The following is a 144,179-nucleotide window of genomic DNA, read 5'->3' as shown; positions in this document are numbered from 1 at the left end:
CACCAGATCCAGGAGGTCGGTCTTCATGTTGGTGTCACACAAAATGTCAACCTCAGCTGTTGGAAGTAATGTGCTTTGAGAGGCAATGATGTTGAGCCTATACCTAGGCACCTTACTATACTGGTAGTCCCTCCTGTTGGCTCCACTTCACTGCTACTCCCCTTTCTGTAGCTTCTGCTCTTCAGATCTCTGCAAAGAATCTGTGGCTGTTGCTATTGTCATCTTGCTCCTCATTCAAAATGCAGCCTAATGTGCCAAGGTGCAGTCTGCGGGCTATAATGAATGAAGATATCTTCAGGTCTGAAATTTGGCCCCAAGTGCCTTGACTTTCCAACTTAACTCAGACTCATTTGGCAACCTCTTCCAAATGTTATGCATGAGACCCACCAGGAACTGCTGTGGTGTTTTCATTTTGAAACACTCTTTGAATGTTTGGATCTGCAAATAAGCTTTTAATACAGCATCTCTCCTGATCTGACTTACAAAATTGTATGTGCAAACAATAACCTCACATGACAAGAATGGAAAATTTTACCAGGACTTTGGAGGTGGACTTGTTGGATGGCTGGGTGGAGATATGGGAATACATTCGGAAAAATTGACATTGGATAGAATGCTACTGTGCCTTCACACCTCCTGGTTTTCATGCCGGCCAACTGTATGGCAAACCATTGAAGTTGTTGATAAAGCAATTAACAGATTTTCTTCAAAGTCAATGGAATTTTATTGATGGTACATGACAACACGCATTAGTGATGAAGAAGTGATTGCCATTTTCTCTAGCCATATGGCATTTGTCCTGCCTGCTTTCATTCTACTCATTTCAGCATTACACTCAGCGCAGACACAGGGAAGGCTGGTCGGTCATCTTTGCAACTATGTGCTCTGGATTGACTTGCCACTTCCTTAACCTGTCTGTCGTTCCTAACTGGATCATCTCAAAGGTCCTAATTAGCGACATCCCAGAAGATTGTTCTGGCAGTCCTGCTGCTGTGAAGATTGGAATTCAGGCTGAAAATGGTCCCATTTTTTAGAAAGGTAAAAGAAAAAAAGGGAAAAGGTAAAAGAAAAAGTGATCAAAGTGGCTATACAAAATCAAAACTTCATTGACCTAAACCATTAACTCTGCTAGTGCCTTGGATCATGCCTTCTTTAGGGAAGGACTATATCATCAGTAACTGGTTTGATTAATTTTTGACACTTATGATGTTCAGGTAACATGCTAGCTAGAAGAGAGAAATGTTAAAATATGATTTCTTGGCAGAATAATATATTTCTCTTTTTATCATGAACCTTGTTCCTGGCAGTAATTTCAACAACGGTCCAGCATGGGGGAAAGTGAATATAAGAAGCAGGCAATTAAGCATCCTGCTGAAAACATCTTAGTGATGCATAAAATACATATGGATGAAAAAGAACCATTATCATTAAAATCCCTTCCTTCCATTGTACAGTCTTGGTGATAACATGAATGCCAGTGACTGATTATTGACCTAGCAAATTCAGATGAGTAAAAGCATCTAAAAAGAAAGAGAAATTCAGATTTTAAACAGACCATTCACATTTATTGAAAACTACGCGTAATAGATATTCGTTTCCATTTCAACAATCACTAGACTCTATTTTAAATCATATATAAGCTTTTCTTCAACTGTGACAGTGAAATTCATTCTGACAGTTAAAGAAACAGAAAGAATGGTAACAGCTTCTGGCTGTGTATGAAATTGGTCCCAATTTTCACATTCCATTCGAAGACACAACTTAAGTCTTTCTTGCTTAGGGTCTCCAGAATACGAAATGCAGCATTCAAGTAAAATCCCAGTGCGGCATTGTATGTGAAGGAGCCATTTTATTCATTGCATCAAGCAGAAATAGCTGCAGAGAAACCATAATATGGTAAATGGACAGCTCTTCTACATTTTATGAACTGTTTATACACCTAATGCATTTTGAGCTGCTGTGATACTGTCTCATTGGGATCAGGAGACTGCAAATCTTTTCTTTTGTACAGAATTGATTTGTATGCAGATAAGAACATTAACTAAAAATGTACTGACTTTTTGTTTATTTTTATTTTAAACCACTCAGGAGAACATTGATGGCATATTATGACTACTTTTTTTCCAGGATATTCTCTTCTTCATTTATCCTTCTGTTCTCCTGACAATTACTAAACATTCAAAACATTCTTGCTCATAGTGTTCCATAAATTTCAATGGCTTGGAAAAGCACTGAAGCACTACTGATGTGTGACTCATTTGTTTTAAGTTGATTGGCCCTGCATCTTCCATTAAAGATGTGAGACTGGAAGTCTTTTTGCTTCTTTAATTGTTCTGTTTTCACCCCAACTTTTTCCCCCACCTTGACCTTTTTTGCTTTTGCACTGTCATCACTCTTTCCATTTACATATTTATACCTACCTCCACATCACTAAGATTTTCCTTTTTTTTGCCTCCCCTCACCCATCACCAATCCTTTCCCAGGTTCTGTACTTGATTAAAACTGTTAATCTCCAACATTTTCTTGTTACAGGCCATCACCCTGAAACACTACCTCTTTTTCTCTCTCCCCTGATGCTGCCTGAATTGCAAAGTACTTCCATCATTTTTTTTTGTTTTTAATTATGATTTTAAGAATCTAATTGGTTTGCCTCTGGCAATGATTACAACTGACTGGCCTTCAAAAGCAGACATTTAATTGAATAGTGCAGTGGGTTTGAGGGACATTACGGATGAGGCCTGACTAACATACTTAAATACCATTCTGGAAGAAACAGATTAATTTTCTGCTTTGGGACAATAAATCTTTAGAAATTTCACAGGTATCTCAGTCCTATTTAACTTTTTTTTTGCGCCAGATTGTAAAATGGGGAGAAATTCTGCTGGAACCTCTCTGCACGGAGATGCAGCATGGAATCTTTTTCCCACTGGAGTGGTGAAACCATTTTTAGGCTTGGAATCCAATTCTCTGAACAGTGGATCCAGCTGTTGCTCTTTACTAGACAAACCAATCACCATTGTTACCAGTGATGTTCTGTCATAGCTGCCACACACAGTCATTTATAGCACAGCTGGAGGTCACATGATTCTAGCAAGCCAGCCAATGTATTAGGAATATGATTGCACTTCTCCATTTTCAAAAAAAAATTGCCTGCACTATCATTTACAATTTATGAAACTGACCCAACATCCACTGTCATAATTAAAATTATTATTTATTATCAAAACTGTGTGTTAACTCTGAACAGTTCCACCTTCATCAGTCTTTGCAGATGTGACACAGACGTAGGATGGAATTTTCCACTACCTTGAGCCACGCAGGCAATGGCAAAAAAAATTGGAAAATATGGTGAGAATGAAAAAAAGTCAACTCAGATATGTTAGCTAAGTTACAAAGTTAAAAATGCTGGAGAAACTCAGCATGGCTGCAAGCATCTTTGGAGAGAGGAAGAATGAATATTTTGAATATAATGTAACTCTTCTTCAGTACTGATATCTGAGCATTATGGAGTGAAGTTTCTCAATCACAGAAAATGGCATAATGACTGCTGCAAAAGGTCACGTGGCCTCCACAATGCTCAACTTCGCCGCTAGATTCATATATTCCTGGCCAGGTTCATAATGGGGCCCCCATCTAGCAATCTCCAGCAAAGCTCGAAGGTAAATGGTAAGCATTAACCAGAGTTGGAAATTGGTTTTCTTGCACTGATCAAAATATCTGGGCCTATCTATTTATGAAATCCCAATAAAAACTCAGGTTTCTGCTTGGTTCAGTTTATAGCCATTGCTTTGTTAGATTATTAAACACAACTTAGTTCTTCACAATTATGCAACCAGCTCTGTCCCTTTCAATATCCAGACAGCAACATCCAAAAGACATGAACCACAAGCAAACATCTTATATACAAATGAGAATACATGAATTAACAGCAACATATTCCATTGCCTGGTTTCACTTCCAAGTTTACAAAATAGCAAAAACATTTTAGCATCAACCAATCCATTTGCAATACTGCATCTCGATATTTCCACTTCTTCATTGAAAAGATAAAAATGGTTATATGAGTTAGCTTTATTGTTTGGGCACAGTTTAAGTTTTTTATATTATTTAGTCTATCTTTACAATTATAAATTTATTGCTTTTACTTGTTTTTGGCTCAGAAGGTTTGATATGTTTTCTTTATACCTTTATTATTTTTCAAATTCAAGTTTAATGTTGTGACAATTTAACTTTTAATGGTCATCTGAAATGACCTCGCCAGGGACACCCACATCCCAAGAAAATATGCAAGAAAAATGAGCACACAATGGTGATCAGACTCTCAGCTCTCAATTTAACACCTTTTCCTCCACCTAGATGGAAAAACTGTGAAAGTGAATTCCAGTTCAGGGTGAAAACTAGCAGTAATATATTTGCCACACATGTGTCATTCAATGATTATATGCAACACGAAACAATCTAACCGCCACCACTTGATGTTAAAGGCATTAACTTCACTGAATTCTACACTGTTGACATCTTGGGTGGGTGGGTGGGGTTAAATTGACTAAAACCTGAAAATTGGGCAAAGTCAGCATAGTTTCATTAAGGGGAGGTCATGCCTGACAAATCTGCTGGAATTATTTGAGGAAGTGATGAGCAAGTTAGGCCAAGGAGAGCCAATGGATGTAATCTATTTAGACTTCAAAAAGGCCTTTGAGAAGGTGCTGCACAGGAATATACTGAGTAAGATAAGAGCCCATGGTGTCAGAGGCAAGGTGCTAGCATAGATCGAAGCTTGCTGTCTGGTAGAAAGCAGAGAGTGGGGATAAAAGTGTCCTTCTCAGGATGGCAGCCGGTGACAAGTGGTGTTCTGCAAGGTTCAGTTTGGGACTACAACTTTTCACTTTATACATTAACGATCTAGATGAAGGAACTGAGGGCATTCTAGTTATTTTTGCAGTTGATACAAAGTTAGGTAGAGTTTCGGATGGCATTCAGGAGGCAAGGAGACTTTAGTAAAGAGAATAGAGGCAAGGACTATTTTCTAAATGGGGACGAAATTCAGAAGTCAGAAGTGCAAAGAAACTTGGGAGTTCTAGTCCAGGATTCCGAAGGTAAACTTGCAGGTTGAGTCAGTAGTTAGGAACGCAAATGCATTGATAGCATTTATTTTGAGAGGATTTAAATATAAAAGCAGGGATGTACTTCTGAGGCTCTACAAGGTTCTGGTCAGACAGCATGTTGAGTATCGTGCATAGCTTTTGCCACATCTCAGGAAGGATGTACTGGCTCTGGAGCGTGTTCAGAGGAGGTTCATGAGAATGGTCCATTAATGAAAAGTTTAACATATGAGTAACATTTGAGTTTGGGGTTATACTCAATGGAGTTTAGAAGGATGAGGGGGGATCTAATGGGGCTAAGAAACACATCAGCCATGATTGAATGGTGGAGCAGAATCAATGGGCTGAATGGCCTAATTTCTGCCGTTATGGTCTTATGATCTGCCAAATCAACTTGGTGTCTGATGGAATGTTCTCCATATGCCTGAATGGATGCAGTTCCAAACAACCCATCCCTCTACTCTGAGTGTCCACCCATACTGATCGGCAGGTTGGCTTCTTCACTTCCAGTTTCGCCAGGCCACTGCACATGGACCTTGGAGGTTCAAAAAGCTGCTGTAGGCATTAGAGGGAACATAGACTTCAGCATCGCTCTCAAGAAGCTCAACATCTTCCAGGGTAAAGCAGCATGCTTGTCTGGCCCTTTCAACACCTTTCAATACTCACTCTCTTCCTGATCAATGCATAGTGGCATCAGTGCACACTATTTTTAAGATGCAGTGCATCAGCTCACCAAGACTCCTTTGATAACAGCCCCCAAATGGGCAACATCTACCATTTAGAAGGACAAGAGCAGCAGCTGCATAGAAGCACTGGTACCTGCAAGCTCTACTTCATGTCACACACCATCCTGACTTGGAGCTATATCATTGTTGCGGGATCAAAATCTTGGAACTCCCTTCCAAACAGCACTGCCAGTTTACTTATAGCAGACGTACTGCAGTGGTTCAAGACCTAGCTCACCTTCATATTCTCCAGCACAACTTGGGATGAGCAATAAATGCAGGCCTAGCTAGTGATACCCACTTCTGTGAATGAAAAATAAATATCCAGTGTTTGGTATTTCTTCTTCTTCCAGCTTGATTTCAGTGCTCATCCCATTCACCCCATGAAGGGGCCTGTAGCTGAGGAGAAAGCAGTTCCTGTTGCTGCTGGACCAGTTGGGATGTGACCTCCAATCTGAAGCTATATGAACTGGTGGTGGCTTGCAGCAGCAAAGAGCAGATAAAGGTGGGTGATGAGTTAGATGAGTGAATCACCTTCCGAGAAATCTCTGATTACCTTTCAAACAGGGAAAGCATTCTGTGAGAGAAGAAGTGCTTTGAGCAGTAGGTTGTCAATGGTCATTTCTGGAGCTCTTCAGTGTAATTGATCAATAGTTTCCCAGTTTATCAGCTCCACTAAAGCACCTCATCCCAGTGTCTACCCCCTCACTGATCCCGGCGAGTTACTCACAGCGAAGGCAACATATTTCATGGCTGGAAATCTAGAATTCAGGGCTAGAGCAGCTCATAGTTTCTGAACAAACTCAGGATCTGATCACTGATGTGACTGATTGATGCGAGTTACCCCATCCATTGTCTATGTTGTTTCAAGGAAAGCTGGGAGATTCAGGATCAGGAGGGAATCAGGATCCAATATGAATGTGGACATCAACTTGGACAGGAAATTGGCACTTGCCCAATACTAAAGCTGCCTCCACTGGGCTAGGAAGGTTTACTGCTTCGACAAATGTGACCTTTGGAAAGCCACAACACTTACACTGATTAGGCATTTACAACCAATAAACTCCATATAAAAGCTTAAGGGAGCAGAAGCCATTGTCTGAATGAATGACAAAGTATATTAACACGAAAATTTAAAGTTCCTGGGTGGAGTCCACTTTAACAGAAAGAAAGTTTTGTGCAAATAGTAAAACAGATATTTCTGTTTGGCTGAGTTACCTTTTCCTATCCTTTTTCAGTAATGCTCAGTGTAATAGGATAATTGGGAGGCCAGTACTTTCTGTGCACAAGTGATCCTGCTGATGAAGCATATATAACTGAACTGTGATCACAAATGTACTTTGTCTCAAGTATCCTGACTTCAAAGGTTACAGATATGATTATGAATCATTGAAAAAATTTAGATAATAGAACAGATAAATTACGTTTTCGATGGTAAGCATATTCCTCAGTATTAATTATTATTGTTGGCACTGTATAAGCATTTGGCTTTGAAGCAAATCATTCACTTTATCTTCAAAATACTTTTCAGCTTTGACATGATCCATAAAATATTACAGGCAACTCAGAGTATTTAATTTCACCTTTGGGATTCATGTTTACGTCTCAGCCAGAAAAGATAAAAATCTCTTTCCCAATAGTTGTGTTAACTACTGAAAGATTGTATTAATCTAGGCTTTGCTGAGTTGAATTCAACCATCGCTAAATGTGCTATATTAATGGGAATAGAGGACCCTGGATGCATCACCCTTTAAGTGCAGTACATTTCTAGTTACTGTGTAAGGACAAAGACATAGAAAGTGCAAACCAAATTCACAAATCTGGGACCAGAATTCACAGATTATGGCCCGGGGACAAAGATTTGCTTTTGAAGCTAACTCAGAAAAGATCTTATAAAGTTATGATTGAGTCATACAAGGTCAATGTAGAAAGAATGGCTTCAGTTTTACCAGCTCCAGGGCATGAAGATAGCTAGGCTGGAAAACTAGCCCCGAAGTTCCCCTACGTAGTCACACCACTGGACACACTGTCCTTCAGTGAGCTAATAACCAAGTGACAGCCGGCTGACCTGACAGGGACAATCAATTGGGATAACTCAAAGGCAGTGCTGGGCCACTTTCCCAGGCTGGCAGCATTTTTACAGCAGCAGAGGAGTCCTGTCCTGGATGTGGAAGTTGCCAGTGGGTCTTTGTGAACATAGACAAATACTGCCAGTCAAGAGCTGCCTGACATTTGCCTCAGACCTGGCAAACTAGGAAATTTTGCAGGTAGGGACCTGGAGGTCCTGCTGGAATGGGTGGTGCAGATGTGAGAGGTCCTCTTCCTCCAGGACCAGCCAAAGAGGCCACAAGACTCTCAGTGCCTGAAGAATGCCCAGCACTGCAAGAGGAAGGTCAATGACCTTCTCCACTCTGCCAGCATATGTGGCACCATCTTCCATCTGACACTTCACACTCACTCTATTTCTGTAACTGTACTCACGTCCCACCCAAGGCTCATGCTCACTGTTGCTTGGAATGTTTCCCTCACTTGCTCTTGTTCACTCTAGCCCCTGACTGAACAAACCCAGCATGCACTCTGCATTGCCTACTCATTGACCTGAAACACCTCCCAGCTCACCAAAAATAATAACTGGCCACCCACACCTTTCTGCTTTCAAACCTGACATCCTCTCATTCCAGGATGTAAACAGCTCACCTTAAACCAGAAAGAGTCAATACAGGTGGTAGCTGCACAATATTTGGCTTCTCAGTGTGAGAGGATCCAGACTCTGACAGCCCCAGGTGGCTTACTGCCCTACATCCAAATCCCTGAACTGTTGCTGGAGACTGCCCTTCACTTACTACAGCAGAATCCCCGACTGACGGCTATCTCCTTTGACTTGACTGAGGACTACTGACAACCGTGTCAAGCTTCCTGGCTCTCTGTCTGCACTAAATGGAACGTCAATACAGCAGTGAAAAGAAATCTGTAAGACTGAGGATGCAGGAAATCTGAAACAGAAACTGAAATTGCTGGAGAGCAAACAGAGTTAAAGCTTCGGGTCAAATGATCCTTCTTCAGTTCTGAAGTTCTCTCCACAGATTCTGCCAGACCTGCTGAGTTTCTCCAGCAGTTTCTGTTTCTGTGGCAATACAACAGTGTTGTGAGCCTGGTATTTCTGGTTGAAGAGCAATGTGATAAAGGGCAATAAAATGATGTGAGAAGCAGATAGGTTCAAAGTGAATGAGCACTAAGAGAGCAACAGCGCAGGCTGATCCGTTTGTGAGCTTGGTGCATGTCCCTGAGGGTGCAGCTGCATGACAGTCATAGCCTGAGGAGTCACACTGAAAAGCAGAAGAATCTTTAAGTTGATCGGAGATATGAAGAGCAAAATTAGGCCATTCAGCTCATTGAGTCTTCTCTGCCATTCGATGGTAGTTGAAATGTTTCTCAACCCCATTGTCTAGCCTTCACCCCATAATTCTTGATCCTTTACCAATCAAGAACCTATCCATCTCTGTCTTAAATTCACAGAAGGCCTCCACAGCCTTCTGCACTAATGAGTTCCACAGAGTCACCACTCTTTGGGCTAAAAATATTCCTTCTCATCCCAGCTCTAAAGCGTGTTCTCCTTAGTCTGATGCTGTGCACCCGGATCCTCGTCTCTCCTATGGTGGAGACCTCTTCTTCATGTCTGCTCTATCCAGACTTCCCAATATTCTCTAAGGTTCAATGAGACTTCCTCTCATCCTTCAAACGTCTATCAAGTACAGATCTAGAGTCATCAACGGGTACTGGCAGGTGGGACTAGATTGGGTTGGGATATCTGGTCGGCATGGACGGGTTGGACCGAAGGGTCTGTTTCCATGCTGTACATCTCTATGACTCTACAACCGCCCTTCATGTGATAAGTCCTTAATCCCTCGGATCATTCTTGTCGACCACTTCTGGACCCACACCAACAACAGCAATCCTTCCTTAGATACAGGGACCAAAGATACCGGCAGATGTTGGATGCCACTGTCTGTGGAGGTTGGATGCATGTTTTCAGTGCCCTTGAGAATGCCCTGAGATGTTGAAAATTAACAAGTGGTGAGCTGAAGTCTTTAGGTAACTGCTGTGATTTCCAAGTTGAGAATTCTTGATGTCTAGCTTGCTCGCTATGGATGATAGACAATAGGAAGCCACATCTTAATAAAGTGAGATATGTAGTTAATATGATCATTAACAGGCAATAGTTCTCCTAGATAGGCAGCTCGCTGCTGCCTGGTGAGAATCTCGCTTAGTTTGTCAAAAGGGCTTCTTTAAATGCTGTATATTCTCTTTGGTTATACATAACATTCATAAATTCATTAATTAAACATGGTGGTTCTCCTTACAAGCCGAATAATCAAATCTTCCATATTATTCCCAAAAACACTCCTTTGTATGAATTCTATGCAAATACGTCACACTGCTGAGAAACTTTCATAATGGATGAGTGGTGAACATTATATCCAGTATTAATTTCATTCTGTCTTCCACTTGACTTTTGCTCCTTATTCTGTTCCCCTGAAGGTACTGCCTCATGCTGGAATATTGAGAGTTCTCTTCCTAACTTTATGAACTGTGCAAACGATCAGAGTTGAATCTTACAATGCTCATATTCAATAAGTACGCAGCTGCACACATCCATTCTGCCATTTAAAAGAAAATGTAAATTACTGTCTCACAAGACACCTCAGCTAATTAAGTGGAAAGAAACAACTGGACCAGCGTTCCATCCACTGAGGTTCCCCTGGGATGAGCTGTTGGCAGCTGGGGCAATTAAAGTGTGAGGAAGGGCTTTGAAAAAGAAACAGGCTCCCCTGAAAGCTGACAAAAACGTCCAAAATGCAATTTCGAGACTAATACAAATCCTGTTGAATAGACACTGGCATCTCTCATGAGCACATGAAGCATATTAGGCTATAAAACTTGACAGGAAGAAAGTAATTTGATTGTTAAGTAGGTGGAAACGATTCCGCTTAAGATTACACTGTAGATTGTCCATTTTATTTCTACATTCACAGGATATGGGCGGCATTGGTCAGATGATTTATTGCCATTCCTAAGTGCCTTTGAGATGATGGGTGATGAGCAAACTTACTAACATGCTGTAGATACAGCAAAGTGGTACAAATGAATGGCTTGCTTAGGATATTTCAGACTGCAGTTAAGAGACAACCATATACTGCCAGTCTGGAGTTATATACAGGCCAACTCAAGTCATGATAGAAGATTTCCATCCCTCTAGGACACCAGAGAAGTAGATTCTAGAGTCTTCAAAACATCAACAGTTTCATTGTCCTTGTTGCTGACACCTGCTTTTATTTTGTGTTTAGTTAGTTAACTCAATCCATTGGTGTGGTGGTGGAATTTGTACTACTGTCTCAGATCATCAGGTAGTCTAAATTGTGTAATATTAAATGGGACAAAACTAATTGGTCTTGCTTTGAGAATGCAAGGCTAGTTTATTTATTGCAGATTGATTGATGGACATACCTCATGTCCTAATAAATACAATTGACATCTTGATAGCATTTGGCATCCTTGGAGAGGTAAGGGAGCTGGCATGTCTAATTGACCGTGGCAGTGACATCTCCAGAATATTTGAATTATTAACCATAAAGTCATTGGGCTGGATTTAATGGAGGTCCTGAGACATCCCTTTGCAGGAAGGCCTGTTAGACTTTGGATTGTTCAGAGCCCAGAAGGTGTGCTGAACAATAGTGTCACTGCTAGGCAGTGGCTGCTGAGGGTACTACACACATCAAAGGCCCAGAATCATTGCTGGATCCAAAGACATAGACAAGTGATGGTGAGGAAGGGAGTCACAGGGCATGGGTAGAGTTTCAGGGGTAGTGGGTAGAGGTATCATAGCAGAGATGAGAGGGGGTGTGTGTAGCTCTCAGTGGTCTCCTTCTTTCCTAATCTTGCTCCTTTGATCAGGCGCAGGGGAGGACACTAAATTTCACCCATCCAAAAGCGACAGCTCAAAGTGAGACGTATTCATGTTGGCAACATTGATATTAGCTTGGTTTCAAAGACAAATGAAAAGTAAATTCTATTCTATAAACTGCAGGATGCATCTTTCCAAGATGAAGGATTAACCCTTTGATCTTGGGAACAGAAAACTAAATGCAATACTTACTTCAAGTTTTCTGTTCACTGAAAGAAATACCGTTCAAAATTTAAGAGTGGATTAAAAAGATAAGAAAAAGCACTCTAATGAGTAACACTGATTCACAGAATGCACCAGAAATTTGTACCATTACATATTCCAAATGGTATAAATGTAATTTATGGCTGAAGATTTAAATTTTGCTGAGTTAGCTGATGACAGTTTGAGCATGACCCGGAGGAATGTAAATTAAAACCAGTCGCCTTACAATACTTCTGGATCACTAATCAGTAACTTTTGCTGGAAAATGCTTTCCTGTTGACATATGATAGAGACAAGGCCAGCTAGGCATGATGTAACAGAATAGCATGTGGTTTCACACAATCTAATCTAGAATGGCCAATTGGCTGAAGTATAGGAAGGCTGTGGAAATATAGCCTAATGAGAGTGCCAATTCATGGGGGAAAAAAGAGAAAAGATGTCTCTATTGGAGAGAACATTTGACTCTTGTTGTTCAGAGTTGTTACAATTGTAGCTTCTGTTTTTGTTCTAATTTCAAAGCAGAAAAAAGTCCCAAGGTGCGACACCGGTTGAGATGCCAAAACAACAAAGGGAGCTCCATGAAATGTGACTAAAATTTTGATCAAAGTGTTCGGTTAATTTTGAATTAAAATTGCACAAAAAAAGCTTCTATCTTGCCTTATTTACATCAATTAAACTAAACTGCAGGATCATTCAAATTTTTAAAATTAAAAATACTTTCAAATTAACAGGTGTAAATGCTTTTAAAATCCACTAGCTGCGTATATTTCAAATTAAATAAATCAGCAATCATAATAGAGCTGTAAAAATAAAAATCAGAGAAGAATAAGGAGCAAAATATCCAGCCAATAAATTTTCATTTTCTAATCTGAAGTTGCTTTCTGTGTTTTATTTTCACTTTGTGTGAGTGCTTTTGTTGCTCCAAAGTAAAAGGTGTACCTGATTTAAATATTCTGCTAGCCTTCTGTTGGGAGATGGATCCCTCTGCTGGTATACAGCAGTAGTATACTATGTAAATAAACACCATTCTGTGTATAAATTTCCACTGATCTCAGCACCTTGTGAATTTGCAGAAATGATGACAAACAATTTAGCTGTGGATGAGATGTCATAACCTGTTCTACAGCAACAATTTCCTTTTACAGAAGTACACAAGCATTTATTAAAGTCAAAGCTTATTGTAAAATGCTTTGCTTTCAAAACAAGGATAGGTCTGATTATTGCATAGTTCTTCAACCTCAGCAGAAGTGTCAGGTATCACGGTGTAAACCTGCACGTCTGATCTCAGCAAAATAAGTGGGATCCTGATTTCAATATCACTGGTGGGTGCTCTTGCTACCACACTTTACAGGAAGATACATTTCTGGAGAATGTGGGTCTTACAGCTTTTTGAAGCCTCTGTGAGGAAGTGCCAGTGTCACTGGCAGAGAAGGATAACATCTCTGCCTCCTTTATGAGGGGGCCTGAAATATTTCAGTTGGCAAATCATCAGGTGTTGATGCCAAGTCAGCTTTGTGACCTTCTGGCCAACAGGTGAAAATCCACTGGATGGGCTATCTGATGGCAACTAGGCTGGGGTAATTGAATCTCTCACAAAAATAGATACGCTGCATCTTAATGGTATAATACAATGTGGTTATAGCCAGATAACCTGTTTTCAGGTGTTGGTGTAAATATTGATAGCACACAGAGGAAAATTCCTGGCTTCTCCTCAAAGAAGGACATATCTATTTAAAAAGACAGGCAGGGCAACAGTTAAATATATGATTCATAGCATCTGTAGCAGAGCAGTCTCCCTCAGACTGGACTGATGTGACAGCCTGCACTATGAACAAAGAAACCTTGGAGTGCATTTTCATAGTTCCTTGAAAGCAGAGGCACAGGTAGACAGGGTAGTGAAAAACATGTTTGTTTTGCTTTACCTTTTTGGTCAGAGCATTGAGTATAGATGTTGGGAGTTCACGTTGCAGCTGTACAGGACATTGGTGAGGTCACTGTTGGACTACTGTGTTCAATTCTGGTCTCCCTTCTAAAGGAAAGAGGTTGTGAATCCAGAAAGGGTTCAGAAAAGAGTTACAAGAATGTTGCTGGGGTTGGAAGGTTTGAGATATAGGGAGATGCTGAGGCTATTTTCCTTGGAGTGTCGGAGGATGAGGGTTTATAAAATCATGAGGAGCATGGTTACGGTGAATAGTCAAGGTGTTTCTCCAGGTTAGGGGAGTCCAGAACTGTAGGACATATGTTAAAGGTGAGAGGGGAGAGACCAAAGGGGCAACATTATCATGCAGAGAGTGATGCATCTATGGAATGAACTACTAGAGGAAATAATGGAGCCTGGTACAATTACAACATTTAAGAGGCATCTGGATGAGTATATGATTAAGAAGGGTTTAGAGGGATATGGGTCAAATGGGATTAGATTAATTTAGAAAATCTGATCAGCATGGACGAATTGGATCGAAGTGTCTGTTCTGTGCTGTACTATCTATGTGGAAGTGGGAATGTGGGGTTGAGACTACAGTCAGATCAGCAATGATTGTGTGGAATGGTGAAACAGGCTCAAGGGGCAGAATGGCCTACTAATTCATATTTTCAATGTAACCACAAATGTGAGGCCAATTGAGGCGATACTGTCACAACTAATATTATGGATGATGAGAGAAAGGTCTTTTGTATGTGTGGTCATTTGGAGCTGGCTGAGGCCGTGAGGAAATGTCCAGAAATATGCCAAACCAGACTTGGCAACAGTAGAACCATGATGAGAGAAAGGTCTTTTATATGTGTGGTCATTTGGAGCTGGCTGAGGCCATGAGGAAATGTCCAGAAATATGCCAAACCAGACTTGGCAACAGTACAACCATATCTGAGTTACAGCAGTAGCCTGTTGTAAAGCCTGCAAAGCTTTAGGCTCAGTGTGCCTTTGGTGGTTTCCATAGCCAGCACTCTCAGCTTCAAAAAACATTTTGACTGCAATCTGGAAGCTGGAATTTGATGTAAATGTGCTAATTAAATAGAGATTAGATGTCCCAAGAGAAATTTCTTCAAATGTTGGTATGCCAATCGATGAATATTTCTAGCACTTGTGCAGGAAACACAAATGAGAATGAAAAATCATATTGCCAATAAAATTATATCTCAAAACATTATGGACTATTATGAGGTAGTAGTCTGGATAATAATGACCAAATTGCAACAGGAAGGGACAGACCATAGAAATGCAACAAATGCTGGGTTAAAAATATACTATAAGACCAAATTAGAGGCTTTTTGTCAAAATGCACATGTAATTTGTAACAAAGTGGATGAATTAATAGAGCAACTAGAAAGAAATGAGTATGACACAGCAGCCAAACAGAGGCAAGTTTAAAGGTGACCAGTGCTGGAATCTGAATATTCAAGGATATTTGATCTTTTGGAAGGACAGAAAAATGTAAACAGGATGTGAGGCAGCTTTGTTCATGAAGGATGGGATCAGTACAGTCATGTGAAGTGATCTTGGTTCAGAAGGTAAAGATGCAGAATAAATTATGGTGGACACAATGAATAACAAAGGAAATAAGTCATTGCTCTGTGTAATTGTGAAATAGACCATTGAGAAAAAATGGGAGCTAGTAGGAAAAGTATTGCAATAACCATGGGCGATCTTAATTTTCACATCAATTAAAATCAAAGTGGCAAAGATGATCTGGAAAGTTCAAGAAAAGTAGTCTGGACAATTTCTTCAAAAAGTACCCTCTGGAACGAATCAAAAATTAGATTACTTTAGATATGGCAAAGTTAAATTGATGCTTGCTTGATTAATGAGCATAGCATGATAAATTTTACACTATTTTTGAAGGTGAGAAATGTGTGTTTCAAAACTGTTATCTTAAATAAAGGCAATTACAGTCGATTCTGATACAATGCCATTCTTGTGCAATCTCATGTTATAAGAAAATCGAGCAATAGCCGTGTCATTTAAACAAATGGGGCTGGAATCACATTACAGTCAATACAGGTAAGGAAAGCTCATGTTCTGCAAACAACATTCTAAATTCTTCAATCGCTTTGAAGCTTATTTGCATTGAAGAATCAATTGTACAGGAACATGAGGAAAGAATCTATGGCAAGGACATACTTCCATCCATGGTTAATGAAGTTAAAGATTGTACCAAATTGAAAGTAAACATATACATTTCTAGAGTACAGTAATTAGCGGTAGGCCAGAGAACTGGGAAAAGGTCACAAACCAGCAAAGGATGATTACAAAAAAGGGAGTCATTAGAGTATGAGAGAACATTTTCAGGAAACATGAAAGCAGATATTAAAAGCTTCTGGAAATATATAAAAAGGAAAAAAGAATGAAGGGAAGTGATAGTACCCTTGAGGGAAATAAGGAAACAGTAGATGATTTGAAAAAGTATCTTGAATCTGTCTTTACAGTTGAAGAGACATTAAAAAGGCCGCTCAAGAATAGTAGAAAATCAAAAGGCAAAATGAAAGGGAAAGTTAAAAGGAATACAATTGCTGTAGAAAAGTACTGGAAAAATTATGGAACTAAAGGCAAATAACTCCTCTGGACCTGACAGCATGCATCCTACGACCTTAAAATAAGTGGCTGCAGAGATAGTGATGCATTGTTTATGATTTTGTAAAATTCCCTCTATTCTGGAAAGAGCCTAATAGAATGAAAAACTACAAATTTAACACCCTGTTCAAAGATGGAGGAAGATAGAAAGCTGGAAGCTAACAGCGAGTTAGCCTAGCACCTGCCATTGGGAAAATGCCAAAATCCATTCTAAAGGATGTAGCAACAAAGCAATTAAAAAATCATATGATCAGACAGAGTCAACATGATTTGTAAAAGGAAATATGTGTTTGACACACTATTAGAGTTGAGGATGAATAAGCAGGTGGATAAAGGGAAATCAGTAGTTGTGGCGTAGTTGTCATTTGACATGGTAACAACCAAAAGCTTCCTGTACAAGATAAGAACACCTGGTATTAGGATGATGCACTAGCATGGATAAAGAAATCGTTAGCTAATACAGACATCTAGAAGCAGTGGCTCAGTTTAACATAGAGAGTATACAATTTAAGGCAAAGATGTGCAGAATGCTTTTTCAGAGGTTAGTACTGTGGAAAGCAGTAGAGGTTGTGTCATTGAATATATTCAAGTCTGAGTTAGATTTTTGGTCTGCATGAGAGCCCAGGGTTATGGGGGACAATTGGAAAAGTGAAGTTTAAGTGGATTTTATTCAATATTGGACCAGGCAATAAATGTTAAATGACCTACTACTCCTCCTATTTCTTGTGTTTTTTTCTGGATGAGAATTAAATACATATTCTACTGCTAGTGTCACTTTGTTATTCAGTAGTTATTTATTCAATGTAAAGATAAAGCCGACTTGTGATTGCAATATATGACTTTTGTTTAACTTACTTCTTTAAGCCCAGTTTGTCTGAAATCTTGAAATGCAATCTATTAACTGATGAACTTATAATAGTTTCTCCTCATACTGCAGCATCCAATTTCGTCAGTTTAATCTGGGGAAAAAAAATGGCTCCTATAAGGGGATGGCTGAATAAGGAAAACCAGCCTAATTTATGTTTTCCAAATGGGCTTTTGACAGCTAAGAACCCTGCAGTACTTTCATCTAAGTGTATAAACATGGTTTTAGTTAATGTTACCTTCCAGACAGATGGGACAGATATGGGTTTTGTTTTCTTCTCATACTTGAATTGTGTATCAGATTGCCAAGAACAACACTTCCAGACAACAAGGCTTGTCCAACCTTTTCATGCATCTAACTTTTCAATCAGCAGACAATTTTGTTGCAATTAAGAATAATTTCCATCTTTGAAGCTGACTAGGCAAGATAATTACCACAGAAAGGTTTCTATTTTCTGACAGCTTTTGCTTGTTCTTTAAACCATACTGTAAAACAAATAATGTCTTTTTTTACAAAAATAAAACAAGCAGCTAAGTTCTTTTACTGCAAAGTTTTGTGTAAATCATTGTCAGGTAAACTCTTACAGTTTGAAACAGGATGAGCCTGATTCAGTCTGACTCCCTTCACATGCACCCATCTTTCCTTTGCTTCCCACTGTCCCTACCTTTGCTTTTCCTATTTTTTCCACATTTCTTTGCATGAAATCATGTTTATTTTTTCATTTAATTTTCATGTCTATCTTTGTTTCTTCTTCTCATTTTGCATTTTCTATGATTCTCCCAGCTGCTGCCTCTCTTTGCGTGCTTCTTGTGTTTTTGTTTATTTTAGCCTTCCTCACTATTTTTTTGTTTCTAAGATCTTCTCACTTCTTAGGTAATTTCTCTCTTCTTTCTCTGTTCCTACATGTTCTCTCTCTTTTCCCTGAATGTTCCTTTATCTCACTTTCTTTTATTTGTAGCGCTTCATAGTCCCTTTTCTCACTTTTAATAATTGTTCCTTTCTTCCTTCTGCCACTTGCTCCATCACTTTTCTCCTCTCTTCTATATGCATTTCTCCTGTTTGATCCCATCCCTTTCATTATATTTTTACTATATTCAGGTGTGATTGAAAATCCACATATAATTGTGCATGCGGACGTAAGTAATCCACTTTTGTTGTGGTTGCAGGTGTCAATGAGTAAAATCCAGGCATCTTACATGGATATAATGCTCAATTACATAGAAAAAAAATCAATCCCAATTTGGGAGAGAGAAACTGAGTGAATTGTCTGAAATTGATGCAGTGCATCAAATATTCACCAAAACCCTTCGACAGCACCTACCAAACCCATGACCTCTTCACTCTAGGACAAGGGCAATGGGTACATGGGAACATCACCACCTGCAAGTTCCCCTCCAAGATACTCACTATCCTGATTTGGAAATATATTGTCATTCCTTCATTGTCACTGATTCAAAATCCTGGAATGCTCTCCCTAAAGGCATTGTAGGTCAATCTACAGCATAGGAACTGCAGCGGTTCGAGAAGGCAGCTCATCGCCACTCTCTCAAGGATAACTAGGGACAGGCAATGCACGTTGGTTGGCCTGGGACACCACATTTCATGAGTGAAAAAAATATAGAATAATGTGGCTGCTGCAGCAGTGAAAAAAACAGCTTCAGTTTAAGATGAATTGTGAGGTTGATGCTGTTAGAGTTAGAAATGTAGGTTTCTTCAAAGCTCAAATTGATGATCACAAGTTAATTTAGAACCAGTGATGCCCATTGGGATGGCTTCCTCAGCCTGAAGAGCATGAGAATCTTAATCTCAGGGGTATTGGTTTGAGCCCTTGCTGGTTGGGCAACTTATGAACTTGTGGCAGTAATAGTGTCTCTTTCTTTGAGCAGAGGTCCAGGTTCGAGTCCCATCAATCCCTGAGGTGTGTCATAACCTGTATGAACAGATAAATATAAAGAAACATAGATGAAATATAAAGACCTGGATTCTGTGGAGGGAGTGTGGGTGTGGGCAAGTCAGAGGACCTCCTCCTCGGCCATCAGTACATCACATTCAGCTGTCCATGACATGGGAGGTAAAGTTGACTGCCTCCCCTTCTGCCATAGCCACGTTTGTACCTGGGTGTCCATGGAGTGAGCACATAGGATCTACCAACACGCTTAGTGCCTTTAGAAAGGGAATAAGACAGAATACCTTATTCCCTCTCCAACTGCATTTTCATTTAATCTCCACCTTTCCCTATCCTTCCATGTCACTTTGCTAATTGTTTAATGTGTGACATGAACTGTCAACATTTAATTCTAGTAGTTAAAAAGCTAGCCCTTTCTCACACATCCCAACAACACCCCCAACAAACACACAGACACACACACATGCACGGATACGCGCACGCACACACACACACACACACACATATTTATATATACAAGCAGACACAAAATTGTGTAATGGGTAGAGGAAAACAAAGTTGTGGAGATATATTTTCAAGTCAGGATGGTGAGTGACTTGGAGGGGAACTTGAGGGTGAAGGTGTTCCTATGTACCTGCTGCCCTTGCCCTTTAGGTGGAAGTAGTCATGGGAAGGTGCTGTCTGAGGGTCTTTGGTGAATTTTTGCAGTGTATCTTGCAGATAGTACATACCGCTGTTGCTGAGTGTCAATGGTGGAGGGAGTGGGTGTTTGTGGATGTGATGCCAATAAAGCAAGTGGCTTTGTCCTGGATGGTGTCAAGCATCTTCAGAGTTGTTGGAGCTGCACTCATCCAGGGGAGTGGGAAGTATACCATCTGACTTGTGCCATGTAGATATTAGTCAGGCTTTGGGGAGTCAGGAGGTGAGCTGTTTCTGTGTCGCTGGCTCAAAATCCTGGAATTGCCTCCTTATGGGTATTGTGGTCAACTCACAGCAGGTGGACTGTAGCAATTCAAGAAGGCAGCTCACCACCACCTTCTCATGGGCAAATAGGGATAGGCAATAAATGCTGGCCCAGCCAGCAATGCTCACATCCTGTGAATGAATTAAAAGAAAAATCCAAACAGGTTTCAGTCAGGAATAGAAGTTTTCAGGGCTAATATTGAAAGACACAAAGAGCTGTTCACAGAAGTGGTAATAAGTTCAAACAGTGAAAGAAGATTCCCAGAAGCTTATAAAAGTATAAAATATTTTTTATTTTACTATTCCATTTTAGAGTTCAATGCCCATGTGAAGGAACATTGCCTGAGCCACCTTTGTAAATAGCGAGGTTTGGCTTTTTGTCTGCAATTTAACAACAGGCTTGGCAGCTGCTATTGCTCAAATTGTTCATTCTGTGAGAATGATGTACTGATGGAGGCCAGCCTCAGAAGCTACAGCATTCCCTTTGTGTTATAAATAACCACATTTCAAGGCCTGTCAGCATTAAAGGAATCAGCAAAAGCTTTGTCCGACAGTTTGAACCCAACATGGCTCTCCTTATCTTCATATTTGTTAAACAGGAATAAGGTCTTTGAATTAGTCTTAGATTTAAAAAAGCCTTGCTTCGTTATTGATATTAATAGCAGAAGGGTATATATATTTCATGAAGATATCATGCCTTACACCCGATCTGCATATAAATGGTTTGGGCTATTTACGTGAATCATGGTAATAGTTCATGCTATGGATGTAACATGGTCTGTTTAACTATGTTAAGTGCAAATTGCAACTGCAAGGATTCCCAATATAGAATGCAATTTCTTGTGGCTTATGACAAATGAGATTTATACCAGCCTACAAACTCCGGGTATAGAGATGAGTAGCACTCTGTGATCCTCACTCTTAGCCAACTGTCATGAAACTGGAATGTATGGGCTATTATCTTTGATTCCATTGATTGATTTACTATTTGGGATTTTTGTTTGAAAGAAACCACGTTTAAAATAACTAGGACCCTAAGTTTTAAAGAGTTGCAGAAGCCACTTGACCTGCATGTTGATAAAGTGCTTTAGGAACTTATGAAAATGGATGATGAAACAATGCTAGTAAGGAATTGTTTCACATTAACTTGGTCAAATTGATTACAAGCAACAAACATCTCATCTGAAGGAATGGGCAAAACCAAGCAAATCTACTAAAAACCATTGCACAAAAAAAGTGCCCAAGACTCTGCCACCATTCCTGTCACATTCTGACAGCTGTGACAATGGGAGATTGAAAGTCCCTCAATGACCGTGAATTGTCTCCATTATGTGCAATAGTCAGCTAGCGCATGACCAAAACTTTCCCTTGTGAAGTGGAATGAATATCAACTTATCTATTAGTTACAGGGGGGACAACACCAAGAAGATCTGCAAGATGGAATAATAATCTGCCAATTGTTTTTCTCAAGCCTGGACCCAATCTCTGTGATGTATTCCAACTTATAACAGAGACAGGGAATTTAAAACGAAAAAGAACTTCAAGTACCATATCACCCACTCTGGGAAAAACTTTCATTGCAATTTGAAAGAAACAGTCTCCAGAAAAGCAACCAGCTTACATTAGTCAAAGTGCCACTGGATTTCCAGATCACAAAAGGAACATTAGAATGTGCAATTTCTTCTATAATTATGGCTTTTGCATTTTTCCAATCCACATCATCCACCCTGTAATTTGTTCTATTTACTTCAATGCTAGTGTGTGCATATGTTGCAGCTTTTAATAATGTTCAATCTATAACTTTAAATCTAAGTGTTTATTTTTAACTAACAAAACAAACTCATTATTTCCTAACTCAAGAAATCTGGCTGGCTTGTTTCTTCATTGTGTTATACGTGGATATATTGATTTGAAAAAGCACACTGTTTGAAAAAGCCAAACTCTACTATAATCAACCTCAGCAGTGAAAAGAAAGAGATTAATTCACCAACTGGACTTGGTTGCAATGCAATTAAAAGGATTAATTAAGATTATTTCCTAAAAGGAAATCAGAGGTTGTCAAGAACAAGGATAAAAATTGGAACTCACCATCTCCATTGACACAGTTTCAGCATTGTGTCTATGGTATAAGTACCTTTGAGACATGGTTCAAAGTCACTTCAGAAGAAAGATTTTGCCTGTGCTGCTCGCACTTGAGGGAGCCTGGGCTCTCGAGGGATACAAGCTTCCATACTCTTTATTTCTTAACTGTTTCTGACATCTTACCTAACACATCCAAAATAATGAACTGTTCATTTAGAATCATAAAGTCATAGAGATGTACAACACGAAAACAGACCCTTCGGTCCAACTCGTCTATACCAACCAGATATCTTAAATTAATCTAGTCCCATTTGGCAGCACTTGCCCCATATCCCTCTAAACCCTTGCTATTCATACACCCCTCCAGCTGCCTTTTAAATGTTATAATTGTACTAGCCTCCACCACTTCCTCTGGCAGCCCATTCCACACGCTCACCAGTCTCTGCATGAAAAAGTTGCGTCTTGGGTCCCTCTTATATCTTTTCCCTCTCACCCTAAACCTATGCCGTCTAGTTCTGGACTTCCCACTCCAAGGAAACGACTTTGTCCATTTACCCTATCCATGCCCTTCATGATTTTATGAACTTCTATAAGGTTACCCCTCAGCTTCTGATGGTCCAGGGAAAACAGCCCCAGCCTATTCAGCCTCTCCCTACTTTGTTAGTTCAGATATAATTGAGGAACACAATGTTAAAAATTCAGATCCTAGATATACTATGTTAGACAATCTTAGACCCCAAAGACAGTCCAAGATAAAAAGAAAATGGAATTTTGAAAAAAGTTCACTGATCTGAAATGACTGAAGGATGTGCAGGACATTGTATTGTATATTGAAAATGTGTATAAAGCAGAGAAACTGCATGCTGTACAATTAGAAAATGAGGCATCCAAGAAGGAACTCCTGAATCTCAGGTCAGAACTTCAACAATACGTGCTCCAAACAGAATAACATTAGAAAAGAGAAGAGTGGCTCAGACAGCAAATTAGCAAACCGAATGTGCAGCATAATTTTGAACCACAGTCGGAGAATGATTTATTAGAGATGAACAGCAAACTGTGAGAAATGCTAGTGTGTTTAAAAGAGGAAAAATGAAATACAAGAAGCCACAGATGATGGGCATGGTAGGAAAGTAAAAACCTGGTGGAGAAAATGTGCACAAATAGTTGGGTGGGAAACCTCTCAGCTGCAGAAGCATATCGTAGACCTTGGGGAGTAGTTATACCATGACAATGGACTTCAGTAAAGCCTTTGATAAGGTTCCACATGAAAGGCTGTTGGAGAAAATGCAGAGGCATGGAATTGAGGATGATTTAGCAGTTTGGATTAGAAACTGGCTTTCTGCAAGAAAGCAGCGAGTGGTGGTTGATGGAAAATATTCAGCCTGGAGTCCGGTTACTAGTAGTGTGCCACAAGAGTCTGTTTTGGGACCACTGCTGTTTGTCATATGACACTAAAGTTGGTGGAGTAGTGGACAGTGTGGAAAAATGTTACAGGTTGCAGGGGAACTTGGATAAACTGCTGAGTTGGGCTGAGAGGTGTCAAATGGAGTTCAATGCAGCTAAATGTGAGGTGATGCACTTTGGGAAGAATAACAGGAAGGCAGAGTACTGGGTCGATGGAAAGATTCTTGGTAGTGTGGATGTACAAAGGATCTTGGAGTCCATGTACATAGATCCCTGAAAGTTGCCATCCAGGTGGATAGTTCGGTTAAGAAGGCATACAGTGTGTTCGGTTTCATTCATAGAAGGATTGAGTTCTGAAGCTGCAATATCATGCTGCAACTATACAAAACACTGGTGCATCCACATTTGGAACATTGTGTACAGTTCTGGTCCCCATATTTCGGGAAGGATGTGGAAGCATTGGAAAAGGTGCAGAGGAGATTTACCAGGATGTTGCCTGGTCTGGAGGGAAGGTCTTATGAGGAAAGGCTAAGAGACTTGAACCTGTTCTCATTGGCACGAAGAAGGCTAAGAGGGGATTTGATAGAGACATAAAAGATGATCAGAGCATTAGATAGGGTAGACAGTGAAAGTCTTTTTCCTAGGATGATGACATCCGCGTGTACGAGTGGGCATAACTACAAATTGAGGGGTGATAGATTTAAGACAGATGTCAGAGGCAGGTTCTTTATGCAGAGAGTGGTAAGGACGTGGAATGCCCTACCTGCTAATGTAGTCAACTCAGCCACATTAGGGAGATTTAAACAATCCTTAGATAAGCACATGGATGATTTTGGGATAGTGTACGGGGACGAGCTGAGAATAGTTCACAGGTCAGCGTAACATCGAGGGCTGTAGGGCCTGTTCTACATGGTATTGTTCTATGTTAACCACGCTGTATGGCTTTAACTGAGAAAAAGAGGCACAACATTTTACCACCAAAGGGTTTTGATGTTAGTTTAGCCTCCAGAATGTTTATTTATTTGATGCAGCAATGCCTACATTATCCCTTGCAATGAAAAACTAGGGTGGATAATGTGATATTGAAGAATCCAACAGATTTTTATTACAATGAGCTACTCTGCATAAACATTACATTTCTGTGGTAACATTAAGCTATTTGATTACAACTGAGCAATATGCTTTCAAAAGCGTGTCATAATTTAAGTGACCTGAGATAAAATGGAGTTTATGATCTTAGTTACATGCTATGGTATTATGTTGTTGCCATCAGCATGTGCCCGAAAGGAATACTGACATACTGTGTCTCTTAAAGGCATACTGAGAACGAGACATAACAAAAGATTTCCCTTTTTGAAAGGATAAAAAAAACCCAGACATATATAGATGTACAAAGGCAATGTGTTGTCAATTTGTAAATTCAACAGATACGTAAAACAGAATTTATACAATTAATATTTCAAATTGCAATGTCATGCTTTGGAAGTCTGGTAACATGTCCTGAGCTGGTAATCGTGTACCTGTCCTGATAAGTACATGTTGTTTTCTGTTGCACTTGTTTGACAATTTGTTTGTTTTGCTGCTGATTGTTGTCACTGAACATCACCAGACAACCAGCATCATCAGAGTGTGCTTCTTCCATCTCTTCCAGCATGAGTAGGGTATTGCATGCTGGTCTGAGTTGTTTGCTGTTCCTTCATAATTTATCACCATGATCAGGAATTATCATGTATTATCTTGGCTGATGGCATATTCTAGAAACCTTTGCTGATATCCATGTATTTATATTTGTATTTCTGAATCATGCTCTTTGCTCAGCACTCCGTTTTGGCAATTCTACGCCTGATTTCCTTTTATTCTAGTCTGTCTTTGAATAAAAATGTCCTGTGTCTCAGAATGTTTAAATATTTGGGCACAAGGCAATGCTGTTCTAATGTGTCTTCAAGCAGAAGTTCTTCTCGGTGAGGTAAACCCTTCTCCATTGATATTTCAGGAAACTGGAGCAACACAGTTCACAGATCTTGCTCTGTTGTGACACTAATTGATAATGGATTTGTTTGTGTTCTGCTGGACTGTTAAAGTATTGATAATGGACTGACAGTGTGATTTGGGTCACGCCCCACTTAATGTACATTCCTTGATTTGCCAGGGAACTACAGTCCATTAAAAAAAGGAAAGAATTCCAGACACTGGAAGTGTGAAATGAAAACAGAAATTGCTGGAAAATCTCAGCAGGTCTGGTGGCATCTGCGGAGAGAAATCAGAGTTAACATTTTGAAGTTCTGAAGAAGGATCACGGGACCCATAACGTTAACTCTGATTTCTCTCCACAGATGTTGCCAACCCTGCTGAGATTTTCCAGCAAATTCTGGTTTTGTAACTACAGTCCATTGTCACATTCCTGATGAAGGGCTTATGCCGAAGCGTTGACCCTCCTGCTCTTCGGATGTTGCCTGACCTGCTATGCTTTTCTAGCATCACCATTTTCGACTCTGACTTTCCAGCATCTGCAGTCCTCACTTTCTCTTAGTCCACTGTCAGACACTATCCATTTCAAGATACAGAATAAACTTAAAATATTGTTAAAAAAAACAAAGGACGTCAGATGCCAGAAATCAGAAAGTATAGGTATACAATCCTTTATCCAAAATCCTAAGGGCCAGTTGCTTTTCGGATTTTGGAATTTCTTGGATTTCAGAATAAATGACATTTTCACAGTGAAATTAAAAAAAACTTACCAAGCAGCAGATCCACACATTACTAGTACGAGCACTGAGACACAGCTGGTGCCTGCCAGTGCTGGGCCACGCTGCCATGTCACATCTGAGTGACGTGGGTCAAGTGAGTGTGGAGTTGGGTCATCTGTTGCATGCCAAACAACCTTGTTATGCAGAAAAATACTAAAAGAAACTTCGGATTTCTGAGCTTTTTGGATTTTAGAATTTCAGATAAAGGATTGTATACCTGTATTGCTCAAACAATCAACAGCTGTCACATTAGTTGTGTTCCTAAGATTTTAAAACAATAGGAAATTTGGAAAGGTAGTTAGTTCAAAGAAAGTAATATTCCCCATGCACTATGAACAAGTCTGGTGATACTTTTATTCAAGGAATGGCTGGAAAACTATGTGGATTTAAACATTCCTGTGCTGCTGAGGTTGATACATTGGGCATGCCTCACATGCATTCAGGTGTCATTGACTATTTTGATTCATCACTGGCCAGTGTAAATTCATATGTTAATTTGGTCTTGTACGTTCAATACTTATCTGTCTCTGGTTTAACGTGGAACTGATATCTTTATGTAATGCTTTTGATACTAGGACCAGCTTGCCTTTGAAAATGACTTGTGCTAAACCAAGTTCATCTCTGTATGGCCAATGTGAACAAATCTTATTGGATATAACTTTAATACAGTTAGCCCATCCCCTGATAACAGTGGTTTCACAACTCTTGTTAATTTTGACGTGTGTCAATTGGGAAGATTTACCCTGGTTCTGGCCAAAGTGGAAGTGTTCAACTTTGAAACTATCTTTAGCCTCTTGGTCTAATGCATTGATGTGAAGGTCAAGAGGCATATCTTAGTCTTTATGGGGGTTGCATAATCTGCTCAGTTTGTCAGACCTGTATTTTGCCTCAAAGTCATATCCTCGCACCTTAACAAGTAGATGTTGCAATTGTTCTGGTGCACTTATTAGCAATTTTCAGCTGATCATTTATAATGGCTTATGATCTTTCAGCAGTGATTTTTTTTGCCAGTTAAGTATGTGTGAAACTACATAATGTCAATTACCAGACTTAATGTCTTGTACTCTTTATCGGAATAGAGTACGACAAGCTTTTTGAATCAAAAACAATTTTTCTATCACCTTGCCACAGACAAATGTCTAAGCCTTTGCATGATATATTTACTTTGTGAATTGTGTTTTTCCTTGGGTCACAGAATTGCAATAGTGAGATCTTATTGACAGGGCCTGCTTGAGAGTATGGAAGACACATTGGTGATCATCTTGCTACTATAGAGATATCCTTCTTGAACAAATCTCTCAGCAGATATACCTTGTTCACTAAGTCAGAAAAATATGGTGAGAGGAAGATAAAGCAGGGATTTGGCGACAGTCTAGGAATGCACGAAGTGCACAAGTGCTAAGACAGCAACCATGCAGGCAAGTCCAATCCGTGAGCTGGGCCCTTCTTCCTCAGGTGGCTTAGGAAATTCAGCATGTCCATAAAGTCTACGAGTTCTACCACTGCACATAAAAAGCACACTGTACAGCTGCATAACAGCATGGAATGGCAACTGCTTTGCCCAGGAACATAAGAAATTTCAGAAGGTTCTATGGGTAGCCCTGATCATAATAGAAGCCAACCTGCCACCCTTAGAATTCATATACATGGCTCGCTGCTGCTTGAACACACGTAGCAGCAGGTTCAGGAACAGTTTCTTCCTAGCTGTTATTATACCGGTGAATGGACTCTCTAACTTCAATAACAAAGCTAGCGTGCTTCCAATTAAACCTGTTGGACTATAACTTAGTGTTGTGTGATTTTTAACTTCAATAATACTGACCTTGTTAATGTTGATCTTGCTTCACGCACCTTCTGTGCAGTGTAATGTGTATGCCTCACTCTGGCTAAGCTCTGTAGGTCCCTCCTTAATATGATCTGCCTGTACTGCTTGCAAACAAAGCTTTCACTGTACTTAGGTGCAAGTGACTACAATAAATCAAATCAAATCAAATCACTTGTCCCTGCCCCCAAAGTGTCCTACAGCAGAGTGGATTACAGATGTGCCATAATAGTCTGGCTAAGTCATACTGGATGCCGCTATACATGCACATGGAGTCCCAGAAGGTACGCTGTACATGCTGAGATCCTCCTAACTACTGTGGGCATTGTGAACTGAGGTCCTCCCAACTATAGGGGACACTGTGTTCTGAGGTCCTCCTAACAGTAAGGGAAGTTCTGTGCCAAGGTCCTCCTAACCACAGTGGGGCGGTGTGTGAGAAGGTCCTCCTAACCACATGGGGCAGTGTGTGCTGAGATCCTTCTAACTGGAAGGGTCGCTGTGTGCTGAGGTCCTCCTAACCACAGGGGGCGGTGTGCCGAGGTCCTCCTTGCCGGAGGGCAGGCTGTTTGCCAGGGTCCTCCTAACTTCAGGGGGCGCTGTGTGCTGAGATCCTGCAAACTTGGGGGCGAGGGTACATTGTGTGCTGAGGTCCGGCGTGGTGTGTACTGAGGTCCTCCAAACCGGAGGGGGCGCTGTGTGTTGACCGGAGCGGCCTCTCTCGCGAGTTTTGCGGAAATCCCGTGTTTCGTGGCTGAGGAGGAAGCTCCACGTCAGAGGAGCCGTCAGATCGGCCGGGCCTGGGTGTGGGCACGGGCTGAGGTGCTGCAGCGATGGTGGGTATACGGCTGCCGACAGGGGCTGGCAGTGACGGGGCGCGCGAGCCTAGCTGTGGGTGCGGGAGGTCGGGGGCCGCGGGAAGTCTCCCCACCCACCGTGACCAATCAGAAAGTGGCCGGCTCCCCACACAGGCCGCGGGAGGGTCCTCGGTGTGGGGCAGGCTCCCTGTCCGTACATGGGGCTGATACAAGGGCCAAGGCAGCCCCCGGGAAGCTGGAGGGAACTGCAGCTGCAGGGCCTCTTGTTCTACAATTAAACCCAATTAGTGCGGAGGCTGGCATCTGAAACAACAAAACAAAACCCTGGAGAGCATCAGCAGGTCTGCTAGGATCTCAGAGTGAGGGGCAAAAGTAAACTGCAGACGCTGGAATCCAAGGTAGACGAGCAGGAGACTGGAAGAACACAGCAAGCAATGAGGAAGTGGGAGTCAAGATGAGAGTGGTGCTGGAAATACACAGCAAGTCAGGCAGCACCCGAGGTGCAGGAAAATCGATGTTGCGGGCAGGAGCCCTTCATCAGGAATGAATAACTCTTCTTAGGATCTCAGGATGATGCAGGATATTGAATATTATTTATTGATGAGGAGGTGCCGGTGTTGAAAGTTTAAAAAAAAAAGCACTCACAGGTTATAGTCCAGCAGGTTTATTTGGAAGTACAAGCTTTTGGAGCACTGCTCCTCTGGTAGGGAGCTAGTAAGGCAGGATCATAGGACACAGAATTTATAGTAAAAGATCAAAGTGTTATACAACTGATGCGATGTATTGCACAAACCTAGATTGCTGTTAAGTCTTTAATCAATTAGAATGGGGTGCAGATTTCGAGTGATTAATATGTAAATCCCAGAATTTCTTTCAGGTCATAGCCCTGAAGTAACTTAAGATCTGAGGAGAGAAATCAGAACTCTTCATTATTATTTCTCGTTTTCAGGCCCGTCTTTTGAATGGTATTGTCTGAGATTTGTAATTAAACTCTATTTTAACTTACACATGTTTGTACACTGTTAGATATTTAACTCATTATAACTTCTAACCATTTGAGTCCATGGGCAGTGATTGCTGAATTCCTGAATGGGAATATAGTTGAAGGGTTTGAGGATGTTGTCACTCAAAAATGAGGTCGAAATATGCTTTAGTAAACAGTAACATCAAGAAGATGAGTCCTCTTGAACAAAACATATTGGCTGTTTCTCTCCCAAATTTGCTTCCATACATGATGTGTTGTATAAACACCTACATTCGAGAGACGACAAGACCTAATGAATTTCTGTTCATAGCAGGATTAACCCTCTCATCTGACCAGCAATTTGTAGAATTGCAGACTGTAGAGGAATAGACTGATTTGAACATGTCTGTTGTTTACCCAACTCTTCAGATGGTTCTTAAGTGAAATCTTTGTGGACAAGTCAAATTCTTATAACCACAAAGTATTTCTGCTTCCAGGTCAAAAGTCGTTGTGATGTGATTTATGTAATTAAAAATAATTTTGCAAATTATTAATTAGTGTGATGAACCTGCATTAGATGTAAGACAGGATTTAAATTCAGTGATGCATTTTACCATCTTTTCAGTGGGAGCAAAAGTAGGCCATTGGGCCAGTTGAATCTGCACAATCATTAAATGAAGTCGTAGCTGATCTGATAATCCCAACGGTATACAAAATCAGAAATATTTGGAGAAACTCAGCAGGTCTGGCAGCATCTGCAGAGACAAAGCAGATTTCAGTATTTTGGGTCTAGTGACCCTCCTTTAGAACTGATTGCAGCTGTATGTATTGAAGATGGGACTTGATATTGAAACCTGAAGGTTGCAGAGTCCCTCGGCAGAAAATGAGATGCTATTGTTCCAGCTTGGGCTGAGATTCAGCAGGCCCAAGACAGCAATGTTGGCCAAAGAGCACAGGGTGGTGTGTTGAAGTGTTAGGCCAACCTGAAGTTCGGGGTCATTTATGGAAACGGAACATCATCTTCCATGTCTTACCCCTTGCTCTTACACGCCAGGCCCTGTCATCAGATGGGCTGCTTTCACCACATCATTAACAGCTGTTTTTTTCACCCTGACTCACCATTCTCCATTCTGTTATCTGTTCTCTCTGTCTGGGCTCCATCTCCACTCTTTCCCCTACTCGTCTTCAGCATACATACTAACCTTTTCCTTGTTGCATTCAGTTCTGAAGAAGGATCGCTGGACTTGAAATGTTGATTCTCCTTTCCACAAATGCTGCCAGATCTACTGAGATTCTCCACCTTTTTCTGTTTTCATTTCAGATTTCCAGCATCCACAGTTGTTGTTTCTTTTTGTTTAATCTGTATTGCTTCATCAACCTGCCAGATGTAAAGATGTTTAGAATGTACTTTCAAGTAGTTAGTATTCTGCTTCTGTCTGAAGTTTCCTGATTGTCAAACTCGGGCAGCCTTTCCTTGTTTCCACTGTTGCCTGTCAAATTGTACAGCATCTCGAGTAATGATTGCTTTGTGTTCCTGCATCATTCCCTCTGGAGTCCTGAAGAAATGTCAGTCACATTCTCATTCACATGCTGCCTGTGACAACACTATCCAAGACACATTAACTGACACTCTGTTTTACTTCCCCACTGTGCTATCAGATGGCTTATCTTACATGTAGTTTTAGGAGTTGCAATTTCTATTAATTATACCTGGGAATATCAAATCTGTTGACATTGTTCCCTGTCAAAAAGTCTACCTTTGGCATTAAATCTGTCCCCTTCACTGACTGTTGTTAAATAGTGAACTACAGTGTTAAAGCTATGATCCAAGTTGATTGTTAATCTTGCAACATGTTTTATTTTTAGTGACCATGGCACAATAATCCACATATTTTTCTTTTAGAATGTACTTTGGAAATTGGTAGTGGTTACTTAGAAATTCATTTGCTGTAAGATTTAAGGTAGATTTTAACCATCCTCAGTAGAAATACTATTTTCGCTGAAATATTTATTTTGTTTCTCCCTCTCTTTAATGTAATAACTTGCTCCATATAGCTCAATAGAAGGTAATATCCCTTTGCTATCATGAGTGTGGCTCATTGTGAATAAATGTGCAAAGGGAATGGGATTGGCTGTTGTAATGTTAAATTTAATGAATTTATCCAGTTACAATCTGCCATGGAAATTCTAAATAAAGAAAGGAAAGTTTAAAAAAAAATCGATGTACCCCTCATGATCTCAAATCATTCCAATGTGGTTAATATGTTAATACTTCTTTTACAGAATCTCACAAAGACTAGGCTTGAAGCATTTAACAGTGACAGAATCAAAGTCCCATACTTTATGTCCAGTCAAACTCTAGGTTAACTCAGTAAAACAAATGCAACAGATTTTACACTTAATTAGATTCAATTAAAGAATTGAGGTGTTCTTTGTTAACCTGGAAAGTGCACTAATGCCTATGTCCCTATCTTTTTAAACTCTCCAGGTGTGCAATGTGTTTAAAGTATACTTTCTTTGGCATTGCAGTAATGTTAAATTTCTTTGATTTCTAGCCTCTGAGACTTGACATCAAGCGGAAGCTGACCGCTCGGTCTGACCGAGTGAAAAGTGTTGACTTGCACCCAAGTGAACCATGGATGTTAGCCAGTCTTTACAATGGCAGTGTCTGCGTGTGGAACCATGAATCTCAGGTAATATATTTTTGCCTTTTCCAGTTCTAGTGAATGTTACAATGTGTCACTTAGAGTTGGCAATGGGATGTCTGAGGTACATTGTGTAATAGGACGGTTTTGAGCTTGTGTTAAATGATTCTCTATAACAGTTCATACATGCAGTTCCTGCTCTGAGAGTGACAAAAAATAAGAATAAATATTTAATTTTTCCAGCCCCTTTGTCCACATCTACAAAACTTAAAAAGTAAACATATTAACCAAGTTTCTGTCTTGATTATTCAAAGTGGTTCTATCACATGGATCTTTCTTGTCTTCATTTCTTACAGTATTTAATTTAACAAATGTATACTTATGTTGAATTTTGAGTGGATGACATATCACAGTTAATGTGTGAGTTTTGACTGAATTGATTGTATTTAGTATTTTACACTATTTCTGTACTCTTTCAGACTCTTGTGAAGACATTTGAAGTTTGCGACTTGCCTGTGAGGGCATCCAAATTTGTGGCACGAAAGAACTGGGTCATCACAGGAGCAGTAGGTATCTTTGATTGTAAACTTTATGATTCTAAAGAGGTGCGCTTCTTTGATCATGCTCATTAAAAGTGCAGCTTAATTTAATGCAAGGTAGCACCATCCACACCGGAAGAGTATATGAACAGTCTGTAGTCTCTCTTCTACTAGTAGATGTCAGCTAGATTGTCAGGAGGCAGTGATTTGGCCTCTCAATCATCAGTAGAGGAAATGTCTTACGTAGATTGTTTCAATATCATAAAATGTCCCAAGCTTTAGATGTCATTATGTAGCAGAGTTCCAGAAGGGTAAGACCAAACATAGCTGCATCCAGTGACCCAAGTTGAAAGTTTGTGATTAAATATCTGTTGTGAGCCTTCAGCCTAAGCTATGATCATCCTCCCATATTCAATAGCCAATTGACATTCAGTACCAAGGTTCATATTGAATGATTTCTTGGTTGAGGGATAAAGCTATCTGGGTGACTACATGAATAGTGAGGGTTTAGAGGGATATGGACCAAATGCTGGCAAATAGGAGTAAATTGGCATGGATGACATGAACTGATGGGTCTCTTTCTGTGCTGTATAACTCTGGCTCTCTAATAAGAACGTTACTCTTAAGGAATCGGCATATCAATATGAGAACATACGTTTTAAATTCAAAAATGAAGAAGGAACAGTTACCTTTTCAAAATAAAACTACACTCCTAAATTAAAAATGGCTTAAGTTTTTTTTTATTTGCCAGATTTTTTCCCAAATAATGAATTAATTTTATTTGATTGTTTGGAGAATCCAAAGGGCCAGCATGTCTAAGAAAGACAGTTACTGATGTATTGGTTAGTCTCTCAGTGCTTTGACAATACCACTATTTCATGTTTTGTTGTGAACTCAGTCATTTGTCCTTCAGCTGATATTATCAGTGAATCAAGGTTATGTCTGTTGCTCACGTTGCTATGAGAAGGATGATGAGTGTCATTTTGAAGTAGTGATTCCCGGAATCTTGTATGTCTTAGATTTCCTGTAAGATCTAAGGATAATATGAAGCCTAACTTTAAGAATCCAAGTGACTAGTCTTAAATTTGTAAGGCTTTTCATTATTTGTTTTCTTGTAATTTAGGATGATATGCAAATCAGAGTCTTCAACTACAATACACTGGAGAGAGTTCACATGTTTGAAGCTCATTCAGATTACATTCGTTGTATTGCTGTTCACCCAACTCAACCATACATCTTGACCAGCAGTGGTGGGTATATTTCTTTCTTTTAATCTAAAGCTTTCCAATGTGTTATCTACAAATGTAACATTAATATAGAATTTTAAAAATTTCTTTAGTTTATTTTAGATTGAAAAGATTGTTAAAATCTTGTGAGTGGAAACCTATCCCCGCAGATGCATGTTTTGGTAGTTTTAGAATCTTGCTAATTTCTGGAATAGTTTCTGATACATTGTTTCCTTGGTAGATGACATGCTTATTAAACTGTGGGATTGGGAGAAGAAGTGGACCTGCACCCAGGTTTTTGAAGGGCACACTCACTATGTTATGCAAATTGTCATCAACCCAAAAGACAACAATCAATTTGCAAGTGCATCCTTAGATAGGACCATTAAGGTATGTGAATAACCATTTGAAAAGAAAGAGTTGAGTAACCTCTAATACAATAGCTAAAATCGTTCAGTGTAAAAGGACGTATAGAGACACTTGAAAATAATGATGAATTACTCTTCAGTCTTAAGAAATGGAAATAAATAATGCTGTACTGGACTATTGAACTTGGTTCAAAACCATATTTTGAATTGTAAAGGTCGATGTTGAGTAAAGTGTTTTGGTACACTTCAGGTGTGGCAGCTTGGGTCATCCTCACCTAATTTCACCTTGGAAGGCCATGAAAAAGGAGTGAACTGCATTGACTACTACAGCGGTGGTGATAAGCCCTATCTGATTTCTGGAGCTGACGATCGCCTAGTTAAAATCTGGGACTACCAGGTAGAGATAAATTATGAGATTGTCAAGTAATTGTTCATGCATGTGTAGTAAATATGTAAGATTATTTTATGGTGCACTGGATTTTTTAAATAATAAAGTTTGATTCTGAAAAATTATGGAAACAATGTTTACTTTGCAAATATTGACATAATGATTTAATTATACAAAAATGCTGCCTATATTCGTGTGATTAAAAGGCAAAACTTCAAACCACATGAGTCTGTGGTTTTATTGCTGGACTGTTCAGCTAGAGACCCAGGTAATGTTCTGGGAACCGGGGTTGAATCCCACTACAGCAGATGGAGTTTAAATTCAGTAAATATCTGGATTTAAGGATCTAATAGTGGCCAGAAAACCTTTGCCGATTGTTGTAAAAACCCATTGGATTAACAAATCTCCTTTAGGGAAGAGAACTGCCTTCTTTGTCTGGTCTAGCCCACATGTGATTCCAGAACCATGCAATGTGGTTGTCCCTTAACTGCCCTCTGGGCAATTGGATATGGGTAATAAATGCTAGTCTAGCCAGTTACATTCTCATCCAATGAATAAATGTTTTAAAAAGTACACTCAACCTAATAACTAATCCAACTTTTTATTTTAAATTAGTAAATAAGCATTGATGTTGTAAGTGAAATAATGCTGTTTTGTTTATAGAATAAGACTTGTGTTCAGACCCTGGAGGGTCACGCTCAGAATGTCTCTTGTGTTAGCTTCCATCCTGAACTTCCAATTATCATCACTGGATCAGAGGATGGTGAGTCCTGTATTACTATGAATGCTCATTAAAAGTGCCAGTTTGTTTTACTCCTTTTTTATACATTTTTTTAATAGAATGAAGTTAACTGTTGGTTTCTTGCCTAGTAACTTGTTCCACAGTTTGCATGTTTTAGATCAAAAGCTACTTTCTTCTCCAAAGTTCATAATGGTTAACATGTAACTGCTAATATTTAAATAATTAATGGTAGTGAACAAAGTGCCTTTAAAGTTGAAGAGAGACTTTCGAATGAATATAGAAAATTTGAAATAACTATGTTAAAGAATTGATAATTGCAGTTTTGTCATGTAGTTTCTTTGGAACATGGTCATTTTTGATTGACATTGACGGGAACTGTCTGTAGCTTAGTGAAGATGTAAAACAGATAATGAAGAAATTTTTTTTAGTATTAAATGTTGCTAAAGAAAAGACCAGAAATTTAAGCTTGTCATCTTGCACTTGTAAAAGCAGACTTAAACTAAGGGACAGCTATTTATGCAGCATGTACTTTTCTCAAGTCTGTTTCTTATGACCTAGTCCTGATGAGTGCAAAATGAAAAGCTTTGACTTCTTGTCTCCTTTTAGTAATGTTTGAGTTCAGTGCTCTCAAGCAAAGATTAGGATTAATCAAGAAGCTGTTTTGAAGAAAATGACTTATTATTGTGATGACCTATGCAGTGTTCTCAAAAGTTTAGTATTTTATGTTTGCTCCATGTTGTGAAATGTATGATCTGAAAGTATAGTTTTTCTTTGCATTGTATAGCGCAGACTTTAAAAGCAGATTGGAATAAACTTGATTGAATTGCTTTGATTGTATCTTCACTTCTTTGTATGTTACTTCTATTTGTAAAGCTAATTAACATGTTTCAATATTTTGCCCATTTTCCATATTATTATAGGGCAGGATTCTGATTCATTACTTACCAATCAACTCAATATTTTTAGCTGGTTTAAAGAAAGTCGTGATGGAAAGCAATAGATGTGATTAAGAGTGAGAAGAAATGATCTTTTAAGTTATGTTTGGCCTTGTATTCGGGTTTTTTTGTCTTCACTGGAAAATGTAAAATTAGTGGAAAGAGGTCAGGTGACAGGTAAGAGGTTGATCCCTGAAATAAAGGGGCTGAGTTTTGAGGAAGGATATTCCCCTCCCAAACCCCGAAGAGTTCATTTCCTGAAGAAGGAGGAGGTGAGAGGGGCTGATGAAGAGTCTGAGCTGAATGGCCTTATCCTCCTATTACTTATTGAGCTTCTGATCATTCACCTAGTTGGAATGCAGATACATGTTTATTGGAGATGAGAGGGACTGATGAAGGAAAGATCCAAGTTTCTATTGGATTGGAAACTTTGGATTGAGGAAAATATTTTTGCTGGCCCAAAAATTCAGGGATGAGGAATGTGCAGTTTCAAATCAAAGACATTAGAGAAGAATAATATTTAGGTAACTTTATTTCTTATAGATTGTGATCAAATTGTGAATTAGATTACTAATTAGGGTGATGGAGAAGGTAACAGGTTTTAAAAAAGGAATGTATTCTTGTATGTAAAGAGATATGGTGTAATAGTTCAAGAATCATGATTTAAACTGTTGTGAGTGTTGGAAGAATGGTTGATATGAACTAATCTCCTTCTGATCCAAACATTACTGTTTAACCATGTAAACAACTGACCAATTGCTTCTAATTCTTTAAAGGTACTGTTCGTATCTGGCACTCGAGTACTTACCGTTTGGAGAGTACTCTGAATTATGGGATGGAACGAGTCTGGTGCGTGGCAAGTCTGAGGGGCTCCAACAATGTGGCTCTTGGCTATGATGAAGGCAGTATCATCATTAAGGTTAAGCTAAAATACTTTTGCTTGAGCATCTATAATTTGCAGTTTGATAATGCAGTTCTCTTATGTTCACATCGTTGAATGATTTGATTTCTTGATTCATTAATTGCTTTATATAGGTTACCTTATCCCTTAACTGCCATATGTAGAACTGAGTACAAAATGGTGCAATTTTAGAGGATTCCTGAATGTCTATGCACCCCGATTCTCAAAAGTTAGGTCGCAGGTACAACGAGTAGTTGGGAAGATAAGTGTTACTTAGAAAAGAATAGTTGAGAAAAGTTGTTACAATTCTGCAGGGCAACTAATTGGACAACATTGAGGTGTACAGTTTTTGTCTCCTAAAGGAGACAGGTGCTTTAGAAGCAATTCACAGAAGGTTTATATGCTGATTACTGGCACAAAAGGGTTGTCTGAGAAGGAAGATTTTAGCAGGTTTAAAAGAAATAAAGGTGATCTTGAAGGGGATTAACAAGATGGATATTGAGAGGTTATTTCCACATAGAGTTCCAGAATGAGTGGCACAGTTTAAAAATAGAGATTTTTTTAAAAGTTGGAACTGAGATATTTCTTCTCTCATGAGGTTATTCCCTGTATAATTCTTTTCAACAGAGAATGATGGAAGCTGAGTCTTTGATTCAGAGAATGAAAGGTTGTTGGAGGAAGTCAGGGAAACGGAGGTCAGGTCACACTCCTAACAGCCAGGATCTCATTGAATGGGGAGCAGAGTCTGAGCTGAATGGCCTTATCCTCCTGTTACTTATTGGTCTTCTGCTCATTCACCTAGTTGGAATGCAGCTGTATGTTTATTGGTTAGAGAGATTTTGTTGGGAGGAGTCAAGTATTGCTGGAGAAACTCAGCAGGTCTGAGGAGAGAAAGCAGAATTAATGTTTCAGATCCAGTATCGCTAAGCACTTTTATTTCACTCACTAATAAACTTAGGTTTCAATGAAATGATTATGAGCAACTACTTTTTAACTTAAACCAGTTATCTCCATGTGGGCTTGCTTTTTTCTAAGTTATAAATTTAACATAGAACATAGAAAAATACAGCACAGTACAGGCCCTTCGGCCCTCGATGTTGCGCCGACCGAAGCCTACCTAACCTGCACTAGTCCAATAACCTCCATATGCTTATCCAATGCCCGCTTGAATGACCATAAAGAGGGAGAGTCCACCACTGATACTGGCAGGGCATTTCATGAACTCACAACCCGCTGAGTAAAGAATCTACCCCTAACATCTGTCCTATACCAACCCCCCCTTAATTTAAAGCTGTGTCCCCTAGTAACAGCTGACTCCATATGCGGAAAAAGGTTCTCAGTGTCAACCCTATCTAAACCCCTAATCATCTTGTACACCTTTATCAAATCTCCCCTAAACCTTCTTTTCTCCAATGAGAACAGCCCCAAGTGCCTCAGCCTTTCCTCATACGATCTTCCTACCATGCCAGGCAACATCCTGGTAAACCTCCTCTGCACCCGTTCCAGTGCCTCCACATCCATCCTATAGTATGGCGACCAAAACTGCACACAATACTCCAGATAAGGCCGCACCAGAGTCTTATACAACTGCAACATGACCTCAGGACTCCGGAACTCAATTCCTCTACCAATAAAGCCCAGTATGCCATATGCCTTCTTCACAGCACTATTTACCTGGGTGGCAACTTTCAGAGATCTGTGTACCAAGATCCCTCTGCTCATCCACACTACCAAGTAGCCTACCATTAGCCCAGTAATCCATCTTCTTGTTACTCATACCAAAGTGAATGACTTCACACTTAGCTACATTGAACTCCATTTGCCACCTTTCTGCCCAGCTCTGCAACTTATCTATATCCCGCTGTAACCTGCCACATCCTTCTTCGCTGTCCACCACTCCACCGACTTTCGTATCATCCGCAAACTTGCTCACCCAGCCTTCAAGCCCCTCCTCCAGGTCATTTATAAAAATGACAAACAGCAATGGTCCCAAAACAGATCCTTGTGGAACACCGCTAGTAACTGCACTCCAAGATGAACCTTTACCATCAACTACTACCCTCTGTCTCCTTCCAGCCAGCCAATTCCTAATCCAAACCTCTAATGCACCCTCAATGCCATACCTCCGTAATTTTTGCAGTAGCCTATCATGGGGTACCTTATCAAACTAGACTTACAGTGTGGAAACAGGCCCTTCGGCCCAACAAGTCCACACCGACCCGCCGAAGCGCAACCCACCCATACCCCTACATTTACCCCTTACCTAACACTACGGGCAATTTAGCTTGGCCAATTCACCTGACCTGCACATCTTTTGTGACTGTGGGAGGAAACCGGAGCACCCGGAGGAAACCCACGCAGACACGGGGAGAACGTGCAAACTCCACACAGTCAGTCGCCTGAGTCGGGAATTGAACCCGGGTCTACAGGCGCTGTGAGGCAGCAGTGCTAACCACTGTGCCACCGTGCCTTGCTAAAATCCATATACACCACATCTACAGCTTTACCCTCGTCCACTTCCTTGGTCACCTTCTCAAAGAACTCAATAAGGTTTGTGAGGCACGACCTGTCCTTCACAAAACCATGCTGACTATCCTTGATCACATTATTCCTATCCAGATGTTCATAAATCCTATCCCTTACAATTCTCTCTAAGACTTTGCCCACAACAGAAGTGAGACTCACTGGCCTATAGTTGCTAGGGCTGTCCCTATTCCCCTTCTTGAACAAGAGGACCACATTCGCTATCCTCCAGTCTTCTGGCACTATTCCTGTAGACAACGACGACATAAAAATCAAGGCCAATGGCTCCGCTATCTCCTCCCTAGCTTCCCAGAGGATCCTAGGATAAATGCCATCAGGCCCAGGGGTCTTATCTATTTTCACCCTTTCCAGTATTCCCCGGACCTCTTCTCTACAAACCTCAAAGCCATCCATTCTAATCTCTTGTGACTCAATATTCACATCAGCAACAATGTCCTGTTCCTGAGTGAATACTGACGAAAAGTATTGATTTAGTGTCTCTCCAATCTCCTCCGCCTCCACGCACAACTTTCCACTACTATCCTTGACTGGACCGATACCTACCCTAGTCATCCTTTTATTCCTGATTTACCTATAGAAAGCCTTAGGGTTTTCCCTAATCCTACCAAACAAGGACTTTTCATGTCCCCTTCTCGCTGCTCTTAGCTCTCTCTTTAGATCCTTCCTGGCTACCTTATAACTCTCAATCGCCCCAACTGAACCTTCACGCCTCATCTTTACATAGGCCGCCCTCTTCGCTTTTACAAGGGATTCCAATTCCTTATTAAACCACGGCTCCCTCACAAGACCCTTTCCTCCCTGCCTGACTGGTACATACTTATCAAGGACACCCAATAGCTGCTCCTTGAACAAGCTCCACATATCATTTATGTCCTTCCCTTGAAGCCTATTTTTCCAGTCCACACATCCAAAGTCATGCCTCACCGCATCATAATTTCCCTGCCCCCAGCTATAACTCCTGCACTGCAGTGCACACTTATCCCTCTCCATCACTAGAGTAAAAGTCACCGAGTTGTGGTCACTGTCCCCAAAGTGCTCACCTACCTCCAAGTCTAACACCTGGCCTGGTTCATTACCTAGAACCAAATCCAGTATGGCCTCACCTCTTGTTGGCCTGTCTACATATTGTAGTAAAAAGTGAGGTCTGCAGATGCTGGAGATCAGAGCTGAAAATGTGTTGCTGGTTCAAGCACAGCAGGTCAGGCAGCATCCAAGGAACAGGAAATTCGACGTTTCGGGCCAGAGCCCTCTCCTGATGAAGGGCTCCAGCCCGAAACGTCGAATTTCCTGTTCCTTGGATGCTGCCTGACCTCCTGTCTACATATTGTGTCAGAAACCCTCCTGCACACTTTGGACAAACACCGACCTATCTAACGAACTCGAGCTATAGCTTTCCCAGTCAATATCTGGGAAGTTAAAGTCCCCCATAACAACCACCCTACTACTTTCACTCTTCTCCTGAATCATCTTGCAATACTTTCCTCTATGCCTCTCAGACTATTAGGAGGCCTGTAGAAAACTCCTAACAGGGTGACCTCACCTTTCCTATTTCTAACCTCAGCCCAAACTATCTCAGATGGCAAGTCTTCCTCCATCGTCCTTTCCACCGCTGTAATACTATCCTTGACAAGCAATGCCACACCTCCCCCTCTTTTACCCCCACCTCTGACCCTCCTAAAACATTTAAACCCTGGAACCTGCAATAGCCATTCCTGTCCCTGTTCTACCCACATCTCTGTAATGGCCACAACATCGAAGTCCCAGGTACCAACCCACGCTGCAAGTTCACCTACCTTTTTTCTTGTACTTCTGGCATTGAAGTATACACACTTCAAGCCACCTTCCTGTTTACCGGCACCCTCCTTCGAGATTGATGCCTTGTTCCTAACCTCCCTACACTCAAGGTCCTGTACCCTAAAGCTACAGTCCAGGTTCCCATGCCCCTGCAGAGTTAGTTTAAACCCTCCCAAAGAGCACTAGCAAACCACCCCCCCCCAAGGATGCTGGTGCCCCTCAGGTTGTTATCTAAAGAATAGCAAATGTGAAGGAATATAACCTGGACTTTCACTTCTGACACGTGTAAAAGTATTCCGAGAGTGATGTATGTGCAGAATAAAAAAAATTTTTAAAAATGAACCAAGCAGTAGATCTAAATTAGTTCACACACTTGGAAAGATTAGCATTGTTGCATTACTCCGAAATTTTCTATTATCCATGGCCACTTATCCTATGCGTTGTCTGAGAAAGTTAAAAATCTCACAACACCAGGTTTATTTGGAAGTACAAGCTGTCAGAGCTCTGCTCCTTCATCAGGTAGCTAAGTCTTGACAAAAGAGCAGCGCTCCGAAAACGTGTACTTCCAAATAAACCTAATGGACTATCAACTGGTGTTGCGTGATTTTTAACATTGTCCACCCCAGTCCAACATTGGCACCTCCACTTATGTAAATGGATGCATATTCAAATGGAGCTAAGGTGAGGCTGCTTGATCAAGTAAGACCCTGGCAAATTGTAGAAGAAGAGAGAAAGCTTTCAACCAGGTGTTAATTGAAAAAGTTGCATAAAAATTGTATTGCTGCTCATTTTTCCTTTAGCCTTATCTAAGTCTTTTTGAAATATTTGCATTTCAAAATAGAGAATTTAAGAGGGTCACTGGAATCAAAACAGTAACTCTGCATTTTCTCACAGATGCCACCAGACCTGCTGTGTTTTTCTTGGAATTCCTGTTTTTGTTTTAATACATACATATAGGTCTGACTTGGTTTTCAAATGTGAGAGAATAGTCTTGTACTTGACAGATTTATACTTCATACTTTTAGCTGGGACGTGAAGAACCTGCAATGTCTATGGACGCTAGTGGTAAAATTATTTGGGCCAAGCATTCTGAAGTCCAGCAGGCTAACCTCAAAGCAATGGGAGATACTGAAATAAAAGATGGTGAAAGACTGCCACTGGCTGTGAAGGACATGGGAAGCTGTGAGATTTACCCACAGACAATTCAACATAATCCCAATGGAAGGTAAAGCTTTAACTTTTCCCAAGTTTAAAAAAGTTTTTTTTAACAATTGCACATTACAAATAGACTTAAGATTAATATTTATTTTATAACAAAGTAAAATCAAAATATGGTTACCATAACATATTTTGATTACTACAGGGTAGTTACTTGAATAACTTAATGTGAACTTTTCTGAAATATCGAAATTTACTGTTTGGAGTATTAGAAATGACAGTGTAAAGAAATTATAATGTGTCATTGTGTTTGGGAACTTTCAGTTTAGTGCAATACTTACCGAACATGTTCCCACTGTTATTTCACATTGAGACTTGTAAATTGTCATGAATCCTCAGTGAGAGTGAGTGGATTGGTGGAGAAACTTGAGAGGATGGGTTGGGAGGAGAGAAATCTGCATGAGCTAGTTGCAGACAGGCAGGTGAGGGCTGTGATCGTATCCTCTGAGTGCAAGTGCCTGTTGGATCTGTATGGCGACATGTGCTGCCTCAAAACTTGCAACCACCATATTTTAGTGCTCACGACCCTGATTGGGGTCCAGACCTCAGTTCGGGAAGTCCGGGTTTAGTATGCTTGTTTTTAGTTTGCTAATAAACTGTGTATTAAACAGTGGAGCTCAGGAGCACCACTATACATGGCAGTTTTTACTGCATTTGCTGCAGATGAGGATTGTAGCCCAAGAAGGTGCAGGATTTGCTGACCTATATTTTCTCTGGGCCTGATGCTTAGCTATAAAAAGTTCCTGTTTCTTATTGGTTCTTGCAATACCTCTTCAAACATTCAGATTCCAGAGGTTGTGGTCATTGATGACTGTCTTCCAATTGACTGTTATTGGTGTTCATCCCTGTATGTTTGCTTGCAAGTGCCATTACAGCGGACGTATGGATATCCAGCAGGTTGGAACACAATTCACATGCAAGAAATCTTTGGCTACATGTACATAACCCTTCTGAAAAATGTGGCTCAGCCATGGCAGATGTCTCAGACTCCTCCCTCCCCTTCCTAGACCTTTCCATTTCTATCTCAGGCGACCGACTCAACACAGACATCTACTATAAACCGACTGACTCCCACAGCTATCTGGACTACACCTCCTCCCACCCTGCCCCCTGTAAAAACTCCATCCCATATTCCCAATTCCTTCGTCTCCGCCGCATCTGCTCCCAGGAGGACCAGTTCCAACACCGCACAGCCCAGATGGCCTCCTTCTTCAAGGACCGCAGATTCCCCCCAAACGTGATTGACGATGCCCTCCACCGCATCTCCTCCACTTCCCGCTCCTCCGCCCTTGAGCCCCACCCCTCCAACCGCCACCAAGACAGAACCCCACTGGTTCTCACCTACCACCCCACCAATCTCCGTATACAGCGTATCATCCGCCGTCATTTCCGCCACCTCCAAATGGACCCCACCACCAGGGATATATTTCCCTCCCCTCCCCTCCCCTCCCCTCCCCTATCAGCGTTCCGCAAAGACCACTCCCTTCGTGACTCCCTCGTCAGGTCCACACCCCCCACCAACCCAACCTCCACTCCCGGCACCTTGCCCTGCAACCGCAGGAAATGTAAAACTTGCGCCCACACCTCCTCCCTCACTTCCCTCCAAGGCCCCAAGGGATCCTTCCATATCCGCCACAAGTTCACCTGTACCTCCACACACATCATCTATTGCATCCGCTGCACCCGATGTGGCCTCCTCTACATTGGGGAGACGGGCCGCTTACTTGCGGAACGCTTCAGAGAACACCTCAGGGACGCCCGGACCAACCAACCCAACCACCCCGTGGCTCAACACTTTAACTCTCCCTCCCACTCCACCGAGGACATGCAGGTCCTTGGACTCCTCCACCGGCAAAACATAACAACACGACGGTTGGAGGAAGAACGCCTCATCTTCCGCCTGGGAACCCTCCAACCACAAGGGATGAACTCGGATTTCTCCAGTTTCCTCATTTCCCCTCCCCCCACCTTGTCTCAGTCGGTTCCCTCAACTCAGCACCGCCCTCCCAACCTGCAATCTTCTTCCTAACCTCTCCGCCCCCACCCCACTCCGGCCTATCACCCTCACCTTGACCTCCTTCCACTATCACATCTCCATCGCCCCTCCCCCAAGTCCCTCCTCCCTACCTTTTATCTTAGCCTGCCTGGCACTCTCTCCTCATTCCTGATGAAGGGCTTATGCCCGAAACGTCGAATTTCCTATTCCTTGGATGCTGCCTGACCTGCTGTGCTTTAACCAGCAACACATTTTCAAACATGGCAGATGTTAGCTTAACAATAAGCATATGCTGCTCGAAATAGCACATTCAAGGCAAGCGATCTGGTGACCTTGTCCTACTCAGCAACATCGAGGATATGTCAGAGGCAGCAAGACTATACACTTTCTCCTGCTGGGAATATGTTGTCCAGATCTGACCAACATAGACGCTATTTTTGGGAATTGGAAATTTTTATTCATTTGTTCCTTTGAATTTCGAAACTTAGGTTTGTGGTAGTCTGTGGTGATGGTGAATACATTATCTACACAGCAATGGCTTTGAGAAATAAGAGCTTTGGATCTGCGCAGGAGTTTGTATGGGCACACGATTCTTCTGAGTAAGTAAAATTTCAATAATTTGATTTTGATTTATAGTCAAGAAACACTTGAACAATTAATGGATTTTCCTTTGTTTTTAAGATATGCAATCAGGGAAAGCAACAGTGTGGTGAAAATATTCAAAAACTTCAAAGAAAAGAAATCATTTAAGCCTGATTTTGGAGCAGAAGGTAAGGTGTTTCACATTAGCAACTGTATGAAAGTGAGATGATAGCCAGATTTAGCAAATATCCCTTTCCTGCAGAAGTTTGAAAATGGCCATTCTCCATCTTAGTACACCCGGTAAATTGAACTCCTCCCCCAGTATCCAGTCCCCCACTTCAAAAGAAAGTCATGTTAAGTCATTTGGAGTGGTTTTTTTGTGTGAGCCAATAGAGTGGAGAAACATGGGTTATTTCTAAGTTGCGTCAGGAAATTTTCATACGTTGGGAATAAAAATACAGGAAAAGAATTAGATTATTTCTGTCTGTTGTATTTAAAATTGGTAGGTTCAGTGGGAAATGCTTCAATGTTTGTATAGCCAATCTGTAGTTTACGTGAAATCCCAGGTAGATGCAAAGTTTAAGTCTGCTTTCTTTTAGTATTTGCATGAAGCTATCCTTTTCAATAGATGATACATTATTGATTTACAATGTAACAGCTTGGATTGCTTTTTAAATAAAAGATGTTCAAAGATTTGAGTTACACTCGAAGATGATGAGAGATACCTGTTCTATAATTCAGAACTAAAAAGACACCTGTGGCAGATACATTGTCCCTGATGATAAATTAGAAAATAGTTCTGCACTTCAAATTATATGAAAGAATAGGTTGAGTAGAGACCCTGTTGAGAGTGGGAATTCAAAATAAATGTGGGATATGATGTAATCAAAAGAAAGGAATGATAGGTTACAAATCAGGAAGGGAAAAAAAAAGATGATCAAATAGTATGTAGGTCTTTTATCTTGTTGAATTCCTTACTTTTTCATTACACTGTTTTTGGTTCATTCTTAAAGATGCAATGTGGTTAGATTACACCCTGTAATTTTCAGTCAATAGAGCACGTGCTGGATTAGATTATCGTTGAAGTCAGAAGAGTCACATCTGGAATGAAGTCATAAACATGTGTTCTTCCAAATATTTTTGCAAACAATTTATCTTCTTTGTTTTTTGCTTTTGTGTGATATTCTTGTGATGTTCTTATTTGATAACTTTAAAGCTTTTTGTGTTCATAGGCATCTATGGAGGGTTCCTCCTCGGTGTCCGCTCAATGAATGGCTTGGCATTTTATGACTGGGATACCACCGAACTCATCCGCCGAATTGAAATACAGCCCAAACATGTGAGTAATACAACCTGACCATTTGTGTTACACCAATAATGCAAATTAAGAATAAAATTTGACTTTTCAGTGCTTATCTTAATTTAAATAATTTTTTAAAGAATCTTAATATATTCCATTCTGGAACATTATACTTGTGAAATGTTCTTAAAATGTAAAAATGTGACTTCTTTGAGCTAATCATTTTTATATTGCTCTCATAATAATTGGGCAATATGTTTCCCTTGGAAATAGCACTGGTATAAGAGGATTTTTAGTGTTTATTGCTGAGATTTTTGTTCGGACCTTGTGCTGTGGCCATGTATATTTATGCATTACAATGTGCACAGTTGGAGATTTCTATATACTGCTGGGCATGTTCAAAATTAATGAACTATTATCTTGTGTACATGGTTAGAACTTGCTGTAAAGAACTAAATATATGATAGAACTTGCAAAAAATGAAGGGTTAACTTCAGAGAAGTGACTTCAATCTCCAGAAGTAAGATAAATTTTACGGAGGAATAACTTTTAAGTATCTTGGGGAAAGGAAAATAATTTAGTATGATTAATGCTCTAATGAATGTTTGCTTTATAAATTATTCCAGGTTGAATAGAAATAGAGGAAATTGGAATTGGTAGCAAGGGAGTGGAAATGAAAATGGTCTGATTTATAGTCACACAGTGTGGAATCAGACCCTTCTGGTCAACTAGACCACACCAACCATGTTCCCAAACTAAACTAATCCCATTTGTCTGCATTGGCCCATGTCCCTGCAAACCTTTCCTCTTTATGTACTTATTCAAACATCTTCTTAAATGTTGTAACTGTAATTGCATCCACCACTTCTCTGGCAGTTCATTTCCACACACACATACTCCTTTCCTGAGGACACTATATTTTAAAATGCAAATTCACATGCAACACCTTCCCTGTTCCCTTCTTCAAGTATCAATTTTCTCTTGAGACCGCATCTGAAGTGTATGTATATTACTCCTCTGTATAGGATATCATAGCCAAGCCTGTTGTATTTTCGTACAAGCTGTTTAATGTTCGGATCACTGGATCATGATTAGTTATGCAAATTTAGGCTGATATTGCTTCCCTAACCCATTGCAATGCTCAGTCCACTTGTCTAAACCTGAACTGAACTGTTCCAAATTATTTGGTACTAAATCTCTCAGTGTATTTGCTACATCAACCTTAGCTCCTGTTAGCAATGTGTTACCTTTTCTTTCTGTGCAGATATTCTGGTCAGACTCTGGTGAACTAGTGTGCATTGCTACAGAGGATTCCTTCTTTGTTTTGAAATATCTTGCTGAGAAGGTGGCTACAGCACAGGAAACACATGAAGGAGTTACAGAAGATGGCATTGAAGACGCTTTTGAGGTAAGATGCAAGTACTTAACGATTGAGACATTACTTCAAAACAGTAAAAAAAACTGAAAAGTTTAGGATATAAAAAGTTTCTTAAATAAAACCTGTCTATCATGGGCATGATGAGCTAAATTACTTGCAGTGCAGAAAATCTTATGTTTTTAATTACAGTAGGTGGCAATTAACGCTATTCCAAGCTTGACATGTTTTTGATTGTTTTGAATTTTTCTAATTGCTTGTGCTGAGAAATTACTCCACTGAGTTAAGTGGTTTGATTAATTTCTTTGGACATACATTTTTCAGGTTCTTGGTGAAATTCAAGAAATTGTTAAGACTGGTTTGTGGGTAGGAGACTGTTTTATCTACACCAGCTCTGTGAACAGGCTGAACTATTATGTTGGTGGAGAGATTGTCACGATTGCCCACCTTGACAGGTGAGTGGGAGAGCTGTGGAGGACTTCCAAATAGCGCTCAATATTAAATGGTTTGGCACAATTTGTTTTTAATTGTTCATGGTAAGGTGTCACTGCTGGCTGGTATTTTATGACCCATCCCTAAATATCCTCAAAGGGAATGGTAAGCTAACGATGATTTGTGTGTTTTCTGCATTTGTAACACAATCTATAGCTAATATTTGGCAAGAAAAAAACATTCAAGAATTTGTTACTGTCAGGTATGTTGATTTCTGGTTACTTACCAGATCAGCTGTAAGCATGAATAGTAAATGTTCAGCATTCAACAGCCTGTGAGTAAAAGTTAGCTGCATTGCCCAAAGCTTGCCGAAGGACCAGTTATAACTGTTCACAGCTGTAAACCAAGACCATAAATTTGCAGCATAAAGTAACAATGTGATAAATTGGTGTGACTGTCCACACTAAATATATCATTTGTAATTTCCCTTCCTTTTCCATTAAACCAGGGGTTTGCAGTCTGAAAACTACTTTTCTTCCGCTGATAGATATTAGAATACAGTTCCATGGACATTCATTGTGTTGCTATACTGAGCTAACCATACTTTGTGTGTGAAGCCTGGGACTGTGTGTCAATGGGCTGTTTATTAGTTGGGGTATCATAGTCAAGCTCAATGATATTTTTCATACAGCATTTACTGACACTGATGCCCTCTATAATTTTCTCATCTTTCCTTAGTGCAGGACTTAATTGGAGACTTGCCTTAAATAGGATCAGCTAACTTCGCACAGAACAAAGGTTGATCTGGACATTTTGCTCTTTATAATTTGGTCTATATTCACTCATTGGTTATAAAAGAAACTTTGAAGTCTGCTAATTCAACATGTATAGTTTGAAAATGATCTACAAAACTGCAACTTATTTTCATTAAAGTGTTGCAATTTAAGTGCCAACATTATCATTTCAGAACTATGTACCTCCTGGGTTATATCCCGAAAGATAATCGACTGTATTTGGGAGATAAAGATTTGAACATCGTCAGCTATTCTTTGCTTGTCTCTGTTCTTGAGTACCAGACCGCAGTCATGAGGAGAGACTTTTCCATGGCCGATAAGGTTCTGCCCACAATTCCAAAGGAACAGAGGACAAGAGTAGCACACTTCCTTGAGAAACAGGTTAGATGGAATATAACAACAAAAACATTGGGAGTATGTTTTGTAGATGAGTTCATTCAATAGGAACATTTCTCAACAGAAATGATTCACAGCTTCCACTTTCCACAATACTTAACTTAAAGTAAGCAAGCAGTTAAAAATAGTTCTTATTGAGAATAAAATATTCTTATTTTATAATTGCTAATTGTTTTATGTGGAATTTGTTTCCAAGCATCGAGTTTTAAATATTCTCGTTAAACACTTGTTTCTGTTTGCAACATTATTTAGCTGTTCTAAATTGTATGTCAAAGCACACCTCATGTTAAACACAGGAGGCCTGTCAGTTAAAATTGAATACAATGCTTGTTTGTATTTATTTGTTTTGTCTAAAATAGATTGAGATATGGAAAAATCTGGCTTATGGATGGGTGAAAAAAATTCCACAAGATAGGTCAACTGGAAAAGAAAAGATTAGATATTGAATAATGAGTGCACAGCTTGGCACTGGTAAGATTGTGTTGGAAGAGAAAGTACAAAGAACCTTTAGGGAAAGTTTATCCAGAAATGGAAAATAGGAAAGGAAGAAAGAAGAAAAAAACAATGTTTGTAGTACTGATAAGTACTTTTGGCTACAGTATGCTTAATGACTTTAAAATTGCAGATGATAATTTTTGCTGTATTTCCTGATATAACCTGTAGAGTTATATTTTCGGATAGAAGAATTGACAATCAAAGTTACTTAAAAACTAGCTTCAAGTTCATTTTCATGGATGCCTGCTATCTTAATTCTCATGGAACAAACTACGCCCTTGACAGTCCTTTTCCTTACGCTGATGGATTTAAAATGACATCAATAACTTATTATAAGTGGAGCAGTAGGAAAACTATAGTAGAATTCTACTTATTACATCATCTAATGAACAAAATCAGTATTTGATTCACCATTTTCCCTTTAATTAGAACCTATCCCAAAACTATATTCTCAAGTAAGAGATGATCATTAACAGCAGAAATAATTTCTCCTTTGTTTCTCTCTCAAATATTTATCCTTTATCATGTCATTTTTGTAGATATTATTTCCATAATTTTCTATATTTGAAAGCTGTTGATCTCTTAGTTTGCAGAAATCTTAAAATAATATTGTAATGTTTACTTGTAAAAATATTATTCATCATTCCTTTTTTTAAAACTGTATGAAGAAATTGAAATAAATAGTGTTCGACCCTGTGGTTGGTTAAGTTGCAGTGGTGTGACATAGAGAATGGTAATGTATTTCTAGGGAAGTGAGAGAGCAGCATATAAATTAAGATCATTTGATAAACTTTCCATTTTAAATTACAAACAAATTATAAAATTAGTTTCTTTTATGATTTGTTTGGTGAGTGAAACTGATGAGCGACGCTGCCTATATCAAATTAGTCACATTATTGTTAGTTGCCTTGCAACATTTCCCTGCTTTGAAGCTGCTAGGCAATTATAAATCATTTGGTTCAGCGGTTTGGCAATGTGATGACATTTCAGTGCAAGATAAATAAAAGTTCATTTTTTAAAAAAATTGCATGACTAATTTTGGGCCTAAAAGAAGAGACTTGTACATGAGTAGGTTGTGCGGATGGACAAATTAAATTTTCTATTTTTAATCCAAACCGAAATTTGGTGGAGAATACATAAATGGAAGTCATTTTGACAGATTCAGACAGGTAGATTTTCTCTATAGCATCTTAGTTAAGCTAGAAGTGAGAATGTTCTTTGCTTTCCAGTTAAGTGTCTTTAAGCTGTTTACTTTTTCCATTCACAGGGTTTTAAATCACAGGCTCTTGCGGTATCCACTGATCCAGAGCACCGCTTTGAGCTTGCACTGCAACTTGGAGAGCTCAAGATTGCGTATCAATTGGCTGTAGAAGCAGAGGTAACACTTATACTAATTTGTTTCTTTTATTCAGTTGTGGAAAATTGGTTTCGCTGATGTTTGTTGCCCATTCCTAATTGTTCTTAATAGAACATAGAACAATACAGCGCAGAACAGGCCCTTTGGCCCTCGATGTTGCACCGACCTGTGAACCAATCTAAACCCACTCCCCTACACTATCTCATCATCATCATCCATGTGCTTATCCAAGGATTATTTAAATCTCAATAATGTTGCTGAATTGGCAGGCAGGGCATTCCACATCCTTACCACTCTGAGTAAAGAACCTGCCTCTGACATCTTAAACCTATCACACCTCAATTTGCAGCTATGCCCCCTGGTTCAAGCTGATATCATCAACCTAGGAAAATAACTTTCATTGTCTACCCTATTTAATCCTCTGATCATCTTGTATGTCTCTGTTAAATCCCCTCTTTGCCTTCTTCTTTCCAATGAGAACAGACCAAAGTTTCTCACAAGTTGTGACTTGTTAGATTATTTCAACAGACAGTTAGGGCAACCACATTGCTGTGGGTCTGGCGTCACATGTAGGTCAGACCAGATAAGGATGGTAAATTTGCTTCCCAAAAGGACATTAGAGAACTAGATGGGTTTTCACAGCAGTTGATAGTCTCATGATCCCCATTACTGAGACTAGCTTTAAATTCCAGGTTTATTTATTGATTTGAAAATGCACCAAATTACCACTCTGTTACATCTACCCTGATTTCTTCAGTTTGAAAACTAAAAACTTTCAAATGGAGAGGTAATGTAGATTTTTAAAAAAATATTCTTGTGTTTAATTGAAATTTTCCAAGGTAATTTCTTAGTCATAAACTTCTATCATGTTTGATCCTTCTCGTTTTCCAAATACTAGAAATTGAAGCAAATATAAATACTCTAGAGCATTTTTTGTCATTTGTATAATTTCAAAATTAACTCTTTCTAGTTTTGTAACTATTTCATTTAAAGTCATAGTTCTACAAATTACATAGAAGCAAGAGTAGGCCATTTGGTCATTCAGCCTGCTTTGACATTCATTATGAACATTGCTGAGCCTTTACCTCAGTGTTATCTCACCCAAAGCCCTGGACATATTTTGCTGACTAGAAATCTTTTTAAGATATATTCAGTGATTTAGCCTCACTGCCTTATCTGGTGGGGAATTTTCACAGATTCATCACGCCCTGTAATTTTTCCTCATCTTAGTTCTGTACGGTTTAATCTATATCATGAGAGCATGACCCCCTTGTTCTCGATTCCTTCCCTGCCTCCGGCCAATGGATACATTATCCCTCTATCTGGTCTGTTTAGCCCTGTCAGAAATGTCTACGTTTCGATGAGATTTCCCTCTCATTTTTCTAAATTAGTGAGTACAGCTCTAATCTCTCTCTAGGTGAAAGGCCTGCCTCCCCAAGTTATCAATCTGGTGAACCATTGCTGCACTCCTTTTATGGAAAATACATCTTTTCATATGCAAGGAGACCAAAACTGCTCATAATATAACAGGTTTGGACTCACCAAGACCCAGAACAACTACAGCAAGGCATCTTTGCTATTATATTCCAATCCTCTTGCACTGAAGGCCAACATACCGTTTGCCATCCTAACTGCTTGGCATAAAAGGACCAACAATTTCCAATCTCTCACCATATAAATAGTTTCTCTGACATTCTGTTTTTCCTGCTGAAGTGGATAACTTCATACTATCCACGTTATACCGCCGTTTATTTGCCGACACTCAATTTATCTCTTTTTCCCTTAAAACCGTTTTACTTCCCCTTGTTACATACGATTTCTCTGAGCTTTCTGTCATCAAAAAAGTTTGAAATATTCCATTTGATTTCCTCCTGAAAATCATTGAGATAGCTCTATACACATAGTGAATTGTGGGGCCCAAGCGTTGAACCCTGTAGGATCCCACTTGTTGTTACCTTGCTCTTCGAGAAAGACCCATTCTTCATGAAGGGCTTTGCCCGAAACCACAATTTTTCTGCTCCTCGGAAGCTGCCCGACCTGCTGTGCTTTTCCAGCACCATACTCTCGACAAAGACCCAGTTTAGTCCACTCTCTATTTCCTATCTTTCAATTAATTCTCAATTTTTAAAAAAATCTCAATCTTCATTAGTCTAAGATTATTTGTTACAAATATCCCAGCTTTGGCTGGGACAAAGGATTAAGAATCTTGAACCAAGGCAACATCCTACTGTTCATGCCTTCCTAGTTTTGGAGTGTGGTGACTGTATGCAGTGCCATGTATATTTACGTACAAAACCAGAAATCATGGAACCACTTGGCAGGTTAAGCACCATTTCGAGTGGACTAATAATATTTCAGATATAGATCTCTGAATTAGAGCAGAAAGGTATACAGATGAACAGAATTTATATTTCAAAAAAAAGAGACAGGGCACAAATATATGCTGACAGAGGAAGGAGGGTTCTTAAGAGGCTGGGGATGTTTTCCCTGGAGCATAGGAAGCTGAGAGGTGATCTTATAGACGTTTATAAAACCATGGATAGGGTAAATAGACAAGCTGTTTCCCCTGAATCCAGAACTAGAGGGCATAGGTTTAGGGTGAGAGAGGAAAGATTTAAAAGGGGCAACTTTTTCACGCAGAGAGTGGTGTGTGTATGGAATGAGCTGCCAGAGGAAGTGGTGGAGGCTGATACAATTACAATTTTTAAAATGCATCTGGATGGGTATATGAATAGGAAGTGTTCAGAGGGATGTGGGCCAAATGCTTACAAATTGGACAAGATTAATTTAGGATATCTGGTCGGCACGGACAAGTTGGACCAAAAGGTCTGTTTCCGTGCTGTACATCTCTATGACTCTTAAATATAGAATTTAAAGTTATACTTTTAGGCATAACTAAAAGTAATTACAAGGCTTAATAATGGATGGTGGTATGGTGCAACTAAAACTACTGAATGTGAAAGCACAGGAAAATGAGCAAATTCAGGAGCTTGGAACAGAAAAAAATGCCAGTATTAAGAATGAGACTGTCCTGTGAGAGGTATTTTCTGATTTGGCTTTGACATCCCAACCAGGTTTCAAATATGGAGCTTGTTTCATTTAATCCTGCTGTTGATTTTAAGTCTGTGATCCCCTACTCATTTTCGAAAATTATGTATAAAATTGTATTTTGATTCAATTTTTAAAAAACTGGTCTGTTTTCTTGGGGAAAAAAAAATTCCTTCTTGTCCCCACAGTCAGAGCAGAAATGGAAGCAGTTGGCAGAGCTTGCGATCAGTAAGTGCCAGTTTACCCTTGCTCAGGAGTGTTTACACCATGCACAAGATTATGGTGGACTATTGCTGCTGGCTACTGCCTCTGGCAATGCTCCAATGGTTAACAAGTTAGCAGAAGTTGTCGAAAAAGATGGCAAGAACAATGTTGCATTTGTGACTTACTTCATGCAAGGAAAGTAAGTACTACATCTTTAAACTTTACTTTTAACTTCTTTGAACAGACATCCTAAATTTCAATCACTTGGTGTTGATTGCTGAATATAATTCCCTTTTATAACAACTAATGCATTGTATATTTTAGAATGTTATTTTCAGATTATGATAGTGATTTCAATATAGTTTGGAGAGCCTGGGTACACTCATTTATGGAAATTGTCTCTTTGAATACACCCTGTGGAAGATTTTAAAATATCGCAATTACATTATCCCAAACTTTTTATAGCCAAGGAAAATAAACCAGGTTTATCTAACCTGTCTCCTCAGTTTTACCTTTTAAGCTCTTGTTGAATGAATCACCATTTCCGTCCAGATTTGGTATATTGTTCCTATATTTTTTTTCCTGCTATTTGGTAACTAAATTGAATTGTTATGTAGAATATACAACATAGAAAGAGACCATTTTCCCTGATATTTAAACACTGAGGTACACAACCAAACCATCCCCTAAACAAAATCCACCCACTAATAATATAATATTGACCAGAGTTGTGAATTCAAAAAGCAGTTTTGGCTATTCTATTAAACTTGCAATTATTTTATTTTTGAAAATGATTTCATGCAGGCTTGACAATTGTTTGGAATTGCTGATAAAAACAGGACGTCTTCCAGAAGCTGCCTTTTTTTCCAGAACCTACTTGCCAAGTCAGGTCTCTAGGTATGAGCCTGCAGTTTCAATTTCATCATAGCACAGTGCAATCCTGCATGTTTACATACACAAATACATGACCATAGTAATTTGCAATCTCATGCTAACTTTTCCTTCTAGGGTTGTGAAACTCTGGAGAGAGAATCTTGCCAAAATAAACCAAAAAGCTGCAGAATCTCTTGCTGACCCCACAGAGTATGAAAACCTATTCCCAGGCCTAAAAGAAGCTTTTGTAGCTGAGCAGTATCTGAAAGAAACCACCAAAACTGAAGAGAGGCCCGCCAGGGAGTACCCTCTTGTCACTGTAAGTCATAGCATCCTTCTTATATAAATGCTGAGAATTTGGATAAAAAAGGAATTTGCCAGTGCTAATCTTGTTCCTGCTCCTCTTGCTCACTAGCCAAATGAAGAAAGGAATGTTATTGAAGAATCAAAAGACTTTACACCATCTCATCATGGACCATCAGTTAAGGTAGCTGGTAATTACAAAATACATACTTACTTTCAGAAATGTTTTTAAAAAGTGTTGGAAAAATTCAGATCTGGCAGTGTCAAAGTTAACTGAATTGAGTCCAATTTATTCAGTGCTAGAGAGTTGTATGGAATTCAACTGTCTGCAGATATCTGCCAGACCTGCTGGGTTTTCCCAACACTTCCTATTTTTATTTCAGATCTCCAGCATCCTTGATAAATTGCTTTTATTCCTTAATTTTTGAACTGGAAAGTTAATGTTGAAATCAAAATCTCCACCACCATTGGACACTAATTGTAAAGATGGTGCATCATTTATCTAATGAAAATATTTCAAACTGAAGTTGGATACAGTTCATAAATCAAGAACTTGCAGGTCTCTGTTGAGCTGCTTGATCTTGTAGCCTACCACTAGAGGACTTGAGGAATTGACAATCCACGAAAGGGCTCTGCTGGCAGCATCTTAGCCCTGCAGTATTATAAATACAAACAAAGATTTTTTTGAAAGTGACTGATCCCCAGACCAGCATAATACAAGAAACCTCTTTTGTTTTTTTCTGGATACGTAAAGAAAAACCTGTTGACTATATAATTAGAAGATTTCAATATTTCTAAATTAATTCAATGTTTTGTCATTATAGACTTCTGAAGATGAGCAGGAAGCAGTGGCAAATGTGTCTACACCAGTTGCGTCAGTGATAGCAGATGCAAAAGCAATATTAGAATCAGACCCTGCTTATGTGGCGACTAAAGCTGGCTCAGGAGGAATAGACATTGAAACTAAAAAGGTATTCCAACTTGGGCAAGATACGAAAACTGATGTAAGCAAATCTGTGTATGTAAAGATCAATGTAGACTAACGTTGTAAAGACAAACTCCAATGATTGGGCAGTCCTTACTGAGCTAGGACCATTGGTTAGATGAAAATGGAGTATCTGCCAAATCAATGTTATTGAAAAAGGAAACAATCTATATTCCTGAGATAAAATGAAAGAATATTATAAAGCAAAGCCAAATTGTTGATTGATTAGGTAGCTTGGGCTGATTATGCACCTTAAATTTTTCAGAAAAACAGTTAAACAGAATGTTGCACTATAACTACTAAACAATTTGGTCCCCTAATGGATGAGGAGGCATGTTTTTGGTTGGATAAATAATTGATGGCATTCTTGTAGATGCAAATTAGATATTAAAAGTAATGGAAAATATTTATTCACGGAGCCCCAAAAATTAACGTTCTTCACCATACGTAAGAGTGGTGGATATAGACTATCTGGTCTGTTCTTATAAGATTTTTGTCAGTGTGCAGAATTTGATGAAATGAGATGAAAATTTCATTGTAGTAGGTCTAACTTCAATGAGAAATTGACTTATATCAGGCAGATATCATTTATTACACATAAATGTAACATTACGTAGATGGATAGACAAGTTCAATTTTGTCATAGCATTGCACAGATATGAAGGTCTGTATCCAATACCATGAGATTGCTGCCAGGATGATTAAATATATAGCATGAACTATCATATTGTCTTTGTACAAGGCCTTGGTTAGGCTTTATTGATGAATGTTGTGTCAGCTTTTGGTATCTCCACATGCTGGGTGAAGTAGCAAGCCTGAAGAAGTTTCAGAAGTAGACCGCAAGATTGAGATCTATTTTTGAAGGCCTTTAGAAACCACAAATGGCTTAAGAGAGTTGGGTTTTGTTTTACTTTGGAATAGTGTAACCTTTCAGGATGTTTATATGAAATGTTGAAACAATGAAAGCATTATGTGGTGTGGTTAGGCCAAATTTAGTCGGGCAGGTAAGGATCAGGTGACCACGAATACAGGTTTCAGGGGCATAGAATTACATTAGATTTCAGGAGACATTGAATCTATTTAACGAATGAAACACTCCACACAGCAGGATAAATGCCTGAATGTACCTTCCAAACTTAGGATTCTTGGAACCTGATTTTCGTTGGGATAAAAAGAGCAATTTGAATTAAACTGGCCTGTTCTTGCTTCCAGAAGACTCAGTGGATGCTTTTATTACCTCCAGCACTGACCCTTGCTTCACCCTGCCACATTTTATCCTCCATATACTTGAAGTTATCCTGTTTTAATTAGTACCAAGTTCTGTCTTCTATCACCCGTACTTTTGTTGACATACATAATCTCCAGTTTAAGCAAGATCTTTACTATAAGTCTCATCCTTGTTTTCAAATCCTCCATGGCCTTACCTCTCTCCATCTCTAAAAGTTTCAATCTAATTATGACACCCTATGCCACTGAAGAATGGACTTAGGAGAGCTAGAAGGGGGCATGAAAAAGCTTTAGCGGGTAGGATTAAACCCTAAGGCATTCTACACTTCCGAAAGGAACAAGAGAATGGCCGGAGTGAGGGTAGGGCCGATCAGAGATAGTGGAAGGAACTTGTGCCTGGAGTGGGAGGAGGTAGGGGAGGCTCTTAATGAATACTTTGCTTCAGTATTCACGACTGAGAGGGACCGTGATGTTTGTGAGGACAGCGTGAAGCAGGCTGATATGCTCGAACAGGTTGATTGTTAAGGTAGAGGATGTGCTGAAAATTCTGAAAAGCATTAAGATTGGTAAGTCGTCTGGGCCAGATGGGATACCCAAGGTTACTACAGGAAGTGAGGGAAAAGATTGCAGTTCTTTTGGCGATGGTCTTTGCGTCCTTACTGTCCACTGGAATAGTGCCAGATGATTGGAGTGAGGAAAATATTATTCACTTATTCAAGAAAGCAATAAGAATAATCCTGGGAATTACAGACCAATTAGTCTTACATCTGTATGGCAAATTATTGGAGGGGATTCTGAGAGACCAGATTTATGATTACTTGGAAAACCATAGTTTGATTAGAGATAATCCGCATGACTTTGAAAGGGGCAGGTGGGTGCTGCATTTTGGGAAAGCAAATCTCAGCAGGACTTATACACTTAATGGTAAGGTCTGAGGGAGTGTTGCTGAACAAAGAGACCTTGGAGTGCAGGTTCATAGCTCCTTGAAAGTGGAATCGCAGGTAGATAGGATAGTGAGGAAGGTGTTTGGTATGCTTTCCTTTATTGGTCAGAGTATTGAGTACAGGAGTTGAGAGGCCATGTTGCGGCTGTACAGGACATTGGTTAGGCCGCTGTTGGAATATTGCATGTATTTCTGGTCTCCTTCCTATCGGAAAGATGTTGTGAAACTTGAAAGGGTTCAGAAAAGATTTACAAGGATGTTGCCAGGATTAGAGGATTTGAGCTATAGGGAGAGGCTTAACAGGCTGGGGCTATTTTTCCCTGGAGCATTGGAGGCTGAGGGGTGACCTTATAGAGGTTTACAAAATTGAGGGGCATGGATTGGGTAAATAGGCAAAATCTTTTCCCTGGGGTCGGGGAGTCCAGAACTAGAGGGCATAGGTTTATGGTGAGAGGGGAAAGATATAAAAGAGACCTAAGGGGCAACTATTTCACGCAGAGGGTGGTACGTGTATGGAATGAGCTGCCAGAGGAAGTGGTGGAGGCTGGTACAATTGCAACTTTTAAGAGGTGTTTGGATGGGTATATGAACAGGAAGGGTTTGGAGGAATATGGGCCGGGAGCTGGCAGGTGGGACTAGATTGGGTTGGGATATCTGGTCAGCATGGACGGGTTGGACAGAGGGGTCTGTTTCCATGCTGTTCATCCCTATGACTCTATGTCTCACAAGCCTTATTGAATTCTTTGATTTGGAGATGCCGGTGTTGGACTGGGGTGTACAGAGTTAAAAATCACACAACACCAGGTTATGGTCCAAAAAGTTTAGTTGGAAGCACACTAGCTTTCAGAGCGCTGCTCCTCCTTCAGATGATTGTCAATCACCTGATGAAGGAGCGGCGCTCCGAAAGCTAGTGTGCTTCCAATTAAACCTGTTGGACTACAACCAGGTGTTGTGTGATTTTTAACTGAATTCTTTGAGGATGTGACAAAAGAGTTGATGAAGATAGAACAGTGGATATGGTATACACGGTATTTAGTAAGGCATTTGATAAGGTTCCCCATGGTAAGCCCATTCAGAAATTAAGGACACATGGGATTCTGGGCAGTTTCGCTGTTTGGATACAGAATTGGCTGGCCCGTAGAAGACAGAGGGTGGTAATTAATGGAAAATATTCAGCCTGGAGCTCGATGACCAGTCGTGTTCCACAGGGATCTGTTCTAGGACCTCTGCTCTTTTTGTAATTTCTAGAAATGACTTGGATGAGGAAGTGAAAGGGTGGGTTAGTAAGTTAGTCATGACACGAAGGTTTGTGGAGTGGTGGATAGTGTGGACGGCTGTTGTAGGTTGCAATGAGACATTGACAGGATGTAGAGCTGGGCTGATAAGTGGCAGATGGGGTTCAACCTGACAAAGTGTGAAGTGTGAATCATTTTGAAAGGATGAATTTGAATGCAGAATACAGAGTTCAAGGTAGGATTCTTGAGTGGAGGAAAAGAAGGATCTTAGGGTCCATATCGATAGACCCCTCAAAGTTGCCACCCAATTTAATAGGGTTGTTAAGGTGGCACATGGTGTGTTGGCTTTCATTAGCAAGGGTTTGAGATTAAGAGCAAGATGGTTATGCTCCAGCTCTGTGGAGCCCTGATTAGACCATACTTAAAATATTGTGGTCAGTTCTGATAAGGTTCCCCACGGTAGGCTCATTCAGCAAGCAAAAAAGTGTGGGATACAGGGAAATTTGGCTGTCTGGATTCAGAATTGGCTGGTCCATTGAAGACAGAGGGTGAAATTAGATGAAAAATATTCAGCCTGGAGCTTGGTGACCAGTGTTGTTCCACAGGGATCTGTTCTGAAACCTCTGCTCTTTGTAATTTTTATAAATGACCTGGATGAGGAAGTGGAAGGGTGGGTTTGTCAGTTTGCCAATGATACGAAAGTTGGTGGAGTTGTGGATAGCCTCATTGTTGGAAGGATGTGGAAGCTTTGGAGAGGAGGTTTACCTGGACACTACCTGGACTGGAGCGCGTGTCTTAGGAAGAAAGGTTGATGGAGCTCAGGTTTTTTTCATTGGAGCAAAGAAGGATGAGAGGTGTAAAAGATGATCAGAGGCAGAGCTAGAGTGAATGTTGGGGTCGAGAATGTGGTGCTGGAAAAGCACAGCAGGTCAGCCAACATCCAAGGAGCGGGAGAATCAAGCTGATTCCTGATGAAGGGCTTATGCCTGAAATGTTGATTTCCCAGCTCCTCGGATGCTGCCTGACCTGCTGTGCTTTTCCAGCACCACACTCTCTCTACTCTGATCTCCAGCATCTGCAATCCTCACTTTAGGGGAGATGTCAGAGGTAGGTTCTTTACATAGTGTGTGGTGGGTGTGTGGAATGCACTGCCAGTGGTGGTGGTAGAACCAGAGACATTAAGGACATTACAGCGATTCATTTAAGCGACAAACACATGGATGACAGTAAAATGAAGGGTATGTTGGTTAGTTTGATCTTAAGAGTAGGATAAAAGGTCGGCACATCAAGGGTCAAACCTGATTGAAATGCTCCACCGTTGGTGATCACACTATCTTGGAGCTAAGTTCTGGTATTGCCTCTCTGCATGGTCTGTTTCACCTCTCTCCTTTAAGACACGCTTGAAACACTGATGTAAAGTGACTAGGTAACATTTTGTTTTATAATGCTCCTAATGATATTTTATTACATTAAAGCTGATAAACTATAATTGTCTCGTGTGCAGGAGCTATATTATGATAACAACAGGTGTACTTTACTTTTATACATTTGTAAAACATAATGCAGTAAAATATTTTGGGAAAACAAAATGTAAGGTACAATTTAGTAATGGCCCTGCTGGCAGTTGTCTGCAAAAGGGAAGTTTAAGAGCAAAGAATTATGGAAGAAATGTATTAGATACTAGAGAGCTGATCAGATCGGTGTCTCAAGTCTTGCCCCATTCACTTTTGAAATGCAGTTAATAGTATAGTGAAGAAGGCATTTGGTATGCTTTCCTTCATTGGTCAGAGTGTTGAGTACAGGAGTTGGGAGGTCATGTTGCGGCTATACAGGACATTGGTTAGGCCACTTTGGAATATTAAGTGCAGTTCTCGCCTCCTTCCTGTCGGAAAGATGTTGTGAAACTTGAAAGGGTTCAGAAAAGATTTACAAGGATGTTACCAGGGTTGGAGGATTTGAGCTATAGGGAAGAGGTTGAATAGGCTGGGGCTGTTTTCCTGGAGTGTTGGAGGCTGAGGGGTGGCCTTATAGAGGTTTATAAAATCATGAGGGGCATGGATAGGATAAATAAAGTCTTCTTCCTGGGGTGGGGGAGCCCAGAACTAGAGGACATAGATTTAGGGTGACAGGGGAAAGAAAAGAAAGAGACCTAAGGGGCAACTTTTTCAAGCAGAGGGTGGTACATGTATAGAATGAGCTGCCAGAGGAAGTGGTGGAGGCTGGTACAATTGCAACATTTAAAAGACATCTGGTTGGATATATGAATAGGAAGGGTTTCGAGGGAGATGGGGCGGGTGCTGGCATGTGGAACTGGATTGGGTTGGGATATCTGGTCAGCGTGGATGAGTTTGACCGAAAGGTCTGTTTTCATGCCGCATATCTTTGACTTGCTATGCATTGCTGGAAGTGGAAAATATTTGTCTTTTTTTTTCCCCCCTTGTTTCTAGTCTCTGACTGATCTTGATGATGATTTGGATAACTTGGAGTTGGAAGACATAGACACTTCAGACGTTAACTTGGATGAAGAATTCCTGGATGATTAAATTGAAAACCAAGTATATTTAAACGTGACCAAATTTCTATTAAATGAATATTCAACACTTGCTTTTAGAAAGATGTTGCAATTTATTATAAGTTTGGACAGAGCTGATTGCCACTGTCTTGCTGCCCATTCTGAAATGCATTTTGCACCACCCTACAAAAGGTGGCGCTGTTATCACGCCAGTGTCTCAGTGCATGGCTGCCATTGAGACACCTGTAAAGTACGTCATGGAGTTAGTGCTTCATAACTGCAGAGATGTTTGTGTTGTTGTGTTGTATTAACTCTAAATAAAACTGATTTACATTTTTCATGGGACTCTGGTACATGTGGCTCACCCACTTTAATGGAACACTAATCCCAAAAGTTGATTGTAGATATAGAATTAATTGAAATTCCCTGATTTTTCATGCACACGATGGATATTGCATTTGAACTTGGAATGCAAGTTGACTATGTTAATTTTAGCATTAAAACCAAATTGCACCTCTATGTGAAGATTAATTTTATATTGAGAATACCTTCAAAGTAGTGACATGTAAAACATTTAATATTTTATTACAAATGTAGTGAAAAATAAAATTGGACAGTTAATTGCTAAAAACAGTTCCTCTTTTTAAAAAAGTACCAGTGTTTGACGACAATTGTTTGCTTTTAGTAATTTTATTGCAATGTGAACAGTAGGACATGTATACTACTGACCAAAAGCACTGAGAAAGGTTTCACACCAACCAATGTTTTCTTGGGTGACTTCAATTTTAACCACTCCTATTCCATCTATAGACCATGTGGGAGATAGCACACTCACTTAATTCAATATATAATTGTTCAAAACAAACATTTTAAAATCAGTTAGTGATTATTTCAAGATGGAGGCAATCCACAAATAGAGTGTACTACTGAATAATTTTAATTTTCAGTGTGTTACATTGTTAAAAATGAAACCAGAGCATATGCCAATTCCTTCACAGTACCTAACGCTTATTTCCTGGGGGATTATAATTTATTTATGTCACTCATTAAAATGCCAAATCACAATATACGATTAGATTGTTCTAGCTCTAGAAAAATCCATTTGGCCAGTGGGTTAAACTTTTTAACAATTGGATTTCAAAAATATTGTATATTTGTGGAGAGATTAACTAGGTTGGGCTTCATTGTATTATTTGATTATGGGTGAGATCACAATGACACAGTGTTGAAGATTACGCTGTCCATGGAACCATTCCCCAATGTTAAACATTCTCCTTATACAAGTCCAATAATGATGTGATGTCTGGCCCCACCTGCCCACATTTGAGATTTTTTTTAAAAAGAGTATTAGAATGGACACATGTCTCAGTAAACACTTTTCTATTCCACTTGTTTTTGGAAAAAGAATGATAAAAGTTCAATTGCTCCAAGTTCAGAACTCTTGAATTGGATGGACTGATTAATTTGTTTCTTCATTCCGACATGGATCTTGATTAGCAGAGCTGTTGAGTGTCTCCAGGTAAACTTGCAAAGCTAATTCAATGTAGCCTCCTTTTTGGGAATCGGTATGAGAAAATATCTAGAGAAAAAGACATTTCGAAGTTTAGCTTGAATTTACTTGACAGGGATTCATCTTGCTTCAGTTATCTGATAAACGTTAAACCTGAAAAATTTGAGATTTTGCATTTAGTTAACAGTGTAAGATGAAACAAGTCTTTCCATAAAAAGTCTGCTTTAATTGCAAAAAGGAAAAGAAAAATATCCAGAAATGGTGTTTAACTTAAGGACTACATTTTTTATCTACTGACCAAACTTCCAGTATATTGCTTTTTAGTTTGGGTTCTGCCAGGTCACTTAGGTCCTGACCTCGAGGCAGCCTTGGTTCAAACATGGACAGCCCATAAAGGCCATATTCAACTGCGCGTGGCATCAAATAGCCCTAGTAAAACTGATATGGGGGCAAACTCTCCAGTGGGTGGAGTCACTTAGCACAAAGGAAGACAGTTGTGGTTGTTGGAGGTTGGACATCTCTGCAGGAGTTCCCCAGGGTACAGTTCTAGGCCTAAGCATCTTCAGCTGTTTCTTCAATAACCTTGTCTCCATCAAAAGGGCAGAAGTGGGCAAGTTTGACCAGCTTCCCCGATGCTTGTAAATGTCTAGCAACATTTGCGATTCCTCCAACACTGAGGCAGTCCAACTTCAAACGCAACAAGATCTGGACACTTTCCAGGATTGGACTGACAAGTGGCAAGTAACATTCGTGCCACACAAATGCCAGTAAGACCATCTAACCACTGCCTCTTATTGTTCAATGGTGTTACCATCACTGAATTCCCCCACTATCAACATTCTTGAGGTTACCATTGACCAGAAACTCAGCTAGATTTGCTATGTAAAATCTGGCTACAAGAGCTCGTGAGAGACTAGGAATACTGTGGCAAGTAACTCACCACTGACCCTACAAAGCCTGTCTGTCCATCCATCTAGAAGACACAAGTCAGGCATGTGATGGAATACTCCCCACTTGCCTGGATGGGGCAGCTCCAGCAACAATAAAGAAACTTGACACCATCCAGGCCAGAGCAGCCTGATTGATTAGCACCACATTCACAAGCATCGACTCCCACCACCACTCAGTCACAGCAGTTTGTACTATCTGCAAGATGCACTACAGAAATTTACACAAGATCCTCAGACAGCACCTCCAATTCCACGACCCTTATCATCGAGAAGGAGAAGGACAAGGGCAAAGATCAAAGATGGCTGTGGAGTAGGGCACTTCAGCCAAAGCTCATCTGCTTCACCTGTTCTTTTTCTTCACTTTGTTCCCCTTTTCTCACCTCTTGGCCTCTAGCTTGACTCAAGGCCTCCAGGGACTCCCGACCTCAGCACAGACACGACAAGGATAGGCCTGACTTGGCAGTCTCTTGATACCAGAACAATCTCCCGGCCTCACGATCCTCAAGGTAAAGTCCAACATGGACTGGGGTTTAAGTGCCAGCGTGGTCTGAGTGGATGACCTGCCGTTCTAAACTTTTACTTCTCTATTTTCTAAGACCTTGTAAATGGAGAAGCTGTACCTTTGTACTGAAGATGATGCTGTGAGCAACAATGTCTAAACCTTTCACTGTGCTCATTTGAGTGGACGTTACTACAAAACTAATTCAATACATGGGAACACCACCTGGAAGTTCCTCACCAAGCCACTCAACATCTTCACTTGGAAATATATCACTGTTCCTTCACCGTAACTGGATCAAAGTCCTGAAATTCCCTCCCTAATGGCACTGTGAATCTACCTACAGCACCATCTTCAAGGGCAACTCGGAATGAGCAATAAATGCTGACTAGCCAGTGATGTCCATGTCCCACGATTGAATTTTAAAAAAGTAAATCGTAACTGCAATTATACTTTCAAAACTCTGAATTGAAATTAGTGCTATACTTAGTATTTTTTAAAAGTAAACACAAAGTAAAAGATGAAGGAGCAGCGCTCCGAAAGCTAGTGCTTCCAAATAAACCTGTTGGACTGTAACTTGGTGTTGTGTGATATTTAACATGTAAAAAGAATTTACATGATGGTCGTCCTATTTTTTATTTTCCCTGCCTATTAAGACCCCCCCCCCCAATAACCTGTCTACTTTGCAGAAACTGGGCATAGCCTGAATTGGATCAGCTGCCAGATTTGCACAAGACACAAAAATAGGTGGGAAGGCAGGTTCCAAGAGGGATATTGACAAGTGAGTGACAAAAATTGGCAAATGGAATATAATGTGAGAAAACGTGAAATTGTTCATTTTGCCAGGGAGAACTAAAGTACAGAGTGATTTAAATGCAGCAAAACCGCAGAAAGCGCGCGCACAGATTCAGCAGGTAATCAGGATGGCTCATGAAATAAAGTACCTTATTTTAAGCGGCTGGAGTGTAGGAGTAGAGAAGCTTTACTGCAATTGTACAATGTGCTGGTGAGACTACATCTGGAATACTGAGCAGTTTTGGTTCCCTTGTTTCAGGAAAGATATCATTTCATTAGAGGAATTAAGAAGTTCACTGTGTTGATCACTGATGTGGAGGGATTGTTTTATGAGCAAAGATTAAATAGGTTAGGTCTCTCAGTGGAGTTTAGAATAATGTGAGGTAATCTCATTGAAACATATAGGATTCTTAAGGGCCTTGATAGCCAAATGCTGAGAGGATAGTTTCCCCTCATGGGAGAGTCTAGGACCAAAGGAAACGAAGGAGAGTCAATTTCAGGCTAAGATGAGGAGGAATTTCTTCTCCCACAGATGGTTAAGAGTCTTTGGAACTCCTTGCTACAGAGAGCTGTGGGGACAGAGTCCTTGTGTATATTTAAGGCTGAGATGAATAAATCTAGATCAGTAGATTATAATCCAACAGGTTTAATCGGAAGTACTAGCTTTCGGAGGCTCCGAAAGCTAGTGCTTCCAATTAAATCTGTTGGACTATAATCTAGTGTTGTGTGATTTGTAACTTTGTACACCCCAGTCCAACACCGGCATCTCCAAATCTTGATCAGTAGGGGAATCAAAAACTATGGGCAAAATGCACAAATGAATGTCGGTTCAGTTATGATCCTACTGAATGGCAAAGCAGGTTTGAGGGGCCAAACAGCCGACTTCTGTTCCCATTTCTTCTTGTTCTGTATCATTCGAGTAATTTCTGACCTTGCGGAAGTTTAATTCCAATCCTTTAAATGCAGATTAAAATCTCCTTTCTATAATCTAATAATGTATCTTAAAACCAGTCCAAATGCATTACCTCCTGCATTGCTTTACGTTTTGCAAATCTTTATGTTCATTAATTCAATTTTTTTTAAAAATGTACCAATCTCTTGATCACTAGGAAGGAGAGGTTATTAATTCTACTCATCAGATTTAAAGAGTGCTTGGCACTCAAAGGCCAACATTTTACAATTAGCAGCAGCACATATTTGAAAACTACATATGCATTCCTAATGGGAAAAAAAACATGAACTGCACCTTAATCAGGTCAAGACCTTTGGCTTGTTGTTGGTTTGCCTCCTTTGACGATTGACAGTCTGGGTGCAGCATGTGATATAAATGAAGTACGCTTATAGCATCCTCTAATCTGCAAAAAAAAGAGTTAAAATGCTAACTAAGTCAAAACACCTAATACACTCAATAACAAAATTATATGACAAATTTGGAAGAATAGCAGTTATAGCTCAAATATGTTATTAGAAATTAATTGGTTTCCCGTCCTTTATCCCTCTCTCCCTTGTGCCTGAAGAACAGGTGATGTTAAAACATTTTAATGTGTCTGATTTTGTGGTGAATAATTGTGAGGTTATCCCCATGCATTGTCATTATGTCATTGTAAAGAGACTGCAGCTTCCCATATTTGGTCATGCTCTTCAAAAACTGGCAAACAGTTTGCCCTGTTCCACAAGTATATTGTCAAGAAATAAGGCATTGAATCAGAACGTGAAGATCAGATACATAACCGTTAAACTCACCAAAAAAAAGTTCGTGTTTATTCATTTAAGTTTAAATGAATTTTTAATGCTGTAATTAAGTTTTAGTTACTGTCAAACAACCTCTCCATATTTGTAAGGGTTTTTTTTAAAACCGTAGCTCTTTGTCACTCTTTTCCTTCACTCATTATTTTGAACTCTATACATAAAATTATATTGAATTAAATATTCTAACTTGCATTTCCTGGCTTAGGCTCCTTCTGCCCTTCAAAAAGGATGCTTCAACTGGCTGAAGACATGCTGATGCTTATGCTGTTCACTTAGGAGCCAGACTACAGGAAAAGACAGGCAAACAAACTATTTCTACTGAAATAGAGTTAGACTGTTCAGGAGGGATGAGAGGAAGCATTTCTACATACAAAAGATACCAGAGGTTTGTAGCTCTCTTCCACAATTGGCAGTGCATGCATGATCAGTTGTTAATTTTAGATCTGAGGTAGATAAACCTTGCTAAGTAAAGGCATTAAGGGAGATGGGCCAAAGGCAAGTGTATGGAATGAGGACACAGATCTGCCACGATCTCATGGAACAGGCTCAAGGAGCTGAATATCCTGTTCCTATTCTCATATTCTTCCCTACGTTATAGAAGTCAGAGTTTATACAGCACAGAAAGAGGCCTTTTGGCCCACTGTGTCCATGTCAGTCATCAAACGTCCATCTATTCTAATCCCATTATTCCAGCTCTTGGTCCATAGCCTTGTGGTGTTCATGTAAATAGTTATTAAACATCTTGAGAGTTCCTACCTCTATGACTCTTATAGGCAATGAGATCTTGCTGTGCATAAGTGACTTGAAAACATCCTTCGTGAGCCAGAAATTGGGAAGAATCTGTGGGTGGTAATTGGTCTATAAAATGGTGGTGCTGTTAGTTTCATTGTGGAGCTCACGTTCTAGCCCAGTTTATTTGTGGGCAGTTTGCTGAGTTGGCTGGATGATTGGTTTGCAATGCAGAATGATGCCAATGTGGGTTCAGTGACTAGAGGGAACTGGCTGAGGCATCACTCCCTCTTGACCTTTCTACTCGTCTGAAGCTGGTGAGCCCCAGGTTAAACCACCACCAGTGTCCTCCCTCTCTCTCTGATTAGAAAGAGCAGCTCTACAGCCCAGGAGGACTATCACAACTTTTAGTATTAATGGTCCCTTCAACAAAGACTATGGCCTAACCTTTATTTTATGTATATTCCTCCCACTAGATGGTGCTATTGTTTTAAAGTCACTGTAACCATAAGCCACTGCACTCTGTTACAAGTGATAATTCATTACCGAAAAATACCATATATGTTGTTGCACTTTAGTTTCACTAGCCCACATGGGTGTATTTTGGCTTTAGATTTTGATGAAGGCAAGATATCTGTTCCCTGTCCTCATTCCATATGTGGATGACATTGAAACATCCTGTAAACATGACCAAATAAAGTACGTATTGAGTGTCAGAGCTAGGAACAGACTTTTACACTCTTTCCCAGGAACATTATGATGTCACAGAAATCACGATTGAGGGTTGGAACTTAACTGAAAAGCATAAATTCAATTGCCTCATACATTGCATTAACTTTGATTTAATCTCATATCATCCATTTGTTAAAAGTTAATTAACTTAAATTTGCCAAACCTACCATTTGCTTAAAGTTTTATTTATCTCTAGTTGAGTGCAAAATTTAAATACATCAACTCCGTGTAACAATAACACACAATCAATTAGTAAGTCTCTGCAAAGGGTGGTTTGCATTATTGTGCCCACACCTTGTATAATTTAAGGAGAAAGTGATAGAATCACAGATGACTGGGCTGCCAGGTTTCAAATTTTCTGCCAAAGTTTCCAAGAGGTTTCGTGGGATTCAAGGTCTCTTTGTTATGAGAACTAATCAATCATAGCATTAGACAAAATGTCAGAAGTTCTGAGATGGGAGGCAAAAGTGGTGGGAAATGCTAAAAGTAGTTAATTAACTTTCAACCAATGATTACAATTCATTATGTTACTAAATTTAGGCATGGTACGAGTGGACTGAATTGATTCATTTCAAGTAGTGTGTGTGTGTATATATATATATATTTGGCATCATCCTAGTATTTGTAATATTGTAGGTTCAATATTTAAAACCCTGTTCCCCAATATGATAAATAAGGGAGATCTGGATTTTTCTCTTTGTGGGCTGTATGATGCATACCATGGAGATAAACTTTACATGTGGCACACATTTCAAGCTGTCTACACTGAATTTCTCTGCAGAATTCATCTACTAATAAATTACTGAAAGCATCCAAAACAGCTTTATTCAAATTCCCGAGCTTAGAATATTCAAACAGGGCAATCCTCCAGAAAAAACATTTCAGTAAGCTTGACTTTGTGCATTTGATCATGTCAGGGCTTGTAGTATGTGTTTGGTTCTAACACTGCAGTTTGAATACTTGCTCTGAATGGTGGGAAGGGAAAGCTAATTTTTACAAAATAAAGCTCCACAAAGGTAATTTCAAGCATTCTATGTAAATCTGATGATAGAAATTTTAACTCCTTCAGTTTGTACTTACAGGTCTCTTTGAATCATGTCGATTAGTAAACCATCAATTCTCCTCCTGTTGACCAGGTACCACACCAACCCACCAAAATGCCTTGTTGAACGCAAAAGATCATACTTGCCATTTTTATCAATATCTTCATATGTTTGGTGGTGGACCTGATAAAGAGAGCCTTGTGTTTAAGTAGCACTATTCACAACCATCAGGTATCTCAAAGCACTTTGCAGCCAACAGAGTATTTCTTGATGTGATAGAGGATTTGAAAGTTGAGATGTTTCCAAAACAATTAAGAAATTAATGTTTACAAACAAATTGGCTAAAGTATTTGCAGAGCTACAAAAGCTTTTAGCTAAAATTTATACACTATCCGGGCAATAAAATAATTGCAACTCAGAGAAAGTGAGGACTGCAGTTGCTGGAGATCGGGGTCGAAAATGTGTTGCTGGAAAAGCACAGCCGGTCAGGCAGCAGCCAAGGAGCAGCAGAATCGATGTTTCAGGCATAAGCCCTTCATCAGGAATGCAGCAGGAGAATCGATGTTTTGGACATAAGCTGTTCATTAGGATGAAGAGCTTATGCCCGAAACGTCAATTATCCTGCTGCTTAGAAGCAGCCTGATCTGCTGTGCTTTTCCAGCACCACTCTTTAGTCTGATCTGAAGAGCTCATTTCATCAAACAACTCTTTAGTCTGATCTGAAGAGTACTCACCCGAATGTAATCGGCAGAATTTGGCTCAAATTGGATAAGGCAGAGATCAAGAATATCTTCATAACGATCCTGAGCAAACACAACCTGAAATGGGCAACATGGATCAAATCAAACTACAACACAACAACGCAGTCAAATCAAATAGAAAGAAATTCATCTGGAATGCACACACAGCAGACTGCCAATTTAAATCATGAAATTGAAGGAGGTTGAATGATGTGATTGCAAGATGATATCTTTCCAGATTCTGTTAGACCGGTGTGTTTTTAGTTGCACAATTATTCTTATGAATAGTTCAGCATGTGCAATTTACAAGCAAGTTACAATTTTAACACCGCCCCCCCCAAAGATGAATCTGCAAAATCAGCAGGCTAGATTTGTGTTTGGACAGGTAGAATAGAGTACAGAACATGTACTTCGGCAAGTTTCAGTTTTAGCCTCATTCTAATAATTTTAGGAATCTCCCCACTCATTTTAACTTAATTTACAAAAGAGGTTGACAAAGTCATATCCTGAAAATCTAAAGGGATATCGATGTATAGTGAGGGAAGAAATGTGTGCTCTTCAAGAAGGCTGCAAATGTTTTCAGTGATCATTACAGCCTTCTTAAAGGCTGTTGTCAGCTCACACTTTGAAAGGGATATTTCATAATACACAATAGATGCATTTCAAAGGGCAGACCAGTAAACTACAAGATCAATTAGTTTAACATCTAGAAGCTATTGTTAAAGCCACTCTAGCGTGGGTACTTATATAAGTTCAAAGGTAATCAGGCAGGGTTGTCAGTTTTGTGATAGGGAAATCATGTTTAGTTAATTGGAGTTCTTTGAGAAAGAAAGATGCATTTTGGATAAAGGGGAATAAAGAATCTATTCAGAAGGCATTTAAAGGAAGTGCCACATCCAAGGTTACTGCGAAGAATAAAAACTCAGGGAACATTGGCAAGGTTAGAACATTAGCTGGCTAACAGGAAGCAAAGAGTAGGCATAATGGGTCTTTTTCAAGTTGATATCAACAAGTAATGTGCCATACGGATCAGTGCCAGGACTTTAAATGTTGGTAACTTATAAATGAGATAGGTGCAGGGATAGAATATATGGTTGCCAAATGTATTGACAAGACAAAGATAGGGAAGTAGCTATGAAGCGGACATAAGGAGGCTGCAAAAGGAACTAGGTTTACGGAGTGGGCAAAGATCTGATAAATGGAGCATAATGTAGGAGAATGTGCAATTGTCCATTCTGGCACAAGAATGAAAAAGCACATTATCTAATTGACAGGAGATTGCACAGCTCTGACATGCAAATGGATGTCCCATTGCATGATTCCCAAAAAATCAATATGGAGGTATAGCAAGTCATTAACAAACCTAACAGAATGGTATAGGTAATAACTCAGGAAGTCCAACTGGAAAGGAGCATCCTTTACTGTTGAACACCAAAATTGAGCCACTGTTTGTGGCACACATAGGCTGGCCCCAGCCTGGAACAGACAAATTCCTGGGTCTATACCTATATTCCTAATCAACTTGTTCAGGGATGTCAGTACATGCATCTGGAGTAGGAGAGACTTCAACATGAAGAGAGATTTATCATGCACAACATAACGCCCTTCCTACACCAAATCACCATGACTTTTTAAAAAAAAAACTGTTAAACACCAGCAGTAAATCACCCATGAAGCCAATCAGAAATTCACATGCTTAGCTCATCAAACCATCAAATGTGAAGATGATGGGGGAGGGGAGGGGGGCGCGCGGGCAGGAACACGGGGGAAAGTCAAGCACTCCATAGTGCCCACCACGTACTCCCACTCCAGTATTAAATTTTCAATGCTGCATTTATGAATTGAATTTAAATTCCACCATGGTAGGATTTGTACTCCTGTCCCAGGGTATTAGCTGGACCTCTGAATTACTAATCCAGTGACATTATCACTATGTTATCATCTCCAGTGTATTTGCTTTTTTTTATTCCTGCCCAGAAGTGGCATCACACACAACTAAGTGACTTTCTCAAGATTGTGAATTTGAGATTACAGTAAGATCAGCCATGATCATATGAAATGGCAGAACAGTATCAAGAGGCCAAATGACCCACTCCCCCTTACTTGTATGTTCTTGGTGATGCCCAGCATTTTGGCCAGAGAATCTGTAGCAGTATCACAACCATTAAAACTGTGTTGCCTGCAGAGAAACCTTTATTCTTTCTTTCAACCAAGCATCTAGGGAGCAATAATTTGCCAAAGGGCACTGGATATAGCTTTCATTTCTGTACTACAGTTCACTTTCAGATAACAAGACTGATAGTAGGCAGTTGATATTGACTTTAAAAAGGTATTTTTACTCTGCCAAACTCGGAAAGAGTTTGAGTGCAGCTTCTCTTTGATCATGTTAACAATAAGCCATCTGCTTTTCATAACATAAATATTGGTGCCATAGCTTCTTCAGAAGACTGAGGAAAATTCACAGAATAATTAATGGAAAATATTCATATATCTAAAAGCTGCAAGTTAGTCTTGAGTCTAAATGCTACACACAGCAAAAAAAACTAGCATCTTTGAAATATAACCAGTCACAGCACGTGGTAGATGTTTGCAGCATCTTCAGCTTGCCTGGTTTAGTGGATATTTGTGAAGGAGGTAGATTTAGAACTGGCTTAGTTAAGGTCTTTTCTGGGAATTGAGAGGCATGATAAGGTGAGGCACAAAGAAACGTGGAAATCAGGTGCTCAAGACAAGAGAAATACGTCATAATTGCAAACATTATTTAATGAAAAGACACATTTAAGATATTTTGAGGAAAAAGTTTCATCCCTTTAAATTGGGAATTGATCAGGTTTGTTTTTAATGCTTGGCTTTCATGGGTGAAAGTGCCATCAAGTTAATTCTCCCCAGCAACAAAGAAATATGTGTCCAACACTTACGTGTTTGTAACACACAATACTATATGGTTAGAGCATAAAACCCAGGGGGACTTAGCTTCAGTACTGTGGAAGTCTAGCTGCCCTCATTTGTCATACATGCACCCCTAAATTTTGTGTGAAATTGAAAATCAATCCTAAAATTTCTATCTGATTTTTTTGAAGGAAAGGCTGTTTAAAAATCTACTTTCCTTTTCTTTGAGATTTTATGCCACCTTTGTGGATGGGCACAGGATTTAGCAGGTCTTTGTAACCCATTCGGATAAGTACTGAGCAAGTTCCCTCCTAATATGGAAGCTGTGAATCTGTTTACTTTCCTATTAGGGACAGCATAGATGAGACAGTTAATCTGCCACACAGTTCACTTGAGAGCCCCATCCTAAAGGGGTTTTGGAACTCAGAGACAAATAATTCTTCAAAGTAAAAGCTTGGTGCTATATACTTATACTAGAAATATGAAAGATCCATATCAAGTAGGAAGCATTAAAAAATTGAAGAGACAAATTGTTCTATTATGATCCTTCAGCACTGACCTAAACCATCAATCTTTACAAATAATGTCTCGAAACACAATAATAGATTTTAAGTGCTTGGACTTTTCAGGAGCTTGGCATGATACAACCAAAATCCATTTATAATCCATTTCTGGAGCACAATATGAAGAATCTGTTTGTTATAATCTATATTTCAAGTTTTTCATTTTTTTTCAAAGTAAGGTAAAACTTGTATCAGCAATATTCAATTATTTTGAGAATGGAGGTTTTCAGTTTGTAAATAATGCTGTGCTGTGGAAATAAGTGCAAAATTATTAAAAGATTGAATGACAGTACCCAAACGGCAGTCAGTTTAACTGATATAATTAGAACAATAATTCAATTTACCATCATAAAGTTATGTTATTTGAAAAGTAAAAGGGAACACTACATATCATTTTCATTTTACATTAGTAAATAAAATGAGAAAAAGTTAGGTATGAGAATGAATAGAATAGATGAGTTGGTAACTATTACAATCCACTTATTGTCCACTTCCTTCACAAGTCTTGCTGACACTCTGGTATCTTTGCAGTAAAGATACTGGTCGCACTCACTTCTACAGCTGTTGATGTTCCTCTGTGATATACTCAAAGTACCAGCATTGAAGAACATGTACATTCACACACAGAGATGAGAGCTTTGAACAATTGTTTTGCTCCTCAATTCAGGCCAGTTTTCAAATGAATTCAGTAGCTAAGGTGATCAAAAGGATAACTATCGTATTGTTCAGGAGATCCTATTCCATTTTCTGATCTTGAGGTCAGACATTTGGCTATCAGATAATCCTTGTTTAGAAGTGATGACACACAGGCATTGTTAATCAGACTATATTTCCATGTAATTTACCAGTCTCTGTATAATCAGTGAAAACAAAGCAAACAGGCCAGTCACAGTCAGAGGAAAAAACTGTGGCCAGAGCTTTTTGGATGCACCGCCACCTAATTAGAAATGGCCAAAAATGATACCACATCCAAAGGCTGGGCATAGTTGCTGTGTCTAATCATCATTATCTTCCTCAAATGTAGTGTCTTTAAATCCTAAAGGGAACCTCTCCAGAATATTCTGATTTGAAAAGGCAATGTACCTTTATATGACAGATGGACTGAAAATAGATTTATTTTACCACCATTTTACTTTTTCAGAGCTTAGAACTGATCCAAATTCAGAGTGAATTTAATCAGTAATCATGAAGTTCCCATTCTGCAACCAATCCCCACATTCACAGGATTACACTGAAGCCTGAACTCAGAGCAACACTGCAAGAGACCACATCAAAAGCTATTTTGATCACAGATAGCCAAATCATTCAGCACTGGAACGGAGAACTCCTGATGGCTCATCGTAACAAAAAAATAATGAATAAATGTAAAAATTAACTGGCATTGATTCCCATTTGCAATACCATGAGAAGATGGCAGCAGGACCTTTTGAATTGCAGCTGTAGGTCCAGTAGTTTATTAGGCTGCTTCAGAAACTGTTTAGTATTACATCCAAACTACATCTGGTAAGTGTAGCAGCTTTCCTTCCTTGAAGAATACCAGTGCACAGTTGGACAATCTGACAAATATGCTGGTCACTTTCAAAGTACAAATTTATTTTTGTAACTTCCACATTTTTCAATTGAATTCAGATTCTCAAACTGCCATTCTTGAATTTGAGTTCAAAGGGAAATGGCTTACTGCTCAGATAATTACTGGTTACTATTTTAGCCACCTTACCACTATATTACTGTACCTATACTTGTTACTTAGAGAAGTGAACAGGTTACATTTAAGTATTTAATAAGCAAACCATAATTTAATAGAGAATTTGCTTTCCTCCGATCCACAACCATTTTTGCCTACCGTCGTTTCCCTTTTCCAGCTGTTGTGGTCACTATCACTACATCCTGCCCAATGGTACCTCCAACTCCTGTTCTTCATTCTTCGGGAATTATACCCAGCAGTATACCATCCCTTGTAGGACCATCTACATGTTTATATAAAAACTTCTCGGATACATTTCAAGAAATTTGTCCTGTTTATACTATGATTATCCAATTAATGGCAGGGAGGTTGAAATCCCCTAATATAATCACCCTAGTATTAATATTACACACCTTAGTGAATTGTTCCACATATCTGCTCCTCTAATCCTGTTGTTTGGGTCCCTATAACACACGCCCAGTATTGTGACTGTTCCCTTCTTAGTCCTGAACTCTATCCACAATGCCTCATTTTTTTTTAGATTAGACTTACAGTGTGGAAACAGGCCCTTCGGCCCAACAAGTCCACACCGACCCGCCGAAGCGAAACCCACCCATACCCCTACATTACCCCTTACCTAACACTATGGGCAATTTAACATGGCCAATTCACCTGACCCGCACATCTTTGGACTGTGGGAGGAAACCGGAGCACCCGGAGGAAACCCACGCAGACACGGGGAGAACGTGCAAACTCCACACAGTCAGTCGCCTGAGTCGGGAATTGAACCCGGGTCTTCAGGCGCTGTGAGGCAGCAGTGCTAACCACTGTGCCACCGTGGGGATTTGATGCCGCTTCGAAGATATTGTCCCCCACTTACTATAGTAACTGACTTAATTAACAATGCTGCACCATCTCCTCTTTTATACTCTCCACTGTCTTGCCTGAAGATCCTACAGCCCTGAATGTCCAGTTGCCAGTCCTGTTCCTCCCTCAACCACATCTCTGTGATGGCAACAACATGGTAATTGCACGTGTCAATCCACAATCTTAACTCCTAGCATTAAAGTAGAGGCCATCCAGTCTTGCCTTATACCCTCGAGACTGAACATGTCTGAACTCCATCTGTCTAGGTTCTTTTTCTAAGATACGTTGTGTCAATATTGAACTATTGCACCATGTCCCATTTCCCGGCTGAACTAGTTTAAACTCCTCTCACTGCACTGGTAAACCCTCCCTCAAGGATGCTGGTCCCATGAAGGTTCAGCACAGACTGTCCTGCTTGTAAAGTCCCACCTTCCTCACAAACAGTTCCAGTAGATCTATGAATCTAAAACCCTCCCTCCTGCACCAACTCTTGAGCCACACATTAAGCTGCTCTAATCTCCTATTTCTGTACTTGTTAGCACATGGTATTGGGAGTAATCCAAAGATTGTAACCTTTAGATCCTGTCTTCTAGTCTACTGCCTAGCTCCCGGAGTTCTCGATGCAAGGCCTCATCCCTCATTCTACCATTTTCATTACTAAAGTCACCGTAGTCCTACCAAACCACTGGCTGCCCTCTCAGTAGAGTGGGTGATGGTTTCATCTGAGGGTCACTATGCATCAGGCGAGGGGAAAAAAAAGAGGTTCAGAAGAAGAGTCCTAATGGCAACCTCAGAGTGCAGGAATTGAACCCTTGCTGCTGGCATTACTCTGCATTGTAAACCAGCCATCAGCCAACTAAGCTAAGCAAACCCCATGTATGAGACAACTTCTGACTTATCAATCTCCCACTGCCCTGCAGTCACGATAGACATCCCTGACCTTGGCATCAGGGAAGAAACACATCATCCTGGAGTCATGTCTGTAGAAATACCCTGTCACTGTCACTCCAGTTTTCTTCTTCCTCCCCTCTTAATACAGTCAGGCTAATTGTGGTGCCAGATACTTAGAACTGTCTGCAGTCCATTGAGGAACCAACACCCTCATCAGCGTCCAAAATGGAAAACCCAGGACCCAAGGGTACTCCTGCACAACCTGCCTGACACTGTTTGACTGCTTGGTGGTCACATATTCCCTTCTTTTCTCCAGTCCCTCTTGTTGCAGTGTGCTCTTCTCTATAAACCCTCTCTATCCATGTAACACTCCGCTTCGTGAACTTGTCACAGTGTCTCTCTCCAGCTGCTGCTCGAATCCAGAGCTCACATTTCTGTAGTCGGCAGCACCACCTGCACACTTGGTCACTAAGAGGCAACTATTTTCACACACAGAGTGGTGCATGTATGGAATGAACTGCCAGAGGAAGTGGTAAGTGCAGGTACAGTTACAACATCAAAAGACATTTGGATAGGTGCGTGAATAAGAAAGGTTTAGAGGGATATGGGTCAAATGCAGGCAAGTGGGACTAGTTCAATTTAGCAACCTGGTCAGCTTGGTCATTCATGCTGGTCGAAAGGGTCTGTTTCCAGACTGTATGCCTCTATGATTCCATAATTTCCACATATGACAGGTCACACAAATCACTCAGCTGACCAAACCTGTCATGATTTAAATTTAAAACTTAGTCTTGCTAGCTAAGTTAGTTAATCTAAAAATATATGTCCCTTCCTGTTCTGTTCTTATTCTCTGACTGTTACTAATCCCTGGTGCTTTACAGTTAATCTTTGCCTAATCCCTCAGTACTTTTACAAAGGCAAGTTGGTTATAAAATCAAGGAACTGATCTGTAAAAGGCCACCAGGTAAATTCCCTGGTTTTTATGACTCAAACATTTACGATCGATTCAAAATATGTCACTGTGATTTGCTTAATATTTCTGATGGCAGTGGTGGAGCAAACACAGGCTGAAGTGGTCTGTAAGCAAACCCTCAATTTATTTATTTATTCAGCCCACATATCAGCATACTTCAACCAAAGAAAATAAAAACTTACTTCTGAGCCCCAATTGCTAAAGAGGTAGAATATAACAGCTCTTTGAGTTGAAATAAGGAAAATAAGGTCTTACCACAAGGTTTTCATTCTTGAAAATAGGTGGTGGAATTATCCTTCGAACATCGCGTGGGAAGTAGACTTGTACCATCCTATCCCGCTCTTCCCAAGTTGCTTTCCGCAACACCCCATTTGGCTCTCTAACCACAATAAATCGTTCCTTGGAAAAAGAACAAGTGCAAAACTTATTTCGAAATGAGCTCACAGTAAATAAGCACTGCAGAAAATTTAACCAGGGTGTGCAAGTGTAATTTAGACTGAACTTAAGTCATATATTGTGTCTTGCAAACACCTTGGAAATTCGTCATGCCTGGCACCATGATATCTAGACAAACAAATATGAGTTGTATTTCGAAATAGAATGAAAACCATTCAATTGCCAATGTCCAAGGTTTGACTGGATAGGCAGATGGTGGAATATGAAAATATGTAATGTTGATTTGAATAGAACTATTGCTTGCTTCGAGAGTAAAGGATGATGCAGACATGGGCCAAATGGCTTCTTAACTTCTATGTAATAATATGTACCAGACCTCACATAAACTCCCCTATTTTAATACAGCCGAATCAGATGACTATTTCAGGTCTTCTTATTCTCATCTTGTCCATGCAATTAGACATTCTGGACAACTGTCTTGGAAAACACAAGGACCACCATCAGTCCGACAAATCCAAGAGGACTTGGTTCAGTGCCTGTCCACCTGGGAGCAGACAAGTCGAACTCTTGTTAATCGCTACCAGTCTTAGGCCTGCACGCGGGAGATTCAATCAGCACAAACCATACCTTCTCTTCTCCACCAGCCCAACAATACATCAACTGACTACAACCTTGACCAATAAATCCATCAAATATGCTGGATTAACCTCCAAAAACAAAAGCCTAATAAACTATTTCATTCCCCTAATCTATGAACCTTTCATGGCAAGCACAGTCATGCCAAGACAATCAGATATTGCACTGCAAATTGCTTCAAAGTGGACTGCAACATGCTAAATAGGATTTTATGTATTCAATAATAATTCATGCTTACAACTAGTGGTAGCTAGCACACGGGCACTAGATGTGGGACAGCTGATATTTGTAAATGTGTTTCTAAAAGCATCATTGTCCCAGCTTTGTCATTTGTATTCTTATTTATAAAGTCCTGTTGTTCAAACTTACTCAATTTGAAGCTAAGATCATTCAAATTTATACAAAGTAGACAACAAGAAACTATTCTCAGTTGAATATGTTTACATTTCTGGGCAAGGGATACACATATTTGCACAGCACTATGGTCACTGAGGGAAATAAACTTGTAGGGATGGAGCTACAGACAGCTGGTATGGGATAAGTAGCTAAATAACTTTCTTTTCTGCCATAATGACTCTAAGATTGAAAGGAGATAGCAGATATATAGTAGGACAAAACAATGATTAAGTGTTAAGCCTATTCAGGCCCTTATTCAGACCCTAGAAAGTACTTACTTTGTGTGGAATGTCAAACGTTATATCTGTGAATACATATTTAGCAGTTTCCAGACCATCAAGAATCTTATCTTCTACTAATATATCATTGATTGGTTCTCTTTCACTTAGTACTGGTGGCATTTTGAGTCGAGTTTGAGCTACTTCCACAGCTTTCCGATGAGCCTGTGAAAAGATGTCACATTTACTTTAGCCATATTTCCCAGTCACAAGTCCTCAACTGCTCAGATGCAAATCCATGCCACAATGTGAAACTGTGACTTGCAAATTAGTTTGTCAATAAGATGCTTAACATGAGTGGGGAGCCACCACCTGACTAAAATTTCTTCAAATCAAGCTACTGAGAAATCTAATCAGTCAATGCAGCAGTCAGAAAGAATTTCCATTTTGCCTAATTGCACACACTTCACAGTCTCCCAAAAGATATTTATTCAGTCATCAGAGGTACAGCTTCTTACCAAACAAGGCTCAGAGACCCCAACTGTGAGCCGTGGTATTACAGAATAGATGTATATGACCATATGAATTAGATACAGTAGGACTTTTGGCCCTTTCAAGCCTGCTCCATCATTGGTGGCTTCAACTCCATATTCCTGTCTTGTCCCCTAATCTAACCAGATAAAAGCACAAGTTACCATCATTAAGCATTGGTAACCCTCCCAGTGATGGTCCAGCCAGTTCACCATACTCACTTACATCATGCTGTCAGTGGCAAAATATTTCAGTCAACAGCTGTATGTCTATCATGTGTGATTGCTAATCAATCTCAAATGGCACTGCAGTACTGCTGCCCCACAAAGTTCTAATATTGGATTACCAGGTCTGACAAGCATTAAAAAAAGCAGTAGATTAAACCAACAATAATATATTTCATTGCAAAACCATTTTCAGATCTTTTTCAATAAACTAAAATACAAATCAGTTCTACCATAGCAGAAAAACATCCAGCACATTCAAAACAACTGAGTAATAACTATCCAAATGGCAAGAGAGGGGTTTGACTCTGTTTCTCTTCCCTTGGTAATTTATTGAAATTGAATGGAAGAATGCAATTAGCAGTAAATGTACCTCCTCAAGCTGCTCATTTGTCATAAGCTTGTATGTAGGTGGTCTCAGTTGCTGCTGTACAGGTTTGAAGATCTTCTCAAGATCAAGGCCTGTTATTCTGGTAAGGATACATTGGACATCTTCATCCATAAACTGGGGTTTTCTGTTTCCAGCTTCTGTCAAACAATAGTAGGCGGAGAGGATGGATTTTTTTTCACATTTCTACATAAATTTAATATCAGTAAGATTTACTTGCACATAATTCAATATCAGACTCCAACAGAAGGTTGCAAATACCCTGTAAATTCCTCATGCCAGACACCATGACGTCTAGATAAACAAATCCCTGACCCAAACAAACTATTAATGTGCAATTTGCCCCCATTAATGTACAGTTTGTACAATACATGATCAAAGGATAGAGTTTCTTGGCAATTTAGGTAAACGCTAATCTGAATTCAGGTACTACACACAATGCGATACAGATTGCTGAACGAAAATATCACCATTAATGCTGCCAGATATCGTTTTCAAAAAAAAAACAACTGGTTTTTGAACAACAATCAGGAAGGAGAACGGGCCACCCCTGCCCACCTACACCTATTTATGACTCCAGTTTCTTGCGACATGGTTAATGCCTAACAAAGTGCAGCACCAATTTTCTGTCGTTTAATAGAAAAGCTACTTGCAGTTTGGGAAGCCAGTCACCATCTCACACTTAGTTTTATTAGGGGTGGTGGGCAATAGATGCACCCAGCTCATGACCATCAATTTTATAAATCTGTACAATGGAGAGAACTTAAACAATATTTAAAACACAATAGCTTGGAATAAATTTTTAAAAATACAGTACAATTCATTCCGAAGAAACGTTAGTGTGTCATGCTGGAGTTTTACTGCATTTTGTATAATCTCAGGCTGCTCTGTGGATATGCCTCAAAACACTTGCATTTAGTGTACTCAAGAGTCAGTCTAACATTAAGCACCCAATACTTTCATTTTTCAGATCAACATACATACAAACTATTTGTATTGATGTGATTCTAGGATTGTGATAGAAGCTTAAATGACTCCATCTTTTAAGGCTTCCCTTCCTTCAGATTCCAACATTTTTATTTTCCCCCAAAAAACACAAAAACTATCAACTCCCAAATCCCAGTCCATCCTTCCCCAAATTCCATAACTGAATTCCTCCAAATAAATTTCTTCCCTTGCCATTGAACCTGACTTTTATTAAATATATCTGAAACTTGCAACCTCTCTTTCCACCTTTAGGAAGCTTCTTAAACCTTCATCTGTGAAGTAGCTTTTGATCACTTGCTCTAATAGCTCTTTATATAGATTAGTGTCAAGTTCAGTTTGATAATGTTCCTGAGAAGGCTCTTGTAAGGTCTTACAGTGAGTTATGTAACCACTAATTATTATGATATCCACCGTTGTCATGGACGATTGCAACCACGATTCAACATACAGGATGCCACCTGGGGCAAAAAGAAAGAATCCATTAACAGAGTGACCTGCACTTATGTAGCGCTTTTCATAATCAACTGACTTCTCAAAGTGCTTTACGAAGTGCTTTCTGAAATGTAGTTACCGTTGTGTTGTAGGAAATGTGAATAGAAAACTCCTACAAACATCAATGTGATGATAACCAGATTTTGTGAAGTTAATGGAGGATAAATATTGACCAGGCAAACTCCCCGGCTTTTCTTTGAAATGCACCAGCATGAGCAGATGCAGTCTTAGTTTAATGTCTCCCCCATCAAAAAGAAAGGACATCTGACAATGCAGTGTACCTCAATAATATACTGGAGAGTTAACTTTGATTTTTATACTCAGCTCTTGGGGTGGTACTTTAAGCTTTCACTGCTGACCAGCCATGCTGTTCAATGGTGGTGCTATGTAATTAAAATTGACAATTATCCTGCAAGCTTGACCTCCACAGTGGACAAAATAAACAGTTTGTGGGGATCTCCCTGTCCCTTTCCAAGATACAACATTCTGACCTGCCCATACATGATCATCCTCTGTCACTACTACATGAAAAATCTTAAATTCCGTATGAAATTCCATCATGGGCTCATAATCATCTGAAGACGAGCAAATGCTAGTGGAAGAACAATCAACACCTCAAGAAGATCCAACATTACTTTCTCACAGCAATTCAGTGTAGGCAATAAATCCAGTCCTGGATTAGTGGTGCTGGAAGAGCACAGCAGTTCAGGCAGCATCCAAAGTGCAGTGAAGTCGACGTTTCGGGCAAAAGCCCTTCATTACGAATGCTGTTAAATCCAAATTGTCATTCAAATGCTATGAAAATTCAAGAAACAAAGTCTAAAAGAATGGTATGTGGGCTGACTGAATTCAGCAGGTGTCTAAATCAATTTCACCACAGCAGCTTTAAGATGCAAGGATAACATGAGCAATTCATCGGGCTTCACACACTCTATGAAAGGAAACTGGCCATAATAGATTTGTATAGAGTGAATGGTCATCAGTTTAAAACTTTTTGAATCTTCAATATTAAGTCAGTGGTGCTAAAGAAAGTGAAACCATTATAATGGGAAATATTTACAACTGAAGTTAATTTTGAAAAGCAAAGATGGGACCATCTTTGCACCCTCAGTTAGTTTTCTGTTCATAGGAATGGAGTTGGGAATGGTACTTATGGTGCACTGCCTCTCAGTTTGACTGGCTGACTCTTTAATAGCTCACCCGTACCTGCTGCACTGTCAGCAGGTATCACCACTAAAACTCTCTCTCTTCCCCCTCCCTGCCTTGGTATAGCCTGTGCACGTCACAGCATTTCAATTTTAGCTATTGTACAGAGAAACTTCGATTATCTGAATGAGATGGGCAGGCACTATTTCATTCAGATAATTGATTATTTGGTTAATTGATTAAATGCCTCTCCTCTGGGACTTGGAATTTTCTGAAGTTTCCTTTCTTTTCGCTCTGCCTGCCTTGCTCCCTCTCCATCTCAGGGTTTGTTTCTGAGCAGACAAACACTTGTGTGTAAGGGACCTGCAGCATTGCTGAAGCCTTCCACCACCCCTCCCCTCAAACCCATCAGTTCAATGGGGTTGACACAGTGAGCACTCACTACGTCCGCTTGCCATTCAGGAGACAAGGCAGCAGCTCACCTGGCACCCCAACCCCATCCAGTCCCGTCCCGTCCATTCCCCCCCACTCTTTGCCCTCCAACACCATCCAAACCCACCCCACATCCGTCCCCTCCAATCATCCGCCCCCATAACCCCATCCAAACCCGACCCCCCATCCGTCCCCACTACCAACCCCATCTAGACCTGCCCCCATCTGCCTCTCAACCCCCTCCAAACACACTCCCTGACCGCCCTCACCCTGCCCCCCCCCCCTCCCACGTTCCACCCCCCCACCCTCTCTGGAGCAGCCAGGCTGGACACCAATAGTAAGATGCTGCTGCCTTTTTTTTGGGGGGGGCGTGAGTCTCAAAATAGTTCATACGTATATATACACATACACACACAACGTTTTTTTACAAGTTCCACCTTTGCCCTCTACAGGACAATGTTGAAGAGATTATCTGGAAAGGGGGGTGGGGGTTTAGAGTTCACCCCTGTGTAGAACTCCAGGGAACGTGTGTGGTGGTGGTGGTGGGGGGGGGGGGGGGAAGAGAAGAGTGTGAGAGGGCAGGCGGTTAGTCATTTGGAGATGGTGCCTGAGCTACCATTGATGACCAGGACTGTTCTTAACAGCATTTAAGTAAACTGAGTTCATTTTTAATTATTGTAAACAAAAGACGTAATCTATGTTGGAAGCACCTCTTTGATGTAATGTTTCTATCAGGAACTTGCGAACTTTTTTGGATAATCTGAAATTTGGAAAATTGTTATTTGGATAATCGTGGTTCCTCTGTAATTGTGAGAGAACCAGCAAAAGGCAAAAGGGAAATGGTGCTCAGTCCCTGTTCTGTGATCAGGAATGGCCCATCATCATTAAAAGTCTAACAAAAGACTCTGACAAACAGTCAGTAGTGTCACAAAGGGCTCATTCTCTGCTGCCAATCCTATGCTATGAGTGAAAGCCACATGTCAGCATTATGAAGCACAACTCCAATTCCTTGGCGGTTCAAACCATAGCCACAGTGACACTTACAAGTAAAGTTTGGACCCATGTCTATTTACTTGTTTGATAACAAATATTATCTCCAATACCCCATTTACGGATGAAATGTTTTAAAGCTTTTCTGAAATTTAGCCAGTTTTTATCAAAAACGTTATCAGTTACAACAATGGCACTCAGACACATTTTGGAATCAGAATCCACTGCTGGTCCCTGATTTATATTACCCAATAAGCAATTATTAATAATCCACAGTTTTCTAAAGCTCCAAAAGGGTGGGGCTAAATACTAAGAAATCATGAATAATAGCTCTAGATACATCAATCTGCAGCAATCATGGCTGTGCCCAAATCAGATGGCAATATTACAAAGTTAAAAGACATGCCATTACAACGTATTTATTCATTTACCATATTCTTTAAACAAAGTATAATACTTTGAAAGCATTAATTGGTTTATCTTTAAAACTTCACATATAATCTTTAAGATAGGACATAGTGGATATTCCAATTCACTCTCTCAATGTTAAAAATGAGTTATGAGTTCAGTAGGTCACAGTACCTCTGGGGTCGGTCAGATATGGTCAGTTTGCAATAGAACAAATGTCTACTGCCGATATCACTGTAACTCAATTATTGCAGCCTAAAATAATCATAAACAACTTTTATTTATTGGCACCTTTAACAAGTCAAAAATGCCTCAAGGTGCCCCATAAATATTCCAAAGGAAACAGACACCAATCCAAGAATGGAGAATTAGGGAGGTCTGAAGCTGAAAGCTTGGTCAGAGAAGTGGGTTATGAAGCAACTTCTAAAGATGGGGGCGGGTACTGGAGGTGCAGAAAGATTTCAGTACAGAGACCCAGAATACAAGGTTCTGCCATCTGTTGACAGTGAAATGAAGAGAAAATACAGTGTAGGAGTTAGAGAAATAGAATGATAGGGGATGATACATGGAAAGGGCTAAAGGGGAAGATGTCTCTCTCTAATGAGATAAGTGATGTGAACAATTTCTTGTTCACTTCAAAACAAATCCCCTTTAAAAAGTTACACATTTTATTTCCAGCCTCTTTCCTGACCTGACACACTGATGATGACACACTGTGTTATCAGCTGTGTGCTCGTGTTCTAGAGACAAAGGTGACACTAACTGGGCCACATTGACATTGAAGTCCTTTTCAAGTGGTGAATGAAGATTTTATTATTCTTAAAATACCTTTGTATACTGTCAAGGTAGTCAATGAAGCAGATCAGTTCTGTACAATAGCGTATGAAGAAACAAACACTGAAGTTTGACACTATTCAGCAAACAAACCACAGGCCTTTCTTTACTTGGGCAAGACTTTATTTACACGTATTTGAGGGTACAATAACTGAACGGACGCCTATTTAACTTCAGCAGAAAGACCTCAGACAGTGGTCTTTCCCCACTGCGCCTTGATGGTGGCTGCCCCTCGCTTCAGTGTGTCCCTCAGCATGTAGTCCTGGACCTTGCTATGTGTCAGTCTGCAAAACTCAGTCAAGGTCAACTCTTTACACTGGACGATGAACACATTTCAGGCAGACTGAAGATGGTCTTTCAGTTCGCTGATGTCCTGCAGGTGCAGTCAATGTTTGTCTCAGTGTGCGGCCTGGGAATAGACCGTAGATCACAGAGTCCTGTGTCATGGAGTTGCTTGGGATGAACCTCAACAAAAAAAACATTGCAACCCTCTCCAGACTTCCTTTGCAGAACAAGATGTGTGACTGTCTCTACTCCCCAACAGCCACTTGGAGAGCAGCATGCAGTGTCACAGAAAGTCCAGGCATACATAAAGGATTGAAGGGCAGTGTCCTTCTCATCACTAGCCAAGCTACATCTTGGTGCTTGTTGGAAAATTCTGGTCGTGAGGCATTCTGTCAAATGACAGAGAGTCTGCTCAGAGAAAAACCAAACAGGATTCACCCTCTCCTTTGCCCACAAGGACTCAAGGACACACTATGCTGACCACTTACTGTTGGACTTGTGGTCAAAGGTGCTTTTCTTTGTAAATTTCTCCACGAAGGACAGGTGACACAGAACGGAGCATTCTACAGCCAAGAGGCCAATCCCATCCTTCACAGCACAGGGGACAGGGAGAACCTCAGTACATAGTGACACTTGGTGTTTGTGTACTGAGGGTCTACACACAAAGGTGGTCATTAGGATGAGTGCTGCATTGTGCATGTTCTCCCCCCATCTTATCCAGATAGCTTCACACATGGTTTCCCTATGGACACCGTCCATCTCTGACCTCCAGATGAAGTGGAAGACAGCTCAAGTGACTGCAATGGCGCAGAACTGCATCACATACAACAACAGAGAAGGTTTTTAACCTGCAATTGTGGGGGGGTGGGGCGGGGAAAGTGGTGCTCCCAAAAGCCCAGTTTCTGCCTCATCTTGCGATACGGTCTTCCCAAGGTTTTACTCACACTCTAGCCCCTCCGAACCATATTCCCAGCACCTTCAGGAATTCTGTCCTGATGATGAGGCAGGCATCCACCCCCATGTCCTGCACATAGATGTTCGTATCCCTGAGGAGCAGGAGGATCTCGGAGATTATCCTGCCCCGTACAGCACAGGTTTCACTAGGGCGAATCCCTAATCCCAGAGCAGACCTGACCTGGTTGGTGATGACCTTAGACACGATTTTTTAATCTGAATTTGGTTGTGATAGTGGTCCCCAATTTCTAATTTCCTTCCACTTCCCCCTTCTGCTTGTAGATGAGAGTGATGATATCTTTCCTCATGGATTTGAACATGCTACCTGCTAGAAGCAAATCGTCATCCACCCCCAGCAGGTCCCAGCCAATCAAGTCCCACAGAGCTGAATACAACCTGGACCTTCATCAGCTCGTCCAGAGATAACAGCTGCAAATGTGTTGCTGGTTAAAGCACAGCAGGTTAGGCAGCATCCAAGGAATAGGAAATTCGACATTTCGGGCATAAGCCCTTGGATGCTGCCTAACCTGCTGTGCTTTAACCAGCAACACATTTGCAGCTGTGATCTCCAGCATCTGCAGACCTCATTTTTTTACCGTCCAGAGATAATAGCTGATCCAGCTTCTCTCACAGACTAAGACCTCAGTGTAGAGGACAGGAACAACTGGGAGGCTGCACTGTCTGTGGACCTCATGTCTGGCATAAAAGGATTTGCTAATCCTCAGGATGTCAGACTGAGATGACATTACGGAGGCATCTTCTTTCTTTAGGCTGCCGAGCACAGAGCTCTCCCTGTGCACCTTCTCAAAGAAGAAACGTGACCACGTCTCCACGGTGTCGATCCTGGACCGGAAGATTATCTTGGAGATCTCCGAGGCGAAGAGTGAAGTTTACTGGCTCTTCACCTCCTAAAAATTCTTTGTGATATCAACCCCTACGATCCACAGTAAGAGTTGGTTCTGCAGTTTGGACAGTTTTCTACGTCTATCTCTCTCACCTTAAGAACATCTTTGAGGATGAAGAACCTCTTGATGTTCCCCTTGACTATTTCCCAACAGTCTGCTGGAAATTCAGAAAGAGGCTTCAGGATTCTCCAATGCGTAATCCCTTCTGAGTTACTCAATGTGTTCCGGGGCCGACAGTTTCACGTTTAACTTCCACATTCCTTTGCTGGCTCGCTGGTCGTCCTGTAGGTGACAGTCGGCTAACATGAGGCAGTGATCAGAGAAGAACGATCTGACCAAGAACGTGCAGGACACACAAGAGTCATACAGCGCAAACACAGACCCTTTGGTCCAACCAGTCCATGTTGACCGTAATCCCAAACCAAACCAGTCTCACCTACCTGCGCCTGAAACCAAACATTTCTTATTCATCCATTTGATGTCTTTTAAAAGTGGTAACTGTCCCTACATCCACCACTTCCTTTGGAAGTTCATTCCACACTCTCTTGTGTAAAACAAAAATGCCCATGTCTTTTCTAAATGTTTCTCCTCTCACTCTAAAGAAAATGCCCCGTAGACACACAACAGGAAATCCATCCTAGACAGACCCGTCAGGAGGCATTATTTTGTGTCTCTAACAGGTTTAGCTATTTGAAGGGCATGCTGTGGGATTCTGGATTCCCAGTCACCTGCAGCGGGGGCTGGGGCTGGGACACAGCACACCCCCCGGCAGGACGGTGCGGGCCATTATAAACTGCAGCCTTGCAGCGTACAGCCCAACAATGAAGTGGCCACTCACCTGGATGCCCGGGGCTCTGGGCACAAAGGGCACGCCGCCCGTGCCCACCTCCATCTGCAACCACACAGGGGAGCTCAGCATTGACACCAAGCCGAGAACCCCCCAAGACAATCCTCCGTGCAATCCTGAACGCAGCCATCTTCACTTCTGCAAAAGGCAGCGGTGACCTTCCGCTGGGAGGAGCGCTGTAACACAGCACTCTGGGAGCTGGAGTTTATTCTTTGCAGAGTTTGTGCACACGCAGGTTTGTAATGAGGGTGCGATTCAGTTTGCAAAAGAGTCATGACCAGATAGTGCCCATTGAAGTGATCGTCGTGGTGTCATTTTTTTTAACAGCTCCATTTTTGTTTTGAATTTCAATCAGAATATGCAACTACCAATTTTAATTGCAGAATATATATTCCATTGATCTATGGTGACTTTTCCCGAAATACGATTCCTGAGCATAAAAGAAACCTCCAACCTAAAAGTATAAAACGTGGGAATTGGATGAGTCTTTAAATAGACTGAGCCGGATCTGCAGAATTTGGAAATACAACAACTGCATTGCTGTAGCACTTCTTAATAAAATGCCCCCGGGTGCTTCGCAGTATCATATGATTGCCAAAAAAAAATAGGTTTCATAAGAAACAAAATTAGAAATCGTTAGAGGAACAGCATCTGTGCAGAGAAAGACGGGTATTGAATCCACCAACCCTTCTTTCAGAACTGATAGCTAGGAAAGGGTGGTACAAAAGGTGTTCACACCACCTTTTCCTAGTAGCTATCATATAGGGATACAAAACGTTAACTCTGCTTTCTCTCCATAGATTTTTTTCCAGACAGGCTGAGTTTCTGCAGCAATTGCTGTTCGTGTTTCAGATCTTCCGCATCTGCGGTTGTTTGTTTGATTTTAAGTTTTATAAGATTGACTTAAAGGAAAGTGAGTAGGAGACACTGGGTGGGGGTGGAGGTTAGTTTCAGGGTTTAAGCAGGTGAAGCTATGGGCAACCAACACTGGAACAATTAAAGTTGGGATGCTCAGCAGGCCAGAAGTAGAGGAGCTTTGCTAACTCAAAGTATGATCCTGGAAGAATTTACAGAGATAGGGATGGGCAAGACCACTGAGAGTTTTGGAAACGAGAATGGGGGATTTTGAAATCAAAGTTTACTTAACCAACAGGGCCAGCACCAGCATGGAGTGTGAGGCAAAACAGTACAGGACCTGGTACACGTGGGACAAGGATAGTGGAGAAGGTGGAATGTGGCAGTCTAATACCCTAATTTCCCCTTCCCCCCCATCTCACCCTAGCTCCAACCTTCCAGCTCAGCGCTGTCCCCATGACTTGTCCTACCTGCCTATCTTCCTACTCACCTATCCACTCCACCCTCCTCTCTGATCTATCACCTCCATTCCCACCCCCATTTACCTATTGTAATCTATGCTACTTTCTCCCCACCCTCCTCTCATTTATCTCTCCTCCCTGCAGGCACACTGCCTCTATTCCTGATGAAGGGCTTTTGCCCGAAACGTCGATTTTCCTGCTCCTCGGATGCTGCCTGAACTGCTGTGCTTTTCCAGCACCACTCTAATCTAGAATCTGGTTTCCAGCATCTGCAGCCCTTGTTTTTACCTAATAATATTTGAAATAGTCAACTATGAAAATTTAAAAATATATATGAATGAGATTTCAGCAGCAAATTAACTGAGGCAGGGCCGAATTAGGTGATATTGTGGAAGTGGAAGTTGATGGTCTTGGAGATGAAAGTGAATTAATGGTCAGAAGATCGTTTCTGAGCTGTTTCCTACACCAAGGTATCAAACTGTCTGGTTAGACCCCCAACAGCTACCAGGGAGAGGGATGAATCTGGTGACCAGCGCTGAGGTTGTCTCAAAATGGAGTTGGAGAAAATATCCAGTTTGGATATCAAATACACAGTATTTTCCATGAGCTAATAGAGGTGCCGAGAGAGATGATTGTGAGACAGTGTGGGGTGCATGTAGAAGCTGGTGTATTTTCAGGTAATGTCATAGAAGGGCAGCGTGTAGATGGGGAATAGAAAATGGAACAACACAGTTGACGGTGCAGGAACGGCGAGCCGGACCATTATAGGTTATTCTCTGGTAGCGACAATTAAATAAATAAAAATGCAAACCGAGCTGAATAAAGGTGAAGAAGTGTGATTAATACCTGTAATGCTCACAAGACAAAGCTTTTCACTGTGCCTTGGTACATGTGACAATAAATTCAATTCAATTCATAGTTTGTGGCAAGATTAAGAAAGGTTAGGAGTGAGGGTTTACCTTTGTAACAGTCACATAGAAATGGATTTTATGGGCCCTAGTCACCACGCCTGCCTCAAGAGTCCATTAGGTGTCCTGTCATGGTCCACTGGGTGGCAGTTTTACTCCGGGAATAATGATACATGCTTTTAGCAAAACCTCCACCCATTTCATAACAGAAAGTCCCACTTTGCAGAGTCATCAGCTCATCATATGGACCTCAGCTCTGTAGTCCCAGCAGTTACAGACGTCTGTGGTGGTCACTGCTGGGGCCATAAGCAGTGTCACTAGGCTGAGGATCCCATCTCATAAAGTGTGTGTTCCCAACACAGAGATAGGGTGTTTCCATTCAAAATGGATGACCCAGCTCTACATGCACAGATCCACCCTCAACACAGTCGTAACAACAAGTGATAAAAACCAGAAGTGTTTTTCATACTTGGTAGATGCCCTTGTTCTTAGAAAATAGATACTATGGTGGATACACTACAGACATTTTCTCAACAGATCATATCAGGAGTGGACAGTTATTCCTGTTGGATGGATTGCCTGTAATAGTGAAAGATATTAGAATTATCTGCTACAGTTGCCCTAATTGCCACAAAGGTGGTGTCGTGGCTACGTGGTTAGTCCTACTGCCTCACAGCACCAGGGGCCCATGTTCGATTCCAGCCTTGGGTGACTGTCTACATGGAGTTTGTGCATTCTGCATGGGGTGCTCTGGTTTCCTAACACAGTCCAAAGATGTGCCCATAGTGTTAGGTGCATTAGTCAAAGGGAAATGGATCTGGGTGGGTTCCTCTTCAGAGGGTCAGTGTAGATTTGTTGGGCTGAAGGGCCTGTTTCCACACTGTAGGGGATCTAATCTAATCTTATTTGTGTTTGGTGCTTTGTTTCTGGATCTGAGTTTAAAACCATTTCAATTGTATTCATGGATGTACATTGGTCCACTTTGGATAAAAAACAGCCACTACAGTGCCTGAGGTTCTCAGCAAGTGCTCACCTGTCTGGATGAGAAGGGTGCAAAGGTAGGAGTGCTGCCCAATGCATTCCTTGTAAACTTTCAGCAGGTTAAAAGCTGGATGGATAAGTGCCAGGAAAATCATTGGCTGTTTTTTACATACCCTCAGCAGGACCTTAACCTGCCCCCACACTCCATTAATATGTCTATGTGTCTAAATGCACACACACACATGCACACATCTCAGCTCCTGCAATGTTATCTGTGCTTTTGATAAGAGCCATTTTGTACTGTGGAAGCAATAGAAACTTGTTTGGAGAGATTAAAACATGGAGTTCTGGGAAACAAGTTTGTTCAGGGCCAACGTGCTCAAGCACTTTGGAGAGGAAATTAGTTTGCAAGGATTGAGGCTTTTCGTTTGGCCAAAGGGTTAAAGGTTAAAAATCACACAACACCAGGTTATAGTTCAACAGGTTTATTTAGAAGCACTAGCTTTTGGAGTGCCGCTCATTCTTCAGGTGGTTGTGGAGGTTAAGATCATGCTCACAGAATTTATAGCCAAAGGAATCCAGTGTCATGGAGGTGTGATACAGTAAATAATCTTAGATTTAAACTTTCATTTTTTATAATGGGATATGCTAGTTTCTGTTCTTTGATATGTTAATTCCAGAACTCCTTTTAAATTATATTCTCAAATTAGCTCAGCTTTTTAAACAATAGCTGTGAAATCTGTCTGTGTCCCAATGCTATGTCAGACTGACAAACCCTCTGTACAGTTTTACAGAGTTTAACATGGATTCATGCAGTTTTTGAACAAAATACAATGTAATTCTGCAAAAACAAATTCACCCCATAAACGAATATGTGTACGCATATAGGAGCGACAGATTGAGTGTGCATGTGAGTGTGTGTGTGTGGGTGTGAGTGTACATGATAGAGCATGTGTGAACATCTGTGTGTGTGTGAGCTTCATTAAATGTGTGTGTGAAAGGGTGCATATGTTGGTGTGAGTGTGGGGGGTGTGTGTTTGTGTGTGTGTGTGTGTGTGTGTATTTTGTGCAGTAGGGTGATCTGTCGTGTGACATGAGCCCAAGGTCCCAGTTGAGTCCATTCCCATGGGTACCGAACTCTGCTATCAGCCTCTGCTCAGCCACTCTGTGTTGTTGCTTGTCCTGAAGTCCACCTTGGAGGATGGTCCCACAAAGGTTCAAGGCCAAATGTTCTGGACAGCTGAAGTGTTTCCTGAATGGGAGGGAAAACTTCTGGCTGGTGATTGTTGTGCAGTGTCCATTCATTTATTGTTGTAGCTCGGTTTCACCAATGTACCATGCCTCAGGGCATCCTTGCCTACAGCGTATGAGACAGACCACATTGGCCAAGTCACATGAGTACTCACCATGTACATGGTGGGAGGTGTCCCCATGTATAATGGGGACACCTGTGTCGATACTCTGACATGCCTTGCAGCAGCTACTGTGGCAGTCTTCAAGAAGTGGAGATCAGATACCAAGGAAGGAAGACTTTGTACAATATCACTGAACATGGGAGCCAGCAGAGGAAGTCAGGTAGATAGTAGGCTAGATTAGATTCTGTACAGTGTGGAAAGAGGCCTTTGGCCCAACAAGCCCACACTGCTCCTCAGAAGAGTAACCTACCCAGACCCATTCCCCTACCCTATATTTACCCCTGACTAATCACCTAACACTTTGGGCAATTTAGCTTGGCAAATTCACTTGACCTGCACATCTTTGGATTGTGGGAGGAGCACCCAGAAGAAACCCACGCAGACAGAGGGAGAAAATGCAAACTCTGCACAGACAGTTGCGCGAGATGCGAGTAGTTGAGCAAAAGTAGGAGGTGGATGTGGACAAGGTAAACTTGGAGAAGATATGTTGGCAGATAGTGAAGGAAACAAATGAAAAATGTAAGTTCAGTGTGTATCCAGAAAAGGGGGGAGCAAGAGTTCTTCAAGAACTGTTGGCTCAGTGGGTTTAGAAGCAGGGAGGCAAGTGAGAGAGACATCTAATCAAATGGTCTCAGTCTTAATGAAGTCCGTGGGTTCCTCACCAGAAAAGACGTAGTGATTCAAGAAGTCAGTTTGCAATAGAAGAGCTGAGTGGGGTCAGGCAAGGGAGAAGACTTTGCGTTCAGAATGATTCTGGGCTAATGAGTAGACTTTGCAGCAGGACCTCATTGTGCTTTAAGTGACACATGGTCCTAAATGTATTTACCCAACTAGTATGCTCCTTCTGTATTATTTTGAGAATGAAATGCAAAGATATGTGTTTTTCAGGCAGTTAACACATGCTGAGGCTCAAGTAAAATAAATCACTCAAGCTTTGCTATTGTGGTTCAAGGTATTGTCTAAACCTTTTGATGTCATGTAACAAATTTTTAGATATCTGTTAAGCTAACTGTAACCTGTAGCTGCAAGGCTTGGTGCCCTGATAATCCTGTTGATAGGTCTTTGCCAGTAAAAGTTACTTTGCCCTTTGAAAAGCTGGTATGATTATTGGGAGGTTTGATTGTGTTGTAAATTGTTCAGGCTCAGAGGTTAGCTATGTCTGCAGTCATGTCAACAAAAGTTAAGATTTACTTATTTGTTGGTTGGTTGCCCACTATTGCTTGCCTAATTTTTTAGTGGCCCCATAATAGGTATTAGAAAGTCGGGTTGCATGATTACAATGTGAAATAGTTGTGAATTGGTGCTGATATATCAGTTGGATCTGTGTTGAGCTGGTAAAAATAGTATTATCGGTGAATTTCACGTTAGACAAAACTAGATTAGAATTTAATAGAACAACTTTATCCAGGAGAAAAATGATGACTGATAACTGCCATTGTTTTGAGTTGTATGTGCAAAGATCAGACTTTGTAATCTTCTCATTTAATTATAGAATCCCTACACTGTGGAAACAGGCCATATGGCCCAACAAGTCCACACTGACCCTCTGAAGAGTAACCCACCCAGACTCATTCCCATATCATATTGTTCTACATTTACCCCTAATTAGTGCACCTAGCTCACACATCCCTGATCACTATGGGCAATTTAGCATGACCAATTCACCTGGCCTGCACATCTTTGGACTGTGGGAGGAAACCAGAACACCCAGAGGAAACTGTGAGGCGAATGTGCAAACTCCACACAGACAGTCATCCAAGGCTGGAATCAAACCCAGGTCCCCGGTGCTGTGAGACAGCAGTGCTAAGCACTGAGCTACCATGCTGCCTAGTCTCACAAGTTGATTCATGTCCTAAAGAACCTTTTGAGGACTTTAGCTAATCTGCATAAAACTTAGTGGAACCATTAGAGATTTGTTTTAGTCATCAGACACTGGGAGTTGGAATGATGTTGCAATAGTTAGGAAGGAGACCAGGCCCAATACCTTCTTGGGTCAACAAGCAATGGGTAATTCAATCTTGTTGGTGATTCTTGTGTCCTTCAAATATTTATTTTAAATGGAACTTGTAAAAATATTTCAACAATCAATGATGTCTGGTTTTATGATTGCAATTTCTTAATATTCCATAGAATGAAGAAAATCTGAAGGTCAGTAATGAATTATGTTTGGGGGAATTAATGGCGTGGTCAACCAGACTGTAAACCACATTTTTTGAAAAAAAGGAATGTTTGTGTATTTTTCACCCAATCCCAAATTATTTCTAGCTCTTCATAACACCAGTTGCTATTTCCTGACTAAAAAATAAAGCTAGTGTTTTATTACAGATTTCCACATGTCCTAATTTTTAGCATGCCAGGTAAAGGCATCTGAAAGTAGCAAAGGCCCAAATTAGCCTCAATTATTTCTTTCTATGAGTGTTGTCTTACATTTGCTTGATATTGTTTGACAGCCTAGACAAATTTTGGTGTTCTTGCTTTGAGAATGCAAGAGTACACACAAGCATCTTAATGTTTTGTAGAATGGTGTATTAAAGCAGCAAATTGCTCTGTTTCTCCTGATATTTTGCCCGTGAAGAATTTAATTTTAAAATATTGTGGAGGAAATATTATTTACTGCAAGTCTTTGAAGATGTTTTAGATGTGTAAGGAATTTTTGTGTTTTCATCTGTAATGTTCTGCTTGTAGCCTTATGTTGTCTTGATGTAATCAATCTACATTTGTTTTAACAATCAAACGTAAGAACACACATACACCTAAGGGTCAGAATTCTGCAAACACCTATCGCATCAATGTCAATAGAATTATATAAACCCAGGAATTTAATCACAATCCTAGGCAATGAAGAAATTTTTGAAGTAACTACAAAAATATGTATGAAAATGGGGGTTGGGGGTAAAGGGAACCACTAGAATTCAATGGATGAATATGAAATGAATCACGACTTTGCTAGAGTTTGATTTCCCTGTGGAGCTAGCCTCACAATTTTATGTTAAATTTTAACCTTGTGCTGTTCTGGAAGATTCAGGTAGGTGCCACAAGAAGCCTGAATATAAAGTTTGGTCCAAAAATATGGAGCTCTAGAGCAGGATAAGATAGAGGGAACATGGTGGCAATGTAGTTTTGATTGTGCGTTCCTTAGAAGATTCGGCAGAAAGAGGCTGTGAAACGACACATGTTAGGTCTTTGAGAAACAAGGTGGCAGAGATAATATAACAAAGTATGAAAATGTGAGGTTATTTACTTTGGTGGAAATAATAGAGAAGCTGGATTTTTTAAAAGCAAGTATGTAAAATGTTTGTATGTTGATGCGTAGAAAGTTTTGAGTATACTCTTATAAGGAATGCAGTAAGTTAACAGTTTGATGAGTAGATCTGGGCAACTCACCATAGGAAGAATATATCGGCCTTGGAGGGAGTACAACAATGAAATCTGGACTTCAGAGATTAAGTTTTGAGAAGAAATTATACAAGTCAGGCCTCTTTTTTTTTGCAAAATTTAGAAGAGTAAGTGGTGATCTGATTGAAGTCTTCAAGGTATTAACAGGAAAGTTAATGATAAATCACTTCCATTGATTATGGATTCTAGAACTAGGGAACATAGTTTGACAATTAGGGCCAGACCGTTCAGGAGACAGCTGAGGAAGCACTTCTATACACAAAATTATTTGCAACTCTCTTCCACAAACAGCACGTGATGCTGCATCAATTGTTAATTTCAAAACTGGGAAAGGTAGATGTTTGTTCAGCAAAGATATTGAGGGATGTGGGACAAAGGCAAGTATATGGAGTTAGGCCATTGATCAGTCATGAACTCACTGAATGATGAAACAGAGTCAAAGTGCTGAATGGCCTACTTGTGCTCCTTTGTTCCTGTGATGTAGCATGGAACTATGAAAGCAAATGCCATATTGACCTTTAACTTGCTACAACTGTATAGGGCTTTGAGGCCACAGCTGGTGTACTGTATACAGCCTAGCATCGTACCCAAGAAAGAATGTAATTAAAAACTGAAAGCTGTGCAGATGCTGGAAATCAGAAACAAAAGCAGAAACTGCAAGAAAAGCTGAGCAGGTCTGGCAGCATCTGACAGCATCATTACATTGGAGATGATACAGATACATTCACTAGTTTAGTTCCTAGGATGAGAGGGTTGCCTATACAAAAGGCTGTATAAACTGACCTATACTGTCAAATTTTAGAAGGTTGAGAGGTGATTCATTTGAAATATATAGAATTCTGAGGGGCTTGATAAGATAGGCACCAACATGTTATTTTATTTTCTGGATGAGGAAGGTAGGGACACAGTCTCAGAGTAAAAGATTGATCACTTAGGACTGAAATACAGAAAAATCTAGCGGTTCAGAAGATTTTGAGGTTTGTAGGTACCGCACCTCTGAGGATGTCTAAGGTTGAAATGGAAAAATGTTTGCTGTCTAAGAGACTGTATCGATTTGGGGAGCAGGTGATGTTCAAATAGGAGATTGGCCTTGGTTGTATTGACTGGCAAATCAGGCTCAGTATTGTGTGGTATACGTCTGCTCCTATTTCTTATGTTGTTATGTTTCTTACACATATCTTGGCAGTGATGTGGGATAGCCAAAGAGCAATTAACATCACAAATATAGGTCTTCTCACTGTAAATTCAAATGTTATGTGAACAGAAGATGTTTGATGTTTTTGAATGTTTCTCAATATACAAAGTAAAATCCACCTTCAAAATCTGAAACAGAAAATGTTCTGAATTCTCAACAGTCTCTTTGAAGAGAATGAACACAGTGAGATCTTATTTCATCTCTGTCTCAGAACCAAAAAATATTACAGGCAAATTGCATTTTAAAAGGAGCAGAAAGTGGAGGTTTGGTTCAGGAACATACACACACTATAAAGAAAATGGCATAACCTAAAAAAAACAGTAGAATGGAAAAAAGCAGATGGTTAACTGACAGGGTGATATAAATATTCAACAATGAGTGACATTTTGAGAAAACTAAAACAAAAAGAAGGCATTAAGAGAGGTATAGACATTGTCTTTATAGGTAAAAGGATAGAGAATATGTCTGTGAAAGAGGAATATGGAAACCATTCCAATTGAGCAAATTGCATTAGCCTTATGAACTAGTAACTGATAAAATGCAAGTTGGTAAATTAAGGGTCAACGTTAGTCCACTATTGCTTCAGGTGAGCATTTCCAGAGACAAATGACACTAACAGCTAAGAGGCTGTTAACTGCTTTTAGTTAATTTCAAGCTTCGTTTCTGAGAATTGTTTGGACAGCAATGTAAGAGAGTGTCCATAACAAGGACATTGCACAGTCTATAGGTAAATTGGGATTGAAATCCATCAGCCCGAAATGCAACAGGAGCAATAGATTGAGGACAGATGTAACTGTCCAATCCAGAACAATGTTCATTTAAAATTAAACTTCATTTATGGGGATTGTCAGCATTTAAATATATGTTCTTAGAAAGTAACCTAGTTAGTTCAGTACCAATTTTATACTTATTGTCTATTATGTTACGGACAGGTACGCTTCTCCTCTTTGGAATGATATATTGGCCTTTTCAGAGGTTACACTGTATATTTGCCAAGGTTAAATTACGGGAGATGACAAAGCTGGAGTTTTTTTTGATAATATTCCCTTTATCTGAAAGCTGTGGGTATGTCTACCCACCTCATTTGTATTGTTTGAACAGTCAAGTTAATAAACTGTAACACAAAGTCTTAACCAATGACAGCCAATTCTGAGTGGATCAATAAGTTCAAGTCAAAGATTGATGATTTCTTAATGTACTATTTACGTGCTCATAGTAAACTATATGGATACACATCAGTTTTCCTGGCCAGACCTATCAAAATGCAAAGGGGTAGCCATGGGCACCATATGGGCCCCATTTACGCCTGTCTCTTTGTCAGCTATGTAGAACAGTCCATCTTCCATAGTTATACTGGCACCACTCCCCATCTCCTCCTCTGCTACTGCATTGGCACCACCTCGTGCTTCTGTGAGGTGGGTGAGCAGTTCATCAACTTCACCAACACATTCCACCCCGACCGTAAATTTATCCGGACCATCTCTGACACCTCTCTCCCCTTCCTGGACCTCTCCATCTCCATCAATGACAACCGACTTGACACTGATATGTTTACAAACCCACCGATTCCCACAGCTACCTGTATTACACCTGTTCCCAACCCACTTCCAGCAAAAATACTATCCCATATTCCTAATTCCTTTGCCTCCGCCGTATCTGGTCCCAGGAGGACCAGTTCCACCACAGAACACACCAGATGGCCTTCTTTTTTAAAGACCGCAATTTTCCTTCCCATGTGGTTGATGATGCCCTCCAACACATCTCATCCTGCACCTCTGCCCTCAAACCCCACCCCTCCAACTGTAACAAGGACAGAACCCCCCCCCCCCCGCCCCGGTCCTCACCTTCCACCTGACTAACCTTCGCATAAACTGCATCATCCGCTGACATTTCCGCCACTTCCAAACGGACCCCAATTTTTGCATTTACTATTTACTATGATTGTGTATATTCTTTAAGTTAGAAAAGTTCAGTGTCTTGCCAACAAAGATATTATTTTCTTATTTTGTTGCGTGATTAGCATTAATTGTGGGGAACAGCTCAGAAGCCCTGAAGCAGTTCTATTGCAAACAGCAGGATTGCAACTTCAGAGCTATCTGTTTACAAGTTGAGAACAACATGGCCACAGAAAATGATGATATAAGCACTTGCTGTTAGTAGCGCAGAATCACCCATATTGACCTCCTAAATAATGCTAACAGGGTGACTACTTGGTTCAGGTCTACCAGTGCGATAGTCAGAATGGGATTTCAATTAATTGTTTTCTTTTTAAAAATGGATAAATATATATACGAATGTGTTTGTTTTTACAAAAGAGGTTATTTTCAAGAATTTAAGCATGTATTTTGAGAAAAATAGGGAGATTGTACAGCAGATATGCTGTCCATCTTCACAGATTTTCCCCAATTGAAACCTGTCCTGGAATTTTCCAGGAAGCAGAGTTTCTTCAACTGAACACTGTGCTCTGGTTGTTTTACATGGTGCAGAGCATTAGGTGGTGCTGATGTGTTTACAATAGCTGTAATACTAGCAAATGCATTGTTAACAATTGGTTGATAGCTTCGGTTGAGAAATATCTTGATTTGTTCAATGATCCTCGGTAAAAATAACCGTGAGGTTCATTTTTTTTTCTCCAAGGGCGGTTTTTTTTTTGTTCATTCACGGGATGAGAGCATCACTGGCTAGGCTAACACTTATTGCCATCTCTAATTTCCCAGAGGGCAGTTAAGAGCAATTACATTTAAAATTTTTGTGAAGATCCGTAGCTCGGGAGCTGGCTGGATTCTGTGTTGGGTCTGTTTGCCAAACTGGTAGGTTTGTTGACAGACATTTTGTCCCCTTTCTGGGTTACATCATTAGTGCTGTGTTGCCTCCTGTGAAGCACTGCTGTACTGTTCCGCTATGAATTGATGCGGTTCTGAGTTTTCTGGGTTAATCAGTGAACAGATTAACAATGAATCCAAGTAACTACATTGTTGCGGGCCTGGAACATGTCGGTCAGACCAAATAAAAATGGCAGTTTCCCTCCGTCAAGGACATTCGAGAACTAGATGGGTTTTCCTGACAATCATCATCATTAGTCTCTAAAATCCAGATATTTGTTGAATTCAAATTCCACCATCTGCCATGGCGGGATGCAAACACAAGTCCCAGAATGTTCACTGCTTTCTGGATTAACAGTCCACTGATATTATCACTGGGCCATTGCCCCCTCTTAATGGTTGTGGGATAATACTGGATCTGTGAACTAAGGAACAAAAGTGTAGAGGCGACAGTATTCGATGAGCTGCCTCCGTCCTCTAGGAGAATTTCCTGTTGGTTTACATGTTCTTACATCTTTTAGACCTCAGCTCCTACAATGATTCAGCCCAAACCCACTGCATCATGGTCCCTCATACCATTTATGCCAACTCAATGTGGATTCATGCCTCCCACCCACACTTATAGTCACTTGTGCCTTCCACAGTACGTTTGTGATCACTCACTTAGCATCCATCATGGACGGATATCAGGAGACATGGGAGTGGAAAAAACAAACTTCAATGATCTCATGCAGCTGTCTGTCCCAACTCCTATTCAGATCCACCAGCAATCACAAATAATCCTTTAATAGCTTCCTAAAGGTGTCTATCAAAGTATGAACTCAGAAACCTTGCTAAGATATCTGTAGATTGTAAAACCCAGCCAAGCATTCACAATGGTATAATAATAATAATAATTGAGAAACAAAGAATTCAATTAAACCTGTATGATCAGAAGCTACTTTATTTTTAACCTGTAGCAAATACCCTGTCAATTAAAGTGGTAAAGGAGAAGATAGTTAGACTCTTGGTAATGGCTGCAACCTTTTGTTTAAAGAGCAGGAGATTTTGTTTTTAATGTCTGGTCATGCCAGTCATGTAAATCTCATCTCCCCTTCAAGAGTGGTTATGTTGACTCCAGTTTAAGGCCTTTGCAATAACCAAAATACGTTTATGTTGTACTTAGCAGTAAGTTCATATGGTCCATTTTAGTTTGAGTTTCCTATCTCTATTTCCTACCAGCAAAACTTGGACCTGTGAGAAATGGGGTAGGATTTCCATATCTAAATACTACTCACCAGACTGACAAGTGAAGATTCAGCAAAAATCAGGCCCTAATATTTTCCATTAATCAAAGCAATTTACATTTATATAGAATCTTCAATGTAAGAAAAATATCCAAGGCATTTTGTAGTAGTGTAATCAGACAAAAGTTGACATGGAGCCAAAGCTTGAGACAGGTGATGACTCAAAGCTCAACAGGAATTGAGATTTGAAGAGAGTGCAGAACATGCAGAGGCAGAAACATTTAGGGATGAAAATCAAGACCTAGGGCATCAGTGACTAAGGTGACTATCAACAACAGGATGAAGGGTGTGGGGGAATGCAGAAATGACCAGGGCTTGAAGGTTGCAGAGTTTGCAAAAGGTCAGTGGTGTGGAGGAGATTACAGAAACAGGGAAAGACAAGAACATGGAGGGTAATGAATACAGATGAGAACTGCTAAATTGAGGCATTGATAGATCTGGTGCCAATGTCAATCACATTAGTGATGTGTGAGCGGAAATCGGTGCAAGTTAGAATACAGGCAGCAAGCTTTGCTTGAGCCCAAGTTTATGGAAAGTGGAAGATGGGAGACCAGCCAGGAGAGAATTGGAATAGTCAGGTCTGGAAGTAACAAAAGCATGCCAATTACAGATCACCTTTAAATTATTTCCTGCTGAGGTTAACAGGTGTTATTCATAAGTGTTGCTGTATCAAATATTCTGTGATCACGAAAGGGGTGCTGAAGTGAAAGTAAGATTTTTTTCAGTATAACCTCGGATGAATAAACTATAAACAGGTTACAATATTTGAAAATATAACCCTTGGGTTCACTGAATATTTTGAATTTGCAAAGTTTCTTGCCTCAATTTTCCCACTGTTTTAGATGCCATGTGCCTGAAGTCTTGAACTGAAAAATGTTTTTCCAATGCCTAATTGCCAATGAATCTTTGACTCATGCTTAACTTTGACACTGCATATGGCTTGTCTCCAAAAATTGTTCTAACGTTTCTCCAAAAAGATTTTAGTTCAGGAGCCAAATGTTCTCTCAGTAAAGTTATGCAAAAGCATTCAGAGTTACCAAAGATTTAATTCACCAAAGTTTCAAGATCCAAAGCCACACTAATATTTTCAGGCACGCATGGGTCATTGTTGGGCCAGGAACCAAGAATGTAGCCAGAAAAAGCCAACATCAAACCTGCTGGCCACCTGTAATGTGGCAATCCAAAGATTGTAACTCTGGCTCTGATGGAATACACTAACGTGAAACTGCCTCTTGGCTGAAGCCACCACAAATTATGTTCATGACAAAGAGTGGAACTTGGTAAGTTGTCAGGCCACTGTTGTGGAACATGTCAAAGTCCCCAGTAAGGTTCATGAGGATGGAGATGGGGTGTCATGGGAATTGTCATGGTTTGGGGTGTTGGTGTGGAAGGGAGACACCTGAGGCAATGAGGCCTTAGGGATTATTTTCCCAGATTTGCCTTGTCATTTTCTGGCCATTTCATGGGCTGTCACCAAGAATATGATGTAAATGGTTGTCTTTCATAGTTCCTCTAAATGTGGAGGCTAAGTGCTGTAGTAATATCAATACGGGGGTTCCCCAAGTTACGAGCACGGACTTACAAATCCCTGTTCTTATGAAAGTGATCCCATACGTGGTTGTAATTTTTGAAGACCTGACATATGAACATTTCCTGTACTTACAGCTGCTTTACATTGTCCAGCATTGTGTTCTGACTTGTGTATAAATCGACTTGCGAACGAACTTTAGAATGGAACCTGTTCGCAAGCCAAGCCTGCCTGTAACATTATTGGGTCACAGACTTTTAAATTTATTGAATTCAATTAGCTTTATTGTCACATGTACTTAAACGAATTAGGTCAGAAAAACAAAAAGTTAAAAGACAAACATTACAGTTTCTCGCTAAGGGCTTGGTGCAACAGAACCCCCCCCCCCCCCTCCCCCCCCCGCCCCCAGCCAAGGGAGTTATTATCACCTTCTAAATTGGTGAAGGTAAATTGTAGCTGAGAGACAGCAAGTGAATTTTTCCTGCTCATAAGCCCTTCCATGGTCTCTTGACAATGACCGTTAAAACTGGTCCCATATTATCTTGATGGATCTCAGTCTTTTGAATAGTAAATACTGTTTTTTAGTGTTAATTTGTCATATGAACAGGAAGCATTTTGTTCCAACCCAGAAAACCAGTTGATGAAGGATAAATCTGGAGCTAATCTTTCCACAGCTTTACTTTTATTTACGGAGTTGTATAAGTGAGCAATTTCTGGATGTTTCCTGTGTGCTCAATATTTAATATTATTTTGCAACATTATCATACAGAAATTCATATTCATTGCATTATCTGTTATTAAAACTCTTTCTATCCAGGGTTTTACAACTGTAAAAATTCTTTAACAGCCAGTCTTTCCTTCTTATAATCTAACAAGCTTTCTACTTCAAAATCTGTATGTCACCGGGGTTCTTTTCCATTGTTTTGGTGATATGCTGCACTGTGGTCCTTCCCCTTTCATTTAGGGTACTCACAAAAAAAAAAGTTTGAGAGATTTTGTTTATAGTTTCAGTCTATGAGAGTGCATTGCACACCGTGGGGTTGGAGAAAAAGATTACTCTCTTTCCTGTCTTTACATTGCAGTTCACTGTCTGTCTTTCTTCTTGTGTTTGGGAGGTGATGGGTAGCTGGTGTGCTGCAGAGTGAAAGAAGAGTCATTAATGGCTACAGCCTGTTGTTGGTGTGGAGTTGAAAGGAAAATGTGGACATTGGAGGTTCCCTTCCCAGTCATTCCAACTCAATTGATTCCATCAGGCCCTATAAATCTTCACTGTACCATGATTCTGTCTCTTCATATCCTATCAAATGCTTATTCCCAATTTTTTCTGCTAACCCCTTTCCTTTGGATTACTGACTCAATGCCATTTGCGCTCTTTTCTGTGCTTTTTCTACTTGCCTCTCCATCCATCCAATCCATGACTGCCATTTGTGCTGGACATTAAAATGGTAAAGCTGTCCCACAAATATGTAATAGTGGGCTAACTTTCAACAAAATACGGGCAAGAAACTGGATAAGAGAGTGTTTGAGGTAATCCCTTGGAACAAGAAAATGGAGCTTTCTCTTGGCAAGTGCCTCACATAGAGGATTTTGATGTGGAGAAACTGTTGTGTTGCAGCAAGCTAATGGTTCTGGTTTACCATGGACCTCTCCAGCTCTTCCCTTCAGCCACAGCCATATCATAAAGAATTCCAAGCTTAGAGTTGACCAGTTTGGCTATACTGTGATATGCCTTCCCTGCTCATCAAGTCCTCGGGTTGATCTTGAACCCAAAGCTTCTAGCCCGGAGTTTGGAATGCTCCCTCCACTGCATCAAGTAATTGGCTACAAGTTTGTATCTGTAATTTCCAACAAAGAGACTTTAGGAATTATCAGGTAAAGGCAAGAAAGGGAAAGAGTTTGGAAAAGACTATTGCGCACAATTTAACAAGAGGTTTGACTTAGAATCATAGAATCCCTATAGTGCGGAAAGAGACTATTCAGTCCATGGAGCCTGCACTGACCCTTTGGCAAACAACCCACCCAGTCTCCAACCTTTTGTCCGTAACCCCGCATTTATCATAGCTAACCCACCTAGCCTGCACATCCCTGGACTCTGCGGGTCAATTTAGCATGGCCAGTCCACCTGACTTGCATATCTTTGGAAGGAATCTGGAGCACTTGATGGAAACCCATGCAGACATGTTGAGAATGTGCAAACTCCACACAGAGAGTCGCCTGAGGCTAGAATCAAACCACTGAGCCACCATCCCATCCTCATCTTGTCTTGACTTATCTCATAAGAAAGCATGGAAATAGAAAAGGGAAGAAAATGTATGCATTAAGATTAAATATTTTAATAATATTTGTGAAATTTCAGAAGTCTTTGTGATTAGCCCACAGATTATCACTGAATTAAAAGTGTAGGACTAACAACAGCTGGTTAGTATGTTTGTGTAAATCTCATTGTTGATCAAGGCTTTGAGAGCCCTGGCAGCTGGAAAACACTTGACTGAACAGAAAAACATCCATCACATTGAACCAGTGTACATCATAAACACAATTACTCCAAGGTTGAAAGATAACCAGTTGCAGATGACGCTTTTGCTCCTTAATCATGGTTTGTAATATCATCTGAACCTGTCAATTAGAATGCTGCTTTGTGATATCCTCTTGCAAGATTTACATTGAAAATTAAGCCTCTACATGCTGCCTGGAATATAACTTCAATCCAGTGTTAAATAGTGGGGGGAGGAGTGTGAGTTTGTAGAAGAGACAATTGCACATATCTTGAAGAGAAATTTGCCTTGTTTTCAAAGAAAACTCTTGACTCCAACGCACTTGAGAGTCACTAGCATTGGTTTTGCTTATACGGAAATCCAGAGAATCTAAAAACGCAGGCTGATCCACTTCTGACATGGTCAATACAGGTCATTGTGGCTGACGGGGTAATGGAGCAGACGTGTCATGTTTCTGTCAGGAACATAAAGTGTGGGCTGATTGTAACATTGTATAGAGCTTGCTTGATATCTCACCTGAACCTCTCAGCTCCTCTTAATAGCTTATCTCACCAACTCAAACATTCCCTGAACAGCAGGTTAATGAATTCCTCGTATCCTGGCAGCAGCCACAATGTTTTTGTCCTGCACCCAGCAGTCTCCAACATCTTTGAACTACCGTGACAAACCTGGTGACAGGTTTTACCTGCCCTGCATGCACAAAGTTTGTGTACTGACTGTGAGATTGGATGCACATTGTAATTCCGCATCCACAAATTGGCCAATCGAATTTACATTCCATTTAAATGTTAGTTTCAAGAATTAAATATCTGCATTTCCTTCTTCTCTGCGACACATTGCAATGAAATGCAGCTGAATTTTCACCATCAACGCAGGAAAACCGCGCAGGTTTGTTTTTGATTTGGAAACTCTCCTCAGCTGCGAAACCGATTAAAAATAAGATATCTTCATGAGATTGCACTTAATTGGCTTTCTGTCCACTTGGAGTTAGTGGGGATTGGGTGTGGAGATGGATCAGAGGAGTGCAGGACTCTTTTAGACACCCCATTGCAGTGAACACAAGGGTGCTGAGGGAAAAATCTATGATTGTACCAAGTCTTCCATTTTACCAGAGGGAATAAAAGGTCACTGGAATGCCGGAATCCTGGATCAGGGCTGCCTCTCACTTCATTGATGTTGACCTGGATCTAGTGCTGGTATTTCTGAGGGAGAGGATGCAGAAGAAGCCACCATGTTATGTAGCAGGGGTACCTTTCTATTCAGCATTATCTCCCACCACCTTCTCTTCCTCCTCTTCTCTCTCAAAACCTCCCCCAGCTTCTCATTATCAGCTGACTTCTCAAGTTCCACACTTTTCTGGAGACAGTTCCCTGGGCAGCCTTGTTGCTGCTTGTGCCTGAGTTGGAGAGGGACCTCGACAGAAATGTAGTCTAAACAAGTGTTTATCATTCCTGAAGAAGGGCTTATGCCCGAAACGTCGATTCTCCTGCTCCTTGGATGCTGCCTGACCTGCTGCGCTTTTCCAGCAACACATTTTCCAGCTCTGATCTCTAGCATCTGCAGTCCTCACTTTCTCCTCCTTTATCATTCTATCACCCAGTTGATTGCCAGCATTAACCGGTGCTTCTTAAAGCCACAGAGAAGTAAATAAACTCCCAGCTTCACGTCAAAAGATGAGACAAGAAGAAAAGTTGTGAAACTCCCTGCTGGGAAGTGAGAACAATGCTTGATTCTGGAGACAACAGTAACCCCTGCCCCCCACCTCTGCTTCCAATCAGGCCTGGTGGTCCATGAGCTAGCCAGGCTTGAGTAAAGGTCTGCTTCTTGCAGCAAGACTGACTGACAGAACACAACACTGGCTATGGCCAGTAGACCCCAGAGTAAGTAACACTTCTTCAGTATCAGCTACATGGTGGAGAAAACTAATCACCAAATGTTCAAGCCTGCCATTCAGCGATTCTGAACACGTGACATCCCTCCACCTCCCCTTCCAGGACCAGCAGGGTGCAACACTCATTAACATTAATGCACTTACTCTGAAAGCAAACCCAATTTTACACTGATCTCCGTGAACTCACCCTGAATGCCCCTTCCAAGAACAAAATAGTTATCCTTGGTGATTTCAACACCTAGTTGGTCATGACAACCTGGCATGGAAGGGAGGCCATGGAAAACACAAAGCTGCAAAGAGCAATGAAAATGGTTATCCACTTTTGGAACTCTGTGCAGAAAAGCAGCTGCCCACACCAGCCATTTTCTTTCAATAAAAAGGATCACTCCAATAGCATGCGGCATCATCCCCACTCTCAAACTGGTACTTGTAGACTATATGTTAGTGCATTAGTATAATGAAAAGGACAGCCTACATATGACTCATGTCCAGTGCCTACTGTGATACGGTCCCCTGACTTGTTCACTTGGAGCAGAACTTCCATTTCAAGTCTAACCTCAAGAAAAAAAATGAGAGACAATCTAATAAAAGACTTTTGATTTAGCGACCTGCAAACCACATCTTGCCAGAGACAGATGGCAAAACCCTGTCCAGATCAGATAGGAACATTTTGATTTCTCTGCTGATTCCACTCCAGATCCACTGGATGCTTCCAACTAGATCATTGGATTCAACCTGACGGACTGGTTTGATGAAAATGGCAAGAAAACTCAAGATTTGACAACAAGATAAATGTACGTTCATCTCAGCCAGCCAAGAAAAAAAAAGTAGCTCTCTGTCAAATATGCAGCACTTTTCAATATAAACTGAAGAGCATCCAAAATGACAGGTGCATCCCATGCGCAGAAAGAACTCAACTGCAATCTAAGACTGGGAACATAAAAAGCTTCCATGAAGCACTAAAATCTGTATCAGCCAGCACATCAAAGCATAGACTCTTTGAGGAGAGCTCATGCCAAAACATTCCAGCACCACTCTAATCTTGACTCTGATCTCCAGCATCCGTAGTCCTCACTTTCGCCTACGAAACATTATGTGCTGACAAAGAGTCAGTCCTAGATCACTGTTCAGAGCACTTTGAAACATTCCTTCGCACCAAGAACACAGTATATGAGACTACCATCAACTGTATACAACAGTAGCCTGTCCAAGATGAACTGACTGAGAGTTCAAGAATCAATGGAATTCTGCCTGAAGTCTTGTAGCATCGTAGCCCTGCATTACATACCACACTTCATGAGGCTTACATGGTTCGCTGGGAACAGTGCAGGATTCCTCAGGATCTTTGTGCTACCATGTTCATCACTTTGTTCAAAAACAGGGGAGAAAACTCAGTTTTCTCCAACTACTGTGGTATCAACCTCCTTTCAGTTGCTGGGATGATGCTGGTTGGAATACCTCTGTCATCATGGAAAGAAACTTCCAAGAAAGGCAGAGCAAACAAAGGCAACACAGATGCGGTACTTGCACTCAGCTAAGTTACTGTTTAACAACTGCAAAACAAAGCCCCACACATCACTTTCTTAAGCATTATCTCCCACCACCTTCTCTTCCTCCTCTTCTCTCTCACCACCTCCCTCACTTTCTTAAACCTCACCAAGGCATTTGATGTGGTGAGCAGAGACAGACATTGAGAAATCCTTGGAAAAGCTTGGATGCTCTCCTGAGTGTCTGGCCCTGGTGAAGCTGTTTCATGAAAATGAGTATGGACAAGTCAAACAGAACTGTAACTTCTTGAACCTCTTCAGAATCTGCAATGGTGTGAAGCAGAGATGTGTGCTAGCCCTGACCTTATTCAACATCATCTTCACACGTTGCTGCAGCAAGCAACAGAAGACATTAAGGAGAGAGTTTGCATGCACTTCTGGACTGATGGTGGTCTCACCAACCTTGAATGCCTTCAGGATTACAAAGACACAGGAAAGACTTATCCATGGATGTGTGTTCACCAATGACTGCACCTTCCTGGCCCAATATCGTATTGTATGGAGAGCTGACTGAAATGGAAATCAAGGGGCCCCACACAAATATTTCAGGGATTCCCCAAAGAAGTCTCTCTCTGTCTGTCAAATCCACCATCACCATAGATCATGATGCCTGGATTTGCTAGAATATAAATGATGATAGAGATCTTCTGTCCCACGCACAGCAAGCCTGATCAGCTTTAAGTTCAGCATGTCTGGTGACGTACACAACTTTAGATAATATTAGGACTTCTTTTGACTGTACATTTCTGAAAGGATTTCATTCAACACCTCTAACTATGATCCAGTTCCTTATCAACTCATCTCTTAACATTCCATATTATCAATAATTAGCAAGGTATGAGTCATTTTCTAACAGTCAATAGTCTTCCCAACTCCTGTTTGACATGGACGTTTATTTGGTCTATGATGGGTTAATTACATTATATTTTGGAGCTTCTTTTTCTGTATCTTGCCTGAATAGAATACCGTTGACACTTCTGCCGATGGTGTATGATTTTGGTCTTTGCCTTGTTATTTAATGAAAGCCTGAAGCTGTGCAGTATCTGCTAAAGTGTCAGTATCAGTTGATCCAGGGCTCGTTGAATGGTCTTTGGTTTCTGGGAAAGGGAAAGCTTTCTCTGTCGTCACTGTTTATCTAGCTCAGAGAAAGTTACTAAAACTTTTCTTATTTTTCAGTGTTGTGTGGCATTTCCTTCCCTGCGTTCTTTCCCTCTCGCCACAGTCTGAAGATTAGTTTGGGCTTGATGGCTTTGTTCTCTGCACCATGCTACCGAAGGGGCAATTTTTCACACTTCTCCCCACTCCTGTGGTCAGGCTGGCCTTATCCTTCATCTGTAGCACGGTGCCACTGATTGGCTTCAATTTAGTCTTTTCTTGCCCACTTGTCTTTGGTTCTGCGAGTTGGGCTACTGTTGCTGTTGTAAGGTCTACCCTGCCAGCAGGTGAATGAGCACTAACGTGCTTTATTGCACATTACTGCACAAGGCATGTTAAGGATGAACATTTCTGAAATTCTACAAGCTTAATTGCCAGTTCCATAACAGCTGAATAAAAACTGAAAGAACTGTGGATGCTATAAATCAGAAACAAAAACAGAAATTGCTGGAAAGGCTCTGCTCATCAGGATTCCTGATGAAGGACTTATGCTTGAAACGTTGACTGTCCTGGTCATTGGATGCTGGCCAACCTGCTGTGCTTTTCCAGCGCAACACTCTCAACTCTGATCTCCAACATCTGCAGTCCTCACTTTCTCCAATTTTCAATCAATAGGCACAGATTAATTAGGCATTGTATCATGTTACTCGCTTTGGTTTCTACCTTATTTAGTCCCCATTTTATCCATGCGAAAAATGTTGAAAATTAGATAATCTGACATAGTGAGCATGTGATGTTTGCTCTTCCCTATTTTTGTAATATTTTTTAGAAATTCTGCCCTGTTACCAATTCGAAAATAATAAAGCATTAAATGCTCCAAGTTGACAATAAGCAGTGGCATCAACCAAGTGATTCTGTTGATGGTGAATATAATATTTTTCCTCAATGAAGACTTTGTTTGAGGGATAGATGTTGGAAGATGCGAAACTAATCTGTTTTAAAGCAATATTGATGACAGATTCTTGCTAGTTGTGTCATTGGGAGGCCTCCGTAAGATTGGTGAAAGATGAGACAAAATCTCGTTTTGTCTGTTTGTACTTCATCTACGTTAATTGCAAGCCAAGAAGGAGAGATTACCTGGGAAAGTTCCCAAGGACAGCATTTCATAAAACATTTGGCAACACAAAATGTGCAGTGTGATGAAGCGAGCACTGCTGCAAAATGAGCATCATAACTACAAAAAGGTCAATCCAATTAACAATTTTGACCACCTTTTCTTTGGGGTTTTTAAAAAATGAATGAACAAAATGAGGCCTTTGCAGGCTGTACCATCACTAATTGTCTACCTCTGCTTGCCCATGAGAAGATGTTGAGGAGCTGTCTTCGTGATCTGCTACAATCCATGTGCTGTTGACAGTTCCATAATTCCATTAGGGAGGGAATTCCAGGACTTTTACCTATTGACAATGAAGGAATGGCAGTATATTGCCAAATCATGATGGTGAGTGGCTTGAAGATGAACTTGGTTTATTATTGTCATGTATACTGAGGTACAGTGAAAACTTTTATATTGCATACCTAACATCAGGCTAATAAAACGTAACGCAGAAGTATAGTGTTACAGCTACAGAGAAGGTGCAGAGAAAGGCCAACTCTAATATATGAGAGGACCATTCATAAGTTTGATAACAGCATTGTAAAAGCTATTCTTAAATCTGTTTTTAAATTTTGTATCTTGTGCCCAATGGAAGATGGCGGAAGAGAATATAACTGGGCTGGGAAGGGTCTTTGATTATGTTGGCTGCTTTCCTAACGCAGCGGGAAGTATAGCTGGAGTCAGTGGAAGTAAAGAGGGAGAAAAAAGAAAGGTAGTTATAATCGGGAATAGTATAGTCTGGGGAATAGACGCTATTCTCTTTGGCCAGGATTGAGACACCCAAAGGTGTGTTGCCTTCCTGGTGCCTTAGTACAGGATCTCTCATCTGGGCTGCAGAGAAATTTGGAGTGGGAGGGGAAAGATCCAGTTGTTTTGGTCCATGTAGGTGCCAATGATATATGTAGAAAGAGGAAAGAGGTTCTGCCTAGTGTATGTGAGCAGCTAGGGTCTGTGTTAAAAAAAGTACCAAAAAGATAGTAATCCCCTATGAACTAATTGGCACAGGGTTAAAAAGATTAATGAGGTAAATGTATGGCTATTGGTTTGGAAGGGACGGGTCCAAATTTGGGATATTGGCATTGGTACTGGGAAGGGGAGAACTGTTCTGATGGAACATGCTCCTCCTGAATCATACTGGACCTACAGCATAACTAGGGCTGTGGATAGGACAGCGTAATGGGAGGGGTAGGTTCAGTTGCATGTAAAACTAAGGTAAAACTTAAAAGGCGGATTCAGCAGAGGATATTAAAGTTTCTAGAACAAGCAATAGGGCAGAGAGTATGAAAAGAATCAGGAATCTAACTTCAGGCACAACAAATGAGAGGACAACTGTGAGAAGGGGGGCAGTTGATGCAGAACTGAGGATGTTGTATGTAAATACACACAGTATGCAAAACCAGAGCTTGTAAAAGAGCTTGTAGGGCAGAATGAAATTGGTGGTAATGATGTTGTGGGTATCACAGGGGTGTGGCTTCAAGGGGACTGGGAACTAGATTTCCAAGGATATACATCCTATCAAAGGGACAGGGAGATGGGCAGAGGGGGGTAGAGTTGCCTTTTTAGTAAGAAATGAATTTAAATTAATAGTAACAAGTTATATAGAGTCAAAATGCATAGAATCTGAATGGAAAAGTTGAGGAACCACAAAGGAAAAATTACTCTGATGAGCATTGTATCTAGCAGTAGTCAGGTAAAACAAATCAGGGGATAGAATTGGTATATATGAAAGGCACCATTACAATAATCATGGGGGACTTCAATGGGCAGGTGAACTGGGAATAACAGATTGATAATGGATCTAAAGAAAAGGAATTCATGAAGTGTCTACGAGATGGTCTTTGTGGTGGAGCCCACAAGGGAATGTGTAATGAGGCAGACTTGATTAGGGAGCTTAAAGTGAAAGGAACTCAAAGGGGCAGTGACTATAATGTGATAGAATTCATCTTGCAATTTGAGGCGAGACAGCTGGGATTACGTGTAACAGTGTTACAACTGAGTAAAGGTAACAACAAAGAGATGAGGGAGGAGCTGGCCGGAGTTGATTGGAATGGAGAGCCAGCAGGGAAGACAGAGGAGCAGCAATGACAGGGGTTTTGGTAGATAATTCAGGAGGCGCAGCAGTAATTCAACTCAAGGAAGATGAAACATATTAAAAGGAGGATGAGGCAAACATGGCTGACAAAAGGAATTGGGGCAGCATAAAAGCAAAAGAAAGCACAATACAATATGGTGAAGATTAGTGGCAAGCCAGAGGATTGGGAAACATTTAAAAACCAGCAAATGATAACTAAAAGAGCAATAACGAGTGGGGGGGAGGGAAGGGAATAGGATGAAATATGAGGGTAAACTCACTAGTAACATAAAAGAATATTGCAAGAGTATTTTTAGATATTTAAACAGTAAAAGAGAGACAAAATTGGACCTTGGACCACTGGAAAATGATGCTAGAGAAGTAGTAATTTGGAACAAAGAAATAGGGAGGAACTGAATAGGTACTTTACATGAGTTTTCACAGTGGGAGACACTAGCATCAAAACTTCAAGAAAGTCAGGGGGCAAATGTAAGTCTAGTGGCCATCCCAAAGGAGAAGGTGCTGGGGAAGCTGAAAGGTCTGAAGGTGGATAAATGACCCAGACCAAATGTACTACGCTCCAGAGTTCAGAAGAAGACGGCTGAGGAGACTGTGGAGGCCTTGGTGGTGATTGTTCAGGAATCACTGGAGTCATGGAGGGTCCCCGAGAACAGGAAAATAGCCAATGTATTGCTCCTGTTAAAGGAGAGAGGGAGGTTGAAGAAAGGAAACTATAGGCTGGTTAGCCTGACCTCAGTCACTGGTAAGGTTTTAAAGTCCATTATTAAGGATGAGGTTACAGAGTATGATTAAATAGGGCTGGGGCAGTAGGTTTCATCAAGGGAGGTCATATCTGACAAATCTGTTGGAATTCTCTGAAGAGGTACTGAGCCGGTTAGATCAAGGAGAGCCAATGGACATGACCTATTGGGATTTCCAGAAGGCCTTTGACAGGAGGCTGCTAAATAAGATAAGAGCCCATGAGGGCAATGTACTGGCATGGATAGAGATTGGCTGACTGGCAGAAGACAGAGAGTAGGGATGAAAATGCACCTTTTTTAAGGATGTCAGTCAGTGACTAGTGGGGTTCCACAATGATTATAATCCATATTATACATTACGGATCTTAGAGTGTTATTGCTCAGTTTGCAGATGACGCAAAGATAGGCAGAGGGACAGGCAGTGTTGAGGAAGCAGGCAGGCTGCAGAAGGATCTGGATAGGCTAGGAGAGTGGCAAAGAAGTCACAGATAGAATAAAATGTAGGAAAGTGTGAGGTTATGCACTTTGGCAGGAAGAATGGAGGTGTAGCTACAGTATTTTATGACTAGTCCAGGTCAGTTCTTGTCAAAGGTAACCCCCAGGAGGTTGATAATGGAGAATTAGTGATGCCTTTGAATGCCATGGAACATTGGCTTAGGATCTGCTTTTGGAGATGGTCATTGCCTGGCACAAATGTTACTTGCATCCTCAAACATCCACTTTCACATAGCTTCAACTGTCCTGTATTGAATTTTAATATTTTCTGTTGGGCTGCTGACTCATGTTTTTAACACACAACTTTTAAGTTTACGACATGAATGAATTGACTATTACTTTAGCTTTTCTTAGCATTTTGTCATGTACTTATGAAGTGCACATGTTGAAAAATGTTTTCTATTCTGCAGTATGACCTTGTCACTATTGGTGTCAATAATATTACTGGAATTACCAACTGGCCATATGAATAATGCAGTGGGAGGGAGGGATTGATCAAAGAATGATGGGGATTTACTTACTGTAAGCGCATAAATAGAGATTTCCAGCAACGGTGTTTAACTGTTGATGTTACAATATCATAGAATCCTTACAGTCTGGAAATAGGCCTTTCAGGCCAACAAGTCCAAACTGACCCTCTGAAGAGTAACCCACCCAAACCCATTCCCCTATTACTTTACATTTACACCTGATTAATGCACCACAGGTGAGGTGCCGGAAGACTGGAGGCTGGCAAACGTGGTGGCACTGTTTAAGAAGGGTGGTAAAGACAAGCCAGGGAACTATAGACTGGTGAGCCTGACCTCGGTGGTGGGCAAGTTGTTGGAGGGAATCCTGAGGGTCAGGATGCACATGTATTTGGAAAAGTAAGGACTGATTTGGGATAGTCAACATGGCTTTGTGCGTGGGAAATCATATCTCACAAACTTGATTGAGTTTTTTGAAGAAGTAACAAAGAAGATTGATGAGGGCAGAGCAGTAGATGTGATTTATATGGACTTCAGTAAGGCATTCAACAAGGTTCCCCATGAGAGACTGATTAGCAAGGTTAGGTCTCATGGAATACAGGGAGAACTAGCCATTTGGATACAAAACTGGCTCAAAGGTAAAAGGCAGAGGGTGGTGGTGGAGGGTTGTTTTTCAGACTCGAGGCCTATGACCAGTGGAGTGCCACAAGGATCGGTGCTGGGTCCTCTACTTTTTGTCATTTACATAAATGATTTGGATGCGAGCATAATAGGTACAGTTAGTAAGTTTGCAGATGACACCAAAATTGGTGGTGTAGTGGACAGCGAAGAGGGTTACCTCAGATTACAACAGGATCTGGACAAGATGGGCCAATGGACTGAGAACCGGCAGATGGAGTTCAATTCAAATAAATGCGAGGTGCTGTATTTTGGGGAAGCAAATCTTAGCAGGATTTATACACTTAATGGTAAGGTCCTAAGGAGTGTTGCTGAACAAAGAGACCTTGGAGTGCAGGTTCATAGCTCCTTGAAAGTGGAGTCGCAGGTAGATAGGATATTGAGGAAGATGTTTGGTTTGCTGTCCTTTATTAGTCAGAGTATTGTACAGGAGTTGGGAGGTCATGTTGTGGCTGTACAGGACATTGGTTAGGCCACTGTTGGAATATTGCATGCAATTCTGGTCTCATTCCTATCGGAAAGATGTTGTGAACTTGAAAGGGTTCAGAAAAGATTTACAAGGATGTTGCCAGGGTTGGAGGATCTGAGCTACAAGGAGAGGCTGAATAGGTTGGGGCTGTTTTCCCTGGAGCGTCGGAGGCTGAGGGGTGACCTTATAGAGATTTACAAAATTATGAGGGGCATGGATAGGATAAATAGACAAAGTCTTTTCCCTGGGGTTGGGGAGTCCAGAACTAGAGGGCATAGGTTTAGGGTGAGAGGGGAAAGATACAAAAGAGACCTAAGGGACAACTTTTTCACACAGAGGGTGGTACGTGTATGGAATGAGCTGCCAGAGGCAGTGGTGGATGCTGGTACAATTGCAACATTTAAGAAGCATTTGGATGGGTATATGAATAGGAAGGGTTTGGAGGGATATGGGCCGGATGCTGGCAGGTGGGATTAGATTGGGCTGAGATATCTGGTCGGCATGGATGGGTTGGACCAAAGGGTCTGTTTCCATGCTGTACATCTCTACGACTCTATGACTCTATCTCTGAACAATATTGGCAATTTAGCATGGTCAATACACCTAATCATTGGATTTTTGGGTTGTGAGAGGAAACTGGAGCACCCGGAGAAAACCCACGCAGACACTGGAGAACATGCAAATTTCATGCAGTCAGTCACCTGAGGCTGGAATCAAACCCAGGTCCCTGGTGCTATGAGACGGCAATGCAACCTGGAAGGTGGGAGGAGGGAAGGTTTGGAAGGACTGAGAATGAGAAGGGAAAAGGGGGAGACTAGCCAAATTTTGTGGCAGGATTTGAGTGTGTTTGGGGGCTGGATTGACTCAAATGTTGGTGTTCCAGTGGAAGGGGATTATGTAATCGTTAAGGAGAGGGTGGTCCAATTTTATCATCGGTCAGGTTTAAAGCAACCTTTCCTGGCTAACCATTAAGGAAATAATTTGGCACTGGAGTCTGTAACTGTCAAGTTGGAGACTTCTTTTAGATGGTTCCAGATGCTGGATAATTGCCCATGGAAAGTTTAAACTTCCAGGGCAACTTAATGTGGAATTGTTCAATTAGGAAGACGGAGGGGTCCAGATGTGCATCTTTCAGGGTGAACCCATTCTCTGACAATCTGGAGACAGCATGATCTGGATCAATGTGTCCCTTTTGGGTCATTGCTCAGGATTGTACCTCAAAGGATCCTGAAGTAACTTAAATGCCAAAGGGTCCCTTATTGGAAATGCCTGTGCTTCAACTCTTTGTCCCACTATATTAACATCCTCCCATTGTTTGCTTCGACACTTGCTCAGACTGCTCGATTATGGTTTATTCAGATTGTTTGTGTTTTATCTAACCTTTTTTTAGAACTACTTACCAAAGGAGGAAAGAGCTTAACCATTTCATGCTGCATTTGTCTGACTTCGGAATAGCCTGAAGAGCTTGAAAAGGAAAGGAGCCAAGCAACAGTCAAAGTTAATATATCCAACAGCTGTGATGCTTAAAATGACCTCAGGATGTGCTTACTCACAACTACGATTTGTATTCATATAGTGCATTTTTATGTAATACTGAGACAATCACAGCAATCTAATTGAGCCAGATTCGATAGAATTGCTATTGGAACATGTGGCCAGAGAAAGATAGGTTTTAATGACCATCTTAAGGGAGAAAAGGATAGGGGTTTTGGGAAGGACTTCCAGGGCCATTTAGAACCTTGGCAGTTGACAAACTGCCAATAGTGGATGAATGAATATCACAGATGTGCGAGGGAGCAGATTTGAAAGATTATGGAGAACTTAGAGGCTTGTATAGGTGTGTCTTCACCTGGAATACTTGAGCTTTAACATGTTAACAGCAGAGCACTTCAATAGTATGGCTGAGTCTTTATCCTAAAAACAGAAACACTGGAGAAACAAATCAGGTTTGGCAGCTTCTGTGAAAAAAATAAACAAAGTTAACATTTCAAGTCCAATGGCTCTGCTTTGGAATAGTTAATTTTCTGCTCGATTAAAGCCTATGTGTTTTGATGTTGGTGAAAATCCACTAGGTTTGCCTCTTGGAGTAATTATGTCGTGTACAGTTATTGTTTGATGGGAACATGTGAATTCATTATGTATAATGATTTATTCACCCACAAATGATCACCATTTTATACATATTTTATGAAGTTTATGCAAAATAAGTTACAAGAATATTATCATATAAAAGGAAAGAAACAAAGCTTAAACATAGATTTTGGATATAGTTCACAAAAGAAAGACCACAATGCTGGAAGATGCAGCCATTCATTCTAAGTGGTTGAGTTATTGGTTCAGGTTGTCCTGCAGTCATGAAAGTTCTGGGGACAATTTAAAATGGTTATCAGGGCCTGAAGCCACAAGTCCCATCCCTGTTTCGAACAGATCCTAATTTTAGTTTTGGTGAGAGGGAAGTAGGGGCAGGACATGATTCCCACAAGAGGGAAACCCAAACTCAGCAGAACCTGCTGAGATTTTCCAGCAATATCTGCTTTTGCTTCAGATTTCAAGCATCCACAGCTCTTTCAGTTTTTTTTGTCATTTTAACTCATTGTTGAGTTTGAGCAAGGCCCATGTTTTTACAGTGTAGGAGTTATCAATATTTAGGAAGGATATAAGTGTTTTTGAAGAGCATGTAGAGTGCGTAGAACTGTCAAGCTCTTAAAATTGAAAATAACTGCCTGCCTTTGTCTATGAGAATTGGAAAAATCTTCAGCAGTTTTGACAGTTGATTGGTAATATTATCTTAAACTTTATTATGAATGCTTGGCTTCCATGCAATATCATTATCTCAGTGGGAGACTGTAAATTTACAATTTGATTAAGTTCAAAGAGATTGTAATAAAAGGTTAGTTGGCTATGACATGAGGTTATGAATGCAAATGTATCCCTTTAGAAGGGATCATGTAGTTAAGGATATTTAAATATAACACATTAGTTATCATGAATGTGAGAGTTTGTTTAAAATCATAGAAAAGTACAGCATAAAAACATACCTTTCTGTCCAATTTATCTATGCTGACCACATCCCAAATTAATCTAGTCCCATTTGCCAGTACTTGGACCATATTCCTCCAAACTCTTCCTATTCATATACCCATCCAGATGCCTTTTAAATGTTGTAATTGTACCAGCCTCTGCCACTTCCTCTGGCAGCTTATTCCATACACTTACCACCTTCTGTGTGAAAAAGTTGCCACTTAGGTTCCTTTTATATCTTTCCCCTTTCATAAATCTATGTCCTCGAATCTGCCCTCCCTCCAACCCAGCAAAAAGGCCTTGTCTATTTACCCTATCCATGCCCCTCATGATTTTATAAAGCTCTGTAAGGTCACCCCTCAGCCTCCAAAGAAAATAGCCCCAGCCTATTCAGCCTCTCCATATAGCTCAAACCCTGCAACCTTGATAACATCCTTGTAAATCTTTTCTGAACTGTCTCAAGTTTCACAACATCCTTCGTATAGAAGGGAGACTAGAATTGCATACAGTATTCCAAAAATAGCCTGACCAATGTCCTATACAGCCTCAACTTGACCTCTCAACTACCATACTCAATGCATTGACCAATAAAGGAAATCATAACATTATGCCTTCTTCATTATCCTATCTACCTGTGACTCCACTTTCAAGGAACTATGAACCTGCACTCCAAGGTCTCTTTATTCAGCAACATTCCCCAGTACCTTACCATTAGGTCTGTAAGTTCTGCCATGATTTGCCTTTCCAAAATTTAGCACCTCATATTTATCTAAATTAAACTCCATCTGCCATTCTTCAGCCCATTGGCCCATCTGATCAAGATCCCAAAGTACTCTGAAGTAACCTTCTGCATTGTCCACTACACCTCCAATTTTGGTGTCATCTGCAAACTTACTAACCATGCTTCCTATGTTCACAATGCAAGTTGTAAAATATATTTAAGTCTTTATTTTATCTCAGCATGGCTGTTGAGGTCTACCTATGGGCAACATAAAGGAGGAGAAGATATGCAGAGCCATGATGGGTAAGTGGAGGTGCATGAGTTGGCATAAATTGGCATTATGTTTGCCTCAAGATTATAAGTAGCCATGACAGTGAATTGGCACTGATAGGAAAAGGCCAGGGATGTAGTTATGATGGGGTGTGAAGGCTGAAGGTGAAAGGACATAATACCGAACATAAACAATTGGGACAAAGTCCCTGTGGCTGTCCATGGTCTCTATCCGGGAACAGTACACCATCCTGCACTTGCAACTGCCTCCTAGAATGAAAATAATATCATTTGACACTTTCTCCTGAGATAGGTACACTGACTTCAGAAATATAATGACTCACAGTACTCACCTTGAGAGCGAAAATCCAGCCCAGTAATTTGAACTGGGTAAACTACCCATTTAGAAAAAAATGAGAAGAAACATCCACCATTTACTTCAGTGCACTATTTCAAAATTGAGGAAAATAAATATTTTTAATAGTTAGCATGATAAAGATCATCCAGTATTAGAAATCATGCTTGAAGTGACCAAAGTGGATAAGACAATAATGATTGGGACTTGTTGAGCAAGGAATAGTTGATTTAATGCAGTGAGTTTGTGCTGCATTTTCATTGTTCTTGATAAAATAATTGGATTCATCTTTTATTTTATATTTGCAGAGATACATGGTGGTCCACATTTTATAAAATACAGGAAATATATTCCTTAGTTAAGCCTACGGAAACAATTTAATGGGATAACATGTTGGTGAATTTTCATTCTCAAAATGTATATTAACTCTAGAATTGTTTCCATAAATGATTTAAATGTCGATTATAGACTTTAGTTACATTACTTTGGGCTGTTCAAAGAAAAATCACAAGAAAACTAGTACAAGAGCATTGTTTGTCTCAAGAAGCTTAAGGTACATTTCTACAGAGGATCATAATATGCAAACTGATTCAGAAGATTATTTGGCATAGTTATAATAACAGGAATGTGAAATTTAAGAGAATGTATGAACTATGGGAGGAAGAAGGGAAAAGTAAGCCAGGAAAATTTGATGTGGTTAAGAAGAAGCTAACTTATTCATTTTTCAAAAGTACGTTTTTGCATTTTCATCAAATATTAAAAATAAATTAACACTTAAACTACATTTACATTTATTGCAATTCTTAAAGTGCTGAAACTTGTGCACCAATTAGGTATCAATACTTTAATGTATTTACATATGTCTATGTTTATTCATCTGTATATTGTGTATGTATCAAATATGAAAAATACAAACTTTGTTTTAAAAACAGTTTTCAAATGGAAATTGTTAGAAGCTAATTGTTAATTCTATGGAATCCATTAGTGCTTTACCAACAGGCTAATTTTACAAGCAAAGCATATTTTGCCTTTATCATCACTTGTGGATTAAATAGTGATTGGGATTTATCTCAGTGGGGTAGCTAATTTTGGAGGAACTATTGGGTCTTCCAGGAAGAGGGAAATGATTCTGGCACAATCCAATCGACTGACTTCTTTGCTAATTTAGCTCCCTCTAAGTATCTACTATTTTATCCACAAGTTCTGCCAAGAAGTGACTTGAGCAAAAAGGAACAGAAGAAAGTATAAATTTCTTTTGTCACCAGTTGTTGAAAAAATTACTCTGAATGAAGTTCTCTTTATACAAAATTAGAGTGTCTGTATTAAGCGTACCCCATATGTGATAAACATTATTTAGTTGAAGTAAAACAATGGATATAATATTTGAAAGTTTCAAACATAGTTGCACATCTCATTTTCTGTTTGGGTTGGCATTTGAAGTTTTGTACTCATGATGTTCAATTACAGACGGATTGCTTCTGGAAATTGCAAATGTAGTATTTAAAAATCTTTAATGTTGCCCTAGATTTGCTAATTTATGGGAATAGAAACTTCAAATTCAAATGTAGAAGAAGCCTACTTAGTTACCTACTTTTTAAAATGGGGGGCCTCAGTGGGATTATTTTCTGAAAATAAAAATAAATTGGCAAGTAAAATCCCTTCCGTTACCCGAAGACAAACAGTACTTTGTGCAGTTCAAAAACATATGCAGTGAAAAACATGAATCAAAATTATTTTTGTTGTGATTTGGATGTCCAAATATTGATGGGGAACAGTTTCCTGAGGATGAAAATGGAACTGAAATATGCCCCAAAATTATGCTTCAGATTAATCCCTGATGTTACATGATAAAAACGAAGAAAAACAAATGTCTGGATTTAAAATTGCAATATAAAATTCATCCTTATAAAATTTGGTTTAAAAAGTCACTAGATATGTCAAAGCTTTATTTGTGGGAGGAGGAGCATTCTAACAAGATTAATTTGATGATTTCAGACATTGAGAAATGGACACTTGACAGGAAATAATTATGGCATTCTGCAAGATAAAGATAATTTTATTTCCCAGAGAATCTGCTGCAATTGTATCCAGCTTTTCTGGTTTACCCATTCAATCATGTTAATCATAATATGAACAAGGAATATAATTTGTAGCATTAAACTCAGTTGGAACCTGAATAAGGTGAAAGTGAGGACTGCAGATGCTGGAGATCAGAGTCTAGATTAGAGTGGTGCTGGAAAAGCACAGCAGATCAGGCAGCATAGGAGGAGCAAGAAATTTGACATTTCAGGCAAAAACCCTTCATCAGGAATGAAGCTGATGAAGGGCTTTTGCCCGAAACGTTGATTTTCCTGCTCCTCGGATACTGCCTGACCTGCTGTGCTTTTCCAGCACCACTCTAATCTAGACGCTGGACTTCTAATAACTTGAGCAGGATTATGAATTGTGTGAAGGATGCAAGGAAGCGTCAAGATGAGTTAGACAAGTTGAGCGAATGGGCAAATACATGGCAGATGTGGTACAACGTAGCTAAATGCAAAGTTGTAAACTTTGCCCTGAAAATCAGCAAGCAATATTACTTAAATTGCAATATATTGGAAAATGAGGATGTACAAAGGGATCTATGTTTCCTTATACACCAGTCAATGAAAGTAAACAGGCTGTTCCAGCAAGCATTGAGGAAAGCAAATGGTATCTTTGCCATCATTGCATGAGGATTTGATTTCAGAAGTAATGATGTCTTACTGTAAAGGATCTTTATGAGACCATACCTGGAGTATTGTGTGTAGTTTTGGTTTCCCTGGTTTATAAATTGTACATTTGCTATAGGGGGACTGCAGTATCATTAGTCTGATACTGGGGATGGCAGGACCATCTTATGAGGAGAGGTTGGTTCAAGTGAGGCTGTAATCACTAAAATGTAGATCAACAAGAGGAGATCTGATTGAATCATATAAAGTTTTCACAGAGCTGAACAGACTAGAAGCAGGGAGGATATTTTCCTGTTTAAAACAGGGATCGCAGTCTCCGGATGTGGGATAGACAATTCAGGACTGAGATTTGAAAAATGTCTTTACTCAGAAAATATTGACCTGTTGAATTCTATACCTCAGAAAGCTGTGGAGGGCAGGTCACTGAATACATTCAAGAAAGAAATAGATACAGTTTTAGATCTTAAAGGTATCAAGGGGCATCAAACGAAAATGGGAATGTGGGCTTGAGGTAGAAGATCAGCCATCATTATACTGAATGGCAAAACAGGCTTGTAGGGCTTAAAGACCTATACCAGTTCCTAGTTGCTATGTGAAAAAAATACTATATTGTCGATTGCAACATCACTTCCAAACAGTGTCCACTTCTCAAACGCTCAGCACTATCCTGTCATACATTACAAATGTCAGTTTTCCCATTTATTGGTATTCTTGCAAATTGACAAAATACTTCGGCATGATGTATGTTTTATCAGTAAGACCCAAGTTACATGTGACCAAAGACGATTTGAACATTCAGTAAATGTAAATTTCTCTTCGTTGTACTTCCTCCTTCTCTAGCTGTAGTACTTCTCCACTTTCGAAATGTTTGCAACAATACAAATTTAAATTTATTCATTCTTTGATAGGCTGCGTGTATTAGCATCACCCCTGCCAAATGGAACATTGCATTCTGAGAGAGTGAAAAGTGACAGAGCTGCAGCAGGCTAAATGTAGCAAAATCAACCATATCTGTTCCTCTGAAACCCGTATCAAGCAGGAAACAAGTGACTGCCCAGAATCCTTTGTTATGCTAAATTTTGAAGTTCTAAGAACCAGGAAAATGCACCAACAACTATAATCAATCTGAAAATTATTTTTCAAATTGGAACTGCTATTAACAGGGTTTCTGTTGGTTGTTAAATCGCTTCTGACATACAATTTTGACTTCATACTGTACCTGCTCATTTCCAAAAAAAATTGCAGACTAATTATATTTGTTGTTCACCATTCTAGGATCTTACACCTAGTTTAAAATGCTGGGGTGTTGTCACGTATACAACTGTGCATGTGCAGATGGATAAGTAACTTTTTGGAATGGGAGAAAACACGACCTCAACAATATGGCAACTTTCATCTTACATCAGAAATAATTTCTATTGGCATTGTTTATTGCAGCATCTATTATTCTTTCTGAAATCATTTGATAGATACATTTTTCAGTGTATAGATGGCATTTTTAAACTATGCATTATACAAAGGAGTGACAAAGCTTCAGGAAACTTTTAAAAATTTAAATGAGTTATATTTTAGAATGATGTTACCAATTATTATTGACCAGCATTTTTCTAAACTGTGCATCCTATCCCAAGACACTGTTTTTAAGATGTGCTACAAATGACATAAGAATAAATACAGAAATTACAGTTAAGAGTACTCATTACCATAACCTAATTACCATTACCTCTGAGGAAGCACCTTACCTACTTGTGAAATGATGGGTTTGTCATGCCCTTCACATCAGCTCAGTGCAATATTGGGCCCCAGTATAGTGCTATCTGTCTTTGACTTTTGATCTTAATTTTTTTATATGCTTACTTTTCCTGCTATATTAAAGCTGGTAACTGCGTGGGAGTTGTTTTAGTCAGGTATATGAACAGTTCTACTTACGTGCTCTATCTACCATTCAGTTTTGTTCCAAAATCAATCAACTGAGATCATGCTCAGATGTTGCCTAGATAAGGGCATGATGGAATATGGAGGGAAGCTAAGTAAGTGAGAGCCAGTCAAAATGTTAGAGCAAGTTTGAAGGTTGAATGTCCTACTTCCATTACTGCATTCCAATCAGCAGCTCCACATTCCTTGTCAGAAGAAGCATATTTCACACTCTCATAATATTTCTCCCAATTCCATAAAGTTACTGACTTATGGAGAAATCTGTTTCCATGGCAGCTATGATGTGCAGGAGCCGGTGTTGGACTGGGTAGACAAAGTGAAAAATTACACAACACCAGGTTATAGTCCAATAGGTTTATTTGGAAGCACTAGCTTTCAGAACGCTGCACCTTCATCAGGTAGCTGTGGAGCAGGATCATAAGACACAGAATTTATAGCAAAAGATTACTGAGTCATGCAATTGAAATGATATATTGAACAAACCTAGATTGCTGTTAAGTCTTTCATCTTTTAGAATGGGTTGCAGGTTTCAGTTCATTAATGTGTAAATCCCAGAACTCCTTTTAGGTGACAGTTTTATAATAAGAAGGTGACATCACAACTCACATAGTGCATTAAAGGTGTGAGGTCAGAGTCTGTCAGTATCCCAATCTTGAGTCAGGCTGGTTCGATTTCCAAAGTGGAGTTTATAAAATATTGCATGGATTGGCTGCCTGCAGATTGTGCATTTTTTGAACAAAATAGAACATATCTGCAAATATCATTCTCCAAATACAAATTCACCCCTTAGACTTATATGTGTGTGTGCGTGCATGAGAAAGGGAGGGAGAGTGGGTGCATGTTAGTGTGTGAGTGTGAGTGCGTGTTTGCATATGTGCATGCTTGATGCATTGTCTGAGCTGAGATGTCACTTTTTTTAATAAAACTGTAAGTTATCTCGAGAATGTGACTTAAAAGAAGTTCTGTGATTACATGTTAATGAACCAAACCTGCAACCCATTCTAAAAGTTGAAAGACTTAACAGCAAGTTGTTGGAGGGAATCCTGAGGGATAGGATGTATATGTATTTGGAAAGGCAAGGACTGATTACGATAGTCAATATGGCTTTGTGCATGGGAAATCATGTCTCACAAAGCTAATTGAGTTTTTGAAGAAGTAACGAAGAGGATTGAGAAGGGCATAGCGGTAGATATGATCTATATGGATGTTCAACAAGGTTTCCCATGGGAGACTGATTAGCAAGTTTAGATCTCATGGAATAAAGGGAGAACCAGCCATTTGGAACTGAACTGGCTCAAAGGTAGAAGACAGAGGGTGATGGTGGAGGGTTGTTTTTCAGACTGGAGGCCTGTGGCCAGTGGAGTGTCACAAGGATCAGTGCTGGGTCCACTACTTTTTGCCATTTATATAAATGATTTGGATGCGAGCATAAGATGTATAGTTAGTCAGTTTGCTGATGACACCAAAATTGGAGATGTAGTGGACAAAGAAGAAAGTTACCTCAGATTACAACAGGATCTTGATCAGATGGGCCAATGGGCTGAGAAGTGGCTGATGGAGTTTAATTTAGATAAATGTGGGGTGCTGCATTTTTGAAAGCAAATCTTAGCAGGAGTTATACACTTTATGGTAAGGTTCTCAGGAGTGTTGCTGAACAAAGAGACCCTGGAGTGCAGGTTCATAGCTCCTTGACAGTGGAGTAACAGGTAGATAGGATAGTGAAGAAGGCGTTTGGTATGCTTTCTTTTATTGGTCAGAGTATTGAGTACAGGGGTTGGGTGGTCATGTTGTGGCAGTACAGGACATTGGTTAGGCCACTGATGGAATATTGTATGTAATTCTGGTCTCTTTCCTATCAGAAGGATGTTGTGAAACTTGAAAGGGTTCAGAAAAGACTTACAAGGATGTTTCCAGGGCTGGAGGATTTGAGCTATAGGGCAAGGTTGAATAGGCTCGGGATATTTTCCCTGGAGCATTGGAGGCTGAGGGGTGACCTCATAGAAGTTTATAAAATCATAAGGGGCATGGATAGGATAAATAGACAATGTCTTTTCCCTGGGTCGGGGAATGCAGAACTAGAGGGCATAGGTTTAGGGTGAGAGGGGAAAGCTATAAAAGAGACCTAAGGGGCAACTTTTTCACGCAGAGGGTGGTATGTGTATGGAATGAGCTGCCAGAGGAAGTGGTGGAGGCTGGTACACTTGCAACATTTAAAAGGCATCTGGATGGATATATGAATAGGAAGGATTTGGATATGGGCCAGGTGTTGGCAGGTGGGACTAGATTGGGTTGGGATATCTGGTCAGCATGGATGAGCTGGACCGAAGGGTCTGTTTCTGTGCTGTACATCTCTATGACTCTATGACATCAAGTGAATGTGAAGTTCCAGACAGGCACTGATGTAACATGCAATATCATGAGTTTCACAGACCCATGCGGAATGGCTTGATAGAGTGACCCAAAAATGAAGCCTCAACAGTAAGGTTGAGGCTGTATGCTGAAACAATACTTGTGTCAAGATGACAAATGAGGCTGAGAGGCTAATAATATGGGAAGAATGAAGATCTAAAGTTCCATGTCATGCATGTTCCTTAAATTCCATTAATGTCAGCTGAAGCAAACCTAAAGCTTGAAATGGTACCCTGCGTATGGCAGAAGATATCCACAGCATTTTGCAAGCCACTGAACCATCTGCTGAGCCTGATCCTAAAAGATAATAATAATATTTTGCAGGTCGTGGATGTTTTCCTGCTGAATATCATCTTGAAGTGTTTGAGAATATAAGACCAGTATCTGTCAAGGACTATCAAGGCGAGGGCCAATTAGGGACAGTCAACATGGCTGTGCATAGGAAATCATGTCTCACTAACTTGATTGAGTTTTTTGAAGAAGTAAAGCAGAGGATTGATGAGGACAGAGCGGTAGACCTGATCTATATGGACTTTGGTACAGCGTTCAACAAGGTTCCTCAAGGTAATGGGTTGGCATGATTAGATTACAAGGAATACTGGGTGAACTGGCCAGTTAGATACAGAACTGGCTGAATGGTAAAAGACAGAGGGTTGTGGTGAAAGGTTGTTTTCCAAACTGGAGGCCTCTGACTAACAATGTGCCACAAGGGCCGGTGTTGGGTCCATTGCTTTTTTTTATCATTTATATAAATGATTTGGATGTGAATGTAGGAGATATAGTTAGTAAGTTTGCAGATGACACCAAAACTAGAGGTGTAGTGGACAGTGAAAAAGTTTACCTCAAAGTACAATGGGACCTTGATCAGATGGGTCAATGGGTTGAGGAGTGGCAGATGGATTTTAATTTAGATCAATGTGAGGTGCTGAATTTTGGAAAGGCAAATCAAGACCAGACTTATACAGTTAATGATAAGATCCTGGGGAGTGTTGTTAGGAGTACAGGTTCATAATACCTTGAAAGAATCATTGCAGGTAGATAAGATAGTGAAGAAGGCATTAAGTATTGGAAGTGGGAGGTGTGGCTGTACAGGACATTAGTATGGCCATGTTTGGAATACTGTGTTCAATTCTGGTCTCCCTGCTAAAGGAAGAGTGTTGTGAAACTTGAAATGCTGCAGAAAAAAAATTAACAAGGATGTTGCTAGGGTTGGAGGATTTGAGCTTTAGGGAGAGGCTGAATAGCTGGGGCTATTTTTTCTGGAGTCTTGGAGGATGAGAGATAACCTAATAGAGGTTTATAAAATCATGAGGGGCATGTGTAAGGTAAATAGACAAGGTCTTTTCCTTGGAGTGGGGGAGTCCTGAACTAGAGGGCATAGGTTTAGGGTAAGAGGGGAAAGATTTAAAAGGGATCTAAGGGGCAACTTTTTTATACAGAGGTGGGTGTGTGTATGGAATGAGCTGCCAATGGAAATGGTGAAGACTGGTACAATTATAGCATTCAAAAGGTGTCTCGATGGATATATGAGTAGGAAGGGTGTGGAGAGATATGGGCAAAGTGCTGGCAAATGGGTCTGGATTAATTTAAGGTAGCTGGTTGGCACAGACAAGTTAGACAAACAGTTTGTTTCCATGCTGTATAACTCTATGAAGCTATAACTCCATGAGAGTTCTAATTATCCTGAAATCCAGCCTGAGAAATAAGGTAGAGAAAGTAGTGGATCCACCAACCTGAGACACTTCAAAAAATGGAAAAAAAGACAAGAAGGTCAAAAAATTGTTGTTTTGGGAACTGGCAGCTGAGGACAAACAGACAAAAGCCGAAGATACAGTAAATCACGGAAGAGCAGTGGAAAAGAGAAAGAATAAAATGATGTGACAAGAGAAAGAATGGAACAAGAAAATGCAATTGAAAATATCTGAAGTCAAGTGCCTAGGTCATATACTGTCAGCAAAAGGACCTCACTAGATCATGACAAGGCTGCAGCAATGGATGGATATAAAAGCTGTGCAATTATTTGTTGGATTTGTGAACTGTTAAATGAACACGCAATGCCAGCTACTGCCAACATGTGACTGGGTTTAGTTTTCATTCTCATTTTCTAACTGGGTTTTCCGGGCCAACTAAATATAAAATAGTAGCAGGAACTGACAAGGTCGTCTTATGAGAAAAGGTGCTTGCCTTAAACAAGGACCTGAATTTTTTTTTCCAGCCACTGAACAACGGCAAAAAATCTCAGAGGGGAGCATGGCAGTGAGGAGATCTTTAACATCGAAACCAAAAAGTCCAGTTCTCTAATCATGTGTTGAACAGTGAGGTGGGAATCTTACTAGTGAGCAGCAAGAGACCTATTTGCAATTATTTGCATGCATTCGCATGTCAGTATTAGCTAATCTCACCTCACTGATATGCATTTTCCTATTCTTCAATCCAAATGATCAGAAACCAGATGGCAAGCATTCCCAACTTTTATGTAAGAGCAGTTAGTTGGTGACTCCAGTTTGCTGCTTGCTCCTCCAGACCTCTCTGTTGTCTAGTCTCTCCTGAATACAATTTAGATGACTCTGACCAGAATGCTATGAATGAATTTGCCCAGGTGTCCCATAATGCTGAAGCGGTCAAATCAATACAAACTCAAGCCAGTACCAAAGTTACAATAGCCTTTAATGCTAAACATACTATCTCTCGTCCTATTTGACTCCTTAAGGTTCAATGCTTTCTGAGTCTCTTGTAGATTTACACAGACGCTCTATCTCGTTGGCTCAGTCTCTGCGAAGCTGATTTCTCTCTCTCTTTCTCTGTGTGTCTCTCTCTCTCTCTCTCTCTTTCTCTCTGGATGGTCAGCTGGTCTCTGCTTCTTGCCATGGTGCTCTCCTCAGAAGTCCTCACAGGATTCCAAAAGCTCCAAAAGCCAGATCTGCAGGAGAACTTTATATTTATACCTTATACAGTGGTTTTCTGGAACTTTCTATAGTTCCAATCAGGGAGAGTAATAGTTTCAAAAAAGAGACAATTATTTGGATGGCATGCTGCTGTTAGTTACTTTGTGTAGCAGGACCTGGTGCCTTTCTGTCTGGGCCTTACTTTGCTTCGTGAATATGTTGTCGGGGTATGTCTGACAAGGATGACTGTTGCCTTTTACATTGCCCTAATGTCATTAGCACCTGGCTGCTGTGTTTGCACTGTCTATGGTGATTGGGTTTTGAGACTGACCAAGTAAAACACTGCAATGTACCCAGCATTCCTGGCTGTTTGGCCAATTGCAATCTACCTGTGTTTTAGCAGCCAGGAGGCTGCTACACCTTCATCTTGGGCACCAATCAGCAACCTCTCAGGGCATGCTCCATGGGCAGTGACTGCATGCAATCCCATTACATGAACATTGGTGTTAGACACATCTCAGTCTTGCCACACGTGCATACCACATTCCCGATATATTTACAATATTGCTCAGCATCTTTTAATAAAATACTGCTGCAAGGACATTGAAGGGACTTGTACCCAGATGAAGGATGCGACCAGGGTATATCTCAGGGCTCCTTGCTTGCTGTCTTAGCACTCACTCAGTTTACTCACAACATTGCTCTGCTTTGCCATTTTGTACTTTGCCCCTGCTGCTTACAGTCATCGTAGGATGCAGTATAATTAGGGGGATAGATACTGTTCTCTGCAGCTGTGAGTGGGATGCCTGAAGGCTGTGTTGCCTGCCCAATGCCAAGGTTAAGGACATTTTCTCAAGGCTGGAGAGGAATTTGGAGATGGAGGGGGGAGATCCTGTTGTTGTCATCCAAATTGGTCCTAATGACTTTCATAGAACTAGAAAAGAGATTCTGCTGAAAGAATTTGAATGATTGAAATAAAAAAAGAGCTTCCAATCTCTGGATTACCATCTGAATCTAAGAGGAATTTGACATTGTGCATAAAGTCAAAGAGTTAAATGTATGACTTCAAGATTGGTGAGGGTGGAATGGATTTCAGTTCACACATTGGTAGATAGGTACTGTTCTAATGGGATGGACTTCACATGAACCACCCTGGGTCCAGTCTCTCTGTGAATTGAATAACTAGGGCTGCCGAGAGGGCTTTAAGCTGTTTGAAATCACAGAGACCTACAGCACAGAGAAATGCCCTTCAGCCCATAATATCTGTGCTGGTCAAAAATAACCACCTAACCTAGAGTGGGGGAGGGTTTGGAAGAGGTGAAATGTAGACTTACAAAGCAAAAGGACATGGTATCAATGCAGGGCTGCCATTTGGATAATGAAAACTAGAGTGGACAGGGTGCATAAATTTAGAACAGCAGTGAATTGGGTCAAAGAGGAGAAAATGATAAAAAGGCAAAATTAATGGCTGATTACTTGAATGCATGAAGTATTCAGAACAAATAAATGAAATAATTGCAGTCAACTGGGAAAGGAACTTAGTAGCAAATGCGGTTGAGGAACAATGGCAGAGGTTGAAGAAAATAATTCATGACTCACAGAAATGTATGAGAAAGAAGAATTCCAGGAAATGGATCAGCCAACTCTGGTTAACCAGGGAATTTATAGATCGCATATATTGAAAGCAAAAAAAAATACAATGTGGCAAAGATTAAGTGGTAAACCAGAGGATTGGGAAAGTTACAAACCAACAAAAGATGAATCCAACAAATAGTAAAGTGGAAGAAAATAAAATATGAGCATAAGTGTGCAAGATGGGAGGACAAGATAGCATTAACATTTAAAAAAATATATATATATGGAAAGGAAAAGAGAGGTCAGAGTGAACATAGGCCCCTAAGAGAATGAGGCTGGGGAAGCAATAATGAGGAGCCTGGAAATGGCAGGGGAATAAATACTTTACATCAGTTTTTGTGCTGAAGTCACTAATGGCATTACAAAAGTACTTAATAATGAAAGAACAGAAGGAGGAGAGGCAATAAATACAAGAACTATAACAAGAGAAAATGTCTTAAGGAAACTATTGTGCTAAAGACCGATGGGTGCCCTGAACTAATGGGATACATTCTTCTGATACTAAAGGAAGAATCTACCAAGATAGTAAATGTACTGGTAGTACATTTCCAACATTACTTAGATTCTGGATCGGAAAACTACCAAAGTAACGTCCTATTCAAAAAGGGAGGGAGACATAAAATAATTAACTATAGACCAGCTAGCTTAACATTTCTCATTGGGGAAATGTTAGTGTCAATTATAAAGGATGCAGTTGTAGAGAATTTAGAAATACATAATATGTTGAAGCAGAGAAAGCATAACTTTGTGCAGGGGAGATGAAGCCTGATAAATTTATTAGAATTTCTTGAGGAAGTGAAACAAGCAAGGTAGATAAAGGGGAACCAGTGGATGTAGTATATTTAATTTGCAGGAAGCATTCAATATGATGCTACATGTTAGATGACTTAATAAGAAGAACCTATGGTCCTGGGAGTTCTGTATTAGCTTGGATAGCTGATTGGCTGACTATCAGAAGACAGTGAGTCAGGATAAAAGGTCATTGTCAGGATGGCTACCTGTAACTAGTGGAGTGTCACATAGTTCAGTGCTGGGCCACAATCATTTACCATGTACATACATGAGTTGGATGACAGATGTATATGTGCAATAGCTAAGTTTGTGGGGAACCAAAAAATAGGTGGAAAGGCAAGTCGTGAGTCTGTAAAGGAAAATAGATTAAGTGAGTGAGCAAAAATTTGGCAGATGGAATATAAGGTGGGAAAATGTGAAGTTATGTACTTTTGCATGAAAAATAGAGGAGTGAATATTATTAATATTATTGAAATAGAGAGATATGTAATATGTAAGTATTTGGGAGTGCTCATGTATAAATCACAGTAAGCTAGCGTACAACTTCAGCAGGTATTAGGGTAGGCAAATGTAATGTTAGCCTTTATGATAAAAAGGATGGAGTATTAAATAGAAAGTCTTGCTAAAACTATACAAGGCACCATCTAGGTTGCATCTGGAATACTGTGAACAGTTTTGGTCTTCTTATCTAAGAAAAGGTATAAGGTTCACTTTGCTAGTCCTTTGCATAGTCCTGGGTATGGAGGGATTTTCTGATGAGGAGAGGTTGAGTAGTTTCGAGCTTACTTGTCAAATTTAGAAGAATAAGACATGCCTTTATTGAAACCTATAAGATTTTTAGGGAAACCGAAAGAACTGCGGACGCTGTGAATCAGAAATAAAAACAGCAATTACCAGAAAAGCTCAGCAGGTCTGGCAGCACCTGTGAAGAGAAATCAGAGTTAACATTTTGGGTCTGGCGGCTTGAGGAAGGTTCTGAGAAAGAGTCACTGGCCCTGAAATGTTAACTCTGATTTCTCTTCACAGATGCTGCCAGCCTGCTGAGCTTTTCCAGCAACTAAGAGTTTTAGGGATTTTGACACAATAGATGCTGAAGGGTTGTTTCCTCTTGAGTGAGAATCTAGATCAAGTGATTATAATCTCAGAATGTGTAGTTGCACAATTAAGACAGGATAAGGAGGAATTTCTTCTTTTGGAGGGTAATAAATCTGTGGAATTCTTCAAGGTCCTTCGTTGCCCAGGTGTCTTTCTGCAGGTTCTGAGCACCAATGACTAGAGAAATGGAACGCAGGGCTATACATCTATCAGGCAGACATTGAGAATGTTAGACCTGGCTCTCCATGGCTGCTACCATGTGTTCACCAGCAAGTGCTCCTGATTCTAATCTGGCTAAAATGCCCAATAAGGTCTCAGTACCTGAGTGGGTGGAGGCTGCAGGAGGCAGCCTTGTCAGAGCATCCTCTGAGGGATCTGTAGCTTCTTCCTCAAAGGTGGAGGAGGAGATGTCTTGCAGGGCTACTCTGTGTGGAGACAATGCAGGTGACTCTCATACCTGAAGGAGACAAAATCGAGAATGCATCACGAGAAGGTGGTAGACATGCAGCCAATTAACAGTACTCTCTGAATGGGAGATCTGCACATGGAAAACATAGAAAATAGGAGCAGAAGGAGGCCATTCAGCCTTTGCAGCCTTGTTCTACCATTCCATATGATCATTGCTGATCTTTACCTCAATGTTCTCTTCCTGCTTTCTTCCCCTACCCCACAGCCTTTTCTATCTAAAGATCTATCAAGCTCTGCCTTGACAGGGCTCTGTTTGCTGGCTTCCACAGGTTGACCACAATCTGAGTAAAGAAATGTTCCATCATCACAGTTCTAAAGGGCCTACCCCACATCCTGAGACTCTGCCCCTGGTTCTACACTCACCATCCGTCCTCCCTGTATTTCATCTGTCTCATCCTGTTAGAATTTTATATGTTTCAACAAGATCTTCTCTGATCCTTCTAAACTCTGGTCAATAAAAGCCCAATGAAACCAATCCTGTCATCCTCGGTATCAACCTTGTAAACCTTCGCCATTCTCCCTCCATTGAAAGTCAATCCTTTCTTATGTAAGGAAGCCAAATCTGTACATATTACTCCAGACCTAGTCTCACAAAGGCCCCGTACAACCACAGTAAGACATACCTACTTTTGAAATCAAATCCTCTCGCAATGAAGGTCAATATACATCTTGCCTTCCTAATTGCTTGCTGTACCTACCTGTTTACTTGCATTGACTGGTGTGCAAAGACCCTTAGATCCCTTTGTATATCTATATTTCCCACATATCACCACTTAAATAATACTCTGCCTGTTGATTTTCCCATTGATTATATAACTTCACACTTATCCACTTTATATTGCATCTGCCATTCGTTTGGCCACTCACTCAAGTTGTCAAGGACACCCAGAAGTTTCCTTACATCCTTCTCACAGCTCGTAATCCCACCTCATTTTGCGTTATTAGCAACATGAAAGTATTGCATTTATTTTCTCATCCATGTCAAGGACAAGAAAAAATTGGGACTGAAGAGCTGTACTTTTTTTGAGGTATTTTATATGTTGGAGGTGATTTCCTTGAACTTCAGGAGCAGCAATTACTGTTTTATATGCTGGGGGAGAAAAGATCAAAACAACAGCACTTTAAAAAGGAGGATGATAGATAAAGGTAGAGACCACATGGTCAGAGAAAGAAATGTATGCTGCTGTATGACACAGCAGTGAATCCTTTAATGTTCCGTTCAAGTCCAGTTACTGCCTTTAATGTTCAAGTTCAAGTATCTCTGGATATCAAAGTGTGTCTATGAAAAATTACCAAACAGCAAAATTTATAGCTGATCTTGGAGGAACCTGTGTGGGAGACCTCACAGCACAGGATCAGATAAGTGTACAGTTTTTAAGTTCAACCTTGCTGTAGATCTACAATAATGACTAGATTGGGTTCTTTATGAGTTGAGAGATCATGTTGCAGCTGTACAGCTTATTGGTTTGAACACTTTTGGAATCTTGTGTGCAATTCTGGTCTCCCTCTTATAGGAAGGATTTGTGAAACATGAAAGGGTTCAGAAAAGGTTTACAAGGATATTGCCAGGGTTGGAGGATTTGAGCTATAGGGAGAAGCTGAACAGGCTGGGGCTGTTTTCCCTGGAGCAGGGAGGCTGAGGAGTCACCTTATAGAGGTTTATAAAATCATGAGGGGCATGTGTAGGGTAAGGGCTTTTCCGTGGGGTGGGGGAGTCCATAACTAGAGGACATAGGTTTAGGATGAGATGGGAAAAATTTAAAAGGGACCTAAGGGGCAACTTTTCCACTCAGAGGGTGGTGTGTGTATGGAATGAGCTGCCAGAGGAAGTGGTGGAGACTGGTACAATTACAGCATTTAAAAGGCATCTCGATGGGTATATGAATAGGAAGGGTTTGGAGAGATATGGGCCAAACGCTGGCAGGTGGGACTAGGTTAGGTTAGGATATCTGGTCGGCATGGCCGAATTGGACCGAAGGGTCTGTTTCCGTGCTGTACATCTCTATGACTTAATTTACATATATCATGAATCACTGGGCCCAAGCACTGATCCCAGTACACCACTGGTTACTGCCTGCCACCTGGAAAAAGACCCACTTATTTGCAATCTCTGTTTCCAGTTTGTCAACCAATTCTCAATCTATAAATGTCTGTTACCCCAATTCTGAGTGCCTTAATTTTGCACATTAGCATCTTATGTGTGCTCATCTCAAAATCCTTTTTGAAATCCACTGTTTTTTTATTCATTCATGGGATGTAGGCATCACCAGCTGGGCTAGCATTTATTGCCCATCACTAACTGTCCAGAGGACAGTCAAGAGTCAACCATATTGCTGTGGTTCTGGAGTCACATGTTGACCTGACTGGATAAGTATGGCAGTTTCCTTCCCTAAAGGATGCCATTGAATCAGGTGGGCTTTGCTGAGAACTGACAATGATCTCATGGTCATCACTAGACTCTTAATTCTGGATTTTTATTGAATTCAAATTCATCTGTTGTGAGGAATTCAAACCCGAGTCCTCAGAACATTACTTAGCTTCTGGATTAATAGACTGCCATTAATACAACTTGGCTATTATTCGCCCTCATCTATTCTATGAGTTACATCTTCAAAAAAATCCAATAGGTTAGTTGACCATAATTTCCCTTTGATAAACCTATGCTGACTTTGTTGAATCTCGTTAATGTTTTCCAAGTGTTCTGTTAACACATTTCTTTTAATTGACTCTCGCATTTTGTCCACTGCTGGAATTAGGGTAACTGGTCTGCAAGTGCATGATGTTCCTTTCCTTTTTTAAAAAATGCACAGTTACATTTGCCACCTTCCCATCTGTAAGAACTGCCCCGGAAGCTGTGGGATTCTTTGATTTTTACTTGCTTGCTAAGACTTGGAAATTTCCACATCACAAGCTGTCACTGTCCTCAATGTCCAGGGCCAGAGTCCCCTCCTCATAGGAGGTGAGGAAATAAGCACCAATCAACCCCCACCTATCTTGTCTTTCTCTGCCCTATTGTGCATCTTTTCTTTGACAGGAGCATAGGGACGGATTGAGTGAGATGAAAGTGACTGGGACATCCATTAATGCAGGTGCTGCTGGGGAAAGTGTAGTGAGATGTTTCATGTGAGTGAGTGAATAGGAAGTGCAGAGACCATGCAGAGTTAGAGTAGGTTGAATTGGGGTGGATGTGAATGAAGGAGTGAAGGTGTTGTATGTGATACCGAGAATGGTAGACGATGAGCCTTTGGTAGAATGTGTGTGAAGTTGCAGAGATATCCTGGGTGCTGAGAATTCTAACAGGTCTCAGTAGAGGTGAATACTTTCACCTGTAGCAAGAAGGAAGACTGGACCAGTATGGCTGCATCGGTAACTTGTAGCTGTAAATAGTCACCTGATTTTATTTTCTGGAAAAGGCGCTGTCTGGAGAAATACACAGTGCTCTATTGTGCTAGCGTAGTGCATGGGCTTGCTGTAGTCATATGATTTTTCCAACTTATGCAATTTGCTTTTAATTTATTTTGTTTTAGCTAGTAAACATATTACTTAGAACTCTGACACCGTCTAAGTTTTAAATTGAATATAGAAAAAATGACCAGTAAAACTCAGCAGATCAAGCAGCATCTGTGGAGAGAAAATGGTTGTGATGACTGTTCATCAGCATTCGTCTCTCAATAATGGTACTTGTCAAGGAGTTCAGAAGGAACTGAACCACTTACTGCAAACTCAGTACATCTCTTTGACAATGCTGCAACATGAGGCTCCACCCATTTGCCTTTATCTAACTCCATCAAAATATCCTTTCCTTTCTCTTCCATTATGTGGTAACCTAATTTTCCTTTAAATGTGCCAAACGATTTGGTCGAACTACTCCTTATAATCGCAATTTCCACATTCTTACCACTCTTTATGGCAAAACATTTCTCATTAATTCCTTATTTAGTGACTGTCTTAATGCTTTGGCCTTTAGCTTTTGACCCCCTAAAATGAAAATATTTGCTTTATGTCTAACCTGTCAAACATTTTTCATGATTTTAAATTCATGCATCATATCCCTCCTCTCTTCTGAAACAGAAAGCCCCAGCGTACCCTGCCTTTTCTGATGGGTATAATCTTCCATTTTGAGTACCATCACTGTAAATCTTTGCTTGCAATTGTGCCAATGTCTCTATATCTATTTTATAATATGCAGACAGTCTGTACTCATGACCTTCTGACTCAGAGCCAAGCTGTCAAGTCAAGCTGGAGATTATGATCATTCTCAACCTACCACAAACCAGGAATATTTCATATAGCTTGGAGCAAGCAGCATTATCATGCAAAACACAGTAGGTCTGGGTGAACAAATTTTGAAAACTTTAGCTTGCCAGCAAAATGTTCCTGATTTAATATATTTTGACCCATAGCAGTACGTATTTCATTGAAAATTAAATAACAGTAAATAGTTCCTTGTGTGTGTTCAACTGAAGGTCATATATTACCCCAGTAACTTGCAGGTGCTGATATCAGTGATTTTAGATCTGAATGGCATTGGTCCTTTAGTTAGATTCATTGTCAAAAAAATAATGTTCTGGATAAACAAAAGCTTCCTCAGCTCCATCCTAAAATCAAGTAATTATCTTTGGTCTGTCATCAGTGACTCCACTCTCTTCTCATTGATTACTTTCTGGGACTGATCCAGGCTGCTGATAATCATGGAATTACAGAGGTCTTAAACCCTAAATATATCTGCATTCAATGTTTATACCACTTATTCTCAGCCGAACCACTGGGACTTTTATTCAAATTCAACTGATCCAATACTTCTTTATTAACTCCAATGCCTAAATCTTATATTGGTGGTAAATCCCACTCATATTTCAGTTTCACAATTATGTGTTTTATTTAATCCTCTTTCCTCAAAGTATGAAATGCAAAATACATAGGATAATCTATAAATATCTCTGTTGTCTTGCTGGTTGTCTTTTTAAACTATTCTACTCCCTGACAAGTAGGTTAGACCAGGGAAACCTAATGTATGTGGTCTATCTAGACTTTCCAAAGGCCTTTGATAAGGTGCCACACGGGACGCTGCTGAGCAAGGTGAGGGCCCATGGTGTTCGAGGTGAGCTGCTGGAATGGATTGAGGATTGGCTGTCTAACAGAAGGCAGAGAGTTGGGATAAAAGGTTCTTTTTCAGAATGGCAGCCGGTGACGAGCGGTGTCCCGCAGGGCTCAGTGTTGGGGCCACAACTATTCGCATTATATACTAATGATTTGGATGAGGGGACTGGGGGCATTCTAGCGAAGTTTGCAGATGATACGAAGTTAGGTGGACAGGCAGGTAGTACTGAGGAAATGGGGAGGCTACAGGAGGATCTAAACAGTTTGGGAGAGTGGTCCAGGAAATGGCTGATGGAATTTAACGTAAGCAAGTGCGAGGTCTTGCACTTTGGCAAAAAGAATAAAAGCATAGACTACTTTCTAAATGGTGAGAAAATTAGTAAAGCCAAAGTACAAAGGGATCTGGGAGTGCTAGTCAAGGATTCTCTAAAGGTAAACATGCAGGTTGAGTCCGTAATTAAGAAAGCGAATGCAATGTTGTCTCTTATCTCAAGAGGGTTGGAATATAAAAGCAGAGATGTGCTATTGAGACTTTATAAAGCTCTGGTTAGGCCCCATTTAAAGTACTGTGTCCAGTTTTGGTCCCCACAGGAAGGACATACTGGTACTGGAACGTGTCCAGCGGAGATTCACACGGATGATCCCTGGAATGGTAGGTCTAACATATGAGGAACGGCTGAGGATCCTGGGATTGTATTCATTGGAGTTTAGAAGATTAAGGGGAGACTTAATAGAAATGTACAAGATAATACATGGCTTAGAAAGGGTGGATGCTAGGAAATTGTTTCCATAGGTAAGGAGACTAAGACCCGTGGACACAGCCTTAGAATTAGAGGGGGTCAATTCAGAACAGAAATGTGGAGACATTTCTTCAGCCAGAGGGTGGTGGGCCTGTGGAATTCATTGCCACGGAGTGCAGTGGAGGCCGGGACGCTAAATGTCTTCAAGGCAGAGATTGATAGATTCTTGTTGTCTCGAGGAATTAAGGGCTATGGGGAGAACGCTGGTAAGTGGAGTTGAAATGCCCATCAGCCATGATTGAATGGCGGAGTGGACTCGATGGGCCGAATGGCCTTACTTTCACTCCTATGTCTAATGATCTTATGGTCTTATGACAGACTCTGCTCTTCTGATTTTGATTTCTTTTCAGATCCTAACTCTTAGCATCAATGTTACTGATAAAGCCTGCAGTAACATTGGTCCACCTATCAAAATTTCTCCCTTAATCACTTCGCTCTGCTGCCTTTATATTCATCACCAAAAAGGTTTTCAAATTACATCCCTTCAGTTAGGATTTTTGCACCATTTCCTGATCCTGATGTACTCCTTTGCAAGCATTTCTATGTTAAAGACTGTGGAATAATGGTAATGTCATTGGCCGAGCCATCTTGCACTCCGGAGACATGGATATGAATTTCACCATGGCAGATATATACATTTGAATTCAATTAAAATCTGGAATGAAATGCTAGTCTGATAGCATCCATGTGAACACTGTCGATTGTCATAAAATCCATCTGGCTACCTTAGTTCCTCCCTTTAGGAAAGGAAAGTTGTAACCTTTAAGTGGTGAATCCAGACCCACATCAAAGTGATTGACCATTAACTGGTTTCTGGGCAACTAGGCGCGCACAATAAATAT

At 40.3% G+C, this 144,179-nt stretch overlaps 2 protein-coding genes across 3 annotated transcripts; one reads left to right on the top strand and one right to left on the bottom strand.

Annotated features, from left to right (window-relative positions):
* The first annotated feature begins 29,078 nt into the window (after positions 1-29,078).
* copb2 (COPI coat complex subunit beta 2) lies at positions 29,079-63,823 on the top strand. 2 transcript variants are annotated; one of them, XM_060834870.1, is made up of 22 exons: positions 29,079-29,182; positions 32,684-32,821; positions 33,253-33,339; positions 34,436-34,562; positions 34,780-34,928; positions 35,157-35,303; positions 35,958-36,057; positions 37,748-37,890; positions 43,236-43,435; positions 45,913-46,023; positions 46,106-46,194; positions 47,239-47,345; positions 48,571-48,714; positions 49,006-49,136; positions 50,081-50,288; positions 52,066-52,176; positions 55,392-55,606; positions 56,212-56,304; positions 56,416-56,599; positions 56,696-56,767; positions 57,408-57,554; positions 63,421-63,823. In XM_060834870.1, the coding sequence occupies exons 1-22, from the start codon at positions 29,180-29,182 to the stop codon at positions 63,514-63,516; spliced, it is 2,802 nt and encodes a 933-aa protein (XP_060690853.1). In that variant the 5' UTR covers positions 29,079-29,179; the 3' UTR covers positions 63,517-63,823. The 2 variants fall into 2 exon arrangements, with proteins under 2 accessions (XP_060690853.1, XP_060690852.1); XM_060834869.1 differs by having other exon boundaries at positions 57,408-57,587.
* A 583-nt stretch (positions 63,824-64,406) lies between these two features.
* mrps22 (mitochondrial ribosomal protein S22) lies at positions 64,407-91,325 on the bottom strand. The gene is made up of 8 exons (XM_060834871.1): positions 91,160-91,325; positions 82,874-83,028; positions 81,806-81,970; positions 80,355-80,498; positions 72,227-72,310; positions 71,530-71,675; positions 68,486-68,594; positions 64,407-65,064 (listed from the first exon to the last, which is right to left on the bottom strand). Exons 1-8 carry the CDS (start codon positions 91,296-91,298, stop codon positions 64,945-64,947), a joined length of 1,062 nt encoding a protein of 353 aa, XP_060690854.1. The 5' UTR covers positions 91,299-91,325; the 3' UTR covers positions 64,407-64,944.
* Between the last annotated feature and the right edge of the window lie 52,854 nt (positions 91,326-144,179).

This window comes from Hemiscyllium ocellatum, chromosome 13 (genome assembly GCF_020745735.1).
Source record: "Hemiscyllium ocellatum isolate sHemOce1 chromosome 13, sHemOce1.pat.X.cur, whole genome shotgun sequence".
In the NCBI taxonomy this organism is placed as follows: domain Eukaryota; kingdom Metazoa; phylum Chordata; class Chondrichthyes; order Orectolobiformes; family Hemiscylliidae; genus Hemiscyllium; species Hemiscyllium ocellatum.
Note: the sequence above shows the minus strand (reverse complement) of the source record. Positions and strands in the feature narration are given on the sequence as shown.

What these genes read in the sequence shown, in the direction of transcription:
- copb2 (XM_060834869.1), top strand. An exon ending in ACTGGGTCATCACAGGAGCA is followed by an intron (nt 33,340 to 34,435) that starts GTAGGTATCTTT and finishes CTTGTAATTTAG; the next exon opens with GATGATATGCAAATCAGAGT. An exon ending in ACTTACTTCATGCAAGGAAA is followed by an intron (nt 55,607 to 56,211) that starts GTAAGTACTACA and finishes GATTTCATGCAG; the next exon opens with GCTTGACAATTGTTTGGAAT.
- mrps22 (XM_060834871.1), bottom strand. Translation starts at nt 91,298, where the DNA reads ATGGCTGCGTTCAGGATTGCACGGAGGATTGTCTTGGGGGGTTCTCGG. An exon ending in CGTTTGACATTCCACACAAA is followed by an intron (nt 80,499 to 81,805) that starts GTAAGTACTTTC and finishes TCTTTTTCCAAG; the next exon opens with GAACGATTTATTGTGGTTAG. An exon ending in AAGGTCTTGACCTGATTAAG is followed by an intron (nt 65,065 to 68,485) that starts GTGCAGTTCATG and finishes CTTTTTCTCTAG; the next exon opens with ATATTTTCTCATACCGATTC.